Here is a 121,896-nt window from a genome sequence, read left to right as displayed (position 1 = left end):
TCTTGGGGTCTTCCCAGCCCACACAAAGCTCATAACGCTCTTATCCACTTTTTTGAAAAAAGCCTTGGTAATCATCACAGGGAGGCACTGGAACACAAAAAGAAATCGCGGAAGGACCACCATTTTGACCGCCTGCACCCTACCCGCCAGTGACAGGAGCACCATGTCCCATCTCCTAAAATCCTCTTCCATCTGCTCCACCAATCTTCCTAAATTAAGCTTATGCAAGGTTCCCCAGTTCCTGGCTATCTGGATCCCTAGGTACCGAAAATCCCTTGTTACTCTCCTCAGCGGCAAATCATCTATTCCCCTGCTTTGTTCCCCAGGATGCATCACAAACAGCTCACTCTTCCCCATACTCAGTTTATATCCCGAGAATTCACCAAACTCCCTGAGTGTCTGCATTATCTCGGGCATCCCCTCCACTGGGTCCGCGACATACAACAACAAATCATCCGCGTATAATGACACCCGGTGCTCTTCTCCTCCCCTAAATACTCCCCTCCACTTCCTAGAGCCCCTCAGCGCTATGGCCAGTGGCTCAATTGCCAACGCAAACAGTATCGGGGACAGGGGACACCCCTGTCTTGTCCCTCTATATAGACGGAAGTAGTCAGATCTCTGCCTGTTTGTGATCACACTTGCCACCGGGACCCTATATAAAAGCTGAACCCACCCAATAAACCCCTCTCCAAATCCAAATCTCCTCAACACTTCCCACAGGTAATCCCACTCCACTCTATCAAATGCTTTCTCAGCGTCCATCGCCACCACTATCTTCGCTTCTCCCTCCGGCGGGGACATCATCATCACACCTAGCAGCCTCCGTATATTAGTGTTCAACTGTCTCCCCTTAACAAACCCAGTTTGATCCTCGTGAACCACCCCTGGGACATAATCCTCTATCCTCGTCGCCATCACCTTGGCCAAGAGCTTGGCATCTACATTCAGAAGCGAGATAGGCCTGTAAGACCCGCACTGCAGCGGGTCTTTGTCCCTCTTCAGGAGCAACGATATCGTCGCCTCCGACATCGTCGGGGGCAACGTCCCCCCTTCCCTGGCCTCGTTAAAGGTTCTCGTCAGAAGCGGGGCTAGTAGGTCCATGTATTTCCTATACAATTCCACCGGGAACCCATCTGGTCCCGGGGCCTTCCCTGCCTGCATGCTCCCAATCCCTTTTACCACCTCCTCCACCTCAATCTGTGCTCGCAATCCTGTCCTCTCCTGCTCCTCCACCTTCGGGAATTCCAGCTGATCCAGGAAGTGTATCATTCCCTCCTTCCCTTCCGGGGGTTGAGCCTTATACAGCCTCTCATAAAATGCCTTAAACACCCCGTTCACCCTCTCTGCTCCCCGTTCCATCTCACCTTCCTCGTCCCTCACCCCACCTATCTCCCTCGCCGCCCCTCTCTTCCTCAATTGTTGGGCCAGTAACCGGCTCGCCTTCTCTCCGTACTCATACTGTACTCCCTGTGCCTTCCTCCATTGTGCCTCTGCCCTGCCCGTGGTCAGCAAGTCAAATTCCGTATGCAACCTTCGTCTTTCCCTGTACAGTCCCTCATCCGGAGCCTCTGCATACTGCCTATCCACCCTCAAAATTTCTCTCAACAATCGCTCCCTCTCTTTACTCTCTTGTTTCCCCTTATGGGCCTTTATGGAAATCAGTTCCCCTCTGACCACCGCCTTCAGTGCCTCCCAGACCACTCCCACCTGAACCTCTCCACCATCGTTAATCTCCAGGTACCTTTCGATACATCCCCTCACCCTTACACACACACCCTCATCCGCCAACAGTCCCATATCTCATCTCCAGAGTGGGTGCCGTTCCTTTTCCTCTCCTACTACCAGATCTACCCAATGTGGGGCATGGTCCGAGATGGCTATGGCCGAATACTCCGTCCCTGTCACCTTCGGGATCAGTGCCCTTCCCAGGACAAAGAAGTCTATCCGAGAATACACCTTGTGGACATGAGAGAAGAAGGAAAACTCCCTACTCCTGGGCCTCGTGAATCTCCAGGGGTCTACTCCTCCATCTGCTCCATGAAGTCCTTAAGCACCTTGGCCGCTGCCGGCCTCCTCCCGGTCCTAGACCTGGACCGGTCCAGCCCTGGATCCTGCACCATGTTGAAATCTCCCCCCATTACCAACTTTCCCGCCTCCAGGTCCGGGATACGCCCCAGCATACGCTTCATGAAGTTTGCATCATCTCAGTTCGGGGCATATACGTTTACCAGAACCACCGCTTCCCCTTGTAATCTGCCACTCACCATCACGTATCTACCCTCACTGTCCGCTACTATGGTCCTCGCCTCAAACACTACCCGTTTCCCCACTAATATAGCCACCCCTCTATTTTTCGCATCCAAGCCCGAATGAAATACCTGTCCCACCCATCCTTTACGTAATCTGACCTGATCCGACAGTTTCAGATGCGTCTCCTGTAGCATGACCACATCTGCCTTTAATTTCTTTAGGTGCACGAGTACCCTTGCCCTCTTAATCGGCCCATTCAGCCCTCTCACATTCCACGTGATCAACCGGGTCGGGGGGCTCTTTACCCCCCCCCCATGTCGATGTCGACTAGCCATCCCCTTTTTTAGACCAGCTCCTCACCCGGTTCCCACGCTCCCGTTTGTCCCCCCGACGGTGTACTCCCGTCCCGACCACCCCACCCCATAACAGCTCCCCCTTTCCCTTAGCAGCAGCAACCCAGTTTACCCCCGCCCCCCCTCCGCTAGATCACTTTCTAGCGTAATTGCTCCCCCCATGTTGCTCCCAGAAGTCAGCAAACTCTGGCTGACCTCGGCTTCCCCCGTTTATCCTTGGCCCCCCATTGTGCAAGGCCCCCTCCTTCCTGCGCTCCCTTTCCCGCCGCAATTACCATAGCGCGGGAACAAAGCCCGCGTTTCCCACTCGGCCCCGCCCCTAATGGCGCAGCTCCCTCTCTCCTTCCCCCTCTCCTTCCCCACCGGCGCCCACAGTTCACCATACCCCCCCCCCCAACGAGGGGAATAGAGAAAATGTTTCCCCCCCTTCCCCCTTCCCCGTCCCATACAATCCCCCCACTACTTTATTACAGAAACTCTTTCTCTCTCCAGCCTAGTCCAACTTCTCCTCTACAATAAATGTCCACGCCTCTTCTGTCGTCTCGAAGTAGTGATGTTTCCCTTGGTGTGTAACCCACAGTCTCGCTGGCTGCAGCATTCCAAATTTAACTTTCTTTCTATGTAGCACCGCCTTGGCCCGATTGAAACTCGCCCTCCTGCTCGCCACCTCCGCACTCCAATCCTGGCACGCGGATCACCGCATTCTCCCACCTGCAGCTCCGTGTCTTTTTCGCCCATCTCAGGACCATCTCCCTGTCCTTATAGCGGTGAAACCTCACCACTATGGCTCGAGGTATTTCTCCTGCCTTTGGTCTTCGCGCAAGGACTCAATATGCTCCCTCCACTTCCAAGGGGCCCGTCGGGGCCTCCGGTCCCATTAACGAGTGAAGCAATGTGCTCACATATGCCCCGACGTCCGCCCTCTCTGCACCTTCGGGAAGACCCAAAACTCTTAAGTTCTTCCTCCTCGAGTTATTCTCCAGGGCTTCCAGCCTCTCTACACACCTTTTATGCAGTGCAGTGCCTCGTGCGTCTCTGTCTTCACCACCAGGCTCTGTATTTCATCCTCATTTTCGGCAGCCTTTGCCTTCACATCACGAAGCTACAACTCCTGGGTCTTCTGTGCCTCCTTTAGCCCTTCAATCGCCTGTAGCATCGGGGCCAACACCTCCTTCTTCAGCTCCTCCACACAGCGGCGCAGGAACCTTTGCTGTTCCGGGCCCCACACCGAACGGCCTCCTTCCGCCGCCATCTTGCTTCGTGCTTCCCTTCCTTGCCGCTGCTCCTGAGGATCCTCTGCAATCCAGCCACTACTCTCTCCTTTCTCCATATATATCCGGGGGGATTCCCTTCTATTTCACCGCACAATGGTTTTAGCCGTCAAAAATTGCCGTTGGGGCTCCTAATAAGAGCCCAAAAGTCCGTTCCAACGGGAGGTGCCGAAACGTGCGACTCAGCTGGTCATCGCCGCACCCGGAAGTTGTACATCATTTCTTGACTTAACAAAGATGAGAATATCAGGAAGCAGGTCTAAAAATCTCTGAAGGACAGTTTCTCGGCTGAACTACCTCAAATGCTGAAGGATTAGCTCACCATAGGTTGCATCAAGCTCATTGGGTAACAATTTAAACAAGCGATGTTGCAGAGCTCTGGCACAAATTGAGCTCTGGCACGATCTTGACAACAACTGTCACTACATGAGAAAAGTCAATAATGTTCCTCACTCACACTTGTTGGTGTATAACACTGGTAATTGACAAAGGAGGGGAATGCAGGATCATTTCTGCAAAGTGCAACAAAGCCTGCATTGACGATGCACCCTTGAAACCAATTTCTTGATGGAAATGATTTTCTCAGTCATATGCCTTTTGAATTCCTTGTCGCCATCCTCGCCTCTTGTCCTCTCTTGAAGTGGCAAAAGAGTGAGAAAGTCCTCCTTTGTTGTTGAGTCTTTGTTGTTGTTCGCATGGCATTTAATCAGCTGAACCGTATCTGTCATGTCTACTGATTTATCAAACTGCAGGAAGAAACATTCACAGTCGATAAGTCTTGGAGTAGTTACTGAGACATGTCCTCGGACAACAATACCACCCTTCTGGCTACTGGTAAACTGCCAAGCAGAATGCTCTATGGCTGTCAAAATTTCATCTTTGTTTTTAATGTTGTTGAACAAAGTGTCGGCAGCAACCGTCATCGCCTCCTTGATAACTTCGCTAACGGTGAATGGTTTCTTATGTTTTTCCAGCAGGTGGCTGATGCAAAAAGACTCCTCTTTGCTAGCCTTGACTTTAACCACAGGTTTTAAAAAGTGTAACTATTGAGCTTTTAAAATTCCCTTTAACTCCCCAACTTTCTTCGTCCAATAACATGCTTTTCTTATATTCGTTGCACCCAAACACCTAATCCAGTGCATCTGAACACAGATTCCAGAAATTCTCCATTGTATTGTTTAGGGTTTTAAAAATTTCATTCATTCACAGAATGTGGGCCAATGCCAGCATTTAGGTGGAGGCATTCCCACAGTACTATTAGTTATGGAATTTCAGGATTTAGATCCTGTGATGATGAAGGAACAAAATATTTGTCCAAGTCAGGATGGTGTGTAAATTGGAGGGGGACTTGCAGATAATGGTGTTCCCATATGTCTGCAGCTCTTGTTTAGAACATCGAGAACAAGGCTCTCTCAAGGTCGAATGATGTCTAGAGACTGCAGGATTGTTTAACTTAAACCTTACAAAAAGCAGACGCTTCCAAGATTTTAATGACGATAACTCCAGGGATCAACATTCGTAAGACATCACCTGAGACTGGAAGCTCACAACGTACCCCCTTCAGAGCAAGCCTGGCCAAGTTCTCTCTGTCAGGATAGTATATTTTTGTTCAAGTTGTGAGTCTTGAAATTTATGTAAATCAGTACATAGTTAAATAACAAAATTGTATTAACTCAACTGGTGATGAATATCAATATTTGTCTGTGTTGTCAGTTGATGCCAATGAGGGCAGCAATGTATTGTCACCCCAGATGGGACATGTCTAAATCCTAGACTAATTGGTCTGGTTCTGGGTTAAACATCTCAATCTCCCAGCCTGAACCTGAATTAAGAGGGCAGTAGCCCCACTTGATGTCTAGGTTTAAGTGGGTCAAAGAAGCATAAACATAGGGCTGGGTAGGCGATAAGTTCTGAAGGAGTGTTCGAACTACTGACATTGCAGATGAGTAAAAGATTAGAGTGATGTTGTCTGTAAAACCTCAGACACTTTGACCAGTTTATTATTCAGATGTTTAACCCAGATGCCCGTATTTGTGAGATGAACAAAGGACAAATACAAGTTTACGATTCAACCAAATGTATTATCCCACAGTAAAAACAGTTACTCCCTTTAAATTATCCCAACTATGATAATCCCAAGATTCTTAATACTAACTCAATCAAGCTGCAGATCCAATTCTCTGAGCCTCAGTTGTCTCAGGGCTTCTGTTCGTGAAGGTGGGTTTTGCACACTGCTTCCTTTTGTAATCTGGCCCACTGTCGAATCTTCTCTGCCTCTGCGCCGAGTCTTCACTGGGGAGGGTCCTGGTGGTTAATTCTTATTCCCCTCTTTGTGCCTTTCCAGAACGTTCTCTGGCCCTCAGTCAATGAGGTCTTGAGGGGCTGCAGCATCCAATAGAGTTGCCAATTGCAACTCTGCAGGATGCCAGGAACAAATCCCCCAAGGGTCCATCTCTGGATGTATTGTTTGCACGTAACCTTACTCCATATATGGTAATGGCATGAAATCTGGGTACCAGAAAGTCTAGCTTCATCTGGGTAATCCACAACAATCGGTCCATTTGAATAGGACCGATTATCTCCAGATGTCCTATTTACAGGCAGGCCCAGACTTGTCCCGACTGTCTGTCTCTGCTCAGTGGATTCGAACTTGGCTGTTTGATTTCCCATCAGGCCTTAATTTTAAAAGTCCAATTCTTAATTTAAAGTGTCCAATTGTATATTGGGCCTAATATGCAGGCTGTTGTCCATTTTACCACAGTGACTAATAGTTAAAAGCAAAAGTAAGCTCCAAAAATCAGCCTTGAGGGATGTTCAACCTCAAGAGGGTAGAAGAGGAGAGACCGGATGGGAAGTTAGCAACAAATGAGTTTAAAAGGATTAAGGAAAGACGCTCTCTTCTCTTTCTCTCTGCCAAGGATTAAGGAAAGACGCTCTCTTCTCTTCCTCTCTGCCAAGATCGGCATCGGACCCCCAAAACGGTCAACTATTATTTTGATTAACTGAGTTCTGAGAAATGGCTGAGCCTTAGCCAGAATGGGTAAAAGCACTCTGATACTTCAACTGTAAGTGGCCCAAGTGGATAGGTAGTTTTGGGAGAAAATTAAAGGGTCTGGGACCCATTGGACAGAGACAGTGGGAAGAAGCCCACTCAGAGTTAGCAAACCCCTGTTTAAATGTGAGACAGCTATAGCAATACTTTGTTGCATGCGAGAGTTAAAGGAAATGGAGATAGAAAATTTAAGACATGATAAAGACATGGAGGTAGAAAATTTAAAACAGGAGTTGAAGGTTTCAAAATCGGAATTACTCACAGAGGTGCAAAAGAATCAGATGAGTTTGGTATGAACGTAGCTCGTTGGTCTAGGGGTATGATTCTCGCTTTGGGTGTCTCGGTTTCGAAATTTTGAGGGCAGCACGGTAGCATTGTGGATAGCACAATTGCTTCACAGCTCCAGGGTCCCAGGTTCGATTCCGGCTTGGGTCACTGTCTGTGCGGAGTCTGCACATCCTCCCCGTGTGTGCGTGGGTTTCCTCCGGGTGCTCCGGTTTCCTCCCACAATCCAAAGATGTGCATGTTAGGTGGATTGGCCATGGTAAATTGCCCTTAGTGTCCAAAATTGCCCTTAGTGTTGGGTGGGGTTGCTGGGTTATGGGGATAGGGTGGAGGTGTTGACCTTGGGTAGGGTGCTCTTTCCAAGAGCCGGTGCAGACTCGATGGGCCAAATGGCCTCCTTCTGCACTGTAAATTCTATGATCAGAATTCAACAGATTCATGCGGGCGGCACTACTCAATCTCCTAGTGCAACCTCATCTGCTTGGTAGCACTCAACTGCCCCTCCTTTTTCCTAAATCATGCCCCTTGAGTCTGCTCTATCATTTAATAAGATCATAGCTGATCCTCAAATCTGCATCCTGCTATCCCCGATAACCGATCACCTCTTCGCTTACCAAGTAACTATCCACTTCTGCCTTATAAATATTCAAAAACTCTGCTTCCATCACCTTTTCAGGAAAAGAGTCCCAAAGACTCATGGCCCTCTGAGTGAAAAAAAATTCACCTGATCTTTGTTTTAAATGGGCAACACAGTCGTGGTGCCAAGGACCCAGGTACAAACCCCTCCCCGCTCTCCACACTGTCCGTGTGGAGTTCGAACATTCTCCCCGTGTCTGCGTGGGTCTCACCCCCACAACCCACAGATGTGCAGGTTAGGTGCATTGGCCACATTAAATTGCCCCTTAATTGGAATAAAATAATTGGGTACTCAAAATTTATTTTTAAAAAGGGCAACCTCAAAAGAAAAAGGTAACCTCTTATTTTTTAACAGTTCCCCACAGCTCAGGGTTCAGGGGCTGGTTTAGCACAGGGCTAAATAGCTGGCTTTTAAAGCAGACCAAGGTAGGCCGGCAGCACGGTTCAATTCCCGTACCAGCCTCCCCGAACAGGTGCCGGAATATGGCGACTAGGGGCTTTTCACAGTAATTTCATTTGACGCCTACTTGTGACAATAAGCGATTTTCATTTCATTTCTTATTTTTAAACCGTTCCCCACAGTTCAGTGTTCAGGGGCTGGTTTAGCACAGGGCTAAAGAGCTGGCTTTTAAAGTAGACCAAGGCAGGCCAGCAGCACGGTTCAATTCCCGTACCAGCCTCCCCGAACAGGCGCCAGAATGTGGCGACTAGGGACTTTTCACAGTAACTTCATTTGAAGCCTACTTGTGACAATAAGCGATTTCTTTTCATTTCATTTCATTTCAAACTTTTTTCCCTTTTGTGACCCACTTTTGCCAACCAGCTGACCCTTGGGGCCACGCTGCCAGACCTTCGGGACCCATGCCATGTTTGCTTTCCCAGTCTATTCTGAGTCAAGGCATTCTTTGGGACACTAATGTTTTTGTGCCGCAGACAAGGGAGGAAAATAAAATCATCTAGTTTTCCTGTTCTTCATCACTATCCAGTAGCCCCCGGTGCGTTGAATTTATGTCAGCATTGAGTGAGGACATGATCAGACATGCCTGTGGTGTCCCATCTATAAGGGTTCGCTCTCCAGGGTCTCATATTAAGAATAGTTAGTCATGAGAGATACTGGAAGATCGCCAACAATTGTGAACCTGCATTCATTGTGGGACACTGCCTCGAGCAAAAAAAGAAGCAAAGGAAGAAAAATGAAGAGAGGAGAACAAAGAGCAGATGTCACTGGGAGAGCGTCAAATGTGGTTCTTGTAAATATAACAGTCATAAATCTGAAGATAGTGATATTAACATTTTGAATTATAATTGGCTTAAATGTAATTCAGTTACTTAATGCAAGTTTATTCAAAGTACACTATTCGAAACAAGTTAATCAATATTGATGAATGCTGACAACACTAAATTGCCCAACAGAGAACTGACTAACTAACTGTTCTGGTAGTCATAAATCAGACAGAATGGACATTGAACAAAGTTTTGTCGGATGTTAATTATTTTCTCCTATTTAGTTGTGGCAGCGCGGTGTCGCAGTGGATAGCACTGCTGCCTCACGGCGCCACAGTCCCAGGTTCTATCTCAGCTCTGGGTCACTGTCTGTGTGGAGTTTGCACATTCTTCCCGTGTTTGCGTAGGTTTTGCCCCCACAACCCAAAGATGTACAGGGTAGGTGGATTGGCCACGCTAAATTGCCCCTTATTTGGAAAAAATCAATTCGGTACTCTAAAATTTAAAAACAAAATTGTGGCATTGTGATGTGCTCATGTGTCCACTGAATGTGCCATCATGGCGTCGCTAACACACACGCTGCTGGACCCTCAGCAGCAACCACATTACAAGAAGATCTTCAGATGATCTTTCAAGTTATTTGCACAGAGGCAGACTTCCGGTGCCGGCCATGGAGTAAGTAGTCGCACATTTGGCAGCTCCCGCTTGAGGCGTTTTTTCCGGTACTTTTCCCCATTTGCTGGGCGGATGTTTTGGTGGAAAAAGGTGCAGAGGTGGTGGACGAAAGTTATACTCCACTGGTGGAGTTGTGGATGGAGTCATGGACCAGAAGTGGGTTGAGAAGAAAGAGCTCCTAGAGCAAGAAACTCTTCATGCGACACAGGGGAAGATGGCGAAGGGTAAAGGATCAGCCCTACCAGCCCAATGGTTAATGGAGAAGTTGGTGGACTTCTTGAATGAGAAGTTTAGCCAGCAGAGACGGGAGGCTTAGGAGGATCTGGCGAAGGTGGTAGATCCGCTAAAAGCGGGGATCAATCGGGTGGAGCAGAGGCTGGAGACCCAGAGCCAAGCGATCCAGAAAGTGGAGGAGGCAGTGGGAGAGCATGAGCAGCAGTTTACCCCGGCGACCAAGATCGGGATGATGCGGGAGACCCAGAAACAGCTAAAGGAGAAGGTGGAGGATCTGGAGAACCGCTCCTGGAGACAACATTTAAGAATTGTTGGAATACCAGAGGGCATCGAGGGAGCAGACGCAGGCTCAAATTAGCCAAACTGCTGGAGCAGCTGATGGGGGAGGGAGCCTTCAACTGAAGGTCGACCGGGTGCACAGGGCACTTCTTGAACGAGTACTTTTCTTCTGTATTTACAAATGAGAGGGGCCATATTGTTGGAGAGGACAGTGTGAAACAGACTGGTAAACGCGAGGAAATACTTGTTAGGAAGGAAGATGTGTTGGACATTTTGAAAAACTTGAGGATAGACAAGTCCCCTGGGCCTGACGGGATATATCCAAGGATTCTATCGGAAGCAAGAGATGAAATTGCAGAGCCGTTGGCAATGATCTTTTTGTCCTCATTGTCACCAGGGGATTGGAGAGTGGCGAATGTCGTGCCCCTGTTCAAAAAAGGGACTAGGGATAACCCTGGGAATTACAGGCCAGTTAGTCTTACTTCGGTGGTAGGCAAAGTAATGGAAAGGGTACTGAAGGATAGGATTTCTGAACATCTGGAAAGACATTGCTTGATTAGGGACAGTCAGCACGGATTTGTGAGGGGTAGGTCTTGCCTTACAAGTCTTATTGAATTCTTTGAGGAGGTGACCAAGCATGTGGATGAAGGTAAAGCAGTGGATGTAGTGTACATGGATTTTAGTAAGACATTTGATAAGGTTCCCCATGGTAGGCTTCTGCAGAAAGTAAGGAGGCATGGGATAGTGGGAAATTTGGCTTGTTGGATAACGAACTGGCTAACTGATAGAAGTCAGAGAGTGGTGGTGGATGGCAAATATTCAGCCTGGATCCCAGTTACCAGTGGCGTACCACAGGGATCAGTTCTGGGTCCTCTGCTGTTTGTGATTTTCATTAATGACTTGGATGAGGGAGTTGAAGGGTGGGTCAGTAAATTTGCAGACGATACGAAGATTGGTGGAGTGGTGGATAGTGAGTAGGGCTGTTGTCGGCTGCAAAGAGACATAGATAGGATGCAGAGCTGGGCTGAGAAGTGGCAGATGGAGTTTAACCCTGAAAAGTGTGAGGTTGTCCATTTTAGAAGGACAAATATGAATGCGGAATACAGGGTTAACGGTAGAGTTCTTGGAAATGTGGAGGAGCAGAGAGATCTTGGGGTCTATGTTCATACATCTTTGAAAGTTGCCACTCAAGTGGATAGAGCTGTGAAGAAGGCCTATGGTGTGCTAGCGTTCATTAACGGATTGAATTTAAGAGCCGTGAGGTGATGATGCAGCCGTACAAAACTTTGGTAAGGCCACATTTGGAGTACTGTGTACAGTTCTGGTCGCCTCATTTTAGGAAGGATGTGGAAGCTTTGGAAAAGGTGCAAAGGCGATTTACCAGGATGTTGCCTGGAATGGAGAGTAGGTCTAACGAGGAAAGGTTGAGGGTGCTAGGCCTTTTCTCATTAGAACGGAGAAGGATGAGGGGCGACTTGATAGAGGTTTATAAGATGATCAGGGGAATAGATAGAGTAGACAGTCAGAGACGTTTTCCCCGGGTGGAACAAACTATCACAAGGGGACATAAATTTAAGGTGAAAGGTGGAAGATATAGGAGGGATATCAGAGGTAGGTTCTTTACCCAGAGAGTAGTGGGGGCATGGAATGCACTGCCTGTGGAAGTAGTTGAGTCGGAAACATTAGGGACCTTCAAGCAGCTATTGGATAGGTACATGGATTATGGTAAAATGATATAGTGTAGATTTATTTGTTCTTAAGGGCAGCACGGTAGCATTGTGGATAGCACAATTGCTTCACAGCTCCAGGGTCCCAGGTTTGATTCCGGCTTGGGTCACTGTCTGTGCGGAGTCTGCACATCCTCCCCGTGTGTGCGTGGGTTTCCTCTGGGTGCTCCGGTTTCCTCCCACAGTACAAAGATGTGCAGGTTAGGTGGATTGGCCATGATAAATTGCCCTTAGTGTCCAAAATTGCCCTTAGTGTTGGGTGGGGTTACTGGGTTATGGGGATAGGGTGGAGGTGTTGACCTTGGGTAGGGTGCTCTTTCCAAGAGCCGGTGCAGACTCAATGGGCCGAATGGCCTCCTTCTGCACTGTAAATTCAATGATAATCTATGATTAATCTAGGACAAAGGTTCGGCACAACATCGTGGGCCGAAGGGCCTGTTCTGTGCTGTATTTTTCTATGTTCTATGAGCAAGCCACAGGAGAACGTGCCGCCAAGGGCGATGGTGGTGAGGCTCCAGCTGTTCCTAGATAACGAGAAGATCTTGCAGTGGGTCAGGCAGATGAGGTGTACTTGAGAATGTAATGAGCTCCGGGTATACCAAGACCTGGGTGCAGAGCTGGCCAAGAGGAGAGCCAGGTTCAACTGAGTCAGGACTGTCCTCTTCAAGAAGGGGGTGAAGTTTGGAATGCTGTACCTGGCCCGCCTCTAGGTAACTTACAGCGGCCGTGAGCATTATTTTGGGACAACAAAGGAGGCAATGGTGTTTTTGAGAGACAATGAACTGGCAGGAGAGGGAGGACATTGAACTCTGGAGGAAGTGTGAGGAGAAGTTAGTTCTCTCTGCTTATTTGTTCTATTGTTTTTGAGAGGTGATGGTTAGGGGCGAACCTCTCTTCTTTGAGGTGTATTTGTGGGGCTCTGGTGGGATGCTGGAGGAACGTGGAGGGTGAGTGTACCTTTTTCTTATTTTATTGTTGTTTGCATTATGGAAGTGTGCGAGTGGGGGGGTAGGATGTTTGGCACCATGGGCGGGGTCTGCCAAGCTAGCTGGGCGGGCTAGTTAATGGGGGTGAGCAGGTGGTTAGAGGGGGATAGGATTGTTGTTTTGTTAAGGCGATAGGGGGGACTGCTGACAAAGGTGAGGCTGATGTGGCATAGTGGGGAAGGAGGTGGTGACGGTGGACACCCGAGGGCAGGCGTGGAGGGTCGAGCCAGGGGCTGGCCCAAGAAGGGATATGGATGATCGGCAGTGAATGGCGGGGTGCTTACCGGCCAGCTGATCATGTGGTATATGAGAGGGCTGAATGGGCCACTTAAACGGTCGCGCGTGTTTGCGTGCCTGAGCAGCTTGAAGGCGGACATGGCCTTTTTGCAAGAAATGTGTTTGAAAATCGGGGACCAGACCAGGCAAAAGAAAGGATGGGTAGGGCAAGTCTTCCATTCAGGATTAGATACAAATACGCGGGGGGTGGCAGTGCTGATAAATAAGCAGAAAGCGTTTGAAGTGGGGAATATAGTGGCAGATTCAGGGGGATGGTCCATGATGGGGAGCGGAAAATTGAAGTAGCCTTGGTGAACATTTACACCCCAAATTGGGATAATGTTGAATTCATGAGGTGGGTGTTGGGGATGATCCCAGACCTCGACTCGAGTCGGTTGATTACGGCAGGAGGCTTTAATGTGGTCATTGCGCCAGAGTTGGACCGGTTGAGTCCACAGTTGGGGAGGGTGTCAGCGGTGGCAAAGGAGAGGCAGGGGTTCATGGAGCACAAGGGGAGGGTAAACCTATAAAGATTTGGGAGGCCGAGAGCGAAGGAATTTTAATACTTATCTCATGTTTTCCTGCTCTTCATCATTATTCAGTAGCCCCCGGTGTGTTGAATTTATGTCAGCATTGAGTGAGGACATGATCAGACATGCCTGTGGTGTCCTATCTATAAGGGTTCGCTCTCCAGGGTCTCATATTAAGAATAGTTAGTCATGAGAGATACTGGAAGATCGCCAACAATTGTGAACCTGCATTCACTGTGGGACACTGCCTCGAGCAAAAAAAGAAGCAAAGGAAGAAAACTGAAGAGAGGAGTACAAAGAGCAGATATCACTGGGAGAGCGTCAAATGTGGTTCTTGTAAATATAACAGTCATAAATCTGAAGATAGTGATATTAACATCTTGAATTATAATTGGCTTAAATGTAATTCAGTTACTTAATACAAGTTTATTCAAAGTACACTATTCGAAACAAGTTAATCAATATTGATGAATGCTGACAACACTAAATTGCCCAACAGAGAACTGACTAACTAACTGTTCTGGTAGTCATAAATCAGACAGAATGGACATTGAACAAAGTTTTTTCGGATGTTAATTATTTTCTCCTATTTGATTGTGGCAGCGCGGTGTCGCAGTGGATAGCACTGCTGCCTCACGGCGCCACAGTCCCAGGTTCTATCTCAGCTCTGGGTCACTGTCTGTGTGGAGTTTGCACATTCTTCCCGTGTTTGCGTGGGTTTTGCCCCCACAACCCAAAGATGTACAGGGTAGGTGGATTGGCCACGCTAAATTGCCCCTTAATTGGAAAAAATGAATTGGGTACTCTAAAATTTAAAAACAAAATTGTGGCATTGTGATGTGTTCATGTCTCCACTGAATGTGCCTTCATGGCGTCGCTAACACACACGCTGCTGGACCCTCAGCAGCAACCACATTACAAGAAGATCTGCAGATGATCTTTCAAGTTATTTGCACAGAGGCAGACTTCCGGTGCCGGCCATGGAGTAAGTAGTCGCACATTTGGCAGCTCCCGCTTGAGGCGTTTTTTCCGGTCCTTTTCCCCATTTGCTGGGCGGATGTTTTGGTGGAAAAAGGTGCAGAGGTGGTGGACGAATGTTATACTCCACTGGTGGAGTTGTGGATGGAATCATGGACCAGAAGTGGGTTGAGAAGAAAGAGCTCCTAGAGCAAGAAACTCTTCATGCGACACAGGGGAAGATGGTGAAGGGTAAAGGATCAGCCCTACCAGCCCAATGGTTAATGGAGAAGTTGGTGGACTTCTTGAATGAGAAGTTTAGCCAGCAGAGAAGGGAGGCTCAGGAGGATCTGGCGAAGGTGGTAGATCCGCTAAAAGCGGGGATCAATCGGGTGGAGCAGAGGCTGGAGACCCAGAGCCAAGCGATCCAGAAAGTGGAGGAGGCAGTGGGAGAGCATGAGTAGCAATTTACCCCGGCGACCAAGATCGGGATGATGCGGGAGACCCAGAAACAGCTAAAGGAGAAGGTGGAGGATCTGGAGAACCGCTCCCGGAGACAAAATTTAAGAATTGTTGGAATACCAGAGGGCATCGAGGGAGCAGACGCAGGCTCCAATTAGCCAAACTGCTGGAGCAGCTGATGGGGGAGGGAGCCTTCAACTGAAGGTCGACCGGGTGCATAGGGCACTTCTTGAACGAGTACTTTTCTTCTGTATTTACAAATGAGAGGGGCCATATTGTTGGAGAGGACAGTGTGAAACAGACTGGTAAGCGCGAGGAAATACCTGTTAGGAAGGAAGATGTGTTGGGCATTTTGAAAAACCTGAGGAAAGACAAGTCCCCTGGGCCTGACGGGATATATCCAAGGATTCTATCGGAAGCAAGAGATGAAATTGCAGAGCCGTTGGCAATGATCTTTTTGTCCTCATTGTCAACAGGGGTGGTACCAGGGGATTGGAGAGTGGCGAATGTCGTGCCCCTGTTCAAAAAAGGGACTAGGGATAACCCTGGGAATTACAGGCCAGTTAGTCTTACTTCGGTGGAAGGTAAAGTAATGGAAAGTGTACTGAAGGATTGGATTTCTGAGCATCTGGAAAGACACTGCTTGATTAGGGATAGTCAGCATGGATTTGTATGGGGTAGGTCTTGCCTTACAAGTCTTATTGAATTCTTTGAGGAGGTGACCAAGCATGTGGATGAAGGTAAAGCAGTGGATGTAGTGTACATGGATTTTAGTAAGACATTTGATAAGGTTCCCCATGGTAGGCTTCTGCAGAAAGTAAGGAGGCATGGGATAGTGGGAAATCTGGCCAGTTGGATAACAAACTGGCTAACCGATAGAAGTCAGAGAGTGGTGGTGGATGGCAAATATTCAGCCTGGATCCCAGTTACCAGTGGCGTACCACAGGGATCAGTTCTGGGTCCTCTGCTGTTTGTGATTTTCATTAATGACTTGGATGAGGGAGTTGAAGGGTGGGTCAGTAAATTTGCAGACGATACGAAGATTGGTGGAGTTGTGGATAGTGAGTAGGGCTGTTGTCGGCTGCAAAGAGACATAGATAGGATGCAGAGCTGGGCTGAGAAGTGGCAGATGGAGTTTAACCCTGAAAAGTGTGAGGTTGTCCATTTTAGAAGGACAAATATGAATGCGGAATACAGGGTTAACGGCAGAGTTCTTGGCAATGTGGAGGAGCAGAGAGATCTTGGGGTCTATGTTCATACATCTTTGAAAGTTGCCACTCAAGTGGATAGAGCTGTGAAGAAGGCCTATGGTGTGCTAGCGTTCATTAACAGAGGGATTGAATTTAAGAGCCGTGAGGTGATGATGCAGCTGTACAAAACTTTGGTAAGGCCACATTTGGAGTACTGTGTACAGTTCTGGTCGCCTCATTTTAGGAAGGATGTGGAAGCTTTGGAAAAGGTGCAAAGGAGATTTACCAGGATGTTGCCTGGAATGGAGAGTAGGTCTAACGAAGAAAGATTGAGGGTGCTAGGCCTTTTCTCATTAGAACGGAGAAAGGATGGGTAGGGCAAGTCTTCCATTCAGGATTAGATATGAATACGCGGGGGGTGGCAGTGCTGATAAATAAGCAGAAAGCGTTTGAAGTGCGGAATATAGTGGCAGATTCAGGGGGAAGGTCCATGATGGTGAGCGGTAAATTGAAGTAGTCTTGGTGAACATTTACGCCCCAAATTGGGATAATGTTGAATTCATGAGGTGGGTGTTGGGCATGATCCCAGACCTCGACTCGAGTCAGTTGACTATGGCAGGAGGCTTTAATGTGGTCATTGAGCCAGGGTTGAACCGGTTGAGTCCACAGTTGGGGAGGGTGTCAGCGGTGGCAAAGGAGAGGCAGGGGTTCATGGAGCACAAGGGGAGGGTAAACCCATAAAGGTTTGGGAGGCTGAGAGCGAAGGAATTTTAATACTTCTCTCATGTGCACATGGTGTACTCGTGGATCGATTACGTTGTAGTGGATAAGACAGCTGGCGTGGGTGGTCGACTCAGGGTACTTGACGGCGGCAAAATGCGGCGATTCCTCTACAGGTTGGAGTTCCCTAAGGTGGAGGAGAACCTGGTAGAAGGCCTGGGGGCCCTCATTGGATTGGTGGAGTTAATGAAGGGGATGGGGGCGATGCAGGCAGGGAAGGCCGTGGGCCTGGATGGGTTCCCGGTAGAACTTTCTCAGACGTTTTCTGGGGATCTGGAGCCCTGCTGGTAAAGGCGCACAACGAGCCGCGGGATAAGGGGGATTGTGTGCTCGGGATGATAGGGGAGGACCAGACAGGGATTGTAAAGGGTAGGCATCTGTCAGCTAATGTAAGGCGGCTATTAAACCTGACAATGATGTCCCTGGAGGGACAGGATGTGACGGTCGCTATGGACATTGAGAAGGCATTTGATCAGGTGGAATGGAAGTATCTGGGAAGTGCTGGAACTGTTCGGGTTCGGGCAGGGGTTTGTGGACTGGGTCCAGTTGCTGTATAGGGGGCCGATAGAGAGTGCAAGGATGTATCTGAGTTCAGGGTATCTTGGACTACACTGTGGGACAACGCAGGGATGCCCACTCCCTGTTGCTTTTTGCCTTGGCGATAGAGCCACTGGCAATGGCACTTAGAGCGTCAAGGAGATGGAAAGGATAGTGGGGGGGGGGGGGGGGGGGCGTGGAGCACAGGGTCTTGCTATATCCAGACGATCTGCTGCTTTATATATCGGATCCACTGGGAGGAATTGGGGAAATTATGAACATCTTAGATGAATTCAGCCTGTTTTCCCGATATAAGTTAAACATAGGGAAGAATGAGGGGCGGGATTCTCCCTTCTGGGGACTAAGTCCCCACGCCCACCGGAAAACGGCCGAGAATCACTCCGGACATTTTCCTCAAAAGTCTGGGGTGATTCTCCGTTTTCCAGGGGCGAGCAGAGCCCCGGCATGCGTACCGCGGCTCCAGCTGCCGGCGGGGCCCTGCTAGCCAGGCCACGCATGCGCAAGCGCATGCGTGTGGCGGTGACATGGCGGAGCCACACAGAGGGCCCGCCCGAAAGAAGGTAGGTCCCTCAAAGATCGCGATGGCCCGCTGGTTGGTGGCCTCCGATCGCGGGCCTGGCTACCGCTGAGGCCCCCCCCCCCCCTCGGGTCAGATGCCGCCCGCCCCCCACCATGGCCGCGGGTCTCAGCTGCCGCCGGGTGGTACCACATGTAAACCACGCCGGTGGGAGTTGGGCGGTCAACCACGGAGAATCGACGCGGTGGCCTGTTCCAACGGCCCCCGACCGGCATCGTGTCAACCATGCGCGCAGGACTGGCGGGTTCGTGGAAAATCGCGGAAGCGGCATCGTGAGGGGGGTTGGCCTTGCCAAATATAATGAATTATTATTAGGTAGCGAATCTAGCCATGGTTAGGAAATGGGTGGCGGGGGAGGGGTTGGCGGGTGAGTGGATGGAGGCAGCCTCTTGTAAGGGCACCAAGCTTAGGGGCATTGGTGACGGCACCTCTGCCATTCTCACCGGCCACGTACTGCACGAGCCCTGTGGTGGTGGCGGCCCTGAGGGTGTGGGGAAAGTGGCAGCAGTATCCGAGATTGGAAGGTGCCTCACCTCGGTGTAGACACCGATCTGCGGCAATCATAGATTTGGCCACGGGGTTTCGAGGATAGCGGTGGGCAGGGATCGAGCAGTTCGGGGACCTTTTTGTGGGGGGGCAGCTTTTCGAGTTTAGAGGAATTGGAAGAACCGTTTGAGCTGCGCTGTGGGAATGGGTTCTGGTACTTACAGGTGTGGGATTATATGAGGAAGCAGGTGCCGTCTTTTCCCGACCTGCCATCCCCGGGGCTACAGGACAAGGTGGTATCGAAAGCAGGAGTGGGTGAGGGTAAGATATCCGAGATTTACAAGGAGTTAATGGAAAGGGAGGGAGCCCCGATAGAAGTTAAAAGGAGATGGGAGGAGGAGTTGGGGAGAAATGGAGACTGGGTTGTGGGAGGAGGCTTTGAGGAAGGTGAACGCATCGTCCTTGTGTGCGAGGCTCAGCCTTATTCATTTCAATGTAGTGCATAGGGTGCATATGACGGTGGCCAGGATGAGCAGATTCTTTGAAGGGGTGGAGGACAGGTGTGGACAGTGCGCGGGGAGGCCTGCAAACCATGTTCATATGTTTTGGGCATGTCCAAAGCTGAAAGGGTTCTGGCAGGGGTTCGCGGACGTAATGTCCGAGGTTCTGAAGGTGAAAGTGGCCCTGAGTTCAGAAGTGGCGATATTCGAAGTCTCAGAAGACCCGGGAGTCCAGGGGGCAAGAGATGCTGACGTCTTAGCCTTTGCCTCTCTGCTAGCGCGGAGACGGATTTTGTTGAAGTGGAGGGACTCGAGACCGCTGAAGCCGGGGGTGCAAGTGAGCAACCTGGCGGAGTTCCTTAGACTGGAAAAAATTAAGTTTGCCTTGAGAGGGTCAGTGGATGGGTTTGCCCAGAGGTGGATGCCGCTTATTGACTTATTCAAGGACAAGTAAGATGTCACCAAATGTGGGGGGGATAAAAGTGTTAAAATGGGGAAGGCAGGATGTGTGGAGGAGAACGGCAGGGTGGGTGGGGCGGTTGGGTGTCATTTATTTGTTCTGAAGTTTCCTGTTCGTTCTCACTTTTGATTTGGTTGTGTTTTTTTGCACGGAGATATTGCCTTGGTTGTATTACCGTTGTCATCACCAGGAACACAGTAAACACGCGCAGAGAGTGAGAAGTGTACAAAGCTTCTTTCAGAATTAGGACAAGCGGCATTGTGAGCATTGCATTGACCCGCACTAACAAAACGATCAAGGCTGCCTGAATGAGAGCACCTGTCATCTGAAACCCAGCTGTTTCTGATATTACTCATGTCAACAAGAGCTGTGTCAAAAAGGTAGGTTTGGTTAATCTTTGGCTGGTTTGTTGAAGAGAGAGATTGTTTACAAATGGAGAATTTTAGGAATATTGGCTTCTAAATACTGGGACAATTGAAGGGCTAAAAGCATGGTGTTATAGTGTGTTTGACTGCAGTGATCATGTTTTTTTTAAAGGATTTTGTTTTGCTTCAGCATGTGAAATTGACCAGAGGAATGTGGTTTGACTGGGGAAGTCCTTGGGGAGTTAATGTGCTTTTCAGCCTGCAGAGATCATTTGTTTTTCAACTTAGGAGATGAGGTCATTGCTGTGTGGAGCCCAGGAATGCACAGAGGCAGGAGGTTTTGGAGAAGCTTTGGGAAAGAGAAGAGGTGAATTCTCATCTGCCTGAAATTGAGTCCATAATTATCTCACAGTCGGACAGTTATAAAAGACTAATAATATGTAAAGCAGAGCAGTCTTGAGTGGGAAAAAGCTGAAACACGCCAGCTGAACCAGATTTTTGAAGACATTCAGCCAGAGTCCGAAGGGGTTCCAACCGGAGCCAAATCTGTTTTATTAAGCAAGTATTACTCTATGCCATGCTAATTTTAAGATTGATTGACAGCTGTATGTTTCTTCTCTTGTACAGTAGTGTTAAGGGTGTTATGGGCCAGGGTTTAGAGAATCTCAAAGTGTATCATGGAGTTCACCTGACCCACAACTTTTAATAGATTGTGGTGTGCACACGGCCCACTCTACAGGTGCAGTATAGCAGAAATGGAAAAGTATTTTTTAAAGCAAAACAATGTTTATTCTATGAACTCAAGTTAACCTTTTTTAAAACATACAGTGAACATCTTAGCAACCATCAATTCAAATACAACCCCCAAAGACTACAACACTAAATAATCCTTTAAGCTTTCCTTTTAACATCCATATGACTTTAAAACAAAACTTTTAACAGAAGCACATCAGGTTAAAGTCACTACTGAAAACATTTATACATCTGAATTCACCAAATGATCAAGAGATAGTCTTTTGATGGCAGAGAGAACAGCAGTACACTTGCTTGGTCTGGCTTCAGCTCCAACACTGAAAACGAAACTAAAACACACCTTGCAGCAAACAGCCTAAAACGAAAGTAAAAAGCTGACAGACAGCCCAGCTCCACCCACTCTCTGGCATCATTGCAGTAGTAAACACCCATTTCCAGTAGTAAACACCCAGTAGTAAACACCCACGTGATATCAATAACTTTTAGGTCAGTTTGTTTTTCCTCTGGAAGGTAACTCAACAATTTATCCCAATTTTTAAGAACATCCTCGTTTTCCAATTTAATTTGAGGTATGTCAAATTCACAATCATCTGGATTTGGTTTGTCACTTTGAGTTAGAATCATTAAAACCTCCTCCTTTTTCTCTCCTTCCCTTTATTCACATGACACTCGGTGAATCTTCCTTCTATCTGGTGTTTTTACCACATAATTCACCTGACTTTATTTCCTTTCAATCAGATAAGGTCCACAAAATATTGCTTTTAAAGGTTCACCTACCACTGGTAATAATACTAAAACTTTATCTCCACTGGCAAAACTACGAACTTAGAACGACTTCCAGTGGCGGCTATGAGGGAGTAGGTCGCGCATTTGGTGGCCGCTCTGGTTGCACTTTTGGACCTTTCCCCCTGACTTTTTTGCGTTTTTGAGCGCTGACTTTGAAGGCAGAATCAATTTGGCACTGGCTCCACACATTGGTGTATAGAACGAAGAACCCCAAGGGATCGAAAAGGGAGAAACAAGAAGACAAGCAAGGGCTGGGTGGCGGTTGCGGCAGAAGTCAATTTGGCTGATGTTCGAACCTCTGCTGTGATGGCCCAACTATCAACGGAAGAGTTGATGCTGGTCATTTAAGATGGCTTTGCTAGGCAGAAACGGGACTGTCTCGATCCGATAAAGGAATCGATCGATCGGCTGGAGCGCAGGCTGGATGCCCAGGATCGGACGATTCAGAAGCTGGAAAAAGCGCTGGCGGACCAGGAGGAGCACCAAACAGTGGTTGAGCTGGAGGTGGGGATGATGAAGGATCAGCAAAAAAGGCTGCTGGAGAAGGTAGAAGACCTGGAGAATAGAGCTCGCCAGCAGAACTTAAGAATTATCGGTCTCCCGGAAGGTGCTGATGCTGGCGCGTTTGTGGCGAGTATGTTTCAGAAGCTTCTGGGAACGGGGGCTTTTTCCCGACCGTTGGAGGTGGACAGGGCATATAGAGCGCTGGCGAGGAAGCCGCGGCCGGGGGACTCCCCAAGAGCGATGGTGGTCCGGTTCTACAGGTTCCTGGACAAGGAGTGTGTTCTCCAGTGGGCCAAGCGTACGTGGAGCTGCAAATGGGACAACAGCATTTTGCGTGTCTACCAGGATCTGAGCGTGGAGGTGGCCAGAAGGAGGGCAGGCTTTAACAAAGTTAAGGCGATCCTGTTCAAGAAGCGGGTGAAATTTGGACTGTTATACCCGCCGCTTCTTTGGGTTACGCACGAGGACCAGCACCATTATTTGCAGTCGCCCAAAGACGCGATGGACTGTGCCAAGAGGAAAGGGCTGGTGCTGAACTGAGAACTTTTTGTTTTAAGATGCAACATTTTGAGTGATGTTTATATGCTTCTATTGTCGTTTCACTTCTGTATTTGAGTTTGGTTGAATAAGGGGGAAGTAAAAGTTATTTGGTTTCTGTGGGTTTTTGATGGGGGTGGCTGGTGGGGCTTTTTACTTTGTATTACTTTGATTTACACTATTGGGGAGGTTTTCTTGTGTTCTTCTTTTTGGGTTGTCTCTTCTGTTAATTGGGCGATTGTTTGAGATTGATTTGATGAGGGAAGTGGTTTCGATGGGCGGGGGGAGGGGAGGGGAGTGAGGGAACAATAGGTGGGAGACTTCTCGGCGCTGGAGGCAAGGGCCACCAGGCTAGCTGGGTGAGCTAGTCTACGGAAGCAAAGTTAGGGTGTGCATATTATTAATCTTATGGCAGGGGTTAGGTTACAAAGTGTTGTTGCTGGGGGGGAGGGAGTTACTCTGCTGACGAGGGAGGGACTTCGGTTTCGGGGCAGAGAGGAGGTCGGTGGTGGGGGCAGCCAGGAGGTGGGCCGATGGAGGCGCGGTGCATGGGCTGGTGGCGGGCCCAGGAAAAGGGATGGCTGATCGGCACGGGGACCACAGTGCCCCCCAACTAGGCTGATCACCTGGAATGTTAGAGGGTTGAACGGGCCGGTCAAGAGGGCACGTGTGTTCGCGCATTTGAGGACTCTGAAGCGGACTTGGTAATGTTGCAGGAGACGCACCTGAAAGTGGCAGATCAAGTCAGACTAAGGAAGGGTTGGGTCAGTCAGATCTTTCATTCGGGGCTAGATATCAAGACTAGAGGGGTTCCGATCTTGATCAACAAGCGGGTGCAATTTCAGGTGGGCAGTATAGTCTCGGACAGGGGGGGCCGTTATGTCATGGTCAGCGGTAAGCTGGAGGGGAGGAAGGTAGTCTTGGTTAATGTGTACGCACCAAATTGGGATGACGTGGAATTTATAAAGAGATTGCTGGGAAAAATACCTGACCTGGACTCACACAAGTTGGTTATGAGAGGGGATTTTAATACAGTCATCGACCCCGACCTGGACCGGTCGTGTCAAAAACAGGTAGGGTGCCAGCAATGGCAAAGGAACTGATAGGGTTCATGGAGCAGATGGGGGGGTCGACCATGGAGGTTTAGGCAGCCGACGGGGAAGGAGTTTTCTTTTTATTCGCATGTTCACAAGGTTTATTCCCGGATAGAGTTTTCCATTTTGAGCAGGGATTTACTGGCAGGGGTGGTGGACACGGAGCATTCGGCCATCACTATTTCGGATCATGCCCCACACTGGGTGGAACTACAGGTTAATGAGGAGAGCTTCCAGCGCCCTCGATGGAGGTTGGATGTGGGGTTGCTGGCGGACGAGGCGGTGTGCGAGAGGCTGAGGAAGTGTATGCAAACTACCTGCAGGTCAATGACACTGGGGAAGTCTCAGCAGGGGTGGTCTGGGAGGCGCTGAAGGCAGTGGTGAAAGGGGAGCTGATTTCGATCCGGGCTCATAGCGACAGGACGGATAGGGCAGAAACGGACCGACTGATTAAGGAGATCTTACAGATAGACAGGAGGTATGTGGTGACCCTGAGGGTGGAGCTCTTAAGAGAACGTTGGAAGCTGCAAGCTGAGTTCGGGGTGTTGTCCACAAGTAAGGCAGCGGAGCAGCTTAGAAAGGCGAGGGGGACGTTTTACGAACATGTGGAGAAGGCCAGCAGAATGCTTGCACAGCAGCTTAGGAAGAGGGAGGCGGCCAGGGAAATAAAGAGGGGGGTTGATGGGGATGGGAACTTGGTAGGGGAGTCGGCAGGGCTAAACAGGACATTCAGGGACTTTTACAGTCGGCTCTATTGCTTGGAACCCCCCACGGGGTCGGAGGGGATGAGGCGCTTTTTGGGCGGACTGACCTTCCCAACGGTGGGTAGGGAGCTGGTGGATGGACTGGGGGCCCCGATTAGGGCCGAAGAAATAGTTGAGGGCTTGAAGGCAATGCAGTTGGGTAAAGCCCCGGGGCCGGACGGATACCCGGTGGAGTTCTATAAAAAGTTCTCATGCATTTTAGGGCCGTTGCTGGTCAAGGTTTTCTTTTTTTTAAATATGTTTATTCAAATTTTTTGTAACAAACAAACCCCCCCCATAACTAAAAGAAGAAAGAACACAAACACCACAATCAAAAATAATAAGCTACTTATACATTGTGTTTCTCCCGTATATATTAACCCCCCCCCCCCATATGGCATTCAAAAGTACCCTTGTACCCAAATACCCCCCTAAAAGAGACACCCCCCCCCCCCCCCCTGGGTTGCTGCTGCTGCTGACCTCCTCCTAGCGCTCCGCGAGATAGTCTAGGAACGGTTGCCACCGCCTGGAGAACCCCTGCACAGACCCTCTCAAGGCAAACTTTATCCTCTCCAGCTTAATGAACCCTGCCATGTCATTTATCCAGGCTTCCACACTGGGGGGCTTCGCATCCTTCCATAATAGCACGATCCTCCGCCGGGCTACCAGGGACGCAAAGGCCAGCATACCGGCCTCTTTCGCCTCCTGCACTCTCGGCTCGTCCGTTACCCCAAATAGTGCCAACCCCCAACTCGGCTTGACCTGGACTTTCACCACCTTGGACATAGTCCTCGCGAAACCCCTCCAAAACCCATCCAGTGCCGGGCACGACCAGAACATGTGGACGTGATTCGCCGGGCTTCCCGAGCACCTCCCGCATCTGTCCTCCACCCCAAAGAACCTACTCAACCTCGCCCCTGTCATATGCGCTCTATGAGTAACCTTGAATTGTATTAAGCAGAGCCTGGCACAAGAGGAAGAGGAGTTAACCCTACTCAGGGCATCTGCCCACAGACCCTCATCAATCTCCTCCCAAAGCTCCTCCTCCCACTTGGCCTTTAGCTCCTCTACCGAAACCTCCTCCTCTTCTTTCATCTCTTGATAGATCGCCGAAACCTTGCCTTCTCTGACCCATACACCCGAAATCACCCTGTCCTGAATGCTCTGTGCCGGGAGCAACGGGAATTCCCTCACCTGCCACCTCACAAACGCCCTCGCTTGCATGTACCTGAAAGCATTTCCCGGGGGTAACCCAAACTTCTCCTCCAGCGCCCCTAGGCTCGCAAACGTCCCATCTATAAACAGGTCCCCCATTCTTCTGATCCGTGCCCGATGCCAGCTCCGAAACCCCCCATCCATCCTTCCCTGGACGAACCGATGTTTCTCCCAAATCGGGGACCAAACTGAGGCTCCCACCTCGCCCCTATGCCGTCTCCACTGCCCCCAGATCTTCAACGTTGCCGCCACCACCGGACTCGTGGTGTACCTTGTCGGCAAGAGCGGGATCGGTGCCGTCACCAGCGCCCTCAGGCTCGTGCCCCTGCAGAACGCCATCTCCAACCTCTTCCATGCCGCCCCCTCTCCCTCTATTACCCACTTACGGATCATCGCCACGTTGGCTGCCCAATAGTAGCCGCACAGATTCGGCAGCACCAGCCCTCCCCTGTCCCTGCTACGCTCCAGAAACACCCTCTTTACCCTCGGGGTCTTATTTGCCCACACAAAACCCATCATGCTCCTACCTAACCGTTTAAAAAAGGCCTTGGTAATCATAATGGGAAGGCACTGGAACACAAAGAGAAACCTCGGGAGGACCATCATTTTAACCGACTGTACCCTGCCCGCTAGCGAGAGTGGCAGCACTACCCATCTTTTGAGATCCTCCTCCATCTGCTCCACCAACCGCGTCAAATTGAGCTTGTGCAGGGCCCCCCAGCTCCCAGCCACCTGGATCCCCAAATACCGAAAGTTCCTTTCCGCCCTCTTCAATGGTAGGTCGTCTATCCCCCTTCCGTGGTCACCTGGATACACCACAAAGAGCTCACTTTTTCCTACGTTGAGCTTATAGCTCGAGAAGTCCCCAAACTCTCTTAGGATCCGCATGACCTCCACCATCCCCTCCACTGGATCTGCCACATACAGCAACAGGTCGTCCGCATACAGCGACACCCGATGTTCCTCTCCCCCTCGGACCAACCCCCTCCATTTCCTGGACTCCCTTAGTGCCATGGCCAAAGGCTCAATTGCCAATGCAAACAACAAGGGGGACAGGGGGCACCCCTGCCTCGTCCCTCGGTACAGCCGAAAGTACTCCGACCTCCGCCTATTCGTAGCCACACTCGCCACCGGGGTTCTATATAGGAGCCTGACCCAACTAATAAACCCCTCCCCGAACCCAAACCTCCGCAACACTTCCCAAAGATACTCCCACTCCACCCGGTCGAAGGCCTTCTCCGCGTCCATAGCTGCCACTACTTCCGCCTCTCCCTCCACCGATGGCATCATAATCACGTTGAGGAGCCTCCGCACATTAGTGTTTAGCTGCCTGCCCTTTACAAATCCCACTGGTTCTCACGAATCACCCCAGGGACACAGTCCTCAATTTTCGTAGCCAGCACTTTTGCCAGCAACTTAGCATCCATATTTTTTTTAAAAATATTTTTATTAAGGTTTTTTAACAACACAATTTTTTCCCCTTACAAACAATTCCCCCCCCCCCCCCCCCGGTAACAAAATAACGCAAATTCTCCCTGAGCAAGATATACACATGGCAAGATGGCATATTTACATAGCTTTACACACTGGCTCTTGGCCGCGCGTACCGTTTCCCCCCACCCTCCATGCTATCTCCCGCTCGTCCATCCCCTCAGTCTCTCGTTCCCCCCTTCCCCCCCCGCCCCCAAGGTTGCTGCTGCTGCTGATCGACCTTCTTCTAACGCTCCGCGAGATATTCTAGGAACTGTTGCCACCGCCTGTAAAACCCCTGTGCAGACCCTCTCAAAGCAAACTTGATTCTCTCCAATTTTATGAACCCCGCCATGTCGTTAATCCAGGCCTCCAGGCCAGGGGGCTTCGCCTCGTTCCACAATAGCAAGACCCTTCGCCGGGCTACTAGGGACGCAAAGGCCAGAATTCCGGCCTCTCGCATCCTGCACTCCCGGCTCATCCACTACTCCAAATATTGCTAGCCCCCAGCTTGGCTTGACCCGGACTTTCACCACCTGGGATATTACTCCAGCCACTCCTCTCCAGAACCCCTCCAATGCCGGGCATGACCAAAACATATGGACATGGTTCGCCGGGCTCCCTGAACATCTTTCACACCTATCCTCTACCCCAAAGAACCTACTCAGCCTCGCCCTCGTCAAATGCGCTCTGTGAACCACCTTAAATTATATCAGACTGAGCCTGGCACACGAGGAGGAGGTATTAACCCTACCCAGGGCGTCGGCCCATAGCCCTTCCTGAATCTCCTCCCCCAGCTCCTCCTCCTATTTACCTTTCAGTTCTTCTACTAGCGCTTCCCCCTCTTCTTTCATCTCTTGGTATATTTCCGACACCTTGCCCTCCCCGACCCATACCCCCGAGATCACCCTATCTTGAACTTCTTGTGCCGGGAGCAATGGAAATTCCCTCACCTGTCGCCTCACAAAAGCCCTCACCTGCATATATCTAAATGCATTTCCCGGGGGTAACTCAAATTTCTCCTCCTGTGCCCCTAGGCTCGCAACTGTCCCGTCAATGAACAGGTCCCCCATTCTTCTTATCCCCGCCCGATGCCAGCCTTGGAACCCCCCCGTCCATCTTCCCAAGGACAAACCGGTGGTTACCCCTGATCGGGGACCACACCAATGCTCCCATTGCACCCCTGTGTCTTCTCCACTGGCCCCAGATCTTTAGTGTTGCCGCCGCCATCGGGCTTGTGGTGTATTTTGTCAGCGAGAGCAGCAGCGGTGCCGTTACCAACGCCCCCAGGCTCGTTCCTTTACAGGACGCCATCTCCATCCTCTTCCATGCCGCCCCCTCTCCCTCCATAACCCACTTACGGATCATCGCCACATTTGCTGCCCAGTAGTAACTCTCTAGGTTTGGCAAAGCCAACCCTCCTCGGTCCCTGTTGCGTTCCAAGAATCCTCTCCTAACCCTCGGGGTCTTATTTGCCCACACATACCCCATGATACTCCTACCTACTCTCTTGAAAAAGCCCTTGGTGATCACGATGGGGAGGCACTGAAACACGAACAAAAACCTCGGAAGGACCACCATTTTGACCGACTGCATCCTACCCGCCAACGAGAGCGGGAGCATGTCCCATCTTTTAAAATCCTCCTCCATTTGCTCCACCACCCTCGTCAAATTCAGTTTATGTAGGGCCCCCCAACTTCTGGCTATCTGGATCCCCAGATACCGAAAACTCCTCTCCGCCGTCCTCAGCGGTAGGTCCCTTATCCCTCTTTCTTGGTCCCCTGCCTGTAATACAAAAAGCTCACTCTTCTCTACATTAAGCTTGTAGCCCGAGAACTCTCCAAACTCCTTCAGAGTCTGCATGACCTCCACTATCCCCTCCATTGGGTCCGCCACGTATAGCAGCAGGTCATCCGCATATAGCGATACCTGATGCTCCTCTCCCCCGCGGACTATCCCCCTCCATTTCTGAGACTCCCTAAGTGATATGGCCAAGGGTTCGATCGCCAATGCAAACAACAGGGGGGACAGGGAGCACCCCTGTCTCGTCCCTCGGTACAGCCGAAAGTACTCCGACCTCCGCCGGTTTGTCACTACGCTCGCCACCGAGGCGCTGTAAAGGAGCTTAACCCATCTAATAAACCCTCCCCCGAACCCAAACCTGCGCAATACCTCCCAGAGGTACTCCCACTCTACTCGGTCAAAGGCTTTTTCCGCGTCCATAGCTGCCACTATCTCCGCCTCTCCCTCCTCCGATGTCATCGTTATCATGTTTAAGAGCCGCCGCACATTGGTATTTAACTGCCTGCCCTTTACGAATCCTGTTTGGTCCTCGTGAATCACCCCCGGGACACAGTCCTCAATCCTAGTGGCCAGTACCTTCGCCAATAGCTTAGCATCCACATTGAGGAGCGAAATCGGCCTGTACGATCCACATTGCAGTGGATCCTTGTCTCGCTTTAGAATCAGGGAGATTGTCGCCTCTGACATTGTCTGGGGCAGGGTTCCCTCCTCTCTTGCCTCGTTGAAGGTCCTCGCTAGTAGCGGGGCCAGCAGGTCCACATATTTTCTATAGAATTCCACCGGCAACCCGTCCGACCCCGGGGCCTTCCCCGCCTGCATGCTCCCCAAACCCTTACTCAACTCCTCCAACCCAATTGGTGCCCCCAAACCAACCGCCTCCTGCTCCTCCACCCTCGGGAACCCCAGCTGGTCCAGGAATCGCCTCATCCCCCCTTCCCCCCCTGGGGCTGGGATCTGTACAGCTCTTCATAAAAGTCCTTAAATACCTTATTTATTTCCATTGCATTTCGAACCGTGGCTCCCCTTCCATCTTTGATTCCCCCTATTTCCCTCGCTGCCGCCCTCTTACGGAGCTGGTGCGCCAGCATCCGACTAGCCTTTTCCCCGTACTCGTAAGTCGCCCCTTGCGCCTTCCTCCACTGTGCCTCCGCCTTGCCCGTGGTCAGCAGGTCAAACTCCGTCTGGAGCCGTCGCCTTTCCCCAAGTAATCTTTCCTCCGGGGCCTCTGCGTATCTCCTGTCCACCCGCAAGATCTCCCCCACTAGCCTCTCCCTTTCCATTCCCTCTATCTTCTCCCTATGAGCCCTGATGGAGATCAGCTCTCCCTTGATCACCGCCTTCAACGCCTCCCATACCACCCCCACTTGCACCTCCCCGTTGTCGTTGGCCTCCAAGTACTTTTCAATACACCCCCTCACCTTCCCACACACCACCTCATCGGCCAGCAGTCCCACATCCAGCCGCCACAGCGGGCGTTGGTCCCTCTCCTCTCCCAGCTCCAGTTCCACCCAGTGCGGGGCATGGTCCGAAACGGCTATGGCCGAATACTCCGCCCGCCCCCCCCCACTCTCGGGATGAGCGCCCTGCCCAGAACAAAGAAATCTATCCGGGAGTAAGCCTTATGCACGTGGGAGAAAAAAGAAAATTCCCTGGCCTGCGGTCTTGCAAACCTCCATGGGTCCACTCCCCCCATCTAATCCATAAACCCCTTAAGTACCTTGGCCGCTGCCGGCCTCCTTCCCGTCCTTGATCTGGAGCGGTCCAGTGCTGGGTCCAGCACCGTATTGAAGTCCCGTCCCATTATTAGTCCTCCTACCTCCAGGTCCAGAATGCACCCCAACATGCGCTTCATGAATCCAGCATCATCCCAGACACCTGCTGACCCCGGCTTCCCCCGCCATCCCTTTAACCCCCCCGTGTGGGAATCTCCCAATCAATGTACATTCCTTTGTTCCCCTTCCCGCCTTTTTTTGCCGCGCGCGGGAAAGACAACCCCGCGCTTCGCAAAGCCTGCCCCGCCTCCCATGTCGCAGCTCCTGTCATGGCCTTGTCCCTCTCCCCCAGCCCATATATCCTTTCCTGCGCGTGGTTGACCCCCTATGTACAACAACCATCATACTTCAATCCTCAAACACCCCCCTCCCACACAAACCCTCAATTAGAGTCCAATTTTTCAGCTAGTATAAAGGTCCACGAATCTTCGGGCGTTTCGAAGTAGTGGTGTTGGCCATTATGTGTAACCCACAGTCGCGCTGGCTGCAGCATTCCAAATTTCACTCCTTTCCGATGCAGCACCGCTTTGGCCCGGTTGAAACACGCTCTCCGCTTTGCGACCTCCGCGCTCCAGTCCGGATATATTCTGATCTCCGCATTGTCCCACTTACTGCTCCGTTCCTTCTTGGCCCATTTCAGGACCCTCTCTCTGTCCGTAAACGGGTGAAATCTCACCACCATCGCCCTTGGCGGCTCTTTTGCCTTGGGCTTCCTCGCTAGCACTCGGTGCGCCCCATCCAGCTCCAGAAATCTCGGGGGGGCCTCCACACCCATCAGCGTCTCAATCATTGTGCCCGCATATGCCGCGGCATCGGCCCCCTCCATTCCTTCTGGGAGACCCAGGATCCTCAAGTTGTTTCTCCTTGATCTGTTCTCCAGGTCTTCGAGTCTTCCCGCCCATGTCCTGTGCAGCGCCTCGTGCCGCTCCACTCTCTCCGCCAGGCCCACGAGCCTGTCGTCGTTCTCAGTCACTTTTTCCTGGATCTCCTGAATCTTCACCTCTTGGGCTTTCTGGGTTGCTCCACGTTTTTCCACCATTGCCAGTATCGGCGCCACCATCTCCTTACGCAGCTCCTCGAAGCAGCCCTTGATGAACTCTTTCATCTCCTCTCTGTCCGTGGGCACCGCCATTTTGTTTTTTTCTTCTTTCTTCTCCCGATGCTCCAGGGCCGCTTTCCTCGCCGTTTCACTGCGGGTCCGGTCCATGCAGGTCTGTAGGGGACTTCCTCCGTTCTTCCCCACGGGTTTTTTTTTTTTTAAAGGTCCGTTGGGACTCCGTCAGCGGGCCCAAAACTCCGTTTCTGTGGGAGCTGCCGACTCGCGCGGCTTAGCTCCGCATCGCCGCGACCCGGAAGTCCTTAGCATCCATATTGAGGAGCGAGATCGGTCTATACGACCCACATTGCAGTGGGTCCTTCTCCCGCTTCAGAATCAGCGAGATCAGCGCCCCGGACATTGTTGGGGACAGGGTCCCCCTCTCCCTTCCCTCAATGAAAGTCCTCACTAACAACGGGCCTAGCAGGTCCACATATTTCCTATAAAACTCAACCAGGAACCCATCTGGCCCCGGGGCCTTCCCCGCCTGCATGTTCCCCAATCCTTTAACCAGCTCCTCCAACCCAATTGGCGCCCCTAAACCAGCCACCTCCTGCTCCTCCACCCTCGGGAACCTCAGTTGATCCAAACATCGTCACATCCCCTCTTTCCCCGCTGGGGGCTCAGATCTGTACAGCTCCTCATAGAAGTCCTTAAATACCCAATTTACTCTCACCGCACTCCGCACCGTATTCCCCCTGCTATCCTTAACTCCACCTATCTCCCTCGCTGCCACCCTCTTACGGAGCTGGGGTGCCAGCATCCGGCTCGCCTTCTCCCCATTACCGTACGTCGCCCCCTGTGCTTTCCTCCACTATGCCTCTGCTTTCCCTGTGGTCAACAGGTCAAACTCCGTCTGGAGGCTTCGCCCCTCCCTAAGTAGCCCCTCCTTGGGGGCCTCTGCATATCTCCTGTCCACCCTTAAGATCTCCCCCACCAACCTCTCCTTCTCCCTGCCCTCTCTCTTCTCCCTGTGGGCCTTTAGGAGATTAATCTCCTAAGGGAGATTACGCCTCCCAGACTACCCCCACCTGCACCTCTCCGTTGTCATTGGCCTCCAAGTATCTCTCAATGCACTCCCGCACACCTCCTCATCCGCCAGTAATCCCACATCAAGACGCCACAGCGGGTGCTGGTCCCTCTCCTCTCCTAACTCCAGCTCCACCCAGTGCGGGGCGTGGTCTGAGATGGCGATGGCCGCTGGTCAAGGTTTTCAATGAGGCAAGGGACAGATGGGTGCTGCCCCGACGATGTCACAGGCCACTATTTTGTTGATATTGAAGTGGGACAAGAACCCGGAGCTATGCGGGTCATATAGGACGATCTCCCTGCTTAATGTGGATGCCAAGTTGCTGGCCAAAATTTTGGCCTCCAGGATTGAAGATTGTGTGCTGTATGTGATTTTGGAGGATCAAACCGGGTTTGTCAACGGCAGGCAGTTGGTGGCCAATTAAGAAGGCTGCTCAATGTGATCATGATGCCCCCGGAGAGTGGGGAGGTTGAGATAGTTGTGGCAATGGATGTGGAAAAGGCGTTTGACCGGGTGTAGTGGGACTATCCATGGGAGATGCTGAGACGATTTGGGTTTGGTCGGGGCTTTATCGACTGGGTCAGACTGTTGTACCAGGCCCCAGAGGCTAATATAAGGACGAATAGGATGACCTCGGACTATTTTAGACTGTACCGGGGTACATGACAGGGGTGCCCCCTCTCCCCACTGTTGTTTGCATTAGCTATAGAGCCGCTGGCAACTGCTCTGAGAGCATCAAGGGGCTGGAAGGGAGGTGGGGGGGGTGGAACACAGAGTCTCGCTGTACGCGGACGACCTGCTCTTCTGCGTATCGGATCCAGGGGTGGGGATGGGCGAAATTATGGCGATTTGGGGGGAATTTGGCCAGTTTTCGGGGTATAAACTGAATATGACAAAGAGTGAGATGTTTGTCGTCCAGGTGAGGGGTCAGGGGGGTCTGGGAGCTGCCGTTTAGGTTAGTAGGAGACAGTTTCAGATACTTAGGGATACAAGTGGCGTGTGACTGGGGTCGGTTACACAAGTTGAATTTGTCCCGGTTGGTTAAACAGATGAGGGGCGAGTTTCAGAGATGGGATGCGCTCCCGCTGTCGTTAGTTGGGAGAGTGCAGACGGTCAAAATGACGGTCCTACCGAGATTTTTGTTCGTATTTCAGTGTCTCCCAATTTTTATCCCGCGGTCCTAATTTAAGAGGGTTAATAAAATCATCCTGGGCTTTGTGTGGGCCGGTAAGTCCCTGCGAGTGAAGAAGGTGATGCTCGAGCGGAATCGGGGGGAGGGGGGACTTGCGCTGCCGAATTTCAGTAATTATTACTGGGCGGCTAACATAGCCATGATAAGGAAGTGGGTGGTGGGGGCGGGGTCGGTTTGGGAGCGGATGGAGGCAACTTTGTGTTGGGGCACCAGTCTGGGGGCGTTGATAACGGCACCTCTGCCGTTCCCGCCGGCAAGGTACTCCACTAGCCCCGTAGTGGTGGTGGCCCTGAGAATCTGGGGTCAGTGGAGGAGGTGCGTTGGAGCAGGGGGAGCATCGGTCTGGTCCCCAATATGTGACAAATCACCGGTTTGCCCTGGGGAGCTTGGATGGAGGGTTCCGAGTATGGCGAAGGGCGGGAATTGAGAGGATGGGGTACTGTTTTTGGAGGGGAGCTTCCCTAGGTTGAGGGCGCTGGAGGAGAAGTTTGGGTTGGCAAGGGGGAACAAATTTAGATATTTACAGGTGTGGGACTTTCTGCGTAGGCAGCTTTCATCCTTTCCACTCCTGCCACAAAGGGGGATCCAAGATGGGGTAGTGTATAGGGGTGGGTGGGAGAGGGTAGCGTCTCAGACATCTACAAAGAACTCATGGGGGCGGAAGAGACGCAGACCGAGGAGCTGAGGCGTAAGTGTGAGGAGGAGCTTGGTGGTGAGATGGAGGATGGCTTATGGGCGGCTGGGTTGAGCAGAGTCAACGTGACCACAACGTGCGCCAGACACGGGTTGATCCAATTCAAGGTGGTCCACCGGGCCCATATGACAGTGGCCCGGATGAGCAGTTTCTTTGGGGTGGAGGACAGGTGTGTAAAGTGTGCGGGAGGACCAGTGGACCATGTTCACATGTTTTGGGCGTGCCCAAAACTTAGGGGATATTGGCAGGGATTCACGGACGTCATGTCCACATCATTGAAAACAAGGGTGGCAATGAGTCCAGGGGTGGCAATTTTCGGGGTGTCGGAAGGCCCGGGAATCCAGGAGAAGAAAGAGGCAGATGATCTGGCCTTTGCTTCCCTGGTAGCCCAGAGACGGATACTGCTAGCTTGGAGGGACTCAAAGCCCCGAAGTCGGAGACATGGCTAGCTGACATGGAAAGCTTTCTCGGCCTAGAGAAGATTAAGTTCGCCTTGAGGGAGGTCACTGTTAGGGTTCGCCCGGAGGTGGCAACCATTCATCGACTTCTTCGCGGAAAATTAATCGTCAGCGGGGGGGGGGGTTAGAGTAGCGTAGAATAGGGGGTCAATTAGGCGGATCTTGGCGGGATGGGAGTCGGTAATTGCACTATGTTTATTGTTCTTTGTACATTGTTTTTATATTGTTGCTGTTTGTAATGCCAAAAATACCTCATTAAAATTGTTGGTTAAAAAAAAAACTACGAACTTTGGATTTCTTGTCCGCTACCCGTTTCATCAAATTTTGTGCAACTTTTAAATGTTGTCTAGCCAATTCACCTGCTCTATTTAATCGTTCCCTAAAATTTGTCACGTAATCCAATAATGTAATTTCCGATTTCTCACTCACCAATTTTTCCTTAATCAATTGAAGTGGTCCTCTTACCTCATGACCAAAAATTAGTTCAAAAGGACTAAATTTGGTTGACTCATTAGGTACATCCATAATTGCAAATAGTACAAATGGAATTCCTTTATCCCAATCCCCTGGATAATCTTGACAATAAGCCCTCAACATTGTCTTTAATGTCTGGTGCCACCTTTTTAATGCTCCCTGCGATTCTGGATGGTACGCAGTTGATTTAAATTGTTTTATTCCTAAGCGATCTATAACTTCTTTGAATAACCTGGAGGTAAAATTTGATCCTTGATCCGATTGTATTTCTGTGGGTAGTCCATATCAAGTAAAAAATTTAAGTAACTCCTCCACAATCTTTTTAACTGTAATATTACGTACTGCAATGACCTCTGGAAACCTAGTAGACACATCCATTATAGTCCAGGCCAATAAAAATGTTTCAGGATTTTAGCATGAGTTTTCCTTATTCCCAAATGACCTGTCACTGGTATCTCATGTGCAACTCGCAACATCTCTTTTCTATATCCTACCGGAAATACTACTTGATGAACTTCTGCCCACTTTTCATCCGCCTGCATATGTAAAGGTCTCCATTTTCTCATCAAGACATCACTTTTACGGTAATAACACTCTGGTATACACACAGATTCCTCTTCTGTGTATGCTTTCTGATACATCCGTTTTATTTCTACATCTTTTTGTTGTAACTCCGCCAATTTTCCTGAACTAAAAATATCTGCCTCATCCTCCACCTGTTCTTGTTCTTTTTCAACCATCTGATCAAAAATCGTTTCTGATAATTGTACATCAACTTCATCATCACTCTTTGATTTCTCCTCCTATCTTAATCTGTGACTTTGCGACCTTGTTACTACACAATCCGGAAATATCCCAGGATATTCGCCCTTCAACACTTCAGTTGTCTGATTTTCCACTGTCTTATTATCCACAGTGGGCATCACTCCCACCTGTGATCCAGCTATATCATTACCCAAGATAAACTGTATTCCTGGACAAGATAGTTTCTCTATTACTCCTACTACCACTTCACCACTCTTCACTGGACTTTCCAACATAGAACATAGAACGATACAGCGCAGTACAGGCCCTTCGGCCCACGATGTTGCACCGAAACAAAAGCCATCTAACCTACACTATGCCATTATCATCCATATGTTTATCCAATAAACTTTTAAATGCCCTCAATGTTGGCAAGTTCACTACTGTAGCAGGTAGGGCATTCCACGGCCGCACTACTCTTTGCATAAAGAAACTACCTCTGACCTCTGTCCTATATCTATTACCCCTCAGTTTAAAGCTATGTCCCCTCGTGCCAGCCATTTCCATCCGCGGGAGAAGGCTCTCACTGTCCACCCTATCTAACCCCCTGATCATTTTGTATGCCTCTATTAAGTCTCTTAACCTTCTTCTCTCCAACGAAAACAACCTCAAGTCCATCAGCCTTTCCTCAAAAGATTTTCCCTCCATACCAGGCAACATCCTGGTAAATCTCCTCTGCACCCGCTCCAAAGCCTCCACGTCCTTCCTATAATGCGGTGACCAGAACTGTACGCAATACTCCAAATGCGGCTGTACCAGAGTTCTGTACAGCTGCAACATGACCTCCTGACTCCGGAACTCAATCCCTCTACCAATAAAGGCCAACACTCCATAGGCCTTCTTCACAACCCTATCAACCTGGGTGGCAACTTTCAGGGATCTATGTACATGGACACCTAGATCCCTCTGCTCAACCACACTTCCAAGAACTTTACCATTAGCCAAATATTCCGCATTCCTGTTATTCCTTCCAAAGTGAATCACCTCACACTTCTCTACATTAAACTCCATTTGCCACCTCTCAGCCCAGCTCTGCAGCTTATCTCTATCCCTCTGTAACCTGCTACATCCTTCCACACTATCGACAACACCACCGACTTTAGTATCGTCTGCAAATTTACTCACCCACCCTTCTGCGCCTTCCTCTAGGTCATTGATAAAAATGACAAACAGCAACGGCCCCAGAACAGATCCTTGTGGTACTCCACTTGTAACTGAACTCCATTCTGAACATTTCCCATCAATCACCACCCTCTGTCTTCTTTCAGCTAGCCAATTTCTGATCCACATCTCTAAATCACCCTCAATCCCTAGCCTCCGTATTTTCTGCAATAGCCTACCGTGGGGAACCTTATCAAACGCTTTGCTGAAATCCATATACACCATATCAACTGCTCTACCCTCGTCTACCTGTTCAGTCACCTTCTCAAAGAACTCGATAAGGTTTGTGAGGCATGACCTACCCTTCACAAAGCCATGCTGACTATCCCTGATCATATTATTCCTATCTAGATGATTAGAAATCTTATCTCTTATAATCCCCTCCAAGACTTTACCCACTACAGACGTGAGGCACACCGGTCTATAGTTGCCGGGGTTGTCTCTGCTCCCCTTTTTGAACAAAGGGACCACATTTGCTATCCTCCAGTCCTCTGGCACTATTCCTGTAGCCAATGATGACATAAAAATCAAAGCCAAAGGTCCAGCAATCTCTTCCCTGGCCTCCCAGAGAATCCTAGGATAAATCCCATCAGGACCCGGGGACTTATCTATTTTCAGCCTGTCCAGAATTGCCAACACCTCTTCCCTACGTACCTCAATGCCATCTATTCTATTAGCCTGGGTCTCAGCATTCTCCTCCACAACATTATCTTTTTCCTGAGTGAATACTGACGAAAAATATTCATTTAGTATCTCGCCTATCTCTTCAGACTCCACACACAACTTCCCATCCCTGTCCTTGACTGGTTCTACTCTTTCCCTAGTCATTCGCTTATTCCTGACATACCTATAGAAAGCTTTTGGGTTTTCCTTGATCCTACCTGCCAAATACTTCTCATGTCCCCTCCTTGCTCGTCTTAGCTCTCTCTTTAGATCCTTCCTCGCTACCTTGTAACTATCCATCGCCCCAACTGAAACTTCACACCTCATCTTCACATAGGCCTCCTTCTTCCTCTTAACAAGAGATTCCACTTCTTTGGTAAACCACGGTTCCCTCGCTCGACGCCTTCCTCCCTGCCTGACCGGTACATACTTATCAAGAACATGCAGTAGCTGATCCTTGAACAAGCTCCACTTATCCAGTGTGCCCAACACTTGCAGCCTACTTCTCCACCTTATCCCCCCCAAGTCACGTCTAATGGCATCATAATTGCCCTTCCCCCAGCTATAACTCTTGCCTTGCGGTGTATACTTATCCCTTTCCATCATTGACGTAAACGTCAACGAATTGTGGTCACTGTCCCCAAAGTGCTCTCCTACCTGCAAATCCAACACCTGGCCTGGTTCATTACCCAAAACCAAATCCAACGTGGCCTCGCCTCTTGTTGGCCTGTCAACATATTGTGTCAGGAAACCCTCCTGCACACACTGTACAAAAAACGACCCATCTAATGTACTCAAACTATATATTTTCCAGTCAATATTTGGAAAGTTAAAGTCTCCCATAATAACTACCCTGTTACTTTCGCTCTATCCAGGATCATCCTCGCCTTCCTTTCCTCTACATCCCTAGAACTATTTGGAGGCCTATAGAAGACTCCAAACAGTGTGACCTCTCCTTTCATGTTTCTAACCTCAGCCCATACCACCTCGGAAGATGAGTCCCCATCTAGCATCCTCTCCGCCACCGTAATACTGCTCTTGACTAGCAGCGCCACACCTCCCCCTCTTTTGCCTCCTTCTCTGAGCTTACTAAAACACCTAAACCCCGGAACCTGCAACATCCATTCCTGTCCCTGCTCTATCCATGTCTCCGAAATGGCCACAACATCGAAGTCCCAGGTACCAACCCATGCTGCCAGTTCCCCTACCTTATTTCGTATACTCCTGGCATTGAAGTAGACACACTTCAAACCACCTACCTGAACACTGGCCCCCTCCTGCGACGTCAAATCTGTGCTCCTGACCTCTATACTCTCATTCTCCCTTACCCTAAAACTACAATCCAGGTTCCCATGCCCCTGCTGCATTAGTTGAACCCCCCCCCCCCCAAAGAGCACTAACAAATCTCCCCCCCAGGATATTTGTGCCCCTCAAGTTCAGATGTAGACCATCCTGTCTGTAGAGGTCCCACCTTCCCCAGAAAGAGCCCCAGTTATCCAGAAATCTGAATCCCTCCCGCCTGCACCATCCCTGTAGCCACGTGTTTAATTGCTCTCTCTCCCTATTCCTCATCTCACTATCACGTGGCACGGGCAACAACCCAGAGATAACAACTCTGTTTGTTCTAGTTCTGAGCTTCCATCCTAGCTCCCTGAAAGCCTGCCTGACATCCTTGTCCCCTTTCCTACCTATGTCGTTAGTGCCAATGTGGACCACGACTTGGGGCTGCTCCCCCTCCCTCCTAAGGACCCGGAAAACACGATCCGAGACATCACGTACCCTTGCACCTGGGAGGCAACATACCAAACGTGAGTCTCTCACGCTCCCACAAAATCTCCTATCTGTGCCCCTGACTATCGAGTCCCCAATTACTAATGCTCTGCTCCTCTCCCCCCTTCCCTTCTGAGCAACAGGGACAGACTCCGTGCCAGAGGCCCGTACCCCATGGCTTACCCCTGGTAAATCGTCCCCCCCACAAGTATCCAAAGCGGTATACTTGTTTCTCAGGGGAACGACCGCAGGGGATCCCTGCACTGACTGCTTCTTCCCAGTCCCTCTTACAGTTACCCATCTATCTCCAATCTTTGCTGTAACTAATTCCCTGAAGCTGCAATCTATGACCCCCTCTGCCTCCCGAATGATCCGAAGTTCTTCCAACTCCAGCTCCAGTTCCCTAACTCGGTCTTGGAGGAGCTGGAGATGGCAGCACTTCCAGCAGGTAAAATCAGCAGGGACACTAACGGCATCCCTCACCTCAAACATCCTGCAGGAGGAACATTGCACTCCCTTCCCTGTCATCCCTCTAACTTTCTACCAAGATCTGACTAACAACTAAATTAAATTTAAAAAAAAAATAATAATAAAATATGGTACTTACCTCACACCAATGGGTTTTATTATTAGGTTAGAGGAGGAGGGCGGGTGGGAGACACTACACGTGTAGTGTCTCGGGTTTCCTCTCCACCAGAATTTATTGGTGAGGGTCGTCCCAGAAGTCCGCGGGTCGAACTTCCTGTTCCCGCCTTAAACACTAAAAAAAATTTTAAAACAGCAAAGAGGGACCGAAAACGGGACCAGGTAAGTGTTTACCGCTGAAATTGACTAGCCTGCTCCTGTGAAGGTCTCCCAGAAATCACTAACGCACCGCTCCCGCTGAAATCGACTGGCCTGCTCCTGCAAAGACAAGTGTTTTTAAAGGAGAGACTTACCTCCCAGAAATCACTTGCGCACTGCTCCCGCTGAAATTGACGAGCCTGCTCCGCTCCCGCTGAAATCGACTGGCCTGCTCCTGCAAAGACAAGTGTTTTTAAAGGAGAGACTTACCTCCCAGAAATCACTGGCGCACTGCTCCCGCTGAAATTGACTAGCCTGCTCCGCTCCCGCTGAAATCGACTGGCCTGCTCCTGCAAAGACAAGTATTTTTAAAAGAGAGACTTACCTCCCAGAAATCACTTGCGCACTGCTCGCGCTGAAATTGACTAGCCTGCTCCGCTCCCGCTGAAATCGACTGGCCTGCTCCTGCAAAGACAAGTTTTTTTAAAGGAGAGACGTACCTCCCAGAAATCACTTGCGCACTGCTCCCGTTGAAATTGACAAGCCTGCTCCGCTCCCGCTGAAATCGACTGGCCTTACCTTATATAATAGAACACGACTCCTCTCACCCTGAATTCCACATATTACCACCTTTTCTGGCAACATACTTCCCAAACTACATAACTCCTCATATGTTACCATTAAAGATTGACTAGCGCCCGTATCTCTTATAATTGTGACTTCTTGACGTGCTCCTCCTGATACATATGAGTAAACTTTACCCACACAAGTAAATTCTTTAAAGAGATCTGGCCTCTTCTTATCAATCCCCTCTTGATCAGGCTGTACAATCTTTTGCACCACCTTCACTTCACTTGGGTTTTCCTTTACCCCTTTAACAAATCCCACTATCTTATCCTGTTTTACCATATCAGCCTTCCATGTGATTTTCTTCCGCCACCAACATTGTGATTTTACATGGCCTAGTATATTACAGTGAAAACATTTGAAACTTTTCATGTCTCTTCCAGCCGCCTGGATTTCTTTTTTAATCTGAGGTACACTCTCCTTATTATCTCCCATCAGATCACCTTTACCTTTTCCACTTGAGTATTTCTCATGTCCCCAGTTTCTATTCCTCACAGGCTGAAACTGATGTCGGAAACTGTTGCTAACTTTTGCCTTAGTTTAATTGTTCTGTTTTACCACCTTTGCTCTTGAGTCGCTAGGTATCTTTCTGATACCGCCACGTGGTTCAAGTCCGAGTAATGATCAATAATCCAATACACCGCTTAGTAAGATTTAAATCAAAGCACATTTATTATACACAATAATCACTACTCATGCATAAATTCTACGTCTAAGCTACTTCTACGACTAACAGGCCAATACTTAACTTGGAACTGGCCCACCCGGTCAGGGAAACGAATGGCCTTTCGTTCGGGTTCTGAGCCTGCGGGATTCGAAGTTGGTACAGATTGGTAGCTAGGAGTGTCTATCTCGTTGCGAGCGCTGAAGTAAGACTTACTGGATATCAGCGGTGGCTGGACCGGTCACTGTCAAGGGTTGGTTCGCATTGCTGAGTGACCCGGTCAAGAAGAGAAGCAGAGGGCCAATTTGAACTTGGCCTCTATTCCTATAGTCCCCAGGGGCTTCCCGCCTTTTGGGGCGGACCCTGTACCTGGTTCCAGGTGATTGGACTTTGTCTGGGTTGGCTTTATGTATCTAAATGTTGCTCATTGTTCCCGGGGATTGCTCATTAATATGCAGATGGCTGGTGTTTTGTTGTGCTGATGGTTACTGGTATCGATCTTGTCTGGCCTTCCCAGAGGTGAATACACAGTCAACCTGCAGCTGCTCGTTTGTGTCCTGTTGGCTGACTTTCCCATCAGCCTTTGCCGTTCACCATTTTAAATCGGGAGTTAGCCATTTTAACTGGCTACAAAACCAAGCTTTGATTTATGAACTAATTCATAATCATCTGCCATTTCTGCTGCTAATCTCGCAGTTTTAACCCTCTGTTCTTCCACATGAGTTCTCACTACATCAGGAATTGAATTTTTAAACTCCTTCAAAAGCATAGTTTCTCTGAGAGCTTCATACGTTTGGTCTATTTTCAAAGCCCTTATCCACCTATCAAAATTACTCTGTTTGAGCCTTTCAAACTCCATGTATGTTTGACCAAATTCTTTCCTTAAATTTCTAAACCTTTGTCTGTAGGCTTCAGGCACTAGTTCATATGCACCTAAAATGGATTTTTTTCACCTCCTCATATGTCCCAGATACCTCCTCCGGTAGTGATGCAAACACTTCACTAGCTCTCCCTACCAGCTAGTGCTACCAGCTACTTTCTTTTTCCTCTCTATCTCTTTCGTATTCAAGCTGCTTTAATTCTTTCTCATGTTCCATTTGTTTAATTTCAACTGAATTTTTGCCATTTCCAATGAGTCAAAATGTATCTCAGGCAACTTTAAATGCTTAGCCACCGCCATAATTATCTCATCTTTCCGTATCTTGTCAGGTAATGTTAACTGCAATGTTTTTGCCAAATCTAACAGTCTGCATTTAGTCTCTGCCCGTAAGGTACTGCGTGTGACCGTCTCCACCCCCAAAAACTTCTGAGCCTCTGAAAGAGCCATTGACCACAACACACTCCCTACTTAAACTAGAATACCACATCTGAAAAGCAACCACAATATGCTCACCTCTCACTGTCTTTAAGTTCACTAAGCCAAACCAATAGATAGACTTTTACCCCCCTCGAGACCCCAATTTGGTATGGGCCAGGGTGAGACAACCCCAATGTGTATCATGGAGTTCACCTGACCCACAACTTTTAATAGATTGTGGTGTGGGGAGCACATGGCCCATTCTACAGGTGTGGTATAGCAGAAATGGAAAACATATTTTTTAAAGGAAAACAATGTTTATTCTATGAACTCAAGTTAACCTTTTTAAAACATACAGTGAACATCTTAACAACCATCAATTCAAATACAACCTCCAAAGACTACAACACTCAGTAATCCTTTAAGCTTTCCTTTTAACATCCATACGACTTAAAAACAAAACCTTTAACAGAAGCACATCAGGTTAAAGTCACTACTGAAAACATTTATAATTCTGAATTAACCAAATGATCAAGAGATAGTCTTTTGATGGCAGAGAGAACAGCAGTACACCTGCTTGGTCTGGCTTCACCTCCAACACTGAAAACTAAACTAAAACACACCCTGCAGCAAACGGCCTAAAACGAATGTAAAAAGCTGACAGACAGCCCAGCTCCACCCATTCTCCGACATCACTGCAGTAGTAAACACCCATTTCTTAAAGGTACTCTCACTACAGATATTTATATACACACCCATTTATAAACACCCATTTCTGAAAATTACTTTCACATGACAAGGGCTAATTGTAAGTTGTTCTTTTTGGGTGTGAAGGTAAAAGTTTAATATAGTATTTATAATAAAGTTTTGTTTTAGAAATACCCAAACCCTATTTTTTTCATGCAATCATCTCTAGAGCGAATCATTCTTTCCGCACAGTGTTACAAATAAACTAAAATATTGGGGTTTCAGACCAATATCCTAGCCATGGTTGGGATCTGGTCTGGGATCATAATACTGTTGAGGCAGCATTGTGTATTTCTTAGCATCCTTATGATAGCGGGCAATGCTGGACGGTCACTAATATTTTTAGGTCAGCTCAGGCATTCTTCCCTACGGGGGTGATCAGTGTGCTGTTATTAATCCTGGTGTGATCCGTTGGTCTCGGGGATATTTCCCTTGTTGTACCAAGGGGGGCAGGATCAGCACCCCTCCCAGGGCCCTCAATTATTGGGTGTCTTGGTGATTCTTCTTCTCTTCGGTGATGTGGTCTCCCCAGCTGGAGCTGGTGTAATTTTTTTCTTTAGTGCAAATGGGGTCAGTGCACTGCCCTGGGCATAGTTTAAAAAAAAATTTTAAGAGTACCCAATTCATTTTTTCCAATTAAGGGGCAATTTAGCGTGGCCAACCCACCTATCCTGCACATCTTTGGGTTGTGGGGGCGAAACCCACACAAACACGGGGAGAATGTGCAAACTCCACATTGACAGTGACCCAGACCCGGGATCGAACCTGGGACCTCGGCGCCATGAGGCTGCAGGGCTAACCCACTGCGCCACCGTGCTGCCCTGCCCTGGGCATAGTTGGTGAGGTGCTGAACCGTCTGAGGTGTCTGTTTTGGGGTGTATTAGATGTCCTGGGAATATTGATTCCTATGTGTTGATCTAGGTTGATCTAGTGCTGTGGCTGATATCCAGTTGCCCCTTGGAGCTTGGGATGTCCCATCTCAAAGGCATTTCTTCGGGACTTCCTAAAGGGCTGGGTTTTGTTCCTTCTGTGCAGGGGCGACTGGGGTTGAGCCAAGTCCTGTACTTTGGTTGATATCCTGTTGCCCCCCTCTTACGCCCTAAGGGGAGGACACTTTCTTGTTTGAATTAGCAGCTTGTTCTCTTCTTCATTAATGGGTGATCGGTGTGCACCAGGGGAATATGAAACCATGGTTGGTACTTTATCCTTTGTCATCCTGTGATGCACTAGTTCTAGTTTGCCTTTCCTTCTGTTTTTCTTGGGAGGCCTTTAAGGCATCAATCATTATCTCAATGTGTGTTGTCAATCCTCTCTGTATAAATGTAGGTTGGTTCTGTACTGGGCCTGAGATTAGGGTTATGTTGTGTTGTATGGTACCTTTGTAACTCACCTTTAGAACTGGAGTTTTTGTGTTATTTGTTTGATTGTTTCATCTTTTCTATAAAGAATCTGTGATTTGTTCCTGCGTGGGTGCAGACAGGTCTGGGGCGGGATTCTCCGACCCCCCCGCGCCGTAATCGCGCTCGGCACGGGGACGGAGAATTACCCAAATTAGGCTCCCACACCAGCACATTCTCCAGTGACCGGAGAATCGCCACCAGTTGTGCCAGCGCAATCGACGCGCCCCCGCAGCGATTCTCCACGCTCGTCGGGTCGAATGCCCGCCGAGTCCCACCGGCGTCAGTCGCGTATCAGGGACTACCGATCAGCGGGCGTGCTCATTCCGGGGGGGGGGGGAGGGGGCTATGTTCCTCCCCGCAGGGCCCCTGTGGGGCTCTGCCATGTTGTGCTGGGGCCGGCGCAAATACGGCTGCCGCACGCATGCGCGGACCCGCGGCCAGAAGTGCAGGGCCCCATATCCACAGCAGTAGCTGCGGGAAGCATGCCGGGGCCCTGCCAGCCCACTGAATGGCGCAGAATGACTCCGGACTTTTCAAAAAAAGTCTGGAGTGATTGGCCGTGCGGACATAGCCCCATTTTCGGAGAATCCCGCTCCTGGTATCTGAGGAGATGTGTGTCATTGGTGCCTCTCGTGCTGCTGCAGTTTTTTATAAAGTACCCAATTTATTTTGGGGGGCAATTTAGGGTGGCCAATCCACCTAGCCTGCAGAGCTTTGGCTTGTGGGGGTGAGACCCACGCAGACATAGGGAGAATGTGCAAACTCCACACGGACAGTGATACCAAGGCTGGGATTGAACCCGGGTCCTCAGCGCGCTGAGGCAGCAGTGCTAACCAGTGCGCCGTCATGCCACCCCACACTGCCGGTGTTGAGGGAGATATATTTTGGCGCGTATCTGAACATGGTGTGTAAAGCTTAACCTGAACTCTCATGGTAATTACGAGTAATGGCAGCGCAGGAAGGTGTGTGTCATTTTACCATGTTTTCATGACTACATCCTGTTTCTCCCTTGTTCTCTGGTGGGTCTGAGAGACATCAAGTTCTGTCTAATGATTGTATAGACCCAACTGTTCTGTCCCCCTCTATTCATGTATATTAATCTGTTCCTTGGCTTGCTTGTGATGTATCATTTTTGTAGTTTTGTTGCGTTGTTTGTAAATATGTAAAACCTTAATAAACACACTTTTTAAAAATAAACATTGCTTCAGCTTAGGTACACTCTATTAAAAGCGTCTTTAGAATGCTCAGTCTCCCTGTTCTAAGAACGATCTAAATGCAAGGCAGTGACAAATTGATCAAGTGTTTAATCTTAACATAGAAATCCAACATATGCAATTCATCTAACTGCCATAGCTGCACTTGCCCCCATTATGCCCTGCCGGCAAATGTCTTGTCCATGTGCTTTCGCTCATTGTTCCATATCCTTTTGTACTTAAGGTAGCAGGTTATCTCACGATTTACAAGAAATAGGGCGGGTGTTGGGGGGGTGTTGAGGTTTTCACGTGATGCAGTCAGTGTGGCTGGTGATTTCTGACAAGTAACTTCACCTATGTGTGATATGATGCTATTATTTTGCCTTTTCCTAGAGTTGTTGTTAGCCCTCGCAGGTACGTGACACTTTGATAATACTTTTAGTTTGGAAATCTAAACTAGAGAGACATTAAATTTGAAGTTAGATCTTTGTCTAATGTAATTAAGATAATTAACATGATATGGATTTCCACCACTGAGTTTTTATAAAACGATAGGAGTATTTCAGTTTGACCTAAAGCAGCGATATCTAAATATATTACCTGTTTAACTTCCACCTGATTTTATTGCCAAGTTATATTTTAATTGTGTAATGTGCCACTATATCGATCTATCCTGGTAAATGCAACTGAAAGCTGTAGGGAATGGATGTAAACTTTTCAAAACACTCATTGTAGACGCCAGAAATTTGTTGGTTTATGCAAAATAAACTATTCGATTCACAGATGCTTGAATCACTTGCTGCATGTGCCGTTCGTGAACAAGCCATTGATGTTGCTCCATTTAGCTTTCATAAACTATCATTCCGTGCTATGTAACCCCTCATATAGTACTTGCTCTTCGTACAATGCACTTTTAGTTAAATACCATAATATTCTCAGTTATTAAGTAGGATACAGATGCGTTTCATTCCATACGGTTTTACGTTACCGTAATGCATTCGGATTATGTTGTAAACGCAGTTTATATTTTGAGTCAGGTGTTCTTATGTTAATCGGGTAATTTGTGAAAATCGTGATACTAAATTCCTCTGTTTATTTTTAACACCTGGAGAAGCATCTTTAAAACTATACGAGGTTGAAAATGCAATATTAGATGTTTAGTAACAGGCACATCCAGCACATTGATGTTAATCCAAACAAATATTTCATTCATATTTTAACAAAGTAATTAAGAGTTAACGCTCCAATGAAAATAGCAGAGGAGTTTCACATGTATTCACTTTTATTACTAATAATGCCCAGTGGGACTTTGTATTGCTTTTTTAAGCTGGACAGCGCATTGGCCAAGATTTACAGCAGCCTGAAACTCTTTCTGTCACAAAAGGAGACTTGATCGCGTTAAATTGTTTCTACTCGGTACCTGTTCTCCAAAGATTCGAAGCATGGTGGATTTTCCAAAATGACAGCCGGTGTCCTCTTAAGGTCATCGCAAACTTATCGGCCATTGGATCGCAAGTAATTCATCATCGATATTCTGCAATGCACAACCCCATGCAGAAAATGTTCACTTTAAGGATTACTGATACTCATTTCAGTGACACTGGAGTCTATCGCTGTGAGATGTTTAAGACTGCGCCTCCACCAAGTGGTAAATTGATCAGCAAAGGAACGATGCTGAAAGTAACCGGTAATAATATCTAACTATAAATTAGATTTCCTGGCTATATTATTTGGTATATTCGTGCAAACTTCCGCTGCAATCAATTTTGTACAACCGCGTGTCAGTCAGAGATATGTGAGAGGCCTCGCGTTTGATTATCAGGCTGTGGCGAGTTGGCCTCAGAGCCCCAGATCTTTATCAAGTTTTCCAGATGTATATAAATGACATTGATGGAGGACAGAATCCGGGTCTCCGTAGCAGAACAGCTTAGTTATTTCTTAGGTCAGATGCTGGAGAGGGGGACCTCTGGTGTAGTACCCCAGTGGTGAATGGCAGAAAATGGGTGGGAAAAGGGGTCAGTCATCACTGCAACAGTCACATAAGGGTATAAATTAGAAAACCACGACCAATATTTGAGATAACAAATACTGACAGCATTAAAATATAATATATATATTAAAATTCCCTTCACCCTACCTAAATATGGTTGTATTTTTCTCAACCTGCTGACGTTAACATAATCGTGAGGGAAACTAAGATCGTGCTAACATACGTTTACCATTATAACCAAAGTACATATTTTTCTCCCATGCTTAAAATATTGGAATAATTGGAGCAAAGGCTATTTGACATCTTGAAGATTGAACATTGAAATAGTTAGCATTCCTCAATTTGAGCTACTGAAATAAGTTTGGTTATTTTAAAAATCCATCATAATAACACTGATCTTTTATCAACCCTTACTTTGCTAAAGTCAAACATGAAGGACATGCGTCTGCTATTTTTTGCTAATCTACAATTTGCCAATCCTCTCTCGAGTTTCACCTCTTAACGATTCTCTTTTTATTGATATACTTGTAAAATACTTCAGTCTCTCTTTTGAAGAGTTTTGAAATTGTTTTCTCTTAATTTCTCTCAACTAATGTATCCATACAATAATTAAATTACTTATTTTTTTAACTAATTAGGTGACCCTGACAACTTTCTAGAGTCAGAAAATACTGGAAATACTAAGCAAATCGGCAACAGTATCTGCCGAGGAAGGGGCAAGTTGACATTTCCAAGCTTAACTCTTTATCAAATTTCCTGCATCTGCAAACCTTTCCTTTTTCTAGAGTCTGTTTGGTACACCCTTGAGAAACGTTAATTTCCTTTGCAGAACAGTAAAAAGAGGACATACAGCACTAATTTCCCAAGTGATCTAGTTTATAAAGATAACTCATGGAATTTCAGAATTCTCCATAAAAATGAAATCTGCAGAGAACTATGCACATTGTGACTGTCAGTGCTTAACGAAGGTCATGATAATAAATCCGAAAGCATAGCACTGTTTAATAATGAACCCCTCCAGGAGGAGAAAGAGGCAGACGTTCTGGCCTTTGCTTCCCTGGTAGCCCTGAGACGGATACTATTAGCTTGGAGGGACTCAAATGTCCCATGTCCGATAGAAGTCGGAGACTTGGCTATCGGACATGGCTAGCTTTCTCTGTTTGGAGAAAATCAAGTTTGCCTTGAGAGGGTCACTGTTAGGGCTCGCCCGAGGTGGCAACTGTCCATCGACTTCTTTGCAGAACATTAATCGTCAGCAGAGGGGGGTGGGGGGGGGGGGGCGGTTAGTTTAGCTTAGAGTAGGGGGCTAATAAAGGTGGGACCTGTAAGGGAGGGAGACGGCTTTTGCACTATGTTTATAGTTTCATGTACATTGTTTATTGTGTTATAGTACCAAAAAATACCTCAATAAAATGTTTATTTAAAAAAAGAACGAACCCCTCCCACCATTAAAACATTTGTTTGAACAGAAGTATCAGTTTATTCAGCGGTGCAATAGTGTTACATTGAGAGAGAAAAGGATAGTTTGCCCATTGTATTACGTATTTAAATGTTGGTTTTGAAACTATGGTATATTGTTGAAAAGAAAACTCATTGTTGGATACATAATTTATCATGAATAATGGTAGTTGCTAGGAAGTATTATTTTAAACAGTAATGGATTTTTACCTGTTACCTTCGGGGTTTTTTTTTAAAAAACCCATTACACTATGTGCAATGAATTATCTGCCTCTGTCCACTTTGAGTAAGAGAATCCAATAGTAGAAATTAACTCGACAAATAAACGTTTTTTGAAGCAATATACTGTGTACTGCAGCAGGTCTGGCAGCATCAGGGGAGAGAGAAGAGTGCTGATTGACCAATCCTTTATTGCTCATCCAGCAAATTTGCAAATGAAGTACTATAAAAAAAGAATGAAATATAGAAAGACAAATACCACTTACAGTTCAAATCCACAAAGTGCAAGTGTTAATTTATACTCTGCAGATTGAGAACAATAAAAGCGAACTTGCTCCCATTCAAAATAAGATTGAGACTCCTGCAAATTCTTTCCGCAACCGAGTTTAATCAATCATTGTTTTTAATATTGGCCATGAGATGTGGGTGGGAGACAGGAAGATTACGTAAATTGTTAAAAGTATGTGTGACCAGACTCACAGCTACTAGGCTGTCACTGTAGAGGGCGGCTGTGGCCCTCTGATCCCCGTTGCTACAGGATGGGACTATTTAAAAGAAGTGTCGGTATCACCCTCTATTGCTGTTTGCGGAAAGATTACTGGCGCCACTAATGAGACTCTAAGTGGGCACTTAACTGATCCTAATTTTGTTTCTGTTGAAGCTGAGAATGGAAAAAGTTGACCCTGCTTCCGGGCAAGGTCACTCGGAATGAGCTGGGGAGCCGACCCAACGTGAGATTCTCAATTTTTGCTGCTGGTCCTGTATCCAAATCCAAGATTTCACCCATTGTTTTTAAACAGTGGTTAGGACTTTTAATGTGGCTGACATCATTTATTTGTTTTGGGCGGTGTTGTGAGTGTATTCAAGAGTGGTTGGTGTCTCACTTGTTTATTCAATTGAGTATGGCCACAGGACAAAGAACAAATGCCAAAAGGCTGACATAATCAACAAAAGAGACAGTCAGGTATGGTTGAGGGCAGCACGGAGTCAATGGGGCCAAGGCAAGAGAGCTTGCAAACACAGAAATCTGAGAGAGGTATATCAGTGGTGGGCGAATGGAAAATTGAGCAAATGACAACGGATGCCGGGGTTAGGCTCGACAATGCCTCACACAATAAATGTTCTAACAGGGGTGGGCAGATTGTGGAGTCTGATAACTAAATCGAATGATGTTGTAATAATCCACAGGAGGCAGGGGTTCCGTCACCACACCAGTATTTATTTGCAATTTGAATGGCTTAGATAGGGTGGATGTAGGGAAGTTGTTTCCATTAGCAGGGGAGACTAGGACCCGGGGGCACAGCCTTAGAATAAAAGGGAGTCACTTTAGAACAGAGATGAGGAGGAATTTCTTCAGCCAGAGAGTGGTGGGTCTGTGGAATTCATTGCCACAGAGGGCGGTGGAGGCCAGGACGTTGAGTGTCTTTAAGACAGAGGTTGATAAATTCTTGATTTCTCGAGGAATTAAGGGCTATGGAGAGAGAGCGGGTAAATGGAGTTGAAATCAGCCATGATTGAATGGTGGAGTGGACTCGATGGGCCGAATGGCCTTACTTCCGCTCCTATGTCTTATGGTCTAATAACTTATATACAAGAGCAGCTCCAAACAGTGCTGCTAGCATTCCAGTCAACTTAAGACTCCTCACAAAGCCTACACAGGTGCGTATATGGGCCCCCTCAATGAGTTATCATTGAGGGAGCTCATACTCCAATTGGCCAACCAATAATGCCAATTGGAGGTCATTACAGATGTGGAGATGCCGGCGTTGGACTGGGGTGAGCACAGGAAGAAGTTTTACAACACCAGGTTATAGTCCAACTGGTTTGTTTCAAACACTAGCTTTCAGAGCACTGCTCCTTCCTCAGGTGAATGAAGAGGTATGTTCCAGAAACATATATAGACAAATTCAAAAATGCACGACAATGCTTAGAATGCGAGCATTTGCAGTTAATTAAGTGTTTACATATCCAGAGATAGGGGTAACCCCAGGTTAAAGAGGTGTGAATTGTCTCAAGCCAGGACAGTTGGTAGGATTTTGCAAGCCCAGGCCAGATGGTGGGGGGGTGAATGTAATGCAACATGAATCCCAGGTCCCGGTTGAGGCCGTACTCATGTGTGCGGAACTTGGCTAGTTTCTGCTCGGCGATTCTGCTTACCCGGAGAGCAGAGGCTGAATACCCTTGACTGCTGAAGATCTACAGACACTGAAAGATGCCCTCGTACGAACGGGATATGGCACTCGACTCACTGATCGACAGTTCCAATGCACCACAGCAAAAAAAAAAACGCACCGACCTCCTCAGAAGACAAACACTGGACACAACTGACAGAGTACCCTTCATCGTCCAGTACTTTCCTGGAGCGGAGAAACTACGACATCTTCTTCGCAGCCTTCAACACGTCATCGATGAAGATGAACATCTTGCCAAGGTCATCCCCACACCCCCACTGCTTGCCTTCAAACAACCTCGCAACCTCAAACAAACTATTGTTTGCAGCAAACTACCCTGCCTTCAGAACAGCGATCACCACACCACACAACCCTGCCATGGCAATCTCTGCAAGACTTGCCAGATCATCGACATGGATACCACCATTCCATGTGAGAACACCACCCACCAGGTACGTGGTACATACTCATGCGACTTGGCCAACGTTGTCTACCTCATACGCTGTAGGAAAGGATGTTCCGAAGCGTGGTACATTGGCGAGACCACGCAGACGCTGCAACAACGAATGAACGGACATCGTGCGACAATCACCAGGCAGGAATGTTCCCTTCCAGTCGGGGAGCACTTCAGCAGTCAAGGGCATTCATCCTCTGATCTCCGGGTAAGCGTTCTCCAAGGTGGCCTTCAGGACGCGCAATAACGCAGAATCACCGAGCAGAAACTTGTAGCCAAGTTCCGCACACATGAGTGTGGCCTCAACCGGGACCTGGGATTCATGTCGCATTACATTCACCCCCCACCATCTGGCCTGGGCTTGCAAAATCCTACCAACTGTCCTGGCTTGACACAATTCACACCTCTTTAACCTGTGGTTACCCCTATCTCTGGATATGTAAACACTTAATTAACTGCACATGCTCGCATTCTAAGCATTGTCGTGCATCTTTGAATTTATCTATATATATGTTTCTGGAACATACCTCTTCATTCACCTGAGGAAGGAGCAGTGCTCCGAAAGCTAGTGTTTGAAACAAACCTGTTGGACTTTAACCTGGTGTTGTAAGACTTCTTACTGAACTAAATCGAAGACTGGGTGAACATTTGTAAATATTTGGTCCCATTTAAACACATCATATTCGATTCCTAGAACCCCACCTTAAAGTTTAAGATATATGTGCACGGTAGTATAACTTATCATAGAATTTACAATGCAGAAGGAGGCCATTTGGCCCATCGAGTCTGTACCGGCTCCTGGAAAGAGCACCCCACCCAAGGTCAACACCTCCACCCTATCCCTATAACCCAGTAACCCCACCCAACACTAAGGGCTACTTAATTTTAGTAGCTTTGATATTTGAATGATTGAATTGCACAGTGATCTCACTTCAGTCCAGTTCCATTATTAATCCATATTTTTGCCCTCCACAGCTCGGCCTTCTCTTCGGCTATTTGCTTCTGCTGAAGAAACTGCATCTTCACCTTCAGTTATTGTCACATGCTCAGCATACAGGTTCTATCCAAACATGATCACAATGATGTTCCAGACAGCCTGTCTCACCAACCAGCTCACCAATGGAAGCTCGCCTAACCTCGATGGAACCTACAACCATACAGCTTTCATTAACATCTCCACCAAAACCTGCACCAAATTCACTTGTCTAGTTCACCATCCAGCATCACAGTCCAAGATAAACCACACTATCTTCATTGATGTACACCCAGCAGGTGAAGGTAAGGTAAAAACATTATCAGCTTCTTCAGTGTATTTATATGCAAGATTACAATTTTCTTTTGAAATGAAAATGAATTACTGTCACAAGTAGGCTTCAAATGAAGTTACTGTGAAAAGCACATTCCAGTACCTGTTTGGGGAGGCTGTTATGGGAATTGAACTGCTTGCCTGCCTCAGTCTGCTTTCAAAGCCAGCAATTTAACCAAGTGCTAAACAGCCCCATGATACATGGTGGAAGGATTGTGTCACTTGTTATGGGTGCGATAGACAGATTCAATGAAAGTCAATCCATTCCCACACCTCTTCTCTTCCCCCCCCCACACATCTCTTCCCCGCCCCACACCCCTCTCTTCCCCGCCCCACACCCCTCTCTTTCCCCCCCCCCACACCCCTCTCTCCCCCACACCCCTCTCTCCCCCACACCCCTCTCTCCCCCACACCCCTCTCTCCCCCACACCCCTCTCTCCCCCACACCCCTCTCTCCCCCACACCCCTCTCTCCCCCACACCCCTCTCTCCCCCACACCCCTCTCTCCCCCACACCCCTCTCTCCCCCACACCCCTCTCTCCCCCACACCCCTCTCTCCCCCACACCCCTCTCCCCCACACCCCTCTCTCCCCCACACATCCCTCTCTTCCCCCCCCCACACCCCACTCTCCCCCCCACACCCCTCTCCCCCCCCCACACCCCTCTCTCCCCCCCCCACACCCCTCTCTTCCCCCCCCCCACACCCCTCTCTTCCCCCCCCCCACACCCCTCTCTTCCCCCCCCCACACCCCTCTCTCCCCCCCAGACCCCTCTCTTCCCCCCCCCCAGACCCCTCTCTTCCCCCCCCAGACCCCTCTCTTCCCCCCCCAGACCCCTCTCTTCCCCCCCCAGACCCCTCTCTTTCCCCCCCAGACCCCTCTCTTTCCCCCCCAGACCCCTCTCTTTCCCCCCCAGACGCCTCTCTTTCCCCCCCAGACGCCTCTCTTTCCCCCCCAGACGCCTCTCTTTCCCCCCCAGACGCCTCTCTTTCCCCCCCAGACGCCTCTCTTTCCCCCCCAGACGCCTCTCTTTCCCCCCCAGACGCCTCTCTTTCCCCCCCAGACGCCTCTCTTTCCCCCCCAGACGCCTCTCTTTCCCCCCCAGACGCCTCTCTTTCCCCCCCAGACGCCTCTCTTTCCCCCCCAGACGCCTCTCTTTCCCCCCCAGACGCCTCTCTTTCCCCCCCAGACGCCTCTCTTTCCCCCCCAGACGCCTCTCTTTCCCCCCAGACGCCTCTCTTTCCCCCCCAGACGCCTCTCTTTCCCCCCCAGACGCCTCTCTTTCCCCCCCAGACGCCTCTCTTTCCCCCCCAGACGCCTCTCTTTCCCCCCCAGACGCCTCTCTTTCCCCCCCAGACGCCTCTCTTTCCCCCCCAGACGCCTCTCTTTCCCCCCCAGACGCCTCTCTTTCCCCCCCAGACGCCTCTCTTTCCCCCCCAGACGCCTCTCTTTCCCCCCCAGACGCCTCTCTTTCCCCCCCAGACGCCTCTCTTTCCCCCCCAGACGCCTCTCTTTCCCCCCCAGACGCCTCTCTTTCCCCCCCAGACGCCTCTCTTTCCCCCCCAGACGCCTCTCTTTCCCCCCCAGACGCCTCTCTTTCCCCCCCAGACGCCTCTCTTTCCCCCCCAGACGCCTCTCTTTCCCCCCCAGACGCCTCTCTTTCCCCCCCAGACGCCTCTCTTTCCCCCCCAGACGCCTCTCTTTCCCCCCCAGACGCCTCTCTTTCCCCCCAGACGCCTCTCTTTCCCCCCCAGACGCCTCTCTTTCCCCCCCAGACGCCTCTCTTTCCCCCCCAGACGCCTCTCTTTCCCCCCCAGACGCCTCTCTTTCCCCCCAGACGCCTCTCTTTCCCCCCCAGACGCCTCTCTTTCCCCCCCAGACGCCTCTCTTTCCCCCCCAGACGCCTCTCTTTCCCCCCCAGACGCCTCTCTTTCCCCCCCAGACGCCTCTCTTTCCCCCCCAGACGCCTCTCTTTCCCCCCCAGACGCCTCTCTTTCCCCCCCAGACGCCTCTCTTTCCCCCCCAGACGCCTCTCTTTCCCCCCCAGACGCCTCTCTTTCCCCCCAGACGCCTCTCTTTCCCCCCCAGACGCCTCTCTTTCCCCCCCAGACGCCTCTCTTTCCCCCCCAGACGCCTCTCTTTCCCCCCCAGACGCCTCTCTTTCCCCCCCAGACGCCTCTCTTTCCCCCCCAGACGCCTCTCTTTCCCCCCCAGACGCCTCTCTTTCCCCCCCAGACGCCTCTCTTTCCCCCCCAGACGCCTCTCTTTCCCCCCCAGACGCCTCTCTTTCCCCCCCAGACGCCTCTCTTTCCCCCCCAGACGCCTCTCTTTCCCCCCCAGACGCCTCTCTTTCCCCCCCAGACGCCTCTCTTTCCCCCCCAGACGCCTCTCTTTCCCCCCCAGACGCCTCTCTTTCCCCCCCAGACGCCTCTCTTTCCCCCCCAGACGCCTCTCTTTCCCCCCCAGACGCCTCTCTTTCCCCCCCAGACGCCTCTCTTTCCCCCCCAGACGCCTCTCTTTCCCCCCCAGACGCCTCTCTTTCCCCCCCAGACGCCTCTCTTTCCCCCCCAGACGCCTCTCTTTCCCCCCCAGACGCCTCTCTTTCCCCCCCAGACGCCTCTCTTTCCCCCCCAGACGCCTCTCTTTCCCCCCCAGACGCCTCTCTTTCCCCCCCAGACGCCTCTCTTTCCCCCCCAGACGCCTCTCTTTCCCCCCCAGACGCCTCTCTTTCCCCCCCAGACGCCTCTCTTTCCCCCCCAGACGCCTCTCTTTCCCCCCCAGACGCCTCTCTTTCCCCCCCAGACGCCTCTCTTTCCCCCCCAGGCGCCTCTCTTTCCCCCCCAGGCGCCTCTCTTTCCCCCCCAGGCGCCTCTCTTTCCCCCCCAGGCGCCTCTCTTTCCCCCCCAGGCGCCTCTCTTTCCCCCCCAGGCGCCTCTCTTTCCCCCCCAGGACGCCTCTCTTTCCCCCCCAGACGCCTCTCTTTCCCCCCCAGACGCCTCTCTTTCCCCCCCAGGACGCCTCTCTTTCCCCCCCAGGCGCCTCTCTTTCCCCCCCAGGCGCCTCTCTTTCCCCCCCAGGCGCCTCTCTTTCCCCCCCAGGCGCCTCTCTTTCCCCCCCAGGCGCCTCTCTTTCCCCCCCAGGCGCCTCTCTTTCCCCCCCAGGCGCCTCTCTTTCCCCCCCAGGCGCCTCTCTTTCCCCCCCAGGCGCCTCTCTTTCCCCCCCAGGCGCCTCTCTTTCCCCCCCAGGCGCCTCTCTTTCCCCCCCAGGCGCCTCTCTTTCCCCCCCAGGCGCCTCTCTTTCCCCCCCAGGCGCCTCTCTTTCCCCCCCAGGCGCCTCTCTTTCCCCCCCAGGCGCCTCTCTTTCCCCCCCAGGCGCCTCTCTTTCCCCCCCAGGCGCCTCTCTTTCCCCCCCAGGCGCCTCTCTTTCCCCCCCAGGCGCCTCTCTTTCCCCCCCAGGCGCCTCTCTTTCCCCCCCAGGCGCCTCTCTTTCCCCCCCAGGCGCCTCTCTTTCCCCCCCAGGCGCCTCTCTTTCCCCCCCAGGCGCCTCTCTTTCCCCCCCAGGCGCCTCTCTTTCCCCCCCAGGCGCCTCTCTTTCCCCCCCAGGCGCCTCTCTTTCCCCCCCAGGCGCCTCTCTTTCCCCCCCAGACGCCTCTCTTTCCCCCCCAGACGCCTCTCTTTCCCCCCCAGACGCCTCTCTTTCCCCCCCAGACGCCTCTCTTTCCCCCCCCAGACGCCTCTCTTTCCCCCCCAGACGCCTCTCTTTCCCCCCCAGACGCCTCTCTTTCCCCCCCAGACGCCTCTCTTTCCCCCCCAGACGCCTCTCTTTCCCCCCCAGACGCCTCTCTTTCCCCCCCAGACGCCTCTCTTTCCCCCCCAGACGCCTCTCTTTCCCCCCCAGACGCCTCTCTTTCCCCCCCAGACGCCTCTCTTTCCCCCCCAGACGCCTCTCTTTCCCCCCCAGACGCCTCTCTTTCCCCCCAGACGCCTCTCTTTCCCCCCAGACGCCTCTCTTTCCCCCCCAGACGCCTCTCTTTCCCCCCCAGACGCCTCTCTTTCCCCCCCAGACGCCTCTCTTTCCCCCCCAGACGCCTCTCTTTCCCCCCAGACGCCTCTCTTTCCCCCCCAGACGCCTCTCTTTCCCCCCAGACGCCTCTCTTTCCCCCCCAGACGCCTCTCTTTCCCCCCCCAGACGCCTCTCTTTCCCCCCCAGACGCCTCTCTTTCCCCCCAGACGCCTCTCTTTCCCCCCCAGACGCCTCTCTTTCCCCCCCAGACGCCTCTCTTTCCCCCCAGACGCCTCTCTTTCCCCCCCAGACGCCTCTCTTTCCCCCCAGACGCCTCTCTTTCCCCCCCAGACGCCTCTCTTTCCCCCCAGACGCCTCTCTTTCCCCCCCAGACGCCTCTCTTTCCCCCCCAGACGCCTCTCTTTCCCCCCCAGACGCCTCTCTTTCCCCCCCAGACGCCCTCTCTTTCCCCCCCAGACGCCTCTCTTTCCCCCCCAGACGCCTCTCTTTCCCCCCCAGACGCCTCTCTTTCCCCCCCAGACGCCTCTCTTTCCCCCCCAGACGCCTCTCTTTCCCCCCCAGACGCCTCTCTTTCCCCCCCAGACGCCTCTCTTTCCCCCCCAGACGCCTCTCTTTCCCCCCCAGACGCCTCTCTTTCCCCCCCAGACGCCTCTCTTTCCCCCCCAGACGCCTCTCTTTCCCCCCCAGACGCCTCTCTTTCCCCCCCAGACGCCTCTCTTTCCCCCCCAGACGCCTCTCTTTCCCCCCCAGACGCCTCTCTTTCCCCCCCAGACGCCTCTCTTTCCCCCCAGACGCCTCTTTCCCCCCCAGACGCCTCTCTTTCCCCCCAGACGCCTCTCTTTCCCCCCCAGACGCCTCTCTTTCCCCCCCAGACGCCTCTCTTTCCCCCCCAGACGCCTCTCTTTCCCCCCCAGACGCCTCTCTTTCCCCCCCAGACGCCTCTCTTTCCCCCCCAGACGCCTCTCTTTCCCCCCCAGACGCCTCTCTTTCCCCCCCAGACGCCTCTCTTTCCCCCCCAGACGCCTCTCTTTCCCCCCAGACGCCTCTCTTTCCCCCCCAGACGCCTCTCTTTCCCCCCCAGACGCCTCTCTTTCCCCCCCAGACGCCTCTCTTTCCCCCCCAGACGCCTCTCTTTCCCCCCCAGACGCCTCTCTTTCCCCCCCAGACGCCTCTCTTTCCCCCCCCAGACGCCTCTCTTTCCCCCCCAGACGCCTCTCTTTCCCCCCCAGACGCCTCTCTTTCCCCCCCAGACGCCTCTCTTTCCCCCCCAGACGCCTCTCTTTCCCCCCCAGACGCCTCTCTTTCCCCCCCAGACGCCTCTCTTTCCCCCCCAGACGCCTCTCTTTCCCCCCCAGACGCCTCTCTTTCCCCCCCAGACGCCTCTCTTTCCCCCCAGACGCCTCTCTTTCCCCCCCAGACGCCTCTCTTTCCCCCCCAGACGCCTCTCTTTCCCCCCCAGACGCCTCTCTTTCCCCCCCAGACGCCTCTCTTTCCCCCCCCAGACGCCTCTCTTTCCCCCCAGACGCCTCTCTTTCCCCCCCAGACGCCTCTCTTTCCCCCCCAGACGCCTCTCTTTCCCCCCCAGACGCCTCTCTTTCCCCCCAGACGCCTCTCTTTCCCCCCAGACGCCTCTCTTTCCCCCCCAGACGCCTCTCTTTCCCCCCCAGACGCCTCTCTTTCCCCCCAGACGCCTCTCTTTCCCCCCCAGACGCCTCTCTTTCCCCCCCAGACGCCTCTCTTTCCCCCCCAGACGCCTCTCTTTCCCCCCCAGACGCCTCTCTTTCCCCCCCAGACGCCTCTCTTTCCCCCCCAGACGCCTCTCTTTCCCCCCCAGACGCCCTCTCTTTCCCCCCCACACCCCTCTCTTTCCCCCCCACACCCCCTCTCTTTCCCCCCCACACCCCCTCTCTTTCCCCCCCACACCCCCTCTCTTTCCCCCCACACCCCCTCTCTTTCCCCCCCACACCCCCTCTCTTTCCCCCCCACACCCCCTCTCTTTCCCCCCCACACCCCCTCTCTTTCCCCCCCACACCCCCTCTCTTTCCCCCCCACACCCCCTCTCTTTCCCCCCCACACCCCCTCTCTTTCCCCCCCACACCCCCTCTCTTTCCCCCCCACACCCCCTCTCTTTCCCCCCCACACCCCCTCTCTTTCCCCCCACACCCCCTCTCTTTCCCCCCCCACACCCCTCTCTTTCCCCCCCACACCCCCTCTCTTTCCCCCCACACCCCCTCTCTTTCCCCCCCACACCCCTCTCTTTCCCCCCCACACCCCCTCTCTTTCCCCCCCACACCCCCTCTCTTCCCCCCCACACCCCCTCTCTTTCCCCCCCACACCCCCTCTCTTTCCCCCCCACACCCCCTCTCTTTCCCCCCCACACCCCCTCTCTTTCCCCCCCACACCCCCTCTCTTTCCCCCCCACACCCCCTCTCCTTCCTCCCACCTTTCTTCCACCCCGCCCCCCACACGGCAGCACGGTAGCATGGTGGTTAGCACAATTGCTTCACAGCTCCATGGTCCCAGGTTTGATTCCCGGCTTGGGTCACTGTCTGTGCGGCGCCTGCACGTTCTCCCCATGTGTGCGTGGGTTTCCTCCGGGTGCTCCGGTTTCCTCCCACAGTCCAAAGATGAGCAGGTTAGGTGGATTGGCCATGCTAAAATTGCCCTTAGTGTCCAAAATTGCCCTTCGTCTTGGGTGGGCTTCTTGGTTATGGGGATAGGGTGGAGGTGTGGGCTTAGGTAGGGTGCTCTTTCAAAGAGCTGGTGCAGACTCGATGGGCCGAATGGCCTCCTTCTGCACTGTAAATTCTATGATTCTCTCCTTCCTCCCACCTCTCTTCCACCCCTCTCCTTACTCCCACCTCTCTTCCACCCCTCTCCTTACTCCCACCTCTCTTCCACCCCTCTCCTTCCTCCCACCTCTCTTCCATCCCTCTCCTTCCACCCCTCTCCTTCCTCCCACCCCCCTCCTTCCTCCCACCTCTCTTCCACCCCTCTCTCTCCTCCCACCTCTCTTCCACCCCTCTCCTTCCTCCCACCCCTCTCCTTCCTCCCACCTCTCTTCCACCCCTCTCCTTCCTCCCACCTCTCTTCCACCCCTCTCTCTCCTCCCACCTCTCTTCCACCCCTCTCTCTCCTCCCACCTCTCTTCCACCCCTCTCTCTCCTCCCACCTCTCTTCCACCCCTCTCCTTCCTCCCACCTCTCTTCCACCCCTCTCTCTCCTCCCACCTCTCTTCCACCCCTCTCTCTTTCTCCCCGCTGTCTCTTCCCCCCCCGCCTCTCATGATTGGAAATTATATATGTCTATATGATGAACAGATTACATTCTATGTCACACAGTCTAAAAATAGACACAGCTGCTAATTTTCACACAGACAAATTTCCATTTCCGTCCATTGCTGAAATAGAAACTGAAGCTACATTTCCTGTGGTTTCTACTGCTATATGCATCTTGAGCTGAGCAGGTCGCATTTTAGCTTATTTGTCACCAGGGTCTGGATTTTTTTGTCCAGCCAGAGGTGTGAAAGGTGGTGTATGGGTGATGATAACAGCTAATTCCTGTGAGGAACGGCATCTTCTTCCTCCTCAGTGACTGCCTCAGCAGTTGGAGCACAAGTGCCATCTACTCCAAACATCTCTGCCACTAACCGGTGACGGCTACATAGTGCGGCCTGCATCCTATGAATGGCAGTGCTGCATGTGTGCTACTGCATATATCTCTCCATGAAGTTGGCCACTCTTCATATGGAAAAACTCATGCACTCCAAGGGTCTAAATCGGGCAAGCTCTCCTCAATCCTGCCTCCTTTCTTCCCACTCACCCACCATCGTGGCCAATAGATTGCTGCACAACATGTGCTCCAGATCTCCAGCCAATCAACAGGCCCTTGTGAAAATCAAGGCTTGTGGCTGCTCCCCCCTCACTCAGCCCCACTCTGCTGGAAGGCCCAGGACCTGGAACCAGTCTTGTTGCCCGTGTTCCAACCCAGAAAGGAAAATCCGACCTCAGGTGGAATTAAATCATGTGACGTTAAGGATTTGGCTATTAAAGAAAAACTAAAAAGTCTTCAGAACCAAATAGAATCTGTAATCATAGATTAAACAGATCAGATGTGCAGATAAACAATAATTAATAATAATAGGTAATAATGAAATAATTAGTATTACATAGAAAATGGAGATTAAAGATTAAAGCATCATCATCAGAACAGCTTCTAAGTAAACCAGAAAGAAAGAGGTATTAAATAAAACAGCAAATGGAAATTCGTTATTAAATCCTGGTGCTATGTGTCATCTGTCTAGAGGGTGTTAGACTCAAAAAAGTAGACAAGGATCAAGCGTAGAAGGTTCTGTTCACAAGCTTTATTGAAGATATAAAATGGTCGGGAGAGGAGCTTTTGCCTATCCTTCATTTAAGGAGTCAGCCAAACTTAACTCGGCTTGCAAGCACAGGAACAGCGGATATATACACTTTTAGCCATTTTGTACCACACCTCCTTACCCCTCCCATTATTCTGTATCCTTGCCTTTTGCTCACAAATATTCTTTAATCAAGACCCTCAGAGGTTTACATGATGACGTTATTATTCCAATCTCGAGGAGTCCCCTGTGACGTTTAGAATTGATAACAGGGCATATCCCTAGACATTTGCTAGCCTGAGACGCCTTCATCCTATAGAGGAGGAATTTATGGCTGCCAACCTCCCTGTTGCAGGCTGATGCCAGCAGCCTAGATTCTTGAAGAAACAAAGCCTCAGTTTTCCCTTATTAGCTATCTTGCAATGAGGATCCAGTCAATTTTACTGCAGGCTTTGGAAGCTACACTGGGTCATTTTACTTTCAAGACAAAAGATAATATGGTAACTGCTCATGCCTCATAGAATGGTTTATAATACTGGTATAGAAAGATTACAATATACTTAAGGTTATACAGAGTGGGTTCTCAATATAAGTGCATAGGAGGGGGTGGCAGAGTGGCATAGTGGTTAGCACTGCTGCCTACGGTGTTGAGGATCCGGGTTCGATCCCGGCCCCATGTCACTGTCTGTGTGGAGTTTGCACATTCTCCCCGTGTCTGTGTGGATTTCACCCCACAACCGAAAGCTGTGCAGGTTAGGTGGATTGGCCACACTAAATTGCCCCTTAATTGGAAAAAAATATTTGGGTACTCTAAATTTATTTTAAAATATATATCAGTCTATAGCCATAATCACAGTTTATAAAGGTTATACAGAGTGAATACACAATATAAGTGTATGGCAATAGTCACAGTTTATAATATGACATTCTAAACCAGTCTTCTTATACTTTTAGTTAATACATAGTGTTAAATAATAATGATCTAAAGCATTGTATCATTACTCACATACTGTTACAAAGTCTGTGCTAATACAAGGTTAGCTATGTTCTATCATTTATAAAATAGGCTAGCATTTAATGAGCATTTGTGATTCTGTCACCCCCACACACCTGCACAGTCCTGCCTTAAATCAATGATGATCACAACCAGCATTTGGTTTTAATGGAAGTCCTTTTAGCTCCAATCTCTTAAGGGGAGAGAGTATGTTCCTGCAGGCATAGTGATTTCTGTTATTGAAGGTGGATACTCATACTGTTATCTATGGGTTATATTTACTGGCCCACAGAACAGGCGTTAATGAAGCAGAAGTTAATGAAGTTTCTGTCGAAAAGGCCATGAGTTATTTCTGAAGGTGAATGGGACAAATAATCAAAAGGCAAGAAGCATTGTCAGATGATCCTGAGTTATGTCTGGGAAGGCACAGGGCAGATAAGGAGCAAAGCTCTCTAAGCTCTGTCTAGTTTGCATGTGGTGTCCAAGATGGAGTCTGTTCTGTTTCTGACCAGCCCAAAATGGAGGAAACCTAGATCCCAAATCCTTCAGTCCCCCCCTTCCAACTCCCATTTGCACCATGGGGGTTGGACCCGTTAAACTAGAAGTAAAAGCTCCCGCTGTCCTTCATTGATGTTCCCATCCATGATACAATGGTAGTAGCGGACTTTGTTGCACAGAAAAATGGCTTGTAGAGCACTTATCGCTTTGTGCACTTGGCTTTGGGGGCACAGGCATGTCATGATATTCAAACACACACATCATGATAGACACACCAACAGACAAATCAGAACACACAACACCACAACCAATCACAGACAAAGACAGGAAACATATAAAAGCACAAACACGACACCTGGTGGACAGTATTAGCTGGAGACGAGGACAAGGACAGACCTGCTACACGACACACTCAGGGAGACAGCACGTGCTGAGTATCCAGAACAAACTGTATATAAGAGTTAAAATAAAATAGAGTTGTACCACATACAACTGTGTTGGCTCATCTGTGCACCAGAGTACCCAACACCACATGGTACAGGAGTGGATCGATACCTGCCGGCATACCTCCATGTACACAGACAACCAGCAGTGCCCAGGCAAAATGTTACAGCTCCCGGTTCCGCAGCTGCTCCAGTGCCACGGCGATCTCCGCGAAAACTGGCGGTGATTCCGGCAAGTGTTCGAATTGTTCCTGGTGGCAGCTGAACTCCAAGACCTGGATGATAGCGATTGAATTTCTCCTCACCATCGCCAGTGCAAGGGCAAGAGAAATATTCACAAGGTTCAGGTTCTTCAGGAGGCAGCAAAGGTACGATTACCAGGCAGTCCTGGACAAATTCTCCAAGTACTGTGAAGAAAACGCAATCCAATCGGCAAGTAAAGGTAAGAAAAGCGGCAGTACTCACCTCTTGGCCGGGATCCCGGAGCCCGAATTCCCAGAGGCCGAAATCCTGGGTCTGAGAGAGGGCTGGGTCGAGGTCGGTGGCCATCTTGCTAAAGGTATCACGGTAGCACAGTTGCGCGAGCAGTGCGCAGAACCGGAAGTTTCGTTTGCGCATGCACGAGATGCTGCGCATGCGCAGTCAAGAAAACGGCCATCGGTAAAGGAACAGCGATCTGAACGTGCTACATACTGAGCGTCAGGATGTCAGAGGCCCCAGACCGCACCAATTTAAAGGGGAAACATCCCAAATCCAATTTAAAAGGGAAACGTCCCAAATCAAAAAAACAAAAATCTGTTAAAGCTGTAAAACAACCTTCCCTCACCTGGAATGACAGCACATTGCCGCAAATTGACCCAGGAGATGAATTTGACCTCCGAAGAACCCTCCGACAAGCAGTTACCTACGCACAAGCCGATGATTCCGACCTCGAATACTTCGATGACGATCTTTACAGTGTTGCGGGACCTCGCGAGCCCAATGATAGCTCCGTGGTCCTATACGACTATGACTCGGACGAACCTTTCGTGTTGCACATTGGCGACCCCCACATTGAATCCGATGCGGATTCATTTTTCGGATTTGAAGATCTTCAACCCAGCAGATATGACGTCCCAACTTATCAGTGCCGGATGATGCTGCAGCCTGACATTAACAGACAGGGAGCGGTGCAAGCACACGGAGAGCGCCCTGCTGCCACACAGAGCGTGGTCCACGTCCCGCTCAGCGTTCCCGACTCTATGAAAGAAGACATGCAAGACTCCAGAGCGCAGTCCTCGCATGAACAAGAAGTGACTCCAGAGTCACAAGCCTCCACAGCAAGCTCGTGGACAGACTCCACAATTGCAGAAACGCAAGATTCCAGAGCGCAGTCCTTGCACGAACAACAAGTGACTCCAGTGTCACAAGCCTCCACAGCGATCTCGTGGACAGACTCCACAAAAGAAAAAACGCTTGACTCCGATGCGCAGTCCTTGCAGGAACAAGACCATGAGGGTCTAGCAACCTCTCCTGACCAACCAGCGGCAGACGATGCAAGTCTGCCATGCTCACGTGAACAGCGTGAAGGCTATGACAGCCTACCACGCTCCACTGCACAGCAGCATGACCATGACGGTCTCTCATGCTACAATGAAGGGCACAGCGCTGAAGACTGTTCAAGCCCAACTGAAGACAAGCCAAAGGAATCTCCTCTTCCAAGCCCGAAGGAAAAGGGTTCATGCGCTGACCTTCAGAATCATTGTAGCCGAACAGAGATTAATAATGCTGCACGGTCACAGAAGGATACTGAGGATTTGCTAAAGAAATTACCTGTATGTTTAACTTGCAAGGAGCAGACTGAGAATTGCCAGTGTTTTAGTACGAAAAAAAAAAAAATGGACAAGACATTGATCCTCAGTTAATGGAAATAACACAACCTGAATCATACCGACAGCAGGGACAAATGTCTCCCTTCAACTCAACACCGCAGAGTCCCAACTTCGGAGACCAGCAGTTAGTCAGTAATGACTCTTCAAACCTTGAGGGGAACATTAACTGCATTGAATCTAAACACACTCCACTGAACAATGAGCAGAACATTGGAGCAAGAATCCCGAGGACACCGACATCGAGTAGCCAGATAACGAATTTAAAACCCGCAGCAGTTTCAAGTGAACCAAGTGTGCTTTCCACTAATGGTGAAGATGCAGATACGGTCGACCCGATTATCCATTGTACCACACTAACCCCAGTGATTAAGCAGTTATGTATGGGGAGTATAATGTGGGTAATTGAGAACAGTAAAAGAGAGACTGTGACCATGCCAGTCCCAGCAAAATCAGACCCAGAGACCATGAAGGCATGTACATTAGACAAAGATACATATGAGGTACCTGAGAAGAAAAGTGAAACGGAATGTTCTTTGGAAAATAGTACAATGTCGATAGAAACATTGGATCCTATATTCGAGACCATACATATGGGAGAATTTGGGTGTAATAAACAAGGTTCTGCAATGTCTGGGGGAAGATTTAAAATTCCAAAGAAGAAAAGCCCAAATGAAGGACAACATCAAGACAATGACAGTCCACCGACATGGTGTGCACCACCAGATGAAAACTCTGACAATTCACCCAACCCTAGTGAACAGCAAGCTGCTAATGAGGATCTATCCACGGGATGTGAGACGAGTGACGACAGCATCCCACTTCCCATGCAAAAGGTGCAAGGTGACAGACCTCGCCTAGTGCGTACCGAGGCACTCGACGATCACGGTGGGACCACTGACGACTGCGGTGGCGGCGCACCGCTTCCACCCTCGATGGCTCGAGCCTCTCCACTGGTCAGTGCATTCCTGCATGTTCCGACTCCAGGGGCGTCATTCTCCGACCCCCCGCCGGGTCGGAGAATGGCCGTTGGCCGCCGTGAATCCCGCCCCCGCCCCCGCCGAAGTCTCCGAAGGGAGAAAAGTCGGCGGGGCGTTAATGGCGCCGCTGCCGCGGAGAATGTCACGGGTCTGCGCAAGGCAGCCGATTTTCGGCCTGCCGATATTCTCCCTTCCGGATGGGCCGAAGTCCCGTCGACGTGATGACCGTTCACGTCGACGTGAATCAAACCTCCTTTTCATCGGCGTGACCCGGTGCTCCAGGCTGACGCCGACCAGCGAGGAGGTGAGTGACGGCCTGGGGGGTTGGCTCTGGGCAGGAAATGGCGTGGCCGCAGACTGATTGCCTGAGGAGAGGTGTGTCTCGGCTTGTGTGTGTGTGTGTGCGGCCGTGGGGGGGGGTGGTTAGAGTAGGTTGGGCTCCGGGGGAGTGCCGGGAGGGGGTCCGTGCCGGGGTGGAGTTTGGGGGGGGGGGGGTCCGTACCGGGGTGGAGGTTGGGGGGGGGGGTCCGTGCCAGGGTGGAGGTTGGGGGGGGGTCTGTGCCGGGGTGGAAGTTGGGGGGGGTCCGTGCCGGGGTGGAGGTTGGGGGGGGGGGTCCGTGCCGGGGTGGAGGTTGGGGGTTGGGGAGGGGTCCGTGCTGGGGTGGAGGTTGGGGGGGGGTCCGTGCCGGGGTGGAGGTTGGGGGTTGGGGGGGGTCCGTGCTGGGGTGGAGGTTGGGGAGGGGGTCCGTGCCGGGGTGGAGGTTGGGGGTTGGGTTGGGTTGGGTTGGGTTGGGGGGGGGTCCGTGCCGGGGTGGAGGTTGGGGGGGGGGGTCCGTGCCGGGGTGGAGGTTGTGGGTTGGGGGGGGGACCGTGCTGGGGTGGAGGTTGGGGGGGGGTCCGTGCCGGGGTGGAGGTTGGGGGTTGGCGGGGGGTCCGTGCTGGGGTGGAGGTTGGGGAGGGGGTCCGTGCCGGGGTGGAGGTTGGGGGTTGGGTTGGGTTGGGGGGGGGGTCCGTGCCGGGGTGGAGGTTGGGGAGGGGGTCCGTGCCGGGGTGGAGGTTGGGGGTTGGGGGGGGGTCCGTGCTGGGGTGGAGGTTGGGGGGGGGGGTCCGTGCCGGGGTGGAGGTTGGGGGTTGGGGGGGGTCCGTGCCGGGGTGGAGGTTGGGGAGGGGGTCCGTGCCGGGGTGGAGGTTGGGGGGGGGGGTCCGTGCCGGGGTGGAGGTTGGGGGTTGGGGAGGGGGTCCGTGCCGGGGTGGAGGTTGGGGGTTGGGGGGGGGTCCGTGCTGGGGTGGGTGATGGGAGGGCAAATGAGTTGGTCCACCTGGCCAGGTGCCAGCCTCCAACAGTTGGACCCATGCGGTCCATGCCACCTGGCTGGGGGGAGGAGGGGATATGGGCAATGATGACATGTCGTCGTTCCCCTCCCCCCCCCCCACCAGGCCGTCATGTTTTCAGACCATCCAGCGATGTTGGCCGCCGTGGTGGCAGCCGCTCATGTCTATGTTGCCCTGGATGAGGAGGAGGAGGAGGAGGAGCGTGCCAGAGAGGCGGCGCAGGCTGCCGCAGAGGGGCAGGTGGCAGCCGCCCAGGCTGGAGGGACACCTGACCGACAGGACGAGGAGGGGGAGGAGGACGTCGCGGCCCCACGGCAACGGAGGCACCCGAGGGCGCCCCGTGTGTACCGGCCCCGGCAGTCATACCAGGACCTCACGGACCGGGAATGCAGGAGGAGACTCCGGATGAGCCGGGAAACCGTGGCACACATCTGCCACTTGCTGGCACACCTGTCACCGCGTGGCACTGGCGGGGGACACCCTCTCCCCGTGTCCGTCAAGGTTACGGTGGCCCTGAACCTTTATGCAACGGGGTCATTCCAGGCACCGATTGGGGACCTGTCCGGCATATCGCAGACATCGGTGCATCGGTGCATCCGGGCAGTGACAGATGCCCTTTATGCCATGGCGCACCGCTACATCCGCTTCCCCGTGGACCGGGCCAGCCAAGATGCCCGGGCCGTGGGCTTCTCTGCCGTTGCCGGGTTCCCCATGGTCCAGGGCGCGATCGATGGGATGCACGTCGCCGTGCGGCCACCTGCAGAGAACAGGGCCGTGTTCACTAATAGGAAGGGGACCTATTCAATGAACGTACAGGTGGTCTGCGACCACCGCATGATGATCCTGCACGTCTGCGCCCGTCACCCAGGCAGTGTACACGACTCATTCGTGTTGTCGTGGTCATCCATCCCCGGCATGTACGAGGGACGCCATCCCCGGCTGAGGGGCTGGTTGCTGGGCGACAGGGGCTACCCATTGCGATCGTGGCTGATGACGCCTATACGGAGGCCACGCAATGAGGCGGAGAACCGCTACAATGATGCCCATGTAGCGACAAGGGGAGTGATCGAGAGGTGCTTTGGCGTGCTGAAGATGCGTTTCAGGTGCCTGGACCTCTCTGGGGGCGCCCTCCAGTATCGGTCAGATAGGGTCGGCCGCATCACTGTGGTATGCTGCGTCCTGCACAACATAGCCCAGCAGAGGGGCGATGTGCCGCAGGCAGAGGAGGGCGGAGTGGAGGAGCAGCAGGAAGAGGCCCAGTCCTCCCCAGATGAGGGGGATGGGGGCAATGGTCAGGGCAGACGGGGTAGACACAGACGGGTGGCTGTCCACCGTTACCGGCTGGCCCAGCGGGCACGGGACAGACTGATAGACGCCCGCTTCACTGACTAGATGGGCGTGGGAATCGGGTAGTATGGCCACAGACTGCACACCATGACAACAGCCGACCACCCACACCCCCCCACCCATCCACCCACCCAGCACCCTCACCCCCCTCCCCAACCCCACACACCCCACCCGCATGCACACCACCCCCCCACCCCCAATTGCCGATCCACCGGCGGCACAACGGGCCGGGCTCACCCAGTTGCGGGTGGACGCGTGTCTATCGCAGGCCATGGAGAATGATGACAACCCGCCTCCGATGAGCTCCTGGCTCTACATCGTTGGACTATGTCTGACCCATGGCCACAGTACCACCATCCACCCGGACCATCCCTGCATGCGGCTGTGACACTGCAGCGCACGGTCCCGTCCTCTGCCCGGGGGATGTTGATGGCGGCCCAGGGGGAAGGGGGCAGACTCACCTGGGGCTGAGGTAAGACCACCCCTCACACACACACTTGCGCTCAACGTACATGACACCCCCGCACACTTTGGACAGAGCACAAAGGCAGCTTTGGTAGGTGTAACATTGACTTTAATAACCAAAGGAGTTCATGCACGTGCCCTAGCGCCTAAAACTCATCTGTGCCCTGCACCCGTGCCAACTTACTCAGTGTCTAATTGTTTGGCCTTACGGGCCCTTTGACTACGTCTACGTGGTTCCCCAGACGGTACAGCAGAACTGGAGGTGGACTCCTGTGATTCCTGCCCTCTGACACTGGATCCCTTTGGCGGCCGTTTCCTGGGGCGTCCTGGCCTAGATGGGCCAGGCTGCGGCCCGGGCGACTGGGATGGCGAGCTGCCAGCCTGTCCTGCCCGTTGCCCACCCGATGCACCTGGGACGGAAGGGGGGGAGTCCGAGGTGTCGCGGTGTACCGGGACCTCCCCTACAGAGGGAGCCGGGACGGACCACACCACCTCCTCCTCCCTCGGGGTGCCCGATGGCCCCCAGGCCTCTACATGGGTGGGGGATGCGAACGGACTGGCCATCCGACGCGCCCCCGACATCTGGCGCTGCCAGTCCTGGAGGCCCGTGCTGGTATCGACAGGGGTCTGCAGGTTTGCAGCCATGGAGCCCAGGGGGTTGTCGAACCCTGTCTGCGACAGTGCGACGCCAGCTCGCACATGGCCACTGGCGCTGATGCCCTCAGCGATGGCCTGCTGAGACTGGGCCATGGCCTGCAGAGACTGGGCCATGGCCTGCAGAGACTGGGCCATGGCCTGCAGAGACTGGGCCATGGCCTGCAGAGACTGGGCCATGGCCTGCAGAGACTGGGCCATGGCCTGCTGAGACTGGGCCATGGCCTGCTGAGACTGGGCCATGGCCTGCTGAGACTGGGCCATGGCCTGCTGAGACTGGGCCATGGCCTGCTGAGACTGGGCTATGGCGTGCTGAGACTGGGCTATGGCGTTGAGCGCCTCTGCCATCTGGCGCTGGCACTGGCTCATGGCCTCCTGTGAGAGGGCAGCCATTTCCTGGGCCACAGACGCCGCCTGCACGGAAGGCCCCAGGCCTCACAAACCGTTCCCCATGTCTGACACCGTCGCACCCATTGCCTCCACCGCGGACGCCACCCGTGCGGTGTCAGCCTGGGTGGCACGCATGACCGGGACCACTCCCAGCTCCTGGACGCGGGTGGACTCCTCCACCTGCGACCGCAGCCGCCGCAAGCCACCCGTCACCCTATTCGCTCGTCTCCGTGTCAGTGGTTGCATCGGATCTATGTGTGGGTGTGGTAACTGCAGGAACCCGGGATCCATCTGGGCGGCAGATGTTCGCTTGGCCTGGGCTGCCCTCCGACTGCCCGGTCCCTCTGCTGCTCCTACCTCCACCTGCTGTACCAGGACGGCTGTGTGGTGCGCACCAGTGAGTGTACCAGACGCCTCATCACTAAAGTGCCCAACCGTGGTGAGTGTTTCTGCGATGGTGGAGGGTGTTGGTGACAGCAGTGGCGTTGTGTCGTGCTCTTCGTCCCACCCTGAGTCCATGGCACTTTGGGGTGGGGGTTCGTCTCCACCCATCCACTCTGAGTCACTGTCCGGTATTTCGTCTTCCCGGGTAGGGGTGTCCCGGGTAGTGGTGTCCCGGGTAGTGGTGTCCCGGGTAGTGGTGTCCCGGGTAGTGGTGTCCCGGGTAGTGCTGTCCCGGGTAGTGCTGTCCCGGGTAGTGCTGTCCCGGGTAGTGCTGTCCCGGGTAGTGCTGTCCCGGGTAGTGCTGTCCCGGGTAGGGGTGTCCCGGGTAGGGGTGTCCCGGGTAGGGGTGTCCCGGGTAGGGGTGTCCCGGGTAGGGGTGTCCCGGGTAGGGGTGTCCCGGGTAGTGGTGTCCCGGGTAGTGGTGTCCTGGCTCGGATGTGACGGGGGCCTGTGGCTGCCCCCCTCATCGCTGGGTGGTCGCTCCCGCACGTGACGGGGGTGTCGTCTCCCTGTTGCTCCAGGTCTCTCCGTCTCCCGTGGTGTGCGAGGGGCATCCTGCGGGCGTCGCATGCTGGAGGGTCCGGGTCTCTCCGTCTCCCGTGGTCTCCGAGGGGCATCCTGCGGGCGTCGCATGCTGGAGGGTGCGGGTCTCTCCGTCTCCCGTGGTCTCCGAGGGGCATCCTGCGGGCGTCGCATGCTGGAGGGTGCGGGTCGCTCCGTCTCCTGTGGTCTCCGAGGGGCATCCTGCGGGCGTCGCATGCTGGAGGGTGCGGGTCTCTCCGTCTCCTGTGGTCTCCGAGGGGCATCCTGCGGGCGGTCTGCATCTGCGGGGATGGGTGCCTGGACGTTTGGTCCTGCGATACACAATGAAGCATGCATGGTTAGACATCAGGCAGTGATCAGGTGATACGGGGGAGGGGGATATAGGGGAGGGGGGATATGGGGACGGGCTGTTGGTGGCTCACTTGCTCGTGGGGCCCCGACCTCTGCATCAGCAACCTCCCGGTCCTCAGGTCCGCCAGCCAGTTCCAGGGCCCTTTCCTCGTGTACGGTCAGTGGCCTCTCATCAGCGGGCCCTCCTCCAGTCCTCACATGCTCCCTATTGTTGTGTGCGCGCTTCTCCTGGGGGGGGTGGGGGGTGGGGGGGGGGGGTGGTGGCAGGGGGAAAAGGCAACAGTGTTAGGCAGGTATATGAATGCACGCCATCGGTTGCGCGTGCATTGCAGAGGTTAATGTTAGGGCTGGATTCACTTGGGGATATGGGGGAGGGGGGGATATGGGGGCGGGGGGGATATGGGGGAGGGGGGATATGGGGGAGGGGGGATATGGGGGATATGGGGGAGGGGGAATATGGGGGATATGGGGGAGGGGGGGATATGGGGGAGGGGGGAATATGGGGGAATATGGGGGAGATGGGGGAGGGGGGGATATGGGGGAGGGGGGAATATGGGGGAGATGGGGGAGGGGGGAATATGGGGGATATGGGGGAGGGGGGAATATGGGGGAGATGGGGGAGGGGGGAATATGGGGGATATGGGGGAGGGGGGAATATGGGGGATATGGGGGAGGGGGGAATATGGGGGATATGGGGGAGGGGGGAATATGGGGGATATGGGGGAGGGGGGAATATGGGGGATATGGGGGAGGGGGGAATATGGGGGATATGGGGGAGGGGGGGATATGGGGGATATGGGGGAGGGGGGATATGGGGGAGGGGGGAATATGGGGGAGGGGGGAATATGGGGGAGGGGGGAATATGGGGGATATGGGGGAGGGGGGATATGGGGGAGGGGGGGATATGGGGGAGGGGGGAATATGGGGGATATGGGGGAGGGGGGAATATGGGGGATATGGGGGAGGGGGGAATATGGGGGATATGGGGGAGGGGGGAATATGGGGGATATGGGGGAGGGGGGAATATGGGGGATATGGGGGAGGGGGGGATATGGGAGAGGGGGGGATATGGGAGAGGGGGGATATGGGGGAGGGGGGATATGGGGGAGGGGGGGATATGGGAGAGGGGGGATATGGGGGAGGGGGGATATGGGAGAGGGGGGGATATGGGGGAGGGGGGATATGGGGGAGGGGGGATATGGGGGAGGGGGGATATGGGGGAGGGGGGAATATGGGGGAGGGGGGAATATGGGGGATATGGGGGAGGGGGGATATGGGGGAGGGGGGATATGGGGGAGGGGGGATATGGGGGATATGGGGGAGGGGGGGATTTGGGGGAGGGGGGATATGGGGGAGGCTCACCCTGCCTGCTCTGACGAGGTCGTTCACCTTCTTGTGGCACTGGGTGCCTGTCCGTGGTGTTAGGGCCACAGCGGTGACGGCCTCTGCCACCTCCCTCCACAGACGCCGGCTGTGGCGTGGGGCAACTCTGCGGCCGTGCCCGGGATACAGGGCGTCCCTCCTCTGCTCCACCGCGTCCAGGAGCGCCTCCACATCGCGTGACTCGAACCTCGGGGCTGACCGACGGCCAGCCATCAAGTCGGGTGTTGCGGTCGGCTGTTCTGGTCGGGTGGGGGGGAGCTGCGCGGCCTTATGAGCCGTCACGCCGTGCAGCGCGTATGACGCTGCACGGCGTGAACCACTGCGCAAGCGCGGATCCCGTTACGTCGCTGCTAGCCCATTTCGGGCCGCAGAATATCGGCCCATTTTTATGACGTGACGCAAGTGGGATTTGCGCCGATCGGCGGACTTTCCGCCGATAATGGAGAATTTCGCCCCAGAAGTGCAGCTTCAGGGAATCCCGGCTGCCTCCAGTGAACCTGTTGGGACTCCGGACGGGGAGCATCGACGGAAGGCAGACCGGACTCCAGATGGGGAGCAGCCAAGCGCCGACTCTGATTCGCGCCAGACCTTGCTCCGGACGGGCGGTGTCGCGGCCTCGGTGATGGCACGCTCAGGGTGTCGGCGGATGCCACGGCGACAGGGAATGGATCGCGTGGCAGTCCCACTGGGTCGGCAGTGGCGACCAGCACCGGCGGTCCAAGACGGACACACCAATTTGCGCCATCGCCAAACGTTGATGCGAGCAACAATTCTCTCTCCAAGGCGACATGCTTCGACGTTTCTCTGCGGAGTCGCCCTTCCGGCACAGCAGGTGGCCGGAAGCAGCGTGCACGGTCTCGGCCAACTTCCACATCTGGCACAGTCATCGCCTTGCATGACATTAGTGATGGTGCTTCTTCGATGGCAACGACCCATCGGCTACAAGATGCCGTCCACCACAAACAAAAAGAAAAAAGACTCCACCTTGTTCCTGGCATGCAGGGCGGATGGATTGATGCGTAGGCGCAATCAGCGAGCTTTGCGCCGCCTTCCACGCTCGCAACTGAACCGTACGCACACGCCGGATCCTCCACTGGTTCCCAAGGATGACTTTGTGGAGATGCCACGGATCATGCCCCTTCCATCGCCACCCGTGACCAGGCCACAGCAGCTAAAATCCTCCCCATGCAGAAGCTAAGGCTGTTTCTGAGACCTTGCCACCTGTCAAATCCAGGGCAAACTTTATTGAAGCAGACAAGTATTTTCTCCCTTTTGAGTTGGCATGCCAGTCGAAATGTCCCCGCATAGTCAGCACATCATCTGACTGTTTACAGAAATTAATTGATAGAATTATAGAGACAATATGTGGTTGTTCTCAAGGACCACAAACCGACGAAGGTGTTCAGTTGCAGATAATTAAGGCCTTACTAACTACAGTAACATCTCAGCACGTAGAAATACACGAAGGAACTGTGTTACAGGCTGTTAGAACGTGCTACAATATTCACCTGGCCAGCAAAAAACTTAGTAAACCAAACCACAGCCAAGGCAACACTAACAAAGATGTTGAATGTTATATTTGCACAAATGAAAAACCAAGCACTGCACGAAGTACAACAAATGGAAAAGTAGAGACTTCGGCAACAGCATCACCTCCAACAGTCTAGTGTGAACCCAAATCTCCACAGCTGAACCGGCTTGAGGACCAGCCTATTCTTGAGGCGGTCACCCATTAGACTGGACTTATAATGCTGTTCATACGTTCAAAAAGTCAAACACATCTGTATTATAACCTGTGGTTGTTTATCGTTCCAGATATGGTCTGACCGGACCACTGTTCAAGTTGTTTTTTTTTTCTCTCGCATTCATGTTTTGTTATGGTACAACCTTGTTAGTGTGACGAACCCGACATCGCCCCATGTAAATAGTTACGTCATATACACACGTTGTACACAACACACACACACACTCTTAGATGCACTCACGACACGATTATATTTATAACCACGTAGGCACATATCTTTGTAAAAGGGGGGGAATGTCATGATATTCAAACACACACATCATGATAGACACACCAACAGACAAATCAGAACACACAACACCACAACCAATCACAGACAAAGACAGGAAACATATAAAAGCACAAACACGACACCTGGTAGACAGTATTAGCTGGAGACGAGGACAAGGACAGACCTGCTACACGACACACTCAGGGAGACAGCACATGCAGAGTATCCAGAACGAACTGTATATAAGAGTTAAAATAAAATAGAGTTGTACCACATACAACTGTGTTGGCTTATCTGTGCACCAGAGCACCCAACACCACAAGGCAATGGCTCGTGCGGCCAATATCCGCTGATGCGCACTGCAAGGAGGAAGAGTAGCGAAGCCCCTGTCAAGGTCAGAAGGACGTAGCCTGCATACTTGAGGATGGTCCCGAGTTATCCACCCACCCACGGTGTTCATGTCCTGTTTAACCTTCTGCCCAAACTCTCCAGCAGCATGCACTAAAACAATGGGAGCAGATTTGAGTCCTCCCCAGGGTGAATGGTCAGAAGGCAGATTTCCCAGGGGGGGAAACCCTGTACTGATGTGTAGGGGACCACTCAGTAGGGTACCAGGGAAGGGGATCATGGCATGGCAGCGTGTCGGGGACTAGCCATGATGGTATCCATTGAACGTCTGTTGCGATGTGTATATATCACACAAAGGCCCGCGATGGCCCAGGGTGTACAAGAGCCACTGGTCATTCGAGCAGATGATGGACGGTGTGTGCCACGGGAGGCTCTGCGTCAACAAGGAGACGGTACAGCAACTGTACCATGTCCTCGCGGACCTAGCACAACATGGAGGAGGAGGATATCTGCTCTCCGCGTGGCCGTTAAGGTCACCGCAGTCACGGTAGCACAGTGGTTAGCACTGTTGCTTCATAGCGCCAGGGTGCCAGGTTCGAATCCTGCTTGGGTCACTGTCTCTGGGAATCTGCACGTTCCCCTGTTGGTTTCCTCCAGGTGCTCGTCCCGAAAGACGTGTTGTTAGGTGAATTGGACATTCTGAATTCTCCCTCTGTGTACCCGAACAGGTGCTAGAATGTGGAGACTTGGGGATTTTCACAGTAACTTCATTGCAGTGTTTATGTAAGCCTACATGTGACAATAATAAAGATTATTTTTATATATATGGGCTTTGCCTCAAACAGTCTAGTCAACCTTGAAGGCTTCAGACTCCTACGGCAATTTATATCAGGGGGCCATTTTCCTACATCCTGTGGCCATTGCCAGCCCATTTGTCTAAAATCCCAAGATGCACTGTTATGTTAAGTGTTGGCCAGAATTTGTCCCATGATGCAAAATCCAGACAGTCCACTGCAAGTTCAGTCTTTGGATGGGGAAACTAAATTTTGAATCCTTCAGTGTCACACACCCCGCCCACACCCCTCATAACATGTGTTTAATTCCGTTTCATTCCATAATCTATTGTAAATTGAGTGTGATCTGTGAATAATTAGATTGATACCCCTTACTCTCTGGCACGCCCCTTGCAAATCACCTCACTCAATATCATTCAAAATAAAACGTGCATGGACCATAAATATTCTCCAGCTCTCCATTCATCTGTATCCATCTTGTGGATACTTTTCGCCAGGAACTTAATTATTCCTATCTAAGTGATTTACCCTTTCACATGAATTTTACTCATTTTGATAGGCTTCAGTGTGTTTGGTTCAATCCTAATTGTTATAAAGTCAGTTTCTCTATCGAGTACGTGGCAGTGCCCTGATAATTTGAAAGGTGTTGTTTCACTCTATTGACACCATTAACCATTTCATGCCAAGCTGTTTGTCAAGTAATGTGCATGCATGGGACCTGCTCTTCAATCCATACTAGCAAAGAATTTCAAACCCCTGAAAGGGTCTATTTTGAGCTAATTTCTTGCCTATTAGTTACTTCACACGTAATTCATCAGCACACTTACACAGTGACCCAAATGTCATGCCACACATTCTTGAACTCTGTGATCTTATCAAAAGATCTCAAAGTTGTTGCTTACCTCTCCACATATGGTCCAGATGCCTTGGGTGGTGGCCAGAGTATCAAATTTTGTTTGTTTAAATAAAAACGTAGGCAAGGACACCAGCATTACCAAGGAAACATTTATCGATTTACTTGCCTCTTGTATGTATACCAATGCCAGATTGAAATATTCCATTGTACCCAAATTCCCAGATGCTGTTTTAATTTTCTGTCTCTATTGTCTACCCTCAATTATTTAATCTTATCCTAATCACAAGCCTTGGAGAATTTTTGTAGTAACAAAATACCTTCATAACATTTTAAAACAGAACTCCAACATCTCTATTTGATCCCAGACATTAACATTTTGATTGCTTGTTCTTTGTCTTAAATGACATTTTATTTCGAAAGGTAACTTGCCAAATTTGAGAATTGGCCCAAATTCAGACAACAATGTTGTTGGCTTTCAGATTTTTATTAACGTCTAGTTCATCTCTTCTCCAAAAGATGTTTTGTCCTTATGTCCATGGAAACCATCTAAATTGTATGTTTTTTTTTAACCTTCTTAAAATCCCTTGAAATGTCCATTTTTTTCCATCATCGTTCTCATTACCCGTCAAATTGATGCCACTTTTAATTTCATCCCACCTTGTTGAACTAACACCCATCCTGTTCTTGGCTCTTCATTCACTCTGCCGTAACCTGTCAACAAACAGGGTCACAATGGCCTCATCTAATCACTCTTCTCCTACCCTAAATACTTCCTCAACTCCCATCTAGCATCTGAGATCATTTTGAATCTTCCCATGTTCAGAATCTGCACTAAGGGGTGTTCTATATGGATTTCTATGTCCAGCAGCAACCGCTGATTGCCTGTTGGAGCAATAGACTACAGGTCTCTTATAATCTCTATATTGTTGGGTCAGTACAGCAACGTAGTAATTCCCATAATTATGGCCATCTTTGTGGAAGGGGGCAAGTAAAATTGGGCAACCCTAATGCCGGTTCTGGTGCTCAGGCTTGTTTAGGACTGGTGAATGCAATCTTGCATTCCTCCATCTATTCTGGCTTTTATAACTTGTCACTAGATCCCCCCCCCACTTCATTAGATTTTAAATCCAGCCGACTATTGCTGCAATATTGAAGGTCTGCAAGTAATTTCTTGAAGCTACTGCAATTCTTGCTCCACTTGCAGTTATCTGTAAACTAAAACACAAAAGATCTGCTCGGGGGAAAAATGGGTTAATTAATCTGAACCTATCTGACAATTCAAACTTAAAATTTGCAATTCTCAATTCCTGTAGAAATATCAAGGTACCTTCAGCTGTTACCAGGCAAGGGTTAATGATCTACTGGTTTGGAAAGGGGTAGGAGTAAAAGTTTGCATCTAGACATCGTACATCTTTGTTTCGATCTAACCAGAAATATGGGAAGGGACCCATTATATTTAATAATCTCTACTTTATACCCTTTTCTTTCTCCTTGATCTTAGAACTTTTTCTTTCTTGTTGTGTCAGCTGTGTGAGGAATCATTTTTATTTGAACCTGACGAGTTTTAACACAGGATCAATCCAAGACAGATTGGGCATACTCAATTTAGATACCCCAATTTTCAATCAAACCTATTGAATTAAAATGATCTCATTCTTACATGTGTGAATTTGTGTCCAGATTAAAATTTCCACATGTTTATCAACAATATCCTGGAATCATGGGCGACATTCTCCCGAAACGGCGCGATGTCCGCCGACTGGCGCCCAAAATGGCGCCAATCAGACGGGCATTGCGCCGCCCCAAAGGTGCGGAATGCTCTGCATCTTTGGGGGCCGAGCCCCAACATTGAGGGGCTAGGCCGGCGCCAGAGGAATTTCCACCCCGCCAGCTGGCAGAAACGGCCTTTGTTGCCCCGCCAGCTGGCACGGAAATGACATCTCCTGGCGGCGCATGCGCGGGAGCGTCAGCGGCCGCTGACAGTTCCCCACGCATGCGCAGTGGAGGGAGTCTCTTCCGCCTCCGCCATGGTGGAGACCGTGGCTGAGGCAGAAGGGAACGAGTGCCCCCACGGCACAGGCCCGCCCGCGGATCGGTGGGCGCCGATCGCGGGCCAGGCCCCCGTGGGGGCACCCCCGGGGCCAGATTGCCCCGCGCCCCCCCCCCCAGGACCCCGGAGCCCGCCCACGCCGCCTTGGCCCGCCGGTAAGGTAGGTGCTTTAATTTTCGCCGGCGGGACAGGCAATTTATTGGCAGGACTTCGGCCCATCCGGGCCGGAGAATCGAGCGGAGGGGCCCGCCAACCAGCGCGGCGCGATTCCCGCCCCCGCCGAATCTCCGGTGCCGGAGACTTCAGCAACCGGCGGGGGCGGGATTCACGGCAGCCCCCGGCGACTCTCCGACCCGGCGGGGGGTCGGAGAATGACTCCCCATGTCTCTGGCGAGAAAAACATGACTCTAGGTTTTTTTCAACTGTTTGACTTAAATCTCTTAAACTATGATATCAAAGATCACAATTTCAGACAGAAAACATACAAACTTGAAACAGACACACACAGATCTCATTCATACACAAGCAGCAAAACATATCAAGTGCTTCAAAACAACAATAAGCAAAATGCATTATGTCAGTGTCCTTGTGGTTCTGTTGTAAACTTCCACCTGTGATTAAAAACTCCACACAAGGTTAATTCCCCAGAAGGATGAACCTTAACAAACGCAGCCTAAAACAATAGTAACACAAATATACGAACATCTACACAAAACAAACAAAACACACAGATTCTTATGCTCATAAATTTCAAACAGTTACTCATCAGCCTTCTCTCGTGGCTACAGATTCTTAAAGAGACAAAGCACTGCAAGCTCACACTCTCTTGGTTGAAATAATAAACAAGATTCTCCATTATTCTTCATTATAAGACTTAAATTATTTATTTGAGTCATTTATTTTTTTTCACTTAAGCCAATCTCAAAGTGATTTCATGGGCATCACCTATTCTAGTTAAATCCAAATCTCAAAGGCATTTTCACCCAACACAATAAAAATTCTCACGTTTGTACTGAATTCCTCCAGAATATGCTTAAATTTTCCAAATTTAACTGATCTTATTGAGTTCCCATAAATTCACAATTAAATCTTATATGACTTAATATACAAAATCATAGACCAGCAATTTTTCAGAAAATTTAGAACAAATCTAAATTAGTTGTCTGCTGAAATGGTTAATTTTCCTACAGAACCTAAAGGGGCAGAGAGTGGACAGAGAAACCGGGAATGCCATTGCATCCCTTCACATAATTTAAAACTTAATTTGTTCTCTTCCTTTAATCCTGCTTGAATTTATCTCCTCTATCCTCTCTTGTTCTTGACACTGATTTCAATTTCAGATGTTTTTGTGTTTGAAAGAAATCTTACTAGTTTTTTTTTTACAGTCACAGACTTAAATTCTACCTTTCAGATTTAGCTTTTCCTGATTCTGACATGTCTATTTTATGTTGTTGTTCCCGGTCAAGAGACCAGACAGTATCTAACAGGGATAGGAAAAGTTAAAGATTTATAGAAAATAAAAGGTTGGGGCCCCTGCAGTGGTCTGGCCTAGATCTGAAAGATAGAAAAATAGTAAATACGGTCTTGTTAGGGTAACCTTGTCCTTCACCGTGGATCTTCCCCTGCCTGAAAGAAAAATCATGGCCATTTTAACTCCCAGGTCTTGGGGGTTCTACTGGTTTGATTTGCCACCAGTGTCTCCATCTGCTATCCAATGTTCTCATAACACAAAATGAGGTGTCAGTTGTCAGAAGGATTTGAAAAGGGCCATCCCATCCAGTCTGGAAAGTTATCTTCATGAGGGTTGTTTTAATAGTTCAATTCACGTGCTTGACCATGCCAGGGGGGAATATGGATTCTCTGTTGTACTCATAACATTTTTAGAGCCTGTTTTATCGCTTTTCTGGTGAAATGGGAATCCTGATCTGAGTCTAACTGGTAGGGCATTCCCCATCGGGGTAACAGTTCTGTGGCCACGATCTTGGCTGCAGAGTCTGCCATTTTTTTCCCCGGGTGAGTAAAGCCTCTACCCAGCAGATGATATGATTGTAATCTGAGGGAGATTTCTGCACGGTCTGTGCCGGCGGTCCGCGTGAGGGTACTTGAGGGTACTACAGACACAAATCTTCTCCGGTGTATGGGTCTAATTACGTATCCCAGAGAGACAGGATGTCCCTCTTTATTTACAACAACCACTTCCATCTGGCCCATCTTACTACAACATAAAACTCCAAATTTAGATGTACTTTTGCCACTTTGTTTTTCCCACCAATTTACTTGATCTATGAATGGCTCAGTTTCTTTCCAGCCCTACTTTACCATTGCAGCTTGGTATTTTAGATGCTTCTTTTGGGCATTCTTGGATACCACGAATGATGAAATTGAGCTCTTTCTGTCCAGTCTGGTCTCAATCAAAAGGCTGAGTTCGGATTATAGATATTATTTTATTTTAGTTCACCCGGCTTGCAAGCTCCACTCACTCTGTTAAAAAGGCAGCAGACAACATGTCTCTTGAAACTTCCAGAGCAAGTGAGACAAAGGAAGCATAGCATCTGGTTTCACACACACGTGGATTCAGCATCGCGTTTCACAAACCCATAACCAAATAAGGTAACGGTGACAAATACAGGATTCTCATAGGTCTTTCTCACACATTCCTTGACCTGGCCTTCACAATCACTGATCCTGATAGGCCCACTATACATTCCTCCTTCCTGGGCCTCTTTCTCCCAGCATCCTTTGCAGCATCCTTTGTGTCTATAAATGCACTATCCTAATCTTCTGCTTTCCAATATTAGGGTATACACTACACTATCCTAACTGGTCAACCCAGTCTAATGCTCTTTTCTTTAGTTCAATTCCTCATTCCCTCCTTTTATCATTCTGATAACTACTATTCCGCCTCCTAACCAACATTCCCTTTCGCTACCCGCCGACAACGGGACACCATTGTCGTTGTGGCAGATGCATTGGCCTGACGTTTGGGTTACGCTACACCTCTGTTCAGTGCAGGTGGAGAACAGACATGTTATATTTTCTTTCACCTCTGCCATGAGGATCTCTATTGGTAGAGAAATGTTTGGGTAGGTTTTCCCCCTAATGGTCAAAAAGTGTGCTAACAATTCGCCAGACCAACAATAGTCCTGTTGCTGTCTCGGTCCAAATTTGGAGTTTGGTTCGGCATACAATTCCCAGTGTCCATTATAAACATCCCCGGGTTGGAGACTTCCGGGTGTGGCGATGACCAGCTGAGTCGCACGTTTCGGCAGCTCCCGGGGAAACGGACTTTTGGGCTCTTGATAGGAGCCCCAACGGCAATTTTGACGGCTAAAAACACTGTGCGGTAAACCAGAAGGGAATCCCCCCTGGATACGGATGAAAAAAGGAGGAGAAAGTGGCCGGATTGCAGTGGATCCTTTAGAACAGCGGCAAGGAAGGCAAGCAAAAACCAAGATGGCGTCGGAAGGTGGCAGTTTAACATGGGGCCCTGAACAACAAGAGTTCTTGAAATGCTGTGTGGAAGAGCTCAAAAAGGAAATGAAGAAAGAGCTGCTGGCCCCGATGCTACAGGCGATCGAAGGGCTAAAGGAGGAACAAAAGACCCAGGAGCGGGAGCTTCGGGTCGTGAAGGCAAAGGCAGCCGAGAATGAGGACAACATACAGGGCCTGGTGGTGAAGACGGAGACGCATGAGGCACATCAGAAACGATGTGTGGAAAGGTTGGAGGCACTGGAGAACAACGCAAGGAGGAACAACATGAGGATTCTTGGTCTTCCTGAAGGTGCGGAGGGAGCGGACGTCGGGGCATATGTGAGCACGATGCTGCACTCGTTAATGGGAGCGGAGGCCCCGGCGGGTCCGTTTGGGGTGGAGGGAGCATACCGAGTGATGGCGCGAGGACCGAGAGCAGGAGAAATTCCCAGAGCCATAGTGGTGAGATTCCTCCGTTTTAAGGATAGAGAAATGGTCCTTAGATGGGCAAAGAAAACTCGGAGCAGTAAATGGGAGAACGCGGTGATCCGCGTTTATCAAGACTGGAGTGCGGAGGTGGCGAGAAGGAGGGCGAGCTTTAATCGGGCCAAGGCGGTGCTTCATAAAAAGAAGATAAAATTTGGAATGCTGCAACCGGCAAGACTGTGGGTCACATATAGAGGGAGGCACCACTACTTTGAGACGGCGGATGAAGCGTGGACTTTTATTGTGGAAGAAAAACTGGAATGAGCGGGTTATTAAAAAGAACGTTTGAACAAAGTGGTGGGGCGAATGTGGGGGGCGAAGAGGGGGGTTAAAAAGGGGGGAAAGAGGAGTTTTATGTACTAATCCTGCGATGTGGTAACTTTTCTCTCTTCCACAGGTGGTGATGGGGGGAGGAGGGGAGGTGGAGGAGATGGGGCGTTGGCCATTGGGGGCCAAGGGAGAAGCGCGGGCTTGGTTCCCGCGCTATGATAATCATGGCGGGAATAGAGAAGCAGGAAGGAGGGGGCGTCGCACGGTGCGAGCCGAGGTCACGGGGGGAAGCCGAGGTCGGCCAGAGTTTGCTGACTTCTGGGAGCAACATGGGGGGAGTAATTACGCTAGCGGGGGATCTAGCGGGGTGGGGTGGGAGGGGGGAATTACTGGGTTGCTGCTGCTGGGGAGAGGGGGGAGCTGGTATGGGAGGGGATGGGCGGGGGGGCACCGCCTGGGGGAGATACAGCTGCGTGGGAACCGGGTGAGGAGCTGGAAAAAGGGGATGGCTAATCGACTAGGGGGGGGGGGGGTAGGAAGCCCCCCAACCCGGCTGATCACGTGGAACGTGAGAGGGCTGAACGGGCCGATAAAGAGGGCACGGGTACTCGCACACCTTAAAGAAACTTAAGGCAGATGTGGTTATGTTACAGGAAACGCACCTGAAACTGATAGACCAGGTTAGGCTACGCAAAGGATGGGTGGGGCAGGTGTTCCATTCGGGGCTAGATGCGAAAAACAGGGGGGTGGCTATATTAGTGGGGAAGCGGGTAATGTTCGAGGCAAAGACTATAGTGGCGGATAACGGGGGCAGATACGTGATGGTGAGTGGCAAACTACAGGGGGAGACGGTGGTTTTGGTAAACGTATGTGCCCCGAACTGGGATGATGCCAATTTTATGAGGCGGATGCTAGGACGCATTCCGGACCTAGAGATGGGAAAGCTGATAATGGGGGGAGATTTTAATACGGTGTTGGAACCAGGGCTGGATAGGTCGAAGTCCAGGACTGGAAGGAGGCCGGCAGCAGCCAAGGTACTTAAAGATTTTATGGAGCAGATGGGAGGTGTAGACCCGTGGAGATTTAGCGGACCTAGGAGTAAGGAGTTCTCGTTTTTCTCCTATGTCCATAAAGTCTACTCGCGAATAGACTTTTTTGTGCTGGGAAGGGCGTTGATCCCGAAGGTGAGGGGAACGGAGTATACGGCTATAGCCATTTCGGATCACGCTCCACACTGGGTAGACTTGGAGATGGGGGAGGAAACAGGAGGGCGCCCTCCCTGGAGAATGGACATGGGACTAATGGCAGATGAGGGGGTGTGTCTCAGGGTGAGGGGGTGCATTGAAAAGTACTTGGAACTCAATGATAATGGGGAGGTCCAGGTGGGAGTGGTCTGGGAGGCGTTGAAGGCGGTGGTTAGAGGGGAGCTGATATCAATAAGGGCACATAAAGGGAAGCAGGAGAGTAAGGAACGGGAGCGGTTGCTGCAAGAACGTTTGAGGGTGGACAGACAATATGCGGAAGCACCGGAGGAGAGACTGTACAGGGAAAGGCAAAGGCTACATGTAGAATTTGACTTGCTGACTACGGGCACTGCAGAGGCACAATGGAGGAAGGCACAGGGTGTACAGTATGAATATGGGGAGAAGGCGAGCAGGTTGCTGGCACACCAATTGAGGAAAAGGGGAGCAGCGAGGGAAATAGGGGGAGTGAGGGATGAGGAAGGAGAGATGGAGCGGAGAGAGTGAATGGAGTGTTCAAGACATTTTATAAAAAATTATATGAAGCTCAACCCCCGGATGGGAGGGAGAGAATGATGGGCTTCTTGGATCGGCTGGAATTTCCCAAGGTGGAAGAGCAGGAAAGGGTGGGACTGGGAGCACAGATCGAGGTAGAAGAAGTGGTGAAAGGAATTAGGAGCATGCAGGCGGGAAAGGCCCCGGGACCGGATGGATTCCCAGTCGAATTCGATAGAAAATATGTGGACTTGCTCGCCCCGGTATTGACGAGGACCTTTAATGAGGCAAAGGAAAGGGGACAACTGCCCCCGATTATGTCTGAAGCAGCGATATCGTTTCTCTTAAAGAAGGAAATGGACCCGCTACAATGCGGGTCCTATAGACCTATTTCCCTCCTAAATGTAGATGCCAAGATCCTGGCCAAGGTAATGGCAATGAGAATAGAGGAATGTGTCCCAGAAGTGGTCCCCGAGGACCAAACTGGGTTTGTGAAGGGGAGACAGCTGAACACGAATATACGGAGGCTGTTAGGGGTAATGATGATGGCCCCACCAGAGGGGGAAACGGAGATAGTAGTGGCGATGGATGCCGAGAAAGCATTTGAGAGTGGAGTGGGATTATTTGTGGGAGGTGTTGAGGAGATTTGGTTTTGGAGAGGGGTATGTTAGATGGGTGCAGCTGTTGTATAGGGCCCCGATGGCGAGCGTGGTCACGAATGGACGGGGATCTGCATATTTTCGGCTCCATAGAGGGACAAGGCAGGGATGCCCTCTGTCCCCATTATTGTTTGCACTGGCGATTGAGCCCCTGGTGATAGCGTTGAGGGGTTCCAAGAAGTGGAGGGGAGTACTTAGAGGAGGAGAAGAACACCGGGTATCTTTGTATGCGGACGATTTGCTACTATACGTGGCGGACCCGGCGGAGGGGATGCCAGAAATAATGCGGATACTTGGGGAGTTTGGGGATTTTTCAGGGTATAAATTGAACATGGGGAAAAGTGAGTTGTTTGTGGTGCATCCAGGGGAGCAGAGTAGAGAAATAGAGGATCTACCGTTGAGGAAGGTAACAAGGGGCTTTCGTTGCCTGGGGATCCAGATAGCCAAGAATTGGGGCACATTGCATAGGTTAAATTTAACGCGGTTGGTGGAACAAATGGAGGAGGATTTCAAGAGATGGGATACGGTATCCCTGTCACTGGCAGGGAGGGTGCAGGCGGTTAAGATGGTGGTCCTCCCGAGATTCCTCTTTGTGTTTCAGTGCCTCCCGGTGGTGATCACGAAGGCTTTTTTTAAAAGGATTGAAAAGAGCATCATGGGTTTTGTGTGGGCCGGGAAGACCCCGAGAGTGAGGAAGGGATTCTTACAGCGTAGCAGGGATGGGGGGGGCTGACACTCCCGAGCCTAAGTGAGTATTATTGGGCCGCTAATATTTCAATGGTGAGTAAGTGGATGGGAGAGGAGGAGGGAGCGGCGTGGAAGAGATTAGAGAGGGCGTCCTGTAGGGAGACTAGCCTACAGGCTATGGTGACAGCCCCATTGCCGTTCTCACCGAGGAACTACACCACAAGCCCGGTGGTGGTGGCTACACTGAAGATTTGGGGACAGTGGAGACGGCTTAGGGGAAAGACTGGAGCTTTGGGGGGGTCCCCGATAAGAAACAACCATAGGTTTGCCCCGGGGGGAATGGATGGGGGATATGGAATGTGACAAAAAGCAGGAATAACGCAACTGAAAGATCTGTTTGTGGATGGGAAGTTCGTGAGTCTGGGAGCGCTGACCGAGAAATATGGGTTGCCCCAAGGGAATGCATTCAGGTATATGCAACTGAGGGCTTTTGCGAGGCAACAGGTGAGGGAATTCCCGCAGCTCCCGACACAAGAGGTGCAGGACAGAGTGATCTCAAAGACATGGGTGGGGGATGGTAAGGTGTCAGATATATATAGGGAAATGAGGGACGAAGGGGAGACTATGGTAGATGAACTAAAAGGGAAATGGGAAGTAGAGCTGGGGGAGGAGATCAAGGAGGGGCTGTGGGCAGATGCCCTAAGCAGGGTAAACTTGTCGTCCTCGTGTGCCAGGCTAAGCCTGATTCAGTTTAAGGTATTACACAGGGCGCATATGACTGGAGCACGGCTCAGTAAATTTTTTGGGGTGGAGGATAGGTGTGCGAGGTGCTCGAGAAGCCCAGCGAATCATACCCATATGTTTTGGTCATGCCCGGCACTACAGGGGTTTTGGATGGGGGTGACAAAGGTGCTTTCAAAAGTAGTGGGGGTCCGGGTCGAACCAAGCTGGGGGTTGGCTATATTTGGGGTTGCACAAGAGCCGGGAGTGCAGGAGGCGAGAGAGGCCGATGTTTTGGCCTTTGCGTCCCTAGTAGCCCGGCGCAGGATATTGTTAATGTGGAAAGAAGCCAAGCCCCCGGGGGTGGAGACCTGGATAAATGACATGGCAGGGTTTATAAAGCTACAGCGGATTAAGTTCGTTCTAAGGGGGTCGGCTCAAGGGTTCACCAGGCGGTGGCAACGGTTCGTCGAATACCTCGCAGAAAGATAGATGGAATGGAAAAAAGAAGGCAGCAGCAGCAGCCCAGGTTCGGGGGGGGGGGGGGGCGGGGAGGCGGGGGGGGAGGAGGAACCAGAAGGACTCTCAGGGTTGTTAATATATACTGTATAATATGTATACGTCGTTGCTACAGATAATTAGATATTGGACTGTTAAATTATATTTTTGGAGAGTGTTACTTGTGATAAGGCAGTTGCCAATTAGGGTTAGTTTTCATTTTTGTTATTTATTATTTATTCTTTTTTTTTTTTGTTTATAAAATAGGTCATTGTTATTTGTATTGTTATAATATTGTGTAAAGGATGCACAATGTACTGTGTTGGTTGACCAAAAATCTTCAATAAAATATTTATTAAAAAAAATAAACATCCCCGGGTTAATAACCTGTATCGATGTCTGGTCTGAAAGACCGTCCCGCAATTCATTACATTCCGTACAGAAACACCTCATCACATTTTTACAGCCACTGGCTCTCCATCCGGGTTCCTTCTGGTTTAATGGTCGCCAGTAATGGGATGTCATCTTGGTGAGTGGTGATCGGCCGAGTCTATCGGCATCATCCGAGCCATAGTCATCTTACAACACATATTAAGGCATCCAACGATTATACAATATACAATTATAATCACAAGTATTATCAAGCCATGCATCAGGTGAAACCTCATGACCGAGCAATGAGAGCTGACTCTGAGCTGAATCCTGCTGTAGGGTTTATATCCCCCTTCTAGTTGTACTGACTAGAAGCTATCCCTGATCCTTGTCATGTGTGTGTACATGTCGTGATTTGTAAACTGTGCACGGAAATCAATTGTAAATTCATCCATCCCGCAGACCAGTGTCGATAGACTCTTTGTATTGTTCTTTCCTCAAGTCCAATCACCGTGAACCACAGCTGTCGCTACTCAGGAAGGTAACGCAATAGCTATATCCGTGTGTTCCACTACCTCCAAGGATCTGATTACCTTGGGGTAGCAGCACCTTAGAAGCTTCCTCAAGTCCCTTCGAAACAGCACACAACTCAGTCCATCAGCGACCAAAAAGGTTTTTATCCCTCACTGGTATTTTTTTGGGGGGAACTGCTTTCCGTTTCTCATTGGAATGGTAAATTATGATATCATGTACTATCCACTGATTATCTTGCTTTATGAATTGCAGAAGCTTCAATCGATCCTGTTTCTATTCCTGACTTCTTCACACTAACGTCTAACATTGTACTGAACCATGTAGTCTGCCAGCCCTGGTTTACATGAGACAATACTCCGTTTTCTTCAAATCTCTTTTGTCCATTATCATTTTCCTTACAGCATGGAGTGTATACTTGCCATTATTTGTTTGTTTTTTTACTTTGCAATAACCACTTGCACATTTAATACAGTCAACTTTTGGGGTTACAGCCCAATTGAATCCATACATAACCGTCCCTAACATCTTACAGGACATTTCGTTCGTAATAACTATTACACTCTCCAATGCCATATTATTTGCTGCATTGGTTACAAATTTCCCACCGTGGCATCAAGCTGCCAAAATTCCTAAACTATTGGCATTTAAAATGCGGGGGTTCCTCATCAGTCGCTGTCGTCTGCCGAGACCCTGAATAACTCCACCGCGTAGTACATACCCCGTGGAGACCACAGAGCATCCATCAGCTAATGTCCAGTTCGAGATGTCTGACCGGAGGTTTCACGATTCAGTAATAATTTGATATTTTGATTTGTTTCTAACCGGTAAGGTTTTACTTCCGGGCTCTGTCATTTAATTCCCTCAAATATGTAGCCAATTGTATCATTAGATTTCCCCCCATACTGTCTAAAACATTCTTCTCTGGAGTGTAGTTCTCATTCTTCGTCTGTGTTATTTTTGCTTCATCTGAAAACCAAATGAACGGTCAAAGGCGGAGAGGGCCCTATTTCTTAACTTGTATCTTTCTATTCTTGTTTGGATGTTCCAGAAGTGCCCTCTCCAGGACTTCCGGATTTCCATTTAATTCCCTTTTTGTTTGTTTTTCTCATCATTGATTAACGCCTGTTAGGCCTCCTCCTCCTATCTTTGCACCCCTGAGTGAGACTTGAAGAATCTCAAACTCCTTCTCTTTTGCTAACTCAGTGATCCAAGCGGGTCGAAACTTTCCCTGATACATGTCGGATATTGCTACTGCATTTACTTTAATTTTGATTACGACCAGACTTTTTTGAAAAGCCAACCATGACATTTTCACTTTATCATCTGTCCTATCGATGCTGCTAACAGGTTTCAATTCCCTGGCATCCCGCTCAACTGATTACATTATACTAGTAAGTGCAGTTATCCCCTGCCACTCACAACCAAACATTCCTTTTCCCTTGTCCGAGCGGTTTGGGGATATGATCTATCCTGTGGCACGGCATCATTGCAGTGATATAGTTCTCTAAACACTGTTAGGCTAATTTTACGTCCCCGGGTTATCCCAACATCTCTTAAACTATGTACTCCCTCACTAATTGGTACCACAAGTTTGTCACTTCTTCACAATCCTGCACATCCTTTTCCAATCTCTCTGTCGTCAGCTTGGTTTTCTCTGCAGTAATTACAATTTATCACTATCACACCATCCCATGTCAAAAGCTATCATGTGGTCACAAACTTCGATCATCAGTGTTGCCTGATGTTTCACAAAACAATCATGACAAACTGAATTCCCCAAATTTCCCTGGGAGTTGAAGCATTTCCCCATTTCTGTCGTTCTAAATGCAATATCAACTCCCCTGAATGCTCTATCTCTGCCATTCTCCTAGGTCTCATATGATTACTCCCTGTCCAAACTACTGGGCTACAAAATGTGCCACATCCTTGACATGATGTTTCATTATGTTGACAATAAATCATTTTAAACTGGGGTCCATTAATAACAGCTCGTGACCTATCATCCCATATTCTCAACTCCTTACTGATTACGTTTCTTCGTTTGCTGCCGATAGGTTGCTTATGGATTATAATAATCCCTCTGTTATTATTGAATTGGGTCGGATGTTTTAGTTCTGATACAATTCCTTTACTCCAGATGCCACTGATTTTTTGATTCAATGTCCCCCGTGCTGCTATCAGCTTTGATTAGAAAGTACAAATTGCTTTTGCTGCTCCTAGGAAAAAGAGGGCCTGCATACTCTAGTGACTATTCTTCCATCGGTGTCTCAGTTTTTTTCTATGCTACTCCCTGTTTCTTTACTCCCTGTTTCTCCACCATTTTCTTTCCTGAATTTTATTTTCATTTTTAAATGGATGCCCATCTGGCTTGTTCTTCGTCCTCCTTAACTTTACTACCATCCGTATATACCACCCAAGCATTTCCCAACTCTGTTCTGCTAACTGATTTATCAAGTTTCTGTCACTTTTTAATGTTATGAATAAACATTAAGGCAGGGTTTAAAAGAATGATTTCCCACCGAGCTGTATTCGCGCCTTGCGGACAACCCTGTCTCTTGGTCAACTCTGTCAATTCTAAAATTCAGTTGTGACATAAATTTTCTCCCCGGCTGATAAATTTTCAATCTCTGCTATCCTTTTTGTTCTGGCTGCCAGACATTTTGCGATGTCCGAAAACCTTTGTTCAGCCCTTGCCCAATTTCCTGTCAATCTTTGATAGGTGTCTGAGTACTATGATTAGCAAGCACCATACCATATCCATTTGCGTACAGATCAAATTTAATGCTCAAATCGCCCTATTCATGTCTCTCCTCTAATGGCCCGGATGTTGCTACAGCTGGTTTTAACTGGTCCAAACTCCTCTGTGCTTCACTACTGATCTCAAATACCCCAAAATTCCCATGATTTGCTAAACCCCGTTTCGTGAAACGGGCGCTGCGATTCTCTCGCATCCCAACACTGGCTTCCCCACCTGCCCTTGACACTGAATACCCTAGATGGTCGACTTCGCTCCTGCCAATCTGGCATTTCTTTAACCCTGGCATTTCTTTAACCCTATCTTAAATCCTGCTTCATTAAGTGTTTTAATAATTTTGGTCACTCTTTCAACATGTGCCCCCCTGATCATCATCTCTAATTAACACATCATCAATATACACTAAAGTCAAATCATCTTTAATCAGCTCATATACTAAAGCCTGAAAGTGGTTTGTGAAATTAACATATCCTTGTGGCAATTTACAGTATACGTAATGTTTAGTGCCAAAGGTAAATGCTGTCTTTTCCCTGCTGTTCTAACTCTTTGATCATTATCTCCAGCTCGCATTTGGCACCTCGGGTCAAGGGCTATTTCTTTTACGGCCTGTATTGGTCTCCCTGGATTGTGTGCTGACCCTGTGTCATTCTTTCTATGGCTAGGTTTGCTTTCCTTATTTCCTTTACGTTATCAATTGGTTTTAATATCTTAATTTTTTTTCTGCATCTATTTTTATTAATCTTTCCCTGCCATCAGATTCCCATTTCCTGATACTGCAAGTAATACTCCTAATCTAAGCTCCGGTCCCATATCTTTATTCCCTAAAACTCCGTCTGTGTAGTTTACATTCTAAACTTCACTTCTTCTGCTAGTGACTGTCTTGCAACTCAGCGGGCACTAGGACCCAGTGGAGCTGTGCCATATCACTTCCACTGACTAACTCCTAATACTGGTCTCATTGGTCCCCGTGTTTCTAGCCCCTTACTGCCACAATGCCCCTTTTACGGTTTGGGGTTTGGGCATCTCTAAAATGGCCTTCTTCCTTTCTACTGGGATCTTCCTTTCCCCCTGTATAATCTTAAAATAAAGTTAAAAATTCATAATCTTTGCTATATGAAAAATCTCCGAATCTTAAATTTGATGTGTAGTGAGTTGACAGAGAAAATACTGAAATCTCTACAAATTTTGGAGCACAGAACAAAAACATTTTAAATGTAGGTACATCATGGCTGCCTCTAACAAAGGAGCCAATGCACCCTGCCCACGCTGAATGCCTGGTCTTCGCATTTCAATTTTCGATTCCTTTGTTCTCTTCCCCTTTTTTTTTGAGCAGCCAAGACTATGCCGAATTCAACTAATCATTTACAAATCCCAATTTATACATTTTGATTTTGCTTTTTGTTTACTTCCCGAGACTTGTGTTCTAAATAACTTCCACAATGTTAATCATTATTACTGATTTTCTAAAGAACTTTCAAATACTTACCCCGTTTTAAATCTCACTTTAACTGCCCCTGTATACCTCCCAATTGTTGTGCAACTTCGTTTTGCAAAACACAACATTTTAAAAACTAGGTACACTCGAGGAAGTTCACAACTTCTTATTAAACACACACATTCCAGGGGCGGGTCAGGCCTGTGGGCCAGGGCCCAGTGGTATTGTGATGGTGGATAAAAAAGGTGTGGGGGGGGGGGGGGAGAGGGGAGGGGAGGGGAGGGGAGGAGACCCCCAGTAAGGGTAGTCACGTGGAACGTGAGAGGGCTAGGAGGTCTGGTCAAGGGTGCTTGCGCATCTTAAAAGTTTGAAAGCCCATGTAGCAATGCTGCAGGAGACTCACTTGAGGGTGAAGGACCAGGTGAGACTTAAAAAGGGCTGGGTTAGCCAAGTGTTTCACTCCGGATTTGATGGAAGGGCTCGAGGGGTAGCGGTGTTGGTCAGCAAAAGGGTACGCTTCCAGATAGAGAAGGTGGTGGCAGATTAGGGGGGTAGATATGTGACTGTGGCAGGGGCGCTGGAGGGGAGATTAATGGCGCTGTTAAGTGTATACAGTCCCAATTTGGACGATGTGGGATTCGCGAGGAAGGTGTTTGGGGCCATTCCCGACTTGGACACGCATGAGCTGATTGTGGGGGGGGGACTGGAACTTGGTGCAGGAGCCAAGGTTGGATAGATCACGGCCGCGCTCGCTGGTCCCATCAGGGGGGGGGGCAAAGGCGCTGGCTGGGCTAATGGTGGAAATGGGAGAGGTGGACCCTTGGAGGTTCCTGCACCCAGGGGAACGGGAGTACTCGTTTTTCTCAGCGGTCCATAAGGTACACTCGCGGATCGACTTTTTTGTGGTGGGGAAGGCATTGCTGGCTGGAGTCAAGGGGTCGGAATATTCTGAAATTGCAGTGTCAGATCACGCTCCACATTGGGTGGATATGGTGCTGGAGAAGGGGGTAGCGCAGAGACCGGGGTGGAAACTGGATGTGGGGCTTTTGGGGAACCAAGTGTTCTGTGAGAAAATTGAAAAGGTAATTAAGGAATATGTAGGTTTCAATTGTACGGGTGAGGTGTCGAAGGCAGTCGTCTGGGAGGCTCTAAAGGCGGTGGTGAGGGGTGAGGTAATTTTGTTTAAGGCCAGGGTGGACAAAGAGGAGAGGTTGGAGCGGCAGAGGGTAATAGATGAGATGTTGGAGGTAGATAGGAGGTATGCAGAAAATGGGGACCCGGCGAAGCTGGAAAAGAGGAAGGAACTACAGGCGAGCTTCGACCGATTGTCCACCAGGAAGGCGGTGCGCCAACTGAGACAAGCAAGGGGTGCAGTTTATGAACATTGAGAACATGGAGATAGCAGGTCAGCTCCGGAGGGAGGCAGCGGCAAGGGAGATTCTTCAGGTGAGGGATAGGGCAGGGAAGTTGGTGGTGGCTCCAGTGCTGATTAACAAGGTTTTTGAGGAGTTTTATGAGAGGTTGTACAAGTCAGAGCCACCCGGGGGAGACCGTGAGATGCAGGAATTTCTAGATGGGTTGGAGTACCCGAGGCTCGGGGAGGGGGACAGGGTTACATTAGAAGAAGCAATAGTGGAGCAGGAGATAAAGGATGCGATTGGGAGGATGCAGTCGGGGAAGGTGGCAGGGCCGGATGGGTTTCCGGTGGAATATTATAAAAATTCAAGGATAGGTTGGCACCCCTGATGGTGGGGATGTTTGAGGAGGCAATAGGGAAGGGGGTGTTGCCACAAACTTTGGGGCAGGCATCAATTTCACTGTTGCTAAAAAAAATAAGGATCCGACGGAGTGTGGGTCGTATTGGCCCATATCACTTCTGAATGTGGACGCAAAAGTGTTGGCGAAGGGACTGGCGGGTAGGCTGGAGGAGTGCCTCCCGAAGGTGATAGGGGAGGATCAGACGGGGTTCGTGAAAGGGAGGCAGCTGAAAGGGAGGCAGCTGTTTTCGAACATTAGGAGGGTTTTGAATGTCGTTATGGCACCGGCGGAAGGGAAGGAAACAGAGGTAGTTGTGGCATTGGATGCCGAGAAGGCGTTTGATCGGGTAGAATGGGGGTACCTGATGGCAGTGCTGGAGCGGTTTGGGATTGGACCAAGATTTGTGAACTGGGTAAAGCTATTATATAAGGAGCCGAAGGTGAGTGTCCGCACAAATAATATCAGTTCGAGATACTTTTCTCACCACCGTGGGACGAGACAGGGATGTCCTATGTCCCCCTGCTGTTTGCACTTGCGATTGAGCCATTGGCCATCGCATTGAGAGGTTCGGGAGCATGGAAAGGAATAGTGCGGGGGGGGATAGAGCATAGGGTGTCCTTATATGCCGACGACTTGCTGCTGTATGTATCGGAACCGAGTGCGTCGATAGGAGGAATATTGGAGCAACTGCGGGTATTTGGGTCTTTCTCGGGGTACAAGCTGAACATGGACAAGAGTGAGTATTTTGTGGTGTCTCGGCCGGGGGTGGGGGCAGGGTGGGGGGGCTGCCATTCCGTAGGGCAGGGACTCATTTGAGGTGTCTGGGGGTGCAGGTTGCCCGGGAATGGGGGAGGCTTTGCAGGTACAACACCACTCATTTGGTGGGGAGAGTGAAAGCCGATCTGGCAAGGTGGGATGGCCTTCCTCTGTCACTGGCGGGTCGGGTACAGGCGGTTAAAATGAATGTGTTGCCGCGATTCCTGTTTATTTTTCAATGCCGACCGATTTTCCTGCCAAAGTTTTTTTTCAGGGAGATTGAGGGAAGGATTACCTCATTCATATGGGGAGGGAAGGTGGCCAGAGTGAGAAAGGTGCTGCTACAGAGGGGAAGGCAGGCACGGGGTTTGGGTCTCCCGAACCTGTTGTACTACTACTGGGCGGCGAATGTGGAGAAGGTGCGGAGCTGGGTCAGAGGGGTTGATTCTCAGTGGGTCAGACTGGAGGAGAGTTTGTGCAGGGGGTCGGGGCTGAAGGCACTAGCAACAGCGCCGCTCCCGATAGCTCCGGGGAAATACTCAGGGAGTCCGGTAATAATAGCTTCATTGAAAATCTGGAGGCAGTTTCGGCAACACTTCGGGTTGGGGGTAGGGTCAAGGGAAATGCCGATTCGGGGGAACCACAGATTTGAGCCAGGGAGGTTGGATGGAAGTTTTCGGAAATGGGAAGAGAGGAGGATTAAGACACCAAAAAATTTGTTTCATCGGGGTCGGTTTGCAGGATTGAGGGGGCTGGAAGCGAAGTATGGGCTAGAGCAGGGAGAAGTGTTTAGGTACATGCAGGTTCGGGATTTTGCCAGGAAGGAGATACAGAGCTTCCCAGAGGAACCGGCCTCCACATTGCTGGAGGAGGTATTGACGACAAGGGGACTGGAGAAGGGGGCATGGCAGCGGTGTACGGAGCTAATTTGGAAGAGGATAAGGCACCACTGGATCAAAGCAAAGTGGGAGGAAGAGTTGGGAGAGGTTATCGAGGCGGGGGTCTGGTGTGATGTGTTCCGGAGAGTGAATGCCTCCACCTCATGTGCGAGGTTGGGGCTGATACAGCTGAAGGTGGTATATAGAGCGCACCTCACGAGGGCGAGGATGAGCCGATTTTTTGAAGGAGTAGAGGATGTGTGTGAGCAGGGAGGCCTGCGAATCACGTTCATATGTTTTGGTCCTGTCCAAAGCTAGGGGAGAACTGGAAGGAGATGTTTAGGGTAATTTCCAAGGTGGTGCTTGTGAAACTGGACCCGGGTCCCCGGGAGGCCATATTCGGGGTGTCAGACCAGCCAGGGTTGGAAACGGGTGCGGAGGCAGATATCCTAGCCTTCGCCTCGTTGATCGTCCGAAGGCGGATCCTGCTGGGATGGAGAGCATCCTCTCCATCCAGTGCCCTGGCGTGGCGGGGGGACCTGTTGGAATACTTGACCCTTGAGAAGGTTAAGTTCGAACTGAGGGGAAGAGCGGAGGGGTTCTACAAGTCATGGGCACTATTTATTATGCACTTTCAAGAACTGGATAACATCAAACATTAATTGGGGGGATGGGTGGGAGGGTTGGGGGGGAGGGGGGTTGTGTAGATTAAGGGTGACTATGGGTAATCCCTGATTCCTTTTTGTCATTTGTTTATGTAAACATGCGGGCTGATGTTTGGGGGTTGGTGGGCAGATGGGATCGTTGTTATTGTTATGGGGTTGACATATCTTGCTGATTATTGTTTATTGTTGATGGGTGTAAATGCAGGAGAAAATGTGAAAAAGGAGGAGAATAAAAATATATTTTTAAAAAAACACACACTCATTCATCCACCGATATCTCCTCTCAATCGTAAGGAATTCAAATCATTATACTTTCATTCATTTCAACCAACTAGACAATAAGTTTGAATTCGTCAAGGAAACACAATCCTGAAATTTCCTAATCATTTCCAAGTCTTTGGTTCCCCCTAGTGGCCATTCATCTCGCAACTTTTTCACTCATAAGACATATCTGCCAAGAACAAAATTTATCTTAGCCAATTGTAATTGTACGGAATTGAATTGTCTCCAGAACATTCCCTAAACGGTCTTAACTGAATTGTCTCTGTGACATTCCCTCAACCCGTTAAAGATCTTAAGCAAATTAAAGTGTAATTTAATATAACCAATTTTTAATTTTCAACCCACATGCAACTGAATTACCATGCAATATTACCTCAGTGACCAACTGAATTATTACCCCATATTACCTCAGTCACGTTTTAATCCTTGGCCTACATCGACTGAAATTAAGTTTTCTAATCCGCCAGACTGACCTTTGATTTCGTCGAGACGACCTTACCTGACCATGTGCGAGTGATTAAACTTCATCAGACTACGAGACAGAGGAAAACCGACATGGTCATTTTCCAGCTACTCACGTCGTGGGCCCATTTCCTCTCTCCCCGTCCAAGATTAGTTTAATTCTGATTTCGCAGATGACCGGTGGTCACCTGTAGAAATCCCACCGCTGCCACCAAATGATGAAATTGAGTTATTTCTGTCCAGTCTGGTCTCAATCAAAAGGCTGAGTTCGGATTATAGATATTATTTTATTTTAGTTCACCCGGCTTGCAAGCTCCACTCACTCTGATAAAAAGGCAGGAGACAACATGTCTCTTGAAACTTCCAGAGTGAGTGAGACAAAGGAAGCACAGCATCTGGTTTCACACACACGTGGATTCAGCATCGAGTTTCACATACCCATGACCAAATAAGGTAACGGTGACAAATACAGGAGTCTCATAGGTCTTTCTCACACATTCCTTTATCTGGCCATACAAGCTGACCTTCTCAACCACTGATCCTGATAGGCCCACTATACATTCCTCCTTCCTGGGCCTCTTTCTCCCAGCATCCTTTGCAGCATCCTATGTGCAAAGAACCGGTACTAATAGTTACCCATCCCTTTGCTCACTCCCTGCAACCCGAATTAATGTCTATAAATGCACTATCCTAATCTGCTTTCCTATATTAGGGTATACTTCTACACTATCCTAACTGGTCATCCCAGTCTAATGCTCTTTTCTTTAGTTCAATTCCTCACTGAAGCTTGTTGTCTCAGTAAATTCCCATGTTCTCATGGCCTTTTCAGCCTTTTGAGACATCGTCAAAAAGTGATGATACCTCAATTGTCAGGATTATTCCCTCATACTGTACTGTTGGCAGGTTTCCCGGGGACTGTCTATGTCAATCCTGAATCGGGATACCCGGGTTGCTGTGCTCCATCAATCTACCTGAACCCACTGGGTTCAATTGGCCGACACTCTACTGTAACCCGCCTCAGGATAGAGAGTCCCTACCTTCAGTACTTTCATGCTTATACTTTTAATAGATATTGTCAACATATAACCTTAAACTGTAAATTGAATCTCTAAACTTATACTCCAAAATAAAATCTAACCTTATGCTATAATACTACATGAACAGAACATGCATACTGATGCTTATAATTAAATTTACCTGTGGGTTGTTTTCATACTGTTGTCGGGTTAAAGAATTGACAGGGCAGCACGGTGGCACAGTGGTTAGCATTGCTGCCTATGGCGCTGAGGACCCGGGTTCGAATCCCGGCCCTGGGTCACTGTCCGTGTGGAGTTTGCATATTATCCCCGTGTCAGCGTGGGTTTCACCCCCACAACCCAAAGATGTGCACGATAGGTGGATTGGCCACGCTAAATTGCCCCTTAATTGGAAAATATTATTGGGTACTCTAAATTAAAAAATATATATATATAAAGAACCGACTGCCACCTTGAGGCAGAATGGTCTAAGTAGCCATATTGGGCAATTGCAAACCCTTCAAGGGGAAAGATGAATTCCTTTTTTGATTGTGGTAACTTTTGACATTTGCAAGCACAAAAATAAAAGCAGCCTTGCATCCCCAGTCAGAGCCTCTTCCAGGAGAGAGGAAATTTTGCTGGAATCTGAATATACAAGGTCAGTACCTTAAATAACATTTTCTGGGAAGATCTTATGAAGACAGATTCTTTTCCACCTCAACAAGGCCATTACTGTAAAGAGTTAGGCTAAGCCAGGGGACTATTTTAATCAGGATCCAGCATAGCATTGGTGCAGATATTAAGCCCATCTAGCAAAAGTTGGCTCAACTGGACTCCTAAAGATGAGTTAAAGAATCAAATGTCCAACCCTTGGTAGTACAGGATTTGAATAGTGCTGAAAAAAAGAGATGTTGTTGAAACATTTCAACATGCACTCACCAGGACAATGCAATAATGCAAATTTCAAACATTTGCAACAATTTATACTACAGGACAAAAGGATGCTGGTTGGTTGACAAGTGGACATCTGTGAATTGTGCCACCATGGACTTGCAGGGCCTACAATTTTACCTCAAAAATAAATATCTCAAATATGTTCATCGTGGTTCCTTGTCCAAGCAAGCTTCGTATACATTTTTCAAATGTAAAAAGTAAGTTTATATGGCTTAATATTAGTTGCAATCACACCACAACTTGTGTGGCGTCCAAATAGAGTAAGAATGCTTCCCAAGATGGTATCACACCACTAGCTAAAAGTCAGCCTCATCTTAGATCTTATGGGCAGCACGGTAGCACAGTGGTTAGCACTGTTGCTTCACAGCACCAGGGTCCCAGGTTCGATTCCCGACTTAGGTCACAGTCTGTGCGGAGTCTGCACATTCTCCCCGTGCCTGTTTGGGTTTCCTCTGGGTGCTCCATTTTCCTCCCACAAGTCCCGAAAGACATGCTGTTAGATGATTTGGACATTCTGAATTCTCCCTCTGTGTACCCGAACAGGCGCCGCAGTGTGGCGACTAGGGGATTTTCACAGTAACTTCATTGCAGTAACTTTCATTAAAGTAAGCCTGCTTGTGGTAATAATAATGATTTTAATAAAGATTGGCAACTCATATATGAACCTTCATGCATTGATGCAACACAAAGACAATGTAGAAAAGATGGATGATGCCCCATTCTGTAATGATTCATTAATGGAAACGAGAAGAATGGAGCTCTGAAATAAATTGCTGCAGGAAGTCTACTTGCATAATTAAGCTAAATATATACATTTTTAGTTTTAGCAGAATGGCTGCATAATCCATGCCTCTGTTGATTACAGAATTTATATTTTACAGATCATAATGGACATCTCTGGGCCTCATCACTCATTTTACTTTCTATATGTGGCGGATCAGCTTGTATTATTCTTCTTGTGCTCTTCTTTCTCATAAAATGCACATGTGGTAAGTGGCTCCCATGCAAACAAAGTAGTTCACTCCAAGAGCAACAAAGTCTTTTTCAAACTCTGCTGACTCTAAACCACAATCCTTACTCCTCCTTCCCTTGGAATTAGCTATCTATAATCTGTTAATTTGCTCCTTCCCTTGGAATCAGCTGTCCACAAACTGTCCATTTGGCTTAAAAGTGTTTGATGATTTGACTGTTGGTGATATAAATTTGTACCTTAAGTACCAATCAAATATTTCAAGTTTTACATTTCCCTGGCTTAGAAGAGCTCGACATTAGTGCCTGTCTACAATTGCATTATCATCATTAAGCATGCTGATGTTATTTGCGAGGGTATCCCAACTTGGACCACCACTTCGTGGGGGTGTATAGCTTTGTTTTGGTGTGAGGAGACAAGTGAAACCTCAGTGAGAGCCCAGTCATTGTGTAAGAATTATTAAAGACTATTACAGTAAAAAGACAAATACACATAAACAGGACTTCTCTACTCTCATGCACTTAGGATGTACGGATTACTACACACATACACAGTACATACCCTTTGTTACAAAGTATATCTATGATATCAGGAACTCTGTAAGACTTCCCCTGTTCCCCAAACAACATCAACATTGAATAACCAGTTATAGTTACCACACAATACAGGGATGATTCTCAAATCTGGGAAACATATTTTTGCTGGTCCAGCAAAGATATTTAAAAACTGCTGTAACAAAGGTGTTATGCACTACCTTGGCTCTAAGACTTAAAAGCTTGTTTGCTGTAAACTTGGCCTTCAGGCTTGGTGGCTGGCAACTGGCTTGCCTGCTTTCTGAGACTAGATGGCAACTGCCTCGCCTGGATTCTCAGGTTCTGGGCAACCTTTGTTGTTTTTTGATTATGCCTTCTGTGTATTGGGCAGTCTGCTCCCGTCAACTTCCTTGACGATATATTAACATATATATATATCTCTCAGAGACATTCCCAATTGTCTACAATCTGTTTTTCCTCCATTAAGCATTCACACTTGATTATTATCTGAACTGCCATTACCGGGAGACATGCATACCATTTGAGCCCCTTTGAATAATGTCTACTGCTGTCTCCAGGCAGATTCATGAGTTTATGTATTTTCTTTATGCATTATCATCACATGGCAATGCTCTGAAAGTTAGAATCAAAAAAGTAAAAAATATTTATTGACTGGAATTAGAATCCATATTGCACCCTGCAGTGCAGAAGGAGGTCATTTGGCCCATCAAGCCTGCACCGGCCCTCAAAGTGCACTCTACCTAGGCCCACTCCCCCACTCTATCCCCGTAACTCCACGCATTTATCATGGCCAATTCACCTAACCTACACATCTTTGAACACTAAAGGAAAATTTAGTGTTGTCAATCCACCTAACCTGTATATCTTTGGACTGTCCAAGGGCACCGGAGGACCCGGAGGAAACTCACGTGGACACGGGGAAAATGTGAAAGCTTTAACCACTGTGCCATCCAAGTTATATTTATGATTTCACTTGATGTGAAAGGAATATACTTAGAAGAAAGTTAATTTCCCATGATATAAAGGGAATCTGTACCAGCTATGCATAAACACCAATACATGATTAAATTTATAGGCCTGAACTTCACACATGTTGGACATGTGAATTCGGTGGGCCTGGAAACAAATGTAGAATCTGCTCCCAGGCAAATTAAGACCTTCACACAGACAATGACTTCACAAGGTCACTACCAGTATGAGAGATGGATGAGGTGCCGAGTCCCCCTGCTAGGTGCCCATCCACCAATGGTGAGCAGGGAGGTTCAAACCCCCCATGTGCCTGCGCCTCCCCTACCTGGGACACTACCTTCAGTCACCTGGCTTATCCCTCCTGGTGTCTCCCTCCTGGCCCTCTCTTCCTAAGAGGAGGAGGTCCCACTAGCTGAGTATACAAACGTCATGATCAGAAATGCACACAACACTGCCTCATGTGCCTCAGAGTTCACTATGCTGAAATCGTCAGACAAAATTGGCAAGAAAAAGTATTCCAAAAGAAAGGTATCCATGCATGAATGCACCAGGAACTTCTCAGGTCACATAAATTTAACAGCAAAAAACTCTAACCTAAAGAGTCATAGTCTTTCGTCCAGGGGCTTTTTATCCTACCTTTGGATGAGAACTTGAGGAAACATTGTTTGCTGTCTACCTCTGTTAACCATGTGGCCAGCACAAAATCACACGGGAAACATATTTCTTTCAATTCCTAAATTAATTACCTTAAATGGCCCTTTAACAGTCGGCAGGCAGGTTTCCAACACCCATGTATGCCTGCTGACCGTAATGTCGCTTGTATGCGCGATGACATCAGGACATTCGCACAATCTCTTCTCGTGCGATTTCACAGGAGTTCTGGTCGGGCACGCAACCATTTTCTTCATGTAAAATTCTGGCCATAATATCTGATGCTGAGAGTACAGCTCTCATCTGTGATCCTTCTCTGGATTTGGAGGCAACCAAACCAAATCAAACTGTTTTCATAAGTAGCACATGTATTTAGTTTCATCAACTTTATTAATTGGAGCTCATTTACTTTGTTAGCATGACCATCACAATAATATTTGAATAACATTCAAGAGTTGGATGATTTTGACCCAGGTCAATATCTTCAGTCAATAACACTTTTGATGGTAGCATTGGTGAACTCCTTGAATTAGTATATAAATTACTTTCAGCGCTTATGGTTTAAGAGCTCTCTGTATGGGTGGCACAGTGATTAGCACTGTTGCTTCACAGTGCTAGGGACCCAGGTTTGATTCCCGGCTTGGGTCACTGTCTGTGCGGAGTCTGCACGTTCTCCCCGTGTCTACGTGGGTTTCCTCTGGATGCTCCAGTTTCCTCCCACAATTCCTGAAAGATGTGCTGTTAGGTTATTTGGACATTCTGAATTCTCCCTTAGTGTACCCGAACAGGTGCCGTAGTGTGGCGACTGGTGGATTTTCACAGTAACTTCATTGCAGTGAAGGGCAGCACGGTGGTGCAGTGGTTAGCACTGCTGCCTCACGGCGCCAAGGTCCCAGGTTCGATCCCAGCTCTGGGTCACTGGCCGTGTGGAGTTTGCACATTCTTCCCGTGTTTGCGTGGGTTTCGCCCCCAAACCCAAAGATGTGCAGGGTAGGTGGATTGGGCACGCTAAACTGCCCCTTAATTGGAAAAAATGAATTGGGTACTCTAAATTTATTTTTAAAAGACTTCATTGCCGTGTTAATGTAAGCCTACTTGTGACACTAATAAAGATTATTATTGCGAACATGTAAGTTTGTTAGCTCAGTTGGCATGATGGCTAGAGCATGATACAGAAAAACATCAACCGCAACACTGGCACTGGTAGTCCATTCTCCTCAACTTGCCCCATGTTGGTGGAGTGGTGACCAACAACCTAATACAACCAATTTTTGTGGACTATGGCTAATTACCTAAAATTACATATTGCAAGTCCACTAACGTTTACAGGACAAGATCTTTTCAGTGTTGCAGATGCTCGCACAATCCACCGTCTCCAATGACCCAGCTGCTTGCAGCAATAAGGGACTCCCTGGCTGGTCAGGAAGTGAACCACTAAACCAGAGCCCAAAAGTTAATCTTTTTAATAAGTCATTTTTTTTCTTTCATTTTAGTTATTTTCACAAACACCAGCAGGTCAAACTTCTTTATCCTATGCCATTCATTAATAATAACATTCTGATAACATACTGCTCTTTTTAATAAGTTGCTTAATTTTCACAGCTTAATAATGGTGTATAGTTTAATTCAGACTTTCAGAAGACTTTTTCCCTGTTATCTACTTCAATTTTACTTTAAGTAAATGTGCAGTGTTTCCAATTTGTTGGGCCACCAAAGTACTTAACTGATAATTCAAGAGATGTGTATCATTTGTGCTTAAATCATTCTGTTACAAATGATTAAACACAAATCACAAACATTTGTTTCCATAGTTTCTTTCTTCTCACGTTAGCCTTTGTTCTTTCAGTTTGTAACTAGCTTTGAACAAATATCAGAAGATGATATTAAAATATATTATATATCAATGTAGCCCACTGCACTACAAAACATTTTACTACAACACATTATCCTATGTCCCTATTAATACTTTATATAGGAAGAAAAGGAACTCAAGAACAAAAAGGAACTCCAGCTAGTCATGGAAGATTGCACCAACGGCAAGACAACATGGTAAACTTAATTTCTAAAGTGTTTATATGTAAATTAGGGACCTAACATCTGTTACGAATTCAAATCAGGATTACTTTTGGCAGCCATCAATAAAAAAGTATTAAGTAAAAGCGCTTCATCTGCAACTGGGCCACATGAAGTAAAGTGGCTTGGTCTGAGAGGATATGGGCAGCAAGACATTTGACAAGTTCAAGTTGATGGAGGGTGGAAGTTGGGAGCCCTGCCAGGAAAGCATTAGAATAATCAAGTCTACAGGTTTCAGCAGATGACCAGAAGGAACTGACACCAGGGGTTCACCAGTGGGAGCTGTCACTGAAGTGATACAAGGTGCTCTTGGATTATTTTAACCAGGGGTGCTGGAATAATCTGAAAAAATAAACTACTCAGTAATAGAAAATGATGGCAGAATGTAGGTAGTAAAATAACAAAATTATATTCAGAGGATATTAAGAACATTTCTTATTACATATCTTTGCAAGACTGATGACTTAAGAGCTGAAGCTATGCTTGAAGACCCAAACATAGATTGTTTTCATAGGGGGGGCGATACGATGGCACAGTGGTTAGCACTGCTGCCTCACGGCACCAAGGACCCGGGTTCAATCCTGGCTCCAGGTCACTGTCCGTGTGGAGTGTTCACATTCTCACAATATCTGCGTGGGTCTCCCCCCACAACTCAAAGATGTGCAGGGTAGGTGGATTGGCCAAGCTAAAATTGCCCCTTAATTGGAAAAAAAAAGAATTGGGTACTCTAAATTTTTTTTTTTTTACACAGATTGTTTTGATAGTACTTATTTTGATTGTCATGAGATATGCAATGTAAGCCATTAATTAGCTCTCTCAAATAGACACTGGTATGTCAAAACAAAGAAAATGAACAAATCAAAATCATTCCACTCTGTTTTCCTCAGTTGAAGAGCTCATGTCAAACTGTTCTTTATCTATTGAAAACTTCAGGTGGAGGAAAAACTCCAATAGTGGATAAGAACAGCAAATTTGTAAAATGAAAATTCAGAGAAAATCTGAGATAAAACGAGCGCCAAATTTAGACTTTAAAAGTTTGCAGATTGTACGAGGAATTAGGGCTGAGGAAGATAAGTACAGAAAAAAAAATGCATTTGTACGTCTTTCCCATTTTGCAGGATGAGAGCAACGGGAATAATATCTGCTATGCAGAACTGGAATTGGGAAACATGAAGAAAGTAAGAAAAAAGGAAGAGGAAATTGTCTACAGTACAGTGCTTTTGTCAAAATCTGCTGAATAGGACACACAACAATGTCATTGTTTAAACTAGTCACAACAGCAGTGAACTGGAATAATGAAAAGCCAAAACAAGTCTTTTGCCAGTGGCACTCATCACTGAAATGAAACAGAATCTTTAACCTTTTGAGGACGAAATGTAATTTGAAATCTGCATATTTGTTAACAGTTAAAAATAAACAAGAACCATCCGGCAAAGAACCTTAGATCAAACTGTTGCATCTTTGTCATCATTCTAGCAATTATTTTCTCTTGCATTATCTTGGAATTGGGCAGTTAGCTGTGTCATAATTATACATTAATGCATACGTGTCTGTGTGCCCTGATTGTACATGTTTGTATCTAATCACTTACCCAAATATGGGTATGTGCAGTCTGAGTGCTCCATTTGTGTTTGTGCTGTATTCGTTCTGTCTTGCTGCGTTTTCATACTTAGTCTGTGGTCTCTGTGTATGTTACTTATGACACTGAGGAAGGAGCAGTGCTCCGAAAGCTAGTGTTTGAAACAAACATGTTGGACTTTAACCTGGTGTTGTAAGACTTCTTACTGTGCTCACCCCAGTCCAACGCCGGCATCTCCACATTATGTTACTTATGCCCATGCATGCATCCCTGTTTGGTACGTGATGTGCGATGTTGTATTCTCTGTCTATGTGCAATGTAAGTATGTGTTTATGTTTGTGCAGAATAAATGTTTATAATTAGGTTTGGTCTTTTTATGTACTGCAGTTTATTTTGTAAACTTAAATACATATTTAAATTCTGCATCTAGAATGTAATTTTTAAATTACATAACAAACTTGAGCCAGGATTTTTGCCTGACTCGCAGGTCACTTTGCCAGCACCAACCTGTCCTAGTCATTTTTGGAAAGGGGTTGGGGATAGAACGGCTGCATGCAGCAATGGGCTGGTAACTTGTTCAGTCAATTAACAAGCCATTTAAGGCTAGTATCAGAGGCTAACTGGGTACTTCCAGTTGGGCTGTAGGCCCCTTGTGGCATCAGGAGCAAGTCATCTGCCAGGTGACAGTCTCCCTGCTGCAGCAGCAGGGAGGGCCAGAACTCGGGTAACTTTAAGCTTCCCTCGTCCACCTGGCCACAGCTGTGGCTGTAAACAACTTGTCCGGCAACTGTGGCTATTTTTTCCTTCAAATGTGTTTGAAGTGCTGAGAGGGTGTCTGTAAGTGAAAGCACCCTTTTTCTCCCTTATATCAATGGCAGGCTACAACTTCACTACTGGAGGGCCTCCCATTGACCCGCCAGTTTAGAGTCCCTGCCGGCCATACTTAATAAGAAGGCAAGTGTGCCCTCTGGCTGCTAATTGACCAATTCAGTAAAATTTTGTTTTGGGTTGCTGCTTTTTACAGTGTTGAATCAGGAACCACATTTGATACCAATATTGGGCTCCTGACTGTAAATGGAAAATCTTACCTTTGGTAGTTTCTAAAATATTAGAAAATGTTATATTATCGATTAGTGTGTTGGCTTTCTTTATCAGTTTAGTTTGTTCTGCTGACCTAATTTGAATGTTCCTGTGCATGTCTTGATGATGAACTGTTTTCAGTTGGAGAGTAAATCAAAAGTCCCACTTCTGATTCAGGTGAATACTAATCAAGCTTATGAGAGTTAAAATAGTGATGGAGATGGTGGGGAATGGCACTTAATAAACTGCTCATTTGGAGAACTAATCCAGACACAATAGGCTGAATGTCCTCCTTTTGTCCTGCAATATTTCTGTGACTCTATGATTACAAAAGTGCTTTGGGACTTTGTGAGGTGTGAAAGGTGCTTCACAAAATTTCTTTAAAGGACAGCGATAATCTGGGAAGGAAGAATCAGTTCCCTCACAAAGTTTATAGAACAGAAGAAGGCCATTTATCACATTATGTCCGTGCCGGACATAAACAGAAAATCTAGTTCAGGGTTTTGCTAACTGGGTTCAGAGCCACCCAGAGGTTCAGTGATAGGCCAGGCTCATATATAAAATTTGAAGAATGCTAGTGAGCTGTTTGTCCAATCAGTGATCTTATGAGCTAGGAACAGCACAAAACTCAAATCTCGATATTAGGCTGAGCACAGGCAGCAGAGTGTGGCGAAAGTGGACCTCGGGGTCAGACGAGAGCAGTTCTCAGAGCCAGATAGAGTGGGCCTTGGAGACAGATGGGAGTGGACCTCGCAGAGGGATGAGAGAGTATTTTAGTGTTTGAAAGAGATGAGTGTGTCTGTGTGAAACCGAAGAGAGTGTGTGTGAGAGAGATAAATGTGTGTGCGTGTAAGAGACAAGTTTGCGTGCAAGTGAGACAAGTGTGTGCGTGAGAGACAAGTGTATGTGTGAGAGAAAGACGAGAGTTTGTGCGTGTGAGAGACGAGTGTGCGTGTGTGCAAGAGATGAGTGTGTGTGAGAAGAGAAGAGTGTGTGTAGTAACGACAAGGGGAGTCTGGCGGGTTCACAGGGAGACATTTATTCAGCTTTACAGCGGCACTTACATACACATTTCCAGGTATTTCCTCCATTATGGCGGCGAAGAGATTGTGTTCAAAAGAAGTACCACTCCATTAATGATACTGAATTCAGATCTTATTTTGTAGAACTCCATACATTGACCTCGGGGCCAGTGTGAGTTGATGTTCCTCATCACCTTTGAAGAGTTTGATCCTTCCTGGTCTCTTCTTGGATCTTATCTCACGTAGTTTCGTTTCTGATACTGGTAGTAGTGTTGAATTAAGATTGACATGCAGATCTACATCTTCAGCAATTTCACTACTAATATTTTATATTGGCGCTCTCGATAATGTATCTGCTAAGAACAAATATTTGCCTGCCATGTAGATGAGATTGAAGTCATAGTGTTGTAAGTTCATCATCAACCTCTGAATACGCGGAGACATTTGAGATTCTTCTTGATGATGTTAACCAAAGGACGATCATTTGTCTCAACTGTGAAAGCTGGAGAGACCATACACGTAGCCGTGGAATTTCTCCAAGCCTACAACTAAACCTAGGCATTCTTTTTTGATTTGAGCGTACCTCTGCTCTGTTGTCCTCATGGATTGTGATGCATATGCGACTGGTTTCCAATAGTCATGCTCTTTTTTATCATGAATTTAGAGTACCAAATTCATCTTTTCCAATTAAGGGGCAATTTAGCATGGTCAATCCACCTACCCTGCACATCTTTGGGTTGTGGGGGCGAAACCTATGCAAACACGGGGAGAATGTGCAAACTGCACACAGACAGTGACTCAGGGCCGGGATCAATTCTGGGACCTCGGCGCTGTGAGGCTGCAGTGCTAACCACTGCGCACCTTGCTGCCCTCAATCGTCATGCTCGAGTTGCAGAAGAACTGCTCCTAGCCCATCTTTCGACTCGTCTGTTGACACTTTAATCTGCTTAGATGGATCAAGAAATGTGAGAACTGGCGTGGTGGTTAGTGAAGTCTTGAGCTTCTTCCACTCTTTCTCATGTTGCTCAGTCCAAGTGAAATCTGTTGTCTTGTGCAGGACATCATGTAGATGTGTTGTTTTTTGCTGACAGGTTTGAATGAATTTCGCTATAAAATTGATCATACCCATCTCTCTTAAAATGGCTTTCTTGTCATGTGGTTTTGGCATGTTGAGAATTGCTTGGAATTTGTCTTTTGTCAGGTTCAATGCTTTGCGACGAGAGCTTGTCACCTGGGAATGTGACCTCGGTTGCTCCAAATTGGCACTTTTGCTTGTTGAGCTTAAGCCCATTTCTCCTGATGCTCATTAGAACTTTATGTAACCTTGTATTGTACTCTACTATGGTTGAGCCCCAAATGATGCTATCATCCACGTACACCTTCGATGTCTTTGATTATGTGCTCCATGGCACAGTGAAAATCTCTTATGCCGAAATTATGCCAAACGGCATTCTACGAAAGCAATACCATCCAAATGACGTATTAAAAATGCAGTACTTTGTACTTTGTTCCTCTAGCTTTAGCTGCCAGAAACCTTGAGAAGCATAAAGCTTCGTAAAGAATTGTGCACCAGCCATCTCAGATGTGATTTACTCATGCTTTGGTATTTAGTAGTGTCATGCGAGAGTGCCTTTAAGAACTGGATGTTGAAGCAATGTACCTTTAAGAAAACAATGATGTCATAGAGTGGGTGGAGCTCAGCTCAGTTCAGCCATTTTGCACTTTGGTTTTCAGTTTGGAAAAGTGCCTGGCTGGTTTGCTGAGAGCAGTTTAAAAGTAGAAAGCCAGTTTGAGACAGCAGCTTGGATGTGTCTGTGTGATTCCAGAGATTTTGCAGGAAGAAAGCAAAGTGCTGGAGCTGAAATCAACCAAGCTAATATATCTCTGCCATTCTATAGAAAATATATATATCCTTTAACCTGATGTGATACTGTTTAAAGGTGTTAAGTCTCTTGGAAGTTTGAAGGAACATTTTAAGGAGTTATTTACTGTTGCAATATTTTCTGAGTTATCTTTGAAGTAAGGGGTGTTAAGAGATCCAATGTTTGTTTAAGATGTTAAGTTGAGTTCATGGAATAAACAGTGTTTTGTGTTTAAACACCCACGTGTCCATAATTGTAATCCCACATCCAGGGAAAAAGCCGCGTGCTCGGAAAAGGAACAAATCCATTAAAGGGAGAGGTTGGTTGAACTCCATGATACATTTTGGGGTTCTGAAAACGCCTCGCCCATAACAATTGGGGGCTCATCCGGGATAAAAGTCTTTCTATTGGATTGGCTTTTGTGAACTTAAAGACAATGAAGGATTGTTGCTTTTCCAGTGTGGTATTTTAGTTTAAGTGAGGAGAGTGTTGTGAATAATGGCTCTTTCAGAGGCTCAGAAGTTTTTGGGGTTGGGGAATGTTACACGTAGTACCTTACGGACAGAAACAAAAAGCAGACTGTTAGATTTGGCACAAACATTGCAGTTAACATTACCTGACAAAATGCGAAAAGATGAGGTAATTGTGGTGGTTAAGCATTTAAAGTTGCCCGAGATAGAGTTTGACTTCTTGGAAATGGCAAAAATTCAGTTGCAAATTAAACAAATGGAACATGAGAAAGAATTAAAGCGGCTGGCATACCAGAGTGGGAGAGAGGAAAAAGAAAGAGAAAGAGAGAGAGAGGAAAGAGAAAGAGAGAGGAAAAAGAAAAGGAGAGAGAAGAAAATAGAAAGAATAGCCCTAGCAGAACAAAAAGAAAAAGAAAGGGAGATACAGATCAGGTAAAAAGATAATGAGAGGGAGTTTGAACTTCAGAAAATGGCCATGACAATCAGTTAAAATTGGCAGACGCAAAGGGAAACGTACAGTTGGATGATAATGATGAGGAAGAGCATCATAGTCGAAGGCTTGGTGGGAATCTATTTAAATATGTCCAAGAATGGCCAAGGTTTGACGAGAAGGAAGTGGAAGCCTTTTTCATTTCATTTGAGAAGGTAGCTGAACAAATGAAATGGCCACAGGACATGCGGGTGTTACTGATTCAAACAAAGCTGGTAGGTAGAGCTAGTGAAGTGTTTGCATCACTACCGGAGGAGGTCTCTGGAAAGTATGAAGAGGTGAAGAAATCCTTCTTAAGTGCATATGAGCTAGTGCCTGAAGCTTACAGACAAAGGTTTAGAAATTTAAGGAAATAATTTGGTCAAACATACATGGAGTTTGAAAGGCTCAGAGTAATTTTGATAGGTGGATAAGGGCTTTGAAAATAGACCAAACGTATGAAGCTCTCAGAGAATTTATACTTTTGGAGGAGTTTAAAAATTCAATTCCTGATGTAGTGAGAACTCGTGAGGAAGAACAGAGGGTTAAAACTGAGAGATTATCAGCGGAAATGGCAGATGATTATGAATTAGTTCATAAATCAAAGATTGGTTTCCGACATCAGTTTCAGCCGGTGAGGGATAGAAACTGGGGACATGAGAAATACTCAAGTGGGAAAGGTAAAGGTGATCTGATGGGAGACAGTAAAGAGAGTGTACCTCGGATTAAAATAGAAATCCAGGAGGATGGAAAAGAAATGAAAAGTTTCAGATGTTTTCACTGTAATAAACTAGGCCATGTAAAGTCACAGTGTTGGTGGGTGAAGAAAAGCACTGGGAAGGCTGATGTGGTAAAACAGGATAAGACTGTGGGGTTTGTTGGAGTGGTAAAGGAAAGCCCAAGGGAAGCGAAGGAGGTGCAAACGATTGTACAGCCTGTTCAAGAAGTAATTGTTAAGAAGGTGCCAGATGTATTTAAAGAATTTACTTGTGTGGGTAAAGTTTATTCATGTGTATCAGGAGGAGCAGGTAAATAAGTCACAATTTTAAGAGATACAGGGGCTAGTTAACCTTTAATGGTAATAGATGAGAAATTATGTAGTTCGGGAAGAATGTATGACTATGCCTCCGCATGCTGCGGAAGCCATTCCCAAGGGCCTCCTTTCTTTAGGAGGTCTGAGAGGGGTGCTGCTTTGCTGGCGAAACCGTTAATGTGGTTTCGGCAGTAGCCAACCAGTCCTAAAAACGACTGGAGGGCTGAAACATTCTGGGGAAGGGGCAATTTGGCAATCGAGTCAATTCTTTTATGCTCGATCTCGTGTTTACCGTGCGTGATAATTGTACCCAAATATATCACTTTGTTTTCAAAAATCTGGGCCTTTTTGGGGTTTACTTTACAACCAATTTTCTGTAGGAGTTCGGCCAGAAGCTCTGCCTTGGTGTCTGTCTGCAGTAATAGGTCGTCCACGTACTGGACCAGACATTCGGGGCGAGAAAATTTTGACAAACCATTTGCCAGCTGTCGGTGGAAAATGGAGGGGGAGTTGTGGAATCCTTGTGGAAGGCATGACCATTGCTGATTTTTAAAAGTGAAGGCAAATTTGTATTGGCACGCTTTTGCCAATGGAATGGACCAGAATCCATTACTGACGTCCAAAACCGTAAAGTATTGTGAGTTCAGTCCCTGTTTGAGCATTGTCTCGGGACTTGTGGCTACCGTGGGGGCTGCTGAGGGGGTGACTTTGTTGAGTTCCCGGTAATCGATGGTCAGTCACCATGATCTATTGGGCTTTCTCACTGGCCAAATCTGGGCATTATTAGTGGAGGCTACTGATCTGAGTACGCCATGCTCTAATAAGCTGTTGATCACTTTTGAGATTTCTCCCTCTGCCTCTTGGTGAAATCCGTATTGCTTTTGGGGTCTAGGGTCAGGTCCTGTGATTTGAACGGAACCAGTCATCCGGCCACAGCCGTGTTTGTGGGTCGCGAATGCTGTCCTGTGCTTCTGCAGAACTGCCCTAACCTTCTTGTCGGTGCTAATTGTGGTCGGGTCAAACCAAAATTCGCCGACTGCGCTAATCTTGTTTGCATATTCTCCTATTGTGAGCGTTGCGGGGGCTCTTGCCATTCTCCAGACACATTGGTTGACTGGATCAAAGGACAGGTTGTGGGAATTCATAAAATCGATGCCCAAAATGTGTTCTGCTGTGTGGGGCAGGTCGACTAAGACTATGGGGTGCTTGGTGGTGGCGTTGCCGATTTAAATGGGTACAGGGGCTGTGATGTGTCCCTGCTGTGAGTGGCCTGTAAAGCCGCTGAGGGTGATGGTGGCTGTAGTGGGCCACGTGTCTTTCTGGAATATGGTGGAGGAATTGATTGTGGTGCGGGACCCTCCTGTGTCCCAGAGAAATTCGATGGGCTGCCCCCATATCTTTGCTGCAACTACTGGTCAGCCGGACCTATCCCAAAGGGTGTCGCAGACCCAACTGGGGTAGCCCGAACACCGTCAGTCCGTTCTGTTCAGATCTGCTTGGTCTGAACGGGTGCTCACACTATGTATGGGCTCTGTCCTATTATTCAGAGCGCCTGCCTGCTGGGCTCTCTGTGGCTTTCGTGGGGCATTGCATTCTCGTGCAAAGTGTCCTAACTGTCCACAGTTGTAACACTCCTGTGGCTTTTGTGGGGGGCTGTTCTTGCCTTCATTCCCCATACGGGGTTCTGGTGCGTTTTAACTGTGTGGATGTCTGCTTTTGCCTGCTGTTCCTCGGGTTTCCTAACTGCAGGTTTGTTTTGTACAGACTGCTCCCAGGCGCGGGACAATCTTTTTAAAACCCTTTTCTCGTTGTGGGCTTCCTCTGATTGGTCATAACTCGTACAGGCTTTTTGTCCTGCCTCTGTGGCATGGGAGATAAGGGTGCGGGTCGATTTGGCCATACCGTCTTGGGACAAATGGGCGCGTTCTAAATTTCCAAAAACTGCTGTGAAATGAATCCACAGGCGTCCAGCAAACGCTGTGGGGTGTTCTGTCTTTTTCTGCCTGCACTTATTCAGGCCTTCTACGGGGTCACCTCTGTTGTAGCCGATCGCATCTAGGATCGCTGTGTGAATTTCTGCAAGGTTGCCTCCTCCTACATTCTGTGGGTCGGGAAGGGCTGCTACGACCGAAGGGTCTAAACTCAAAACTGTGCGCTTCACGTGCTCACGCTCGTCCAGGCCGTACATGGTCGCCTGCTGCTTTACTCTAGCAAAGAAATGGTGGGGGTCTGAGGTGTGGAGGAACGGTGTGATTTTCTCGCACGCATCCCGTAATTGGGTCACAGTTAAGGGGGTGGTATAAAGAAATTCTGTATCTCCGTCTGATGTGACTGTGCGGTGGGTGGTTACTGGATTCATTGGTGCCTGAACTATCTGCTCTGTGGGGGGTTGGGGCACTTTTCTCTTCTGGGGCTTTCCTTGCGCACATGTTCCCTGAACATATCTATGCGCGGTCTCATTTAATTCTTCCCAATCCGGGCCATCTTCCTCATCTAACTGGGATCCAAAGGTGCTCTGGAATCCTTTCTGAACTGAAAGTAAAGACTGCAGTTCTGCAATCTGCTTCTGGCATTTCGCATGATCTAGTGAGCTCTGTCTGTGCTCCGTGGTGGTAGTATGGAGTGCTCGTGATGCTGCTTTCAGGTCGCTACACTGCCTTTGCAATGCATCTACCTGTTTCTCTGTTTCCTCTCTTACCAGGACTGCACGTTGCGTGTCCTGATGGGCCTTTTCGTACTGTGTCTGGAAGCTGCTTAAATGCGCCAGACAAGACTGGTGTGCCCACTTGGCATCATCCACCTCTCCGTCCTTTGCTGCTAACTTCTTTCTTAATTCTAGGTTCTCTTTCTCCATCTCGCTCACATCGACCTTACTCATTCGATGTGTCTCCTCTATCTCTTTACGGAGCATCGAAACGACCTCCTCTGTGCCTCGCAATTGTGCCAAACAGGACACGATTGCCATCGGCTTGCGAGCTTTTCCCAAGCTTTTCTTATGGATTTCGCTCAGGTTCTCCCACCAAGTATGTCCTATACTCCCGGGACCTGTTTCCTCATTTTCACAGAATTCGCTCCAAAGGGGCCATCCTTTCCCTTTGAGGTACTTTCTGATTTCCTCTTCCCAAACGGGACACTGTCCTACTCTACTGCTGGTCGCTGCGACCACAAATTCTTCGGGGTTCATGAGGCGTTGCATTACCTGCATTGCCATCTTTCCTCTCTGAATTCTTCTCTTAAAATTTGGAACAAGGGGTATTAAGGCGGTGCTGTAATTACGGGTACGGCTTTCACTATTTTCCGTAATACAAACTCCCGACAGTTTTGTCACAACAAGAATCTATCAGTTTACCTTATCGCCCTGTTAGTTACGCATGCATTAACACACTTTAGAATTATGAGGATTGATCAGAACTGCTTGAACACTTGTGGTTTTCCTATTCCCAATTGGATTTCGAATTCAAATTTTTGGGTTCTCCCGGAGTGGTTAAGCCACTTCTAGATCGGGTCCCGTCAGGATGTCGCCAGTAATATGTTGCTAACTTTTGGTTGGCTCTTAAATCGTAATTTGCTCTGTTTGTTTAACCTTTGCTCTAGAGTCGCCAGGTATCTTTATGATACCGCCATGAGGTTCAAGTTCAAGTAATGATCAATAACTCAACACACCAATTAGTAAGATTCAAATCAAAACACATTTATTATACACAGTAAATCACTACTCATGCATAAACTCTACTTTCTAGGCTATTCCTATCACTAAAAGGCCTATACTTAGCTTCAGACTGGCCCACCAGGTCAGGGGAACAAATGGCCTTTTGTTCAGGTCCTGAGTCTGCAGGATTCAAAAGCTGGTACGGACTGGTAGCTAGGAGCGCCTATCTCGTAGCGAGCATTGACTTGAGACTTACTTGGTTGGCGGTAGCTGAGACAGGTCACTCTCACAGGTTGATTCAAGTTGCTGAGTGACCCTGCCAAAGAAGACCAATTTGAACTTGGGGGCTTTACTTTATAGTCCCCAGGGGCTTCCCGCCCTTCGAGGCGGACCCCGTACCTGGTTCCAAGTGATTGGACTGCGTTCCAATCACTTGCATCGATTTCTCCAATACTGGAGTTGTTCCCTGATCGTTGGGTGGTCCCTAAATGTCCGTTGGCCTTCCTTTGTCTCTGCTCCTGCTGGTGCCAAGGAGTCTGACTTGGCTTTATTCACCTTAACTGTTGCCATTGTGCCCTGGAATTGCTCATTACTATGCAGATGGCTGCTGTATTACTATGCAGATGGCTGCTGGTTTCAGTGCTGTCTGGTTCCTTACAGGTTCCAATACACATGATTTCTGTATTTGCTAGTCTTTGCCTGTGTTGGCTGAATTTCCCTTCAGCCTTTGCGGTTCTCCATTTTAAGTCGGGAAGTGGCCAACTCAGGTGGCTACAATACCCATTCCAGCATTTGAGGAACCTTTTTACAAGGGTCCTAATCGATTGTGTAGGACCGGTTCCTAAAACAAAAAGTGGGAATCAATATCTTTTGACTGTAATGGATGTGTCTACTAGGTTTCCAGAGGCCATTCCAGTACGAAATATTACAGCTAAAAGGATTGTGGAGGAGTTACTTAAATTCTTTACGAGATATGGACTACCCACAGAAATTCAATCAGATCAAGGAACAAATTTTACTTCAAAGTTATTCAAAGAAGTTATGGATAGCTTAGGAATAAAACAATTTAAATCAACTGCGTACCATCCAGAATCGCAGGGAGCATTAGAAAGGTGGCATCAGTTCCGGGTGCGGCGATGACCAGCTAAGTCGCACGTTTCGGCAGCTCCCGGTGGAACGGACTTTTGGGCTCTTGATAGGACCCCCAACGGCAATTTTAACGGCAAAAAACACTGTGCAGTAATCCAGAAGGGAATCCCCCCTGGACACGGATGGAAAAAAGAGAGGAAAGTGGCCGGATTGCGGTGGATCCTCTAGAGCAGCGGCCAGGAAGGCAGGCACAAAGCAAGATGGCGTCGGAAGGAGGCAGTTTAATATGGGGCCCTGACCAACAAGAGTTCCTGCGGCGTTGCGTGGAAGAACTCAAAAAGGAGATGAAGAAGGAGCTGCTGGCCCCGATATTACAAGCGATTGAGGGGCTAAAGGAGGAGCAAAAGACCCAGGAACAGGAGCTTCGGGTCGTGAAGGCAAAGGCTGCTGAGAATGAGGACGACATACAGGGCCTGGTGGTGAAAACGGAGATGCACGAGGCACAACACAAAAGGTGTGTGGAAAGGCTGGAGGTGCTGGAGAATAATGCGAGGAGGAAGAATTTAAGGATTCTTGGTCTTCCCGAAGGTGTAGAAGGGGCGGACGTCGGGGCATATGTGAGCACGATGCTGCACTCGTTAATGGGATCGGAGGCCCCGACGGGTCCGCTGGAGGTGGAGGGAGCCTATCGAGTTATGGCACGAAGACCGAGGGCTGGAGAAATTCCTCGAGCTATAGTGGTGAGATTTCTCCGCTATAAGGACAGAGAGATGGTCCTCAGATGGGCAAAGAAAACTTGGAGCAGTAGGTGGGAGAAGATTGGAGTGCGAGAAGGAGGGCAAGCTTTAATCGGGCCAAGGCGGTGCTGCACAAACGGAAGATTACATTTGGAATGCTGCAACCGGCAAGACTGTGGGTCACACATCAAGGGAAACACCACTAATTCGAAACGGCAGATGAGGCGTGGACATTTATTGTCGAGGAGAAACTGGAGTGAGCGGGCCAGAAAAAGAACGTTTGGGACAAAGTGGGGGGGTGAATATGTGGGATGAAGGGGGGGAAAAGAGGGAAGAGATGACTTCCCAAGTTGTTAATCCTGCGACCCTGTAACTTTTCTCTCTTCCCCATGTCGTGGGGGAGGGGGGGAGGGAGGATGAGGAGCTGAGGGCGCCGGCCATTGGGGGCGGGGCCAAAAGGGAAGCGCGGGCTTTGTTCCCGCGCAATGGTAATCACGGCGGGAACAGGGAAGCAGGAAGGAGGGGGCCTCGCACAGTGTGAGCCGAGGTCACGGGGGGAAGCCGAGGTCGGCCAGAGTTTGCTGACTTCTGGGAGCCACATGGGGGGTGCAATTACGCTAGTTTGGGATCTAGCGCGGGGGGGGGGGGTTAACTGGGTTGCTGCTGCTGGGGAGAAGGGGGAGCTGGTATGGGAGGGGGGGAGGGGTCGGGAGCGGGGGGGCTCCGCTTGGGGGAGATACGGCTACGTGGGAACCGGGTGAGGAACTGGATTGAAAAAGGAGATGGCTAGTCGTCAAGGGGGGGGGAGTAAAAAGTCCCCCAACCCGGTTGATCACGTGGAATGTGAGAGGGCTGAACGGGCCGATTAAGAGGGCACGGGTATTCGCACACCTAAAGAAACTTAAGGCAGATGTGGTTATGCTTCAGGAGACGTATCTGAAGCTGATAGACCAGGTCAGACTACGCAAAGGATGGGTGGGGCAGGTGTTTCATTCGGGGCGAGACGCAAAAAACAGGGGGGTGGCCATACTAGTGGGGAAGCGGGTAATGTTTGAGGCAAAGACTATAGTGGCGGATAGTGGGGGCAGATACGTGATGGTGAGTGGCAAATTGCAAGGGGAGGCGGTGGTATTAGTGAACGTGTATGCCCCGAACTGGGATGATGCCAACTTTATGAGGCGGATGTTAGGACGAATCCCGGACCTAGAAGTCGGGAAGTTGGTAATGGGTGGAGATTTTAATACGGTGCTGGACCCAGGGCTGGACAGATCGAGGTCCAGGACCGGAAGGAGGCCAGCTGCAGCTAGGGTGCTTAAGGACTTTATGGAGCAGATGGGAGGAGTAGACCCCTGGAGATTTAGTAGACCTAGGAGTAAGGAGTTTTCGTTTTTCTCCTGTGTCCACAAAGTTTATTCACGAATAGATTTTTTTGTTTTGGGAAGGGCACTGATCCCAAAGGTGACGGGGACGGAGTACACGGCTATAGCTATTTCGGATCATGCTCCACATTGGGTGGACCTGGAGATAGAGGAAGATAAACAACAGCGTCCACCCTGGAGAATGGACATGGGATTATTGGCAGATGAGGGGGTGTGTTTAAGGGTGAGGGGGTGTATTGAAAGGTACTTGGAACTAAATGATAATGGGGAGGTACAGGTGGGAGTGGTCTGGGAGGCGCTGAAGGCAGTGGTTAGGGGGGAGCTGATATCTATTAGGGCACATAAAGGAAAGCAGGAGGGTAGGGAAAGGGAGCGGTTGTTGAAAGGACTTCAGAGGGTGGACAGACAATATGCGGAGGCACCGGAGGAGGGACTGTACAGGGAAAGGCAAATGCTACATGTAGAATTTGACTTGTTGACTACGGGTAATGCAGAGGCACAATGGAGGAAGGCACAGGGTGTACAGTACGAATGCGGGGAGAAGGCGAGCAGGTTGCTGGCCCACCAACTGAGGAAAAGGGGAGCAGCGAGGGAGATAGGGGGGGTGAGAGATGAGGAGGGAGAGATGGAGCGGGGAGCGGAGAGAGTGACTGGAGTATTCAAGGCATTTTACGAAAGATTATATGAAGCTCAGCCCCCGGATGGGAAGGAGAGAATGATGTGCTTTCTGGATCAGCTGGAATTTCCTAAGGTGGAGGAGCAGGAGAGGGTGGGACTGGGAGCACAGATTGAGACGGAGGAAGTAGTGAAAGGGATTGGGAGCATGCAGGCAGGGAAGGCCCCGGGACCAGACGGATTCCCAGTTGAATTCTATAGGAAATATATGGACTTGCTGGCCCCGCTACTGATGAGAACCTTTAATGAGGCGAGGGAAAGGGGGCAGCTGCCCCCGACTATGTCAGAGGCAACGATATCGCTCCGCCTAAAGAAGGGAAAAGACCCACTGCAATGCGGGTCCTACAGGCCCATTTCCCTCCTGAATGTGGACGTTAAGATTCTGGCCAAGGTAATGGCAATGAGGATAGAGGATTGTGTCCCGGGGGTGGTTCATGAGGACCAAACTGGGTTTGTGAAGGGGAGACAGCTGAATACAAATATACGGAGGCTGCTAGGGGTAATGATGATGCCTCCACCAGAGGGGGAAGCGGAGATAGTGGTGGCGATGGATGCCGAGAAAGCATTTGATAGAGTGGAGTGGGATTATTTGTGGGAGGTGCTGAGGAGATTTGGTTTTGGGGATGGGTACATCAGGTGGGTACAGTTGCTGTATAGGGC

General features: G+C 49.4%; 1 protein-coding gene across 3 annotated transcripts; it reads left to right on the top strand.

The window, feature by feature from the left end:
* The first annotated feature begins 14,586 nt into the window (after positions 1-14,586).
* Positions 14,587-108,135, top strand: LOC140387889 (uncharacterized). Of its 3 annotated transcripts, none has more exons than XM_072471178.1 (6): positions 14,587-14,766; positions 48,174-48,533; positions 54,114-54,416; positions 101,857-101,964; positions 106,095-106,168; positions 107,311-108,135. In XM_072471178.1, exons 1-6 carry the CDS (start codon positions 14,640-14,642, stop codon positions 107,431-107,433), a joined length of 1,095 nt encoding a protein of 364 aa, XP_072327279.1. In that variant the 5' UTR covers positions 14,587-14,639; the 3' UTR covers positions 107,434-108,135. The 3 variants fall into 3 exon arrangements, with proteins under 3 accessions (XP_072327279.1, XP_072327281.1, XP_072327280.1); XM_072471180.1 differs by lacking the exon at positions 14,587-14,766 and adding an exon at positions 46,585-46,615; XM_072471179.1 differs by lacking the exon at positions 14,587-14,766 and adding an exon at positions 47,140-47,260.
* The last annotated feature ends 13,761 nt before the right edge of the window (positions 108,136-121,896 follow it).

The sequence above is a fragment of the Scyliorhinus torazame genome, chromosome 13 (assembly GCF_047496885.1).
Source record: "Scyliorhinus torazame isolate Kashiwa2021f chromosome 13, sScyTor2.1, whole genome shotgun sequence".
NCBI classification, from domain to species: domain Eukaryota; kingdom Metazoa; phylum Chordata; class Chondrichthyes; order Carcharhiniformes; family Scyliorhinidae; genus Scyliorhinus; species Scyliorhinus torazame.
Note: the sequence above shows the minus strand (reverse complement) of the source record. Positions and strands in the feature narration are given on the sequence as shown.

Bases quoted from the DNA above. Each gene is read 5' to 3' on its own strand.
- LOC140387889 (XM_072471178.1), top strand. From the start codon at position 14,640: ATGTGCCTTCATGGCGTCGCTAACACACACGCTGCTGGACCCTCAGCA. The intron at 14,767-48,173 runs GTAAGTAGTCGC...TGCTTTTTTAAG, and splicing joins CTTCCGGTGCCGGCCATGGA to CTGGACAGCGCATTGGCCAA. The intron at 106,169-107,310 runs GTAAACTTAATT...CCCATTTTGCAG, and splicing joins ACCAACGGCAAGACAACATG to GATGAGAGCAACGGGAATAA.